General features: G+C 39.9%; 2 protein-coding genes across 4 annotated transcripts; one reads left to right on the forward strand and one right to left on the reverse strand.

Annotated features, from left to right (window-relative positions):
• Window positions 1-20894: 20894 nt before the first annotated feature.
• On the reverse strand, window positions 20895-80480 carry cyld (cylindromatosis (turban tumor syndrome)). 3 transcript variants are annotated; one of them, XM_069901605.1, is made up of 17 exons: window positions 80380-80480; window positions 77808-78433; window positions 67336-67635; window positions 59962-60061; window positions 53251-53352; window positions 52941-53066; window positions 50960-51330; window positions 49130-49295; window positions 45717-45858; window positions 45306-45428; window positions 44831-44922; window positions 44146-44212; window positions 40446-40578; window positions 35770-35878; window positions 28725-28843; window positions 25233-25449; window positions 20895-22736 (listed from the first exon to the last, which is right to left on the reverse strand). In XM_069901605.1, the coding sequence occupies exons 2-17, from the start codon at window positions 78309-78311 to the stop codon at window positions 22552-22554; spliced, it is 2856 nt and encodes a 951-aa protein (XP_069757706.1). In that variant the 5' UTR covers window positions 78312-78433; window positions 80380-80480; the 3' UTR covers window positions 20895-22551. The 3 variants fall into 3 exon arrangements, with proteins under 3 accessions (XP_069757706.1, XP_069757704.1, XP_069757705.1); XM_069901603.1 differs by having other exon boundaries at window positions 52941-53069; XM_069901604.1 differs by lacking the exon at window positions 80380-80480 and adding an exon at window positions 79746-79826 and having other exon boundaries at window positions 52941-53069.
• Window positions 80481-114365: 33885 nt separating this feature from the next.
• snx20 (sorting nexin 20) lies at window positions 114366-141088 on the forward strand. Its single transcript, XM_069901607.1, has 4 exons — window positions 114366-114559; window positions 123129-123321; window positions 125859-126010; window positions 137631-141088. Exons 2-4 carry the CDS (start codon window positions 123141-123143, stop codon window positions 138300-138302), a joined length of 1005 nt encoding a protein of 334 aa, XP_069757708.1. The 5' UTR covers window positions 114366-114559; window positions 123129-123140; the 3' UTR covers window positions 138303-141088.
• The last annotated feature ends 3091 nt before the right edge of the window (window positions 141089-144179 follow it).

Below are 144179 nucleotides of genomic sequence, written 5' to 3' on the forward strand. Positions count from 1 at the left end.
TGCATACATTACTTCTTTGTGGTTTGTGGAAATAATACTCATTTTAAAATTGGACTGCGCTGTATTGCAGTTGTAAACTATTTGCAGAGTGCAATTTGCAACTAAAATAAGAAATGCAGCATTTTCCTGTGGTTGGTTTTAAGTTCTTGAGTGGGAATGTAGAAGGGTCAGTTGTTCAGAGGTAGCTGATTTAAGAGGCCGAATTATGACCAGATCAGCTATTAAAATAGCGCAGGTAAGCAGAATTAGATGTGAGCAGAGTATATCACGCTTCTCTGTTCTCAGAATAACCGTATCAGTCAGGGCGTCTTCTGGATCCAGTACCTGACAATTTAAAAAATATATTAAATGTAGACATTCTGTACAGCATGGTAACTGACCTGTCCAATTCACAAGCTCATGTTCCTCAAGGACACAAATCAACTTACAACCCCCATATGTTTAAGGATGGGAGGAAATGTGCAGACACAGGGAGAATGTACAAACTCAGACAGCAGCGGATTCAAACCTGATTCACTGGCGCTGTAATAGCATTCTGTTAACTTTCTGCTACAGTCCCGCCACCCAATCAAAATCCTGAAATAACTTTCCGAACTCCTTGAAATTCCTCTTCCTCAATGACATATTCCAAATCATGAGACACCACACTCCAACTGCCTCTCTCCCATCTTTCCTTCACCACTATGTGTTACTACCCAAGTTCCTTTAATCACACCTTCAGTTGCTGCACAATGATGGAACGGTATGAGCAGAAGGTGTGCCTGGCTGATTGACCTTGGGTCCCTCATGCAGTAGAGCTTTCAGCAGGGCAGAGGTCACGTGTGCTTAAAACAAGCAGGCCAACCTAAAGTTGAATCCGAATAAATAATTTGTTGAATAGTGTTTACACCATTATCAAATAGAAAGTGATCTTAGTGAAACAAAAAAGTCTGCAGATACTGGGATTGTAGTTAATACACAAAAGTGGTGGAGAAACTCAGCAAAGATATATAACCAACATTTCAGGCCTGAACCCTTTATTAGCAAAAAGCAGGGATATGCCTGAATGAAAAGGCAAGGGGAGAAGGGAACAAGGGGCAGGGGGAAGAGCACAGCCCAACAGCCAAGAGACCAGGGGCGGACATGGAGAGGAAGGGAGGAGAGCAAACCTGAGAACTGATCAGGGGAGGGGTTAGCTCTGTGGATACAGAGCTAGAGGAAAAGAGACATGGGGATAGGGAAAACAAGAGAGGTAAGGGGGTGGGTGGGCTAACAGAAACTGGAGGTCAATGTTAATGCCGTCTATCTGCCAGTTGTTCCTCCAATTTGCAGGTGGTTTCAGTTTGGCAGTGCACGAGCAGGTCAGCATGGGAAATCAAAATGGGTGTCTCCAGTTTCTGCTAACTTATTCTCCCTCTGTTCCAGTCTTCTTTCCAACCCTCCTCCCCAACCCCCCATTTGCTGCCCTCCCTCCCTAATCTACCTATTATCTCCCTCCCCCCTGCCCCTCTTCCCTTATCTTTTTGTTCAGACACCTGCCGACATTTTTCCATACCTCGATGAAGGGCTCAAGATCGAAATATCGGTTATGTACCTTATCTTTGCTGTGTAAAGCACACTGTTTGACCTGCTGAGTTTCTTCAGCATTGTGTCTGCAGGCCTTTGTGTTTTACTAGAAATGGATGGCCACTGTGAGGTCCACACTATTACAACAAACAGAGCAAAAGTGCTTAAAATGTGATCTCCCAGTCTGTGTCCAGTCTCTCTGATGTAGAGCAGGCCATAACAGGAGCACCAAATGCAGTAGATGACCCCTGCAAGTTTCTTCACTTGGAAGGACCGCGTGGGGCACCAAATGGATGAGTGAAGAGGTGTGGGCGGAAGTGTAGCATTTCCTGCTGTCACAAGTGTAGGTACCAAAGGAGCTATTGGTGGGAAGGGTTGAGTGGTTGAGGGAGTCTCGGAATGTGGAGAAGGGAAGATGCGTCTGGTGGCTGGATCATGTTGTAGGTGGTGGAAATTGAAGAGGATGATATGCTGGTTGGAAAGCTAGTGCAGTGGTAGATAAGAGCAAGTATCCCATCCTGTCGCATCTGCGGTCAGAAGGGGCCAGGGCAGATGTGCAGGAAGTGGAGTTCATTCAGGCAAGGGCTGAGTTGATGGTAGTAGAAAGGAGGACATCTTGGGTGATCTCCCATGGAAGCAGATGCAATGGATAAATTGAGAGAAACGAATAGAATACTTATGGGGAGAAGGCAGGAAGAGGTGTAGTTGAGGTAACTTTGGAAGTTGGTGGGTTTGTAGAAATTATTGGTCAAGTTTGCCTCTTGAGATGGAGGCAGAGAGATTAAGAAAGGGCATAATGTTGTTAGAGAGTCTGGGCACCCTCCAGCTAGATGGCATTAACACCGACCTCTCCAGTTTCAATGAGCTCTTCCCCCCTCTTTCTCTTTCCCAACATCTCTATTTCTCCAACTCCTCACCCTTTCTCTCTCTTTCCATATCTTGGCCTCCTTTCCTCTCACTCTGCAGTCACATCCTGATCAATTCTCAGCCCTTTTCTCCTGCCCTCTCATCTACAGGTCATTCATCCATGGCCTCTTGGGCTGTGCTCTTCACTTTCCCCCCACCCCAACCCAATCTTTTTATTCAGGTGCCCATCTAGATTTTGTTCATACCTTGATGAAGGGCTCAGGCCCAAAATATTGATTACATAAGATTCAATTTATGGTGATTATAATAAAACAGTGTCATATTACTTGAAATCACTCGCTTGCTTAAAGGCAGATTCGCCATTGGCAAAAATAGCCTGAAGCGCCTCCTTAGAGTCATAGAATGAGAAGCAAAAGAGAGTAGTTCTTCCCCCCCCCCCCCAAGAGTAACTGAGTGTCCATGGATTCTCCTCCAGTGCTTCTGCAGTCCAGTCTGAACCATTAGCCACCCGAGCTCCAGATCCGAACCTCTGACAGTCAGGAACACTTCAGCGCCTTGGCCTTCGGCACCCCCTCACATTCCGGTTCCGATACCTGGTTCCTTCAGCCAGTTTCAAGCACGGGTGCTGTGCTACAGGAGTTCACAGGAGCCCTGCTCCGGCACCTCGGGGGGCTGCTCCGGGCACTTCCTTGCCACCATTTTTAGTGAGCTCCTGCACCAAAGAAATTAGCACTGTGCCACTAGTTTCAAGCCAAGCATCCAGCTCTTTATCGCCCAGCACGAGTTTCCCAACAGCAATCTCCAGCACCCCACAGCCTCCATAGGTTCCTGCCTAGAGTCGCCAGAAGCCTGCCATGTGAATTGGTCTTTCAGCTGCAGAGCCCCCTCCCTCACTGGGCCTATGAGTCATCTTCCATGCTTCTCCTCAGATGGGAGATGGTCTCCCCATTTTATGGTGCCCTGCACCAGTCCTCTGCTCCCCTGCTGCCGGTCAGAGGCACCACCACCTTGGACACAGATCCCAGGTTGCGGGATTTTAAATAAGTCATTGGTTCCTTTAATGGGCCATTCAAAGCCTGTACGGAGCTGATGACAGTTAACTGGATTGTTGGACACCGCAGAAGACCGCATCTCTGCTCCTTGCAGGTCCTCACTAGTTGAAGCACCGTCATTTTCAACATTTGCCTGATATGGACTCTATGGGACCTGCTGAGTTTCTCCAGCACTTGTGTATGTATAGTGATCTTACACAACCAGACATAACACACATGCAGACAAACAATGCATATGCAAAACAAGTATTTTATCTATAAAAATATTGCTTTATACAAATGAGAGTCTCGGATGGTTAGTGTAAGCAGTTCCTTTGGTCGTTCAACATTTTCAGTGCCCGTGGGATGAAACTTTTCCTCAGCCTGGTGGCTCTGATACTCCTGCATCTCTTCCCTGACAGGAGCAGTTGAAAGATGCTGTGTGCAGGGTGGTGAAGGTCTTCAATGATTTTGCGTCCCCTCGTCAGACAATGATCCCAGTAGATCTCGTCAATTGGTGGGGGGGGGGGGGTGGGTGGGTATGGAGGGAGTGGGAGAGAGACTCCAGTGATCCGCTCTGTCGTACTTATGGTCCCGTGGATGCTGATCCATTTCTCTGCAGCAACCCTTTTTATAAAAATATCTCTCTGCAGCAACTGTACCACACTGTGATGCAGCTGGGCAGGACACTCTCGATGGAGCTCCTATAGAAGGTGGGCATAATGGTGGCCAGTAGCCTTGCCCGCTTCAGTCTTCTCAGGAAGTGCAGTTGCTGTTACACCTTCCTGACAAGTGAGGAGATGTGTAGTGGAGGTTGGGTGTTCCTGGTCCTCCTGAAGTCCACGATCATCTCCTTCGTCTTGTCCACGCTGCGATTCAGATTGTTATTAAGGACCTAGTTATTTATATCCACAATCATCTACTCTAACTTCTGGGTTAAGAAAGGAAGAGTGTGAATTTACTTAAACATCCACCACTATTCTGTTCCTTAATCAGCTCAATTTCTTGCATATCCTTTTAATAGGATCCGACCACAAAAAGAATTTCTTTTCTTTTCCCCAACTAGCACAACATAAAAAAGAAATGCTGTCCTAAAAAGCATCAAATGAGGCCTGTTGAATCTGTAACAGAACTTGCTTAGTGTCCATATTTAAATTCTAACAGGATGGGACTCTAACCTGATTTATGAATACTGGTTTGCTGTTGGACACAGAGCTTGGTGATTAAAATTGAGAGAGCTCTTCCTCAAATTTGAAAGGCTGTACGAGTAACAAGGATTGCTGCTACTTGCTGACAGTAAATCAAATGACAGCAGGTTCAGAAAATGAGCAATTTGGTTTTAAGTTACTTGTAGAATTAAAAATGATATAGTTATTTAAAGCTAATTATTTTGCTCGCCCACTCTGTTTTGTATTTATTGACAAAAATGTCTTGCAGCAGCCCGATTTACATACTGTGTTTATGTGCTGTTTTCTCAATTGTTGAGATAGCTGAAACGCAGTACATTATAGCAAATGTACTTATCAGTCTGGTCATCATAGGCATTACTGGGGCACAGACCCCCTTTCAAAATTACAAACATCAACAAGTTCATCCTGGGAGAAAACTGATGGCTTCCTTCAGCTTTCTAACCATCACTTCAAATCCCTTTCATCTTCTCCCTTTCTTCCCCCTTCTCCGCTCCCCCCCTCCCCCACCATCTACAAAAAGTGCAAGTTCTTTACATTTGTCTGAACTAGCCCTTCATTCTGCTTCAAGCCTTCTCAAATGTGTTTGGGTGATGCACCAACTCTCCGTACCCATTTTTCTCTTGCCTTCAGGTTTATTCTATGAAAAACTGCTCTCTGAACTGAAATATCCACAGAACCTCTAATCACATTTCTTTTCAAAACCACACTGTGACCAATTGCTGTATTAAATAAACACATCAATCTTATTTGTGAATAACTGTAAAATTGTCAGCAGAATGGAAACATTGCCCATTTTAAGAGCAAACAAACTTTAGCTAATATCTCAAAGTTACGGTAAGGATTTTTGATTTGCAATTAAATGATGGGATCCTCCAAAATGAAATTTATTGGTACCATTTCATGAAGGTGGTCTTTTCACAAATGTTAATGCAATCGGTAGCTTTTATTGTTCATTTTTTTTTAAAAAAACATAATCAATACACTATCTACTTGACAAATAAGGCAGCAAAAGTACCTGGATGTGAGGAAGGTAATGTTGACCTGGGTGGTGATAAATGGTCATCTCAAGTAGCAGTGACATTTCTTACCCTTGGAGCCAATTAAATCAAATGGAGTCAAGGTTCTTTTTTATCATCACACAATACATCAAAAATGTACCTGCCATAAGTCCTCAAGTTGCTATTAGCATTGTCCAGTGCCCCAATAGTATGAGAGAAAGAGAAGCAAGAGAGTCACTTGAGTCACTGAGTGTCCGTGACTTCGTGCCCCCCCTCCCCCCCCAACCCCTGCGATCCAGCAGCCTCACAGACACAATTCATCGGCAACCCAAACTCCAGATCCCAACTTTTGACACGATCACGAGGCCCTCAACGCCAGAGACACTTCCGGAGCCCTCTTGCTCTCAGCCCCCTCTCTAATCACAACACTGACACATGGTGTTCAGGATCCCAGAGCTCGTGTGGGTCCCCCGATTGCAAGTCTTCAACAGCCTGTAGTCTGTCTGGGTCTCCCCAGCTGCTGAGTACCTCGCAGGTCCACCGCTGTAGTCACCCTCTCCTTAAGCTCCTCCAGCCACAGAGCCCCTCGCTGTTCTGCCACCATGGTCTCCATCGAGTAGGATCATCTCCCATGCTTCTCAACTGGGGGGGGGGGGTGGGGTGGTGGAGGGTATTCTTCCTATTTCTGGTGCCCCATCATTTCTCCAGAGTGTGCAACCTCCCGTGCCACTGGCGAGCCCGAGAGACAGTGGCAAAATTTTATTTACAGACACTGCCGCTCCTTTACCAGGTCATTTAAAGTTTAGACAGAGACGCCAGCACGAGCTCCCATACCAGGCTGTGACGCAGCCAGTTAGCACACTTTCCACTGCACATCTGTAGAAGTTTGCCAAAGTTTCTGATGTCATACCAAATCTCTGTAAACTCTGGAGGATAGAGGTGCTAACGTGCTTTCTTCACAATGGCATTCATATGTTGGTCCCAGGAAAGGTTAGATGTCAGAATATATACAAGGTATCACATACAATCCTGAGAGTTCTTTTTTCCCCCCTGCAGGTGAGACAGAATTATCACTTATTGGTAATGCAAAAAAAAAAGATAGCGACTCCCATTAATTCAAATTTGTTCACCTTCTCTATCTCTGATCCCCATTGATCACTGGATCATATACCTCTGGTTTTCCCTTTTGGAAGTTCCTTGGTTTTGGTAAAATCGAGTGTGAGGTTGTTATACTGGTGCACCATTCAGCCAAGTTTTCAAATCCTCTCCTGTGCTGACTCATCACCTATTTTTATCCAACTCTCTACTGTGGTATCGTCAGCAAATTTGTAGATGGTGCTGATGTCATACAGAGTCATTGGTGTAAAACGAGTAGAGCAAAGGTCTAAGTACCTGGCCCTATGGTGCTCTGGTACTGATAGAGATTGCAGAAGAGAGGTTCTTACCAATCCTCACTGATTGGGGTCTGGAGGCAAGGAAATCTAGGATCCAATTGCACTGTGGAGCTTTGAGGCCCATGTCTGAGTTTGCTGATCAGTTTTCCAAGGACAATGGTGTTGAATGTTGAACTGTAGTCAATAAAGATCATCCAGATTGATGAGTCTTTGCTGTCCAAGTGTTCCAGGATTTTATGTCGAGGCAGTGAGATAGCATCCACCTGCTGTGCAGTAGTCAAATTGAAACAGATTCATGTCGCCGCTCAGACAGGAGCTGATATGCTTCAACACTAACTTCTCTAAACACCATTATTGTAATGTGTGTGCCACTGATCAGGAATCATTAAGCAAGTTACCACACTCTTACTGGGCAGAGGTACAGTTTGAAATAGGTGGGTACCATGCCCTGCCAGAATGAGATGTTAAAGATATCATCGGCAAGTTGGTCAGCACGGGTTTTCAGTACTCGGCCAAGGTACTCTGCCTGGACTGGATGCTTTCCTCGGTTTCCCAGGAGCATTCCCCTGAATGCTGCCTGTACGTCATCTCCAGATACTGACAGTGGAGGATCATCAGGGGAGGTGGGGGTACGCACTGGCTCTTCCCTATTCTAGTAGTCAAATCGGGTGTAGAATCCATTGAACTCATCTCTGGCAGTAAAGAGTTGCTGTTTCTGCAGTGGATTGGTTTCACAGCAGTTAAGTCATTTAGGCCCTGCCACCGCTGTCAGGTATCCTTTGTTCAGAATCTCCACTTCACCCAGGAGAAATCTTTTTGGAGGTCATACCTGCTCCTTGTGATCTCTCAACTTTAATGCCTGTGATCTGGCTCTCATCAGATTTTAGATTTCATTGCTCATCCAGGGTTTGCAGTTTGGGGAAAAGAACTGAATGATTTGGTGGGGACACACTCATCCACCACTGTTTTGATGAAGTCCATTATTGCTCTGGTGTAATCATTCAGATCCTGAGTGGAGCTCATTGGAGGAAGTTCTGTAACCGTTCTTCAGCATCCCATGACCACCTTCTATCCATCCTGATCTCTGGAGCCTCTCTTTTTCAGGCTCTGTCTGTATGCAGGCAGGAATACCACCAGGTGATCTAAATGCAGTCTCAGGAAAGAACATCCGGGAAGCTCCAGTACCCAAGGGCTGTGAGATGCTTGTCAACCAAAATATAGAATTTGTCCTTGATAATCTTTCACAAGTACTGCTCAGTGTCGCTCTTTGTCACGTCCAGTCTTAGTTCCCTCAGTTTGAGGCCCTTTCAAAATCCTGTCTTGCTCATCTTGTCTTGCAATCTGCCACCCATCTTCAACTCCCTTTTTTCTCTGTTCTGTGGTCTTTGCTCAAATGCAAGAATGCCACATCTTCTAACCTCTCCAAAAATATTGCCTTCCTCATCAATGTCACAGCTGACAACCTCTGTGACTGCAGAGTACTACTGCATCCCTCCATCCCCAACCTCTCTACCTGTCTGCAGTGTTTCTTACTGTGCATGGGCTATAATCTCCAAAGTGCCGTAACAATTTTTGTTTGACTCCCTCATCTATAGGGTGCCCCTAAGCAACCCCCGAAGTTGTGGGGTTCCTAGTTTCTCTTCACCACTAGCATTTATGTGAACCCCTCTGCTAGCTATGTGTTGCCAAACTGCTCATCTTATTCAGCCTCAAATGAACCAAAATCTCCAAATAAATAGCTACATCGATCAAATACATCATTCTGAAAGTTCTTCAGAGGCTCCAGGAATCAACTCATCTATCTTCACTCCATTGAGAACATCTACATGGGGAAGTGTCTTAAAAAAGCAGCCTCTATCCTCAAAGACCCCCACCACCTAGGCCATGGCCTCTTCACACTGCTACCATCAAGAAAAAGGTAGAGGAGCCTAAAGGTGAGCATTCTACAGCACAAGGGCAGCTTCTTCCCCGCTGCCATCAGATTCCCGAATGATCAATGAACCAAATACCCTGACTTACTTTTCATGGAATTTTTCAATTAAAAATTAATTGTCGTATGCTTATAATATGAATGTTTACACTACGATGCTGCCGCAAAACACATTTCAGGACTTGTTCATGACAATAAATTCTGATTCTGAAGAGTAATTTATAGTCTGTTTCTACCAACAATATGATCAACACAGAGGACTGCTGTTTCAGTTTAAAAGCAACCAGAACCTTGGAGGAAAAAATGAAATTAAACACAAGAAAAGCATATCAACTTCACATCCCCCTCTCTGGTATAAACTTTGGGACTGAAAGTCAAAAGCGGTTTGCTTCAATAGTATACTTGCAATGTACGTGCATTCCTGGTCTGTTTCAAGGAAGCCACTGTGACGCAGTGGAGAATCGGTTGTAAATTTAAAAGTCATGTGCAGAAAGGAAATTCAGACTGTTGACAGATAAGGGTGTGGAGATGGAAACAGCATGATAATATCATATTTTCAAATTCTTCACTTTATTCTATATCCTGTATAACTGTTAATCCCAGTGAAACATGGCTGCAGACGCTGTGATTGTAGAAAGGGAATGACGTATCTATCCATGGTCTCATGCACTGCCAGACTGAGACTACCCAAAAATTGGAGGAAACACATCTTCTGTCTGGGAACCCCCAACTGGTTAGCATTAACATAGAGTTCTTTCATTTCAGTTAAGGACCCTCCCTCCCCCCCCCCCCCAACACACACACACACACACACACACACACACACACACACACACACACACACACACACACCACACACAAACCTTCATTCCTCTGGCTGACTCGCTCTCTTCCCTTTTTCTTGACTCCTTTCACAGGGCTAAAATCAGTTCTCACCTTTCCTCTCTCCCATCCTCCTATCCAATTAATATTCAATTAATATCTTTTGTCTATACTCCTCCACATGCCCATTCTTCCCTTCTCGTCTGCCTTTTAATTCAGACGCCTGCCTGTTTTTAACTCATACCTTTAAGATGGGCTCAGTCTTGAAACATCAATTATATATCTTTATGCAAGACCTGAAGATTTAAAACTGAAAATCTTGCACTTATTCCAGAAAATCTGTAGTCTAATACCACCAATGAACAAGTGAATTTATTCTATTGAAAATCCAATACACTTCCCCCTTTTAAAAAAAAATCACAGTGGAATGATAACATTTCCAGAGAACCTAGAATCTTTAAAGGATTCCCAGCGAGTGGAAAGGGGTGCAGGAACCCAGATGTGAAAAAGCCAGGTGCAGGAACCCAGATGTGAAATTATCTGAATTTCCAAAAATTTGCACAGCAGATTGTTGGCTTTATTGATGATCGATTCAGCACGTCTTGTGCACAAAAGTAGCAAGGAAACTTTTTGGAAACTGAAGAACATTTCATGGGATTAGGAAATCAAAATAATTATAAACTAGTCTTTAACTTGCTAGTCAACTTTTTCTTTCAGTATGGTGCTAAAAGCAATCCAGCTTCATTTTTCCTAATAGCCATATATGGATACTGTTCAGCCTTTTCTCCCCTTTCCATCAGGCAGAAGATAGACATGCTGAAAACAAAACTCCAGATTCAAGAGCAGTTCTTTCCTGCTAAGTTTTAAATTGGCAAAAGATGTCCATGCAGTTTTCACTGTACTTTTCTCTATACTCTAGTTTTTGAAACATTTTAACACCCCACACGCTGTTTTATTGCTGCATTATCTGTTGTATGAAAGTAATTCAGCTTGTCAGGAAAAGTTTTTCCACTGTATCTTGACATTTCCGACAGTACACAATTTGATATTATTTGAGCATTTTTTAATAGTAATATCTATTTCAGTCATTACCCATTTTGTTGCCCCAGGGCTTCTTTAAGCTCAACAGATGTGTCAGAAAGTTCCTGCGAAATGAAAAAGTGGCTAGAATCTCCATGGAAAAGTTGATTTGAGTTTACAAACTGGGGGATTTAAAATTGCCAGATTTCAAAAATATTACTGGGTAGCCCAGGCAAGCTTTATCTCTGAGGAAAGGGGCTTCCCTTCCTGGACTATATGCATTGAGTATAAAGATAGCAGGAGAGTTTACATAAAAATGGGACATTAAATTCATTTCAAAGAAAACGGATAGCCCCATACCAAAGCATGCACTTCAGACATGGCAAAAAATAAATTGGATTGAAGGTGGGGAAATCTCCCAAAACACCTTTGACCCAGAACTTAATACCCATAACTGGACAATAAGATCCTGAACAGCTGGTCCTAGAAAGGGAATCAGGTGTATCGAGGATTGTTATAAGCAAGGGCAGCTCATGTCATTCAAGCAGTTGAGGAATAAATGATTTGTCTAATAAAACATTCTTCTGGTATTAGCAACTAAGATCTGTGTTTTTTTTTTAAAAGGGACAAATTGAGAACATTTATGACCCTGTCTGACTGTGGTGACATGGAGATTCTAATTCGAAGGGGGAATGTACGTGTTTATCTCTATAATGTTTTTCATATTCCAAAGTGAGGGCCCAAACAGGTTGAGGGAAAGGTGGGAATCAGACTTGGGTACAACAATCTACAAGAGGTGCTGGTCAGATCTGTGTCAGGACAGCATGACAGCTGTTATTAATGCCAAGCACAGGTTGGTGGGATATAACTTCCTGCATCAACTGTACTTAACACCACAAAAATTACACAATCCAAACTAGAAATCTCAGAAATGTGCTTTAAGTGTGGTGTGGAGATTGGAACCTTTGTAATTTTTTTTCAGAATGTTCCCCATGTTGAATGGATAAAGGTGGATTTTCCACAAGATCCAGAATTGTACCTTTTGGGGAACATTATGGATGTGTGTTTTAAAATGTTCAAGTACCAAATTCAGTTTGTGAATGTCACCTTGGTGGTAGACAGGAATTGTATAGCAGTCATGAGGAACGCCGACTCCCAACTAAATATTACATGATGGAATATGGAAATGCAGAGTTGCAATCTCCTGGAGAAAATCACGTACAATTTAAGGAGGAAATATGACACATTCGTTAGTGTGTCAACCTTATCTGAAAGGTGCGAAGATATGACTATTCCCCTTTGGATCAAGGGTATTGAAACAATCTGTCCCAGCAGGGAAATTATTGGGATCAATGAAGTGGGACGTGACACAGATGATGTGCTCTTTCACTGTTTTTTTCAAAAAATTCCTCATTTTTTGTTATTTAGTCACCGTGGGTTTTTCTTCAGCTCTTGTATCTGTACTATTTATGACTTTATTCTCAGTTGCATCGAGGCAGGGGTGGGGTGGGGGAGGGGGGTGGAGATTAAAAACAGACTCTATGTCATATTGGTGTTGAAAGATTGTACTGTTTGTCTGAATTTATAGTTTTTGAAAATCAAAAATATTTTTAAAAATCAAGAGTACCAAAACACTTAGCTTGTTTCTTTACAGGATGTCAAATTCTGCTGAATGTTAAATAATATAATCAAAATAAGTTAGGCATGTTATATACTTGGCATGATGAAAGGCTGTGGGAAATGAAAATATGTCATTATCCAAATTAAAACAAGAGCAAAATATTAAGTGCTACTTACATCCAGGATAATTCAAACTCCTCTCCGATTCACTTCCCCTTATTGATATACTTTTCTTATATTTCTAAACAAATGGAATTAGCTACTTTACAAGTAATTGTTGTAAATATCTCTCTCTTTAATCAAAGACAATGAGTTTAAACCAGCTGCAACAACCCAAGAGAGCAATATTTATAGATAGATTTTCAGTCCTGGAAACCAGAAACAGTTATTACCCACTGCAACCAACACAGAGTTTATTATGGTCTAAAATGGAAATCTGGCTTATGACCAAAGTACTAATCCTTTTCTTTCAGGTGCTAATGAATAAATTTACTCACATCAAATTCAGAAATAGCTGCCAGAATCGATGAAATAATGGAAATTTATGGCATGGGGAGCCATTCAGCCTATTTGTGAAAGCCAGCAAAAAGTTGATCGAAGGTTAATTTCAGATTCTAGCTCATGATCCGTAGCCGTGCATATTACGTTTCTTCAAATGGTCATCAGGTATGTTTGGTATGTAGTTATGGATTTTGCCTTCATTGTTCTTTCAGGCAGAATTTGAGAGAACTTGCCATAAGACATGTGAAATCATATCATCTCCTTTCATTTCCTTCCACCAATTAACTTGAACCCATATCTCCTCGATACTGAAGCAATAAACAACCTACTCTAGGAACTCAGTGCGTCGAGCTGCTTAATGGGAGGAAACGAATGGTCACCGTTTCAGGCCTGAACTTTTCCGTTGAGTGTTTGCAGAACTTTGATTTTAATTTACTTAACTGTAGACTTCGAACTTCCAAACACCCAAGACAGCTTTAACAATGTTTAAAATAAAAGAGGTTTCAAAGTCTATTATCTATTTCTTGAAATTAAAAAAGATACATACTTTGAAGAAGGGCTCAGGTCCAAAATGGCAATTATATATCTTTATGTCCCCCCTATGGACGGTGTGAGACCTGTTGAGTTCCTCCAGCACTTCTGTCTTTTCAACAATCACAGAGTCTGCATACTTTCATGTTTGACATAAAAAATGCTATTCAACTAAACATCCTGAAGCCATCACTCATAATTGAAATGTACAAATCTATTCTTTATGCCAATTTCCTAAGGGGATCTATTCTCCTGTGTAAATGTTTCAGAAGCAACTGCAGAATTTGCAAAGTTCATCCTTTGCATTTGAAATATAGATTTAGATTCTAAATATTGACAAATTAAATGCATGATCATATTTGATACATGCAAATAATGGAACAATTCAAAAGTGTTGAAAATACACATCCCATTTCTCTGAAATTCATCATTTCAATTTTTAATCAGGAGACAATACAAATAACAAAAAACTCCACTTTGCTCCTAATAGATTTCAAAAATCAGACTGACAATGATAAAGAAAACTGACAAACATGGTCGATTTTAAATCGTTTGAGTAATTAGAACTTAGTGCACCCTTATTTTGGTTGCAAAATGCCAAGCATCAGAATTTAGGTTCTCTGCTACAAAAATTTGGCCCCACAGCCTTTTTCACAGCTCGATGTTCACTACATTTTACAACTACAAATTATTAATAGCTTATTCGCCCAACAAAAGAACTTTCACTGAATCTCAAGTTCTCAAAATAACTTAAAAATAAACATTTTAAATACAGTAATTAAAAAAACACCATCTTGCAACTCTAATTCTTCTTTGATGAAAGGAGCAGCAAATTGCAAAGTTAACATCTTTTTCACGTTTAATGATAATTTGGTAAATTAGTATAACTAGTTTACTCTATACATCGACATTAACATGGAGATCCAAAGGGCTTGTTTCTATCCTTTATGTTTCTGACTCAAGCTACATTTACTCAAGGCAAAGAACAAGTAAAAGGTAAACTCCATTGATTCAAACAACAGTGTGCCCAGTTACCAATCTTCATGGACTAAACCAGGCTAGTCATGTTTATAGAGCAAAGATAAAGATACATAAAAGTTTTGGGCTTGAGCCCTACACCAAGGGCAGACAACATGTAGGCACGTGCCTGAACTACTTTATTTCAACCATGATGTCTGCACAAATGTTTTAATACCAGCATATCATATCCCTGCAATAAATTCAAATTCCACTTAATTATATATCAACTGGTGAACATTAAATTCAGAAATGCAGGCTAACTCCACCTTGCCCCAACTAGGCGGTTGATTAATATTCAACATTCTACTAACAAACTTCAACTGTGCAGCTTCATAATAATTTTGGAAATGAGGCAACTGAAGTCCATCTAGTGCATATTTCCAAGTCAATTTCTGTAAAGCTACTCAAGCTAATTTTCCCTTCCATAAAAATTTCCTCACCATCTTATTTAAATCCTGAAAAAAGCCCTTTGAAAGTAAACATAGAATTGACTGAAATAAGTATTGAATACAAGGAAAAATATTCATTTTAATACAATTTACTCAACCTATTAATGTTAATGGAAGATCCTTCCATTTAATCAAATCCATGTTAATCTTTTTCATTAAAGGTACATAATTTAACATAAAGATTGATAATTTGCATTCAGTTACCCCTAAATATTTAATTTTATCAGACCATCTTAATTTTATATTATTACTCTTCATAATCCCCTTCCAAAATTGGCAATATTTCACTCTTATCCCAATTCACCTTATACCCAGATAACTCCCCAAATTGAACTAAACATTCTTGTAAATATTTCAAAGAATACTCTGGATGTGTCAAATAAATCAATACATCATCAGCAAATAAATTAATCTTACATTCATCATCTGCAATTCTTATCCCTTTAACCTTGTCATTCTGTCAAATTGCTTGAGCTAATGGTTCAATAACCAATGCAAACAAGGCTGGTGGCACTGGACAACCTTGATGAGTTGATCGCAATAATTTAAATAGCAAAGAAGTTTGGCCATTTGTAACCACCCTAGCAATCTGATTTTTATACAATGCCTTAACCCAACCAATAAAAAAGGGCCGAAATTAAACTTCTCCAGCACCTTAAATAGAAAATTCCATTCAACCCTATCAAATGGTTTTTCCGCATCAAGTGCAACCTTGGGATGCTGCCTTGATGCATTCATCAAAGTTATCAATCTAAGAATATTATCAGACGCACATCTATTCTTAATAAAACCTGTTTGATCTGTATGTACCAACTGAGGTAAATATTTAGCAAATCTATTTGCCAATACTTTAGCCACTATTTTATAAACCACATTTAATAAAGAAATTGGTCGGTACGAAGCTACATTCAATGGATCTCTTTCTTTGGAATCACTGTAATTATCGCACTTGAATAAGATTTCGGTAATGACTGATCTTCAGTTATTTGTTGCAACACGTCCATAAATATAGAAGATAAATCTTCATAAAACACTTTATAAAATTCCACTGAGAATCCATCTTCACCTGGCGACTTTCCATTTGGCATCTCTTGTATAGCTTCTTTAATCTCAAAATCTGTAAATGGAGCTTCAAATTCATTTTCTTTCCCCAAAACCGGTAAATTTAACTTAGATAAGAAGGATTCAATAGAACCATCATCCTGATTTCCCTCAGAAGTATACAATTTCTGATAAAATTGGTCATTGATTTTGTGAGGTTTATAAGTAACTATTGAATACTTTTTAACAGCATTAATAGTTCTGTTGGGGTTGTATGGTTTCTTTGACTGGTTTGGGGTTGGATAAGTTTCAAATAGCATTTGTACATTTGGCATTATCTGTGGCATCAAAATGCATACCAGTTACTTGGAAAGACAATGTAGAGATTAAAATAGCTCATTGGCATAATGAATTGCGATCTTGTATTTATATGGAGAAAATAACATAATTTACATGATAATTAGTATTTTTTGTTAAAATGTGGTCACATTTAGAATATATGGGTTGGAAATATCTTAAAATAATGTATATGTTTTATGTTTTCCTTTTTGGATCCCCTTGAGGGGGCTGGCTGAGGGGGAAGGGAGGGGGGTTTACTATATTGTATAAAAACCTTTTGTTTTGTTCTTGTTATTGATTTTATTTTGTTTTCAAAAAGTTTTAAATCAAGTTTTTAAAAAAATCATGATGTCTGCAGACTTTCATGTTTTACTCATGTCTGAGTGAGGCACAAATTGAAAATAAAAGGGAAGAGATGAGAAAGGGAATAACTGATGCATCGATGATCGTGAAAAATATCAAAATATTTTGTATTTGTGCATTTGATACATATCCTACTCAAATTCACAAAGCATGCTAACTACATTAAAATAAATAAATTCTGCTAGTTTTTTTTTTACCACACAACAAGATAAAACAATTTACAACACAAATGTAAATTTTAGAATGTGTAGAAATACAGCCAAATAGTTAAACACATGATTAAACAAAATACAATTTCCCCTCATAAAATTCAGTTTTACATTTTCCAAAAGTGCAGTATCCTGCAGCAGGTCAACAATCTGAACTTTGTTGTTTAAACAGAATAGCAAGATGAGTGAACTGTCTCCAAGGCTATCAATACTGTGCTACTTATTTGAGTTTGGAAGTTTATGAAATCAATTCCAAGCCAGCAAAAAGAAAATCCCTTTCAAATGAAACAATGTCCATGAGAAATATTTCAAGTGTAGATTGGAAACACACTGGAATTGCATAAAGAATGATGTCAATGGCAAGTGCTACAGAACTACAGCTAGATCCAGGACCAAGTTCAGATTATATTGTAATCTTTTTGAATGCAACTGTGCATTCCCCCCCACACCCCATTACGGAAGTAAATAGTATTTTTGTAGTGTGCATTCTGTTGTGCATACAAATTTGCAGTTTGGGTGAAAGAACTTATTAAAAGAATGGATCATTTTACATGCTTGTAATTTTAAAAAATGTAGACATACAACACTGTAACAGGCCATTCCAGCCCTGAGTCCACGCTGCCCAAATACTCTAACTAAACTACAAAACTTTTACTTTAAAGGTAGGAGGAAACCCATACAAACACAGGGAGAACGTACAAACTCCTTACAGACAGCACTGGGCTCGAACTTAGGTTGCTGCCGCTGTGATAGTATTGTGCTAACCTCTAAGCTAACTGCACAACCCATGATCCATTAGTTGCTCTCACTATCAGTCTTCAGTTTACAAAAGATTCTCTTCACTTTCTCTCAAGTGACAGAAGAGGTCTAATCTTCCTCCATCCACTTCAGTTTGTGAACAGTTGAGTTATGAGAACACGCCCAGACTATAGGGGCCTTTCTTAGAGAACCAGCAAAAATGTACATAGGAGATAATTTGTTAACAGGGCAAAAAATCCATAAGTTTGGAGGATTAATATTACATTCAACATGGTCTTGCTCTAAAGTGAGACCTTTATGGTCAAACTTGGCCTTGTATTTGGAACAGGTTTTAGGGATTAAATTACCGCAAACTCCAATGTTATTTTTATTGGGTAATATTGAAGGAATAAGACCAAAATTTAAGTTATCTACGTATCAAAAACCATTTTTAAAGACTGCTTTAGCAGTGGCAAGAAAATGTGTAGCAGTGATATAGAAATCAGATGTATACTTGAGAGTTGGAATGCAGAGATACACAGTTGTCTCCTTTGGAAAAGATCATTTATACTTTGAGAAATAGGTATGGCATATTTTTGAAAATTTGGTGCCTGTATTTAAAAAATTGAATGAATGAATCTATGGACCTTTCCTTCAGCCCCAAATTTATTTAACCTCCTTGAAATAATATTAAAAGTTATTAATGATTAATTCTGTGGTAAGGGGAGGACCTCCGGCATCCAGGTTTCTTGCTCTTCTTTTACTTATTCTTTTTACATCACTTCTGTTCCTTTTTTGTGACTATTCTTCCTTCTTCTTTCCAGTGGGGTTAGTTTAATTGGGGGAGGGATTTGGGATTTATATCATCATGTAATAGATTTGACACTTGCTTTTGATTGTTATAATTCGTACCTAGATAATACATGTATGGAATTTTTTTTTTAAATAAAATTTTCAAAGGAACATTAGCTGGTGACTTCTCGAAGTTTAAATTCGCCCAGAACTGAAGATAATTACACTGCTTTTACACATGCAGCAAACCCACAAAACAGTCAGGCTTAGAATATCAGAGCAACAAGCAACATTGATTTTCTTCAATATCGGAAGTAAACCACATCTGTGAATCAACACAAGTTCACGGGGAATCTCAACCTCCTTACTCCTGGGAGATTGTACCCATCGAGTAGAAACTCACTTGAGCCAGACAATTAAATACTGTGGATTGATTGGAAGATCAGAGGTCGGGACTCCTGTAACAAGGAACTCCTCAAAGACAGTGACCACAGGGGGCGGACCAGCGAGGGGATCAGCAGCTGAGGGACCCACACACACTGCGGGCGACTTGTGGTCGGGGGTCCTGCACGGGCAGGGGGCTGCTGGAGACAGGCTTGTGACAACCAGGTATCAGAGCCAGGATCCAAGAGGGTGCTGAGGGCAAGAAGGTTCCGGAAGAGCATATGGCACTGATGGTTTCCTGTTCGCGTCGAAGGTTTAGATCTGGAGCTCATGTTGCTGATGTCTGTGTAGCTACAGAGGCTGTCGGTGCACTGGAGGTGAATCCATGGACTCCTAGTAACTCGAAAGGGACTCTCTTTGCTTCTCTTTCTCCTATTGTTAGAGGTGCCAGGTAAAAGTTACTCAGGTATATTATTACGTTTTTAATGTATTACTACACGACAATGAAGGAACCTTGAACCTCAAGATGAATTCGGTTCCAACATCCAAGATTCCATACCAACAACAGCTGCTTGATTGAGACCTCCCTTCCATTGACCACTATTCCATTGCTGCCCACACACAATGCCTGCAGGGTGTCCCATCAACAAAATGCACAGCTGCAAATTGCCTTCTAAACTATCACTTCTACCAATTGCAAGGGCATGCCATTATCTATCTCCAAGACAGAATATCTGTTAAGTTATCCTTCAGTTAGGCATCATCCTACCTTGGAAATATAACTGGAACCGCTTAGCATGCATCAATATGAGGGTAACTTTATCGCACATTATAGCTGTTCACGAGGGCTGATCACCATTGCCACCTTGATTGGAGGAATTTGTGGCATGGCATAAACACGGAGCTTTGCAGAAACAAACACATCATGTAAACCAATTTAAAATAAGACTTTCTACTAAATTGCTACAATATCTAGTTTTCAAGAAATAACTTGAAAATTGACATGTCGGGACTGTTCAAGTCAAACAAGGATTTTTTTTTAATTTAAAAAGTGTTTATACAAATTAATGTAGTACGAACTGTTGGAGCCTTTCATGACAGGTGCAAAAGTATTATATCAGAGAAGGACCCAAGATACACGATGCCTTTGCACATCCAACAGTGTTAGCAATTTTTAAGCTTCTGTTAATTTGCCACCATATTGGGATACCTGATGGTGCAACTAGTTGAGTCAAAGTATCACTTACTTTTCACATCCCAAGATGTGAAAAGATAAATTTAACTAGAGCGTTCCTAGGCCATAATATGGATCAAAGCTATTAAATCACCTTTGGTACACCAGGCAGCATGAACTGAAAATTACTCCAACTTTTTCAGAAATAAATTTTACTTGGGGCACAGAAGAGCAATGCAAGGTGCCAGAGAGTCTCTGCAGAATTTAAAAAACCTCATGCACCAGGAGGAATTGTTGCATTAAATTATCAGAACTCAGATATGACTAAACCCAAATCCACACTGCCCCTCCCCCCCCCACCCCCCCAGCTTTTACTGGGGTGGAGTTGAGAGCAAGAAAAATGGTGGAGAGCAAGGAAAATGGTGGAGAGCAAAGACATTAAAGATTAAACTAAATTAAAACAAGATGTTTTCCCAAAGGTACTTTAATAAAAGCAAACTACTTCATTAAATTTTGAAACGAGTGGCTTCATTTTTTTTCTTATGAGTATGATTAGTTTTTAAAGGCCTAGATGACTAATGCCACACTGTTGAAATCAGTTAATTAAACCTGGAATAGTTTCACAGTGACCAAGAAACCATCAGAATGTTGTAAAAATCCACTTAGTTCAATAACATTCATCAAGGGAGAAATCTGCCACTCACCCAGTCTCAGTTACATATGAGTGGAGACCCACCAATTTGGTTGAATCTCTAACAGCCTAGGAAACCACTCAAGAGATGAGGACTGGATGATATAGGTCACCTTACCCATGATGAGCGCACATGAAAACATTTTATAAAGTTCACTGAAAAGATTGTAATCTTGCACAGAAACAGCTCTCTTATTGTAACAGCACAAAATGGCTCATTAAATCAATACACCAGATAATAAAAATGTAGTCCATCACATTTACTCACATTCCTTGCTACAAATACACCAAGAACAAAAGTTAAACATGCAAACATTAAAAGTGAATTGGGGAAAGAGCAAAGGAGCCAAACATTTCTGCTCTACAATGATTAGAGGAAGTTCTGTGGCATTTTCAGCGATCTCAGTTCTACCAGCTGCTTCTCACCACTGAGCCAGACTATTTGTGTTCTCCTTTCTCCATGGATCTTCAGGATTGTGTTCCACACAATTCAAAAACGCAACATGCAAAACAAAGTGTGGAAAAATATTGCTGAGAAAGCACGGATCCTCAAAGAAATTTCCAGGGCCCTCAGAGCCAAAATCTAAGTTCCAGCAGTATGTTTAGTAGCCAAACCAAACACAACCTAAACATTAATTATCAAGGCCATGGACTGAACTCGTTTTCCTTCTTAAAAATCATGGCATTAATCCAAGAGGTAACTGTGAATTCCAGTTATTTCTTTTCAAGTACCTTATCAATACAAAAGTACAGTGATAAAAATGCTAATTAAACATGCCTTTCAAGAATCAAGCTGGAAATCTTTTAGAATGACTCCATACAACTCCAATGACAGTTAAGAGTGAATACAAATTGTTTTTCCAAAGTTAATGCATCACCACATAATAATATTCTAATATACCCATGTAATGATGCTTCATTTACTTTTCTAAATTCATACCACATTAGTAATTATCCTCTGGACAAGTCCTTATGCAGGTATAATTATTTAATGGGGTGCAAAATATTAGGCAGGTTAATCAACCTTATTTTCCCCTCAATCGATTTCTCGTTCAGATCATGCTGACTTAACACAATTGTACACAAAAAGAAAAGTGCTTTCTGTATGATAAAGATTAAGATGATTATGCTTTAAAAATCCAGATCAGCCTCACTGAAATTTGCTATATTAACTAACTTAAGGAACTGACTGGTTACGCCTCAAGTACAAATGACAAGACAAAAAATATAAAATTATACCAAAAATATATACTTAGATCAGTGCTGCTGTGGGCCTTGCTTTTCATACAACTGCTTCTTCTCCCTCAAGGCTCAAAATTACAAAAATACAAGCAATTTTCAAAACAAAGTATTATTCCAGTTTTTATCAAATTTTCTAGATATTACTAGAAAGTTACACTCATGTCTTTAAGGGCAAAAAAAAAAATCAGAGCATAATATAATCAGAAGTTTCAAGAAATAAACTAGAAGAATCTAGTGAAAAGATCCAAGCTCTTAGAAAATTGTGCTAACAGATTGAGAACTTAATTTGCTGAAATGCAAAACTGACACTGAGCAACATGTGCCAAATGGACAATAGACAAGTCCAGCATTTGCGTCACACAATCAGTTCACACTATCCTAAATGACATGTGAGTGATAAAGTTTCCAGCATTGGATCTTGAAGAGTAATAAAGATGTGGGATTTAATATCAACTGAACTAGAGTTATTTACATGCCGTCACTTTGTCTTTCAAAAGAATCCTACTTGTATTCAATTGGTGGACGTTAAAGAAATGGCAGATATATTCTACAATGAAAAGCTATCGCCATGCTCCCACTTTATTTTATGCAACTTGTACATTCTTTAAGTGTAATAAATGAGTTGATTAAGTAGTCTCCAAGTCTTAAAATGGTTGCAGACTATTTGTACAAACTCATGGTCGGACTCTGATACATGCACATGTATGCATCACATAGCAGTCTCCTTGCAAAACCTTGAATACTTTTAGGATCCAATCCATGGAGCTTTTCTGGTGACATTTTCAAATATTCCCCTATCTCAGGGCACTGAATCACCTGAGGTATGTTGTACCCATGTTGTCCTCCTACAAGAAAGAAAATCACATTAAACACACAAAGAGCTTTGAATCCATCCCTTTTTCTTGTAAAATTTGGAATTTGTGAACAAATATATAGAATATAATTTAATATTTAAAAAATAATGTTTAGATTTCCAAGTGATAAACTGGCTTTGAAAAATACAACAATTTAACTCATGACATTTTCTGGTCCTCATCATATTTTATAATGTGATAAATTGTTCTGCAAGAAGTTTTTAAAGTACACAATCTCATTCACAAGTTATTTTTGGAAAGAATCTTAAAAGTCCAAAACTGATTTATTATTTTGTTGCACAAATTAAGGTTAGCCCTCATGGTCTGTTAGGAATTGATGACAACTTAAAATAAAAATCATATATATTGCTGACATTTCAGGTTAGTGCTATTCCGAAGTATTCAGGACAACTCTGAAGATAGATGATAATATGAAGCAAATAAAAGCTCCAATCTGATAACAAAGCCTTTAATGTTTGCTTCTAAATTCATGAGATGACAAATAAATTGGTGGACAGGTCCTTGAACCTAATCTTGAACGACCCTTTTCCTTATTCACTTCAGAATGAGCTTTTAACTCTGGGCTCTAACTACAAACATGCTTGTAGGTGATTGTTGAAGTGATGACGTATTCCTCAAGTCCTGCCAACAACTAGCACTTGCGAGGTGTATGGACGCACAATTATGAAGTCTTGTATTACAAGACTCACTACATTCTAAAAGCTCAGACTTGGCTTTGAACCATCTTGAGGATCTGAAAGGTGCTACATACAAATATACATCCTCTCACTCTTTCAGAATAGTAAAGAACTATAAGGATATACTTAAGCATCCCATTCATGCAAATAAGTGGTGATAAACACTTTCAAACAGATTAAAGATATAGTGTGTGGATCCTGCAGCTGAAATGATAGAAAACTTTCAAAATGCCAGGATGGAAAATATTGAAATTGGAACTTGTGGAGGACACAAATCTATATACAAGTAGCTCTCTGTGAATCCATATACCTCTACAGGATTTTTTTTATTTTAGACTTGCAGGACAGTAACAGGCCATTCTGGCCCATGACACTGTGCTGGTCAAATATCCCAATTAACCTACAATCCCCATACATTTTGAAGGCTAGAAGGAAACCTGAGTATCCAGAGGAAACCCGCACAGACATGGGGAGAACATACAAACTCCTGACAGACAACAATAGATTTGAAACCCGGTCGCTGTAACAGCATTGCACTAACCGTGCCGCTCCAAAAGATGTCATGCTTTCCATCAAAATCTTCAGAAATTGAACTGTCAAGAACTTTAGCTATTAATTAGATTTCAGTGGAATTCCATGCTGTAATTTATTTATGAACTTCGAGCCCTAAAAAACTAATTGTGAGAGATTTGTCTCTCCCATATATAATCTGCTTTGTGTTAAGATAATAAACCATATTTTTTAAAAGCATTTATATTCCAACTTCTATCTTGATCATGTTCTAATCTTTAGTTATTTTAGTTGTTCATTTAAAAATTGCTTTTAACTTCCTTGTTTGCTCTGAGAGAATGAAAACTAAAGTCTGCAGACACTGTGATTGTTGTAAAAACACACATAGCTGCTGGAGGGACTCAGCCAGTCTCGCAGCCTCGATAGGAGGTAAAGATATATTATCGACATTTCAGGCCTGAGCTCTTCTTCAAGGTATAAACAAAGAACAGGAAGGATTCCGAATAAAGACTGAATAGGGAGGAGTCCAGTCTGGATGGGGAGGTGTCCAGACAACAAAAGGTGCTAACTGAACATAAGAGGAGATGTGAGAATTGAGTTTGGCTCTGTGAAGGGAGACAGAGTACGGGAGGTGGGAGAAGAATTCCTCAGTGGGATTGCTCAGTCTGGTTGATGACATTACTGCTGTTAGTCCAAGATGGGATGTGATCATAATGGATATCAGAAAAGACAAAATATTCAACAATGAAGTACCTCACAACTGTAAATCAAGTCATGCTGAAGTGGCTCAACTTTCGTTAGCTCAGCATTGGACAAATCTATCAGGACACTACACCAATGACATTCTGGATTCAGCTGTGATAAAATTCTCACACTTTTCATGTTTATAGTGTTGCCTGAAGTTTGTGATAGATTATTACCATGGGGCATGCCCTTGCCTGCAATTTATTTCAATACCATCAAGTTGCTCACTAAGAGAAGCTTTCTTTCTTCTGAGAAACTTATTGGGATGCTTAGTGATTTTAGCAATTTTGCCACCTTTGCGCTGTACCTATATTGCCATGAAACACAAAATAGTATAACCAAACACCGATACTCCATTAATGGAATGAAACTTTTATAATGATCATACTCAATTCAAATAGATCTCACTTACTATAAAATGCTTCTGAGACACCAAGTAGCTCAGCACACACCCAACTTCCAGCATAGCAGCTGGCAAACAGCACGAAAGATTAAATGACTCAAAAGACCATTAATCATGAAAGTTTCACCGTACCATCCCGATCAGCCATGCTGTCAAAAAACAACCAGGCCGAGTCATCTGGACCATATTTGACGAAAGCCACATAGTGACTAGTTTCTATGCAGAGTACAGCAAACAATCTCATCTTCTGTCTGGGCATGGAGCACTGCTTCCATGCATAGTCTGCCATCTGTTCTGGTAGAGTCACTTTTCTTTGCTCATGTCCTTGTCTCTTAGGATGGAGATGTACCTAGAACAAAACAAACTGCGTTACTGCTTACAGAGGGATACTTTTGCAATTTGCTTCCTGTACAGCACAAGAGGCAGATAGTTCAAATATGGTCTTTTTTCCCCTGAATTAATTTGAGCATCACAGGCATGAATGCTAATATCCAAACTTCATCTTCACACACACAAGTGGTTTAACCGAAAAGCTGTTCGGGACCAATTCTTTGGGTCAACAGACAAGAAAAATATCCATTATCTAAAGAACATTAATTACATCATTGAACAGGGTGGACAGTTGAAAAACCAAAAACATTGCAAATATTCAGGTCAAGAAGCACCTGCTGAGAGAGAAAACGGACCTGACCTGCTAAGTATTTCCATCTTTTTCTGTTTATTTTACATTTTCAACAATTGCAGTTATTAGCTGTGAGCGAAATTACTGGGTGTTCATATCAATTGGTTTTTTTTTTTTACATATTATGCAGTCATTTTATGGGAACTTTCTACAAGTAGTAATGGATGTTTCTGAAGTCCTAAAGCTAATTTCTCCAAGTCAGAAACATCCGTTTTCTAAAGCTACACATATTTTAAATCTCTCTATATACACTTGCAATTTATCAGATATTCACCCAGACACTATCCTGAGTTAAGCTATTGGAATATACAGGATATCCAGCCATTAGTGAACACCAGAAAATATATCCTAACAATGTTGAAAAATATTTTTAAAATGTGTGGGAAAATTCTCTTAAAGTTGGATTTTTGTAAATCAGGTCCAGGGAGACCCTGTATTTTTTCCCCCCAAGATTATTAACACAGATTTCAAATTTTACAAACTTCTGTCCAATAATCAAGAGCAAGACACAACCTTTCTAGTAGAGCTTCACAAATCAACTAAAGCATTTAGATTCTATTCGATCAATATTCACAATGAAGAACCCTTTTCATTTTGTCATAACATCATAGAAGCCCATTCAGCCCAGAGTCTCATCTCAGAATATTTCCATCATTCCTATTGCCTCACTCATTTTCCTGCAACCTATTATCTTACATGTGCTATTAACAGGCCCATTCCCCAATTCTCCCAGCACTCATCAACACTGAATACAATATACAATGGTCTATTTCACTCCTAACCAGCCAATCTTTGAAATGTTAAAAAAAATCAGAGAACTCAGTACAACACCCACAGTCCAGAAATCGTGAATCACACACAAAAGCATTGGGTCGAGGAGGGGTGGTGGTGGAGTCAGAATCAGACCAGGGCCTCTGTTACACCACTGTGTTGCTGCCCATGTCTGTTCAGTTTCCTGCATTATCCATCTTTGTGCCAATTCCAAACTCCAAAATCTGACCCCATCCTTCCATCAGCTTCAGTCATATTCAAGAAAAACCACAGAATTAACTGCAATATTAGAAAAGCCCAGAAATTCTGCAAAGCAAGAAAGTGTTGACCATCGAATAAAAAAAACAAGATATACTTTTCATAGGAACATTTCTAGATCCTTCTCCAAATATCACAAACAGAGATTTAAGAGTCAAATATTGATTACCTGAAGCTACTGCAATATGTTCAATAACAAAGTAATACAGTAGGTTACTGAAATTGAAATCAATCTAGACTTTATTCCTTGGAATGAGGGAAGATTTGATAGAGGTTTACAAGATTATGAGGCAGAGATTATGGATGCGAGTAGGCTTTTTCCACTTGAATTGAGAGAGATAAATACGAGAGGTCCTAGTTTTAAGCTGAAAAAGAAAGGTTTAGGGGGAACAGTAGGGGAAAGCTCTTCACAGAGAGTGGTGTGAGTGTGGAATGAGCTGCCATTTGATGTGGTGAATGCAGGTTTTAAGAATAAATTGGATAGATACATGGATCGGAGAGATCTGGAGGGTTATGGAATGGGAGCAGGCCAATGAGACTAGTGCAATAATGGTCGGCACAAACTAGAAGGGCCAAAATGGCCTGTTTTCTGTGCTGTAGAGTTCTATGGTTCTATTGATAGACACTGAAAGTGGTCACATTGGTACCTCACAGTACTCTGAATACATTCCTGGACACAGACTGAACACAACCAATGCCAAAAGCAGTCATTATACCATTACATATAAGGGGCTGCACTGTTGATGGTGTTATTTTACTACCTTTAAGCAATAAGGACTGTGACCATAAACGTAGAGTATTATAGTCAGCTGTTTTAAGCAGTGAATAAAAAATAAAACTGACAAAATACAATACAAACTGAGCAACATTAATTTGCAAATCCAAAGTGGCAAGAATTGGGAATGAGTTGGAATAAACAGCACCTCAGGGAACGAGCCAGACTGTGGCCCACCCCACATAAAGATGTGCCTGGGTGACTCTACCTTTTTGAAAACAAGACACACGGTTCACTAACTCATCTGCCTCTGCTTCTCACAGAGCAACGGTCTCAAGCAGAACTTACTGCCATGTACAGTTTTCATAGAGGCCCCACTCCCAATCTGGGCCAATCTTAAAAATATACCCATTATCCCTGATCCATTGTGATGCCTTTTCAACATTTGCTGACTCAAATTTCCTTCATCTGGATCTTCTACTTTTACTAATCTCAATGACCTGAACATGAAAACATTGTGGTTTCTCATTAATTACACCGTGCCTCTGAGAATGCAGTAAATATTACATCAGTGAGCACAAACATCCAATTCTGCTTCAGAGCCAAGCTAGACAATATCTCTAATAATCACATGCATCTCCTCATCAAATCCCACAAAGTTGCCACAGCTTCTGTCAAATACTTTTCATGCAAATACCAGCAACTTACACTGATGCCATCAATTTCTTTTAAATAAAAAAAATCAACTCTCATAATGCTGTACAACTTACAGAAATCTTCGATTAACTGCTTTATCTCTACCATCTGTTGTTTCACTCAGCTGTTTAAATGTTCATCAAAAGTTAGTAAGCCATGAAATGAGATATGGCATTGGTGCATTGTTTGGATAAGCAATAGTGTGTTGGCAGAAGGTACACCAGCTCTACAGGAAGGCAAGTTGGAAGCAGCACTTTTTAGTTTGATTTGGACATAATGTTTGGCCTAAACACATCATAATTTAAAAAATCATAAATTATATATGATTTCTCCCCACCACCTTAAGCAGACAAATAGCATGCTAATGAATCAGTGTGCTTTGCATTTCAAAGCGGAAGATTAATATTAGCATTAAAATTTATTATATATATTCCAGTTAATAGAATCTCAAATTCTAAAAACATGTCGCAGCAACTTTTACATGCAAGAAAAACATTCCTACCTGGGTAGTGCAAGCTTTGCAGAACTGTTTGATTTTCCCAGCAGTTATGTCAATGTCGTCATAACATTCTTTGCATTCATAAAGTGCAAGACCTCCACAAATTCTACAGTCTCTTGGAGCTAAAGTACAAAAGGCAAGATTATCAACACCATTTTATCATAATTTGGAAAAGGAATAGGCTACACAAACACTTTGCCTTTCTCCAGAAATGTATAGCTCTAAATTATGGTAAATGATTCAATCCTCAACAAGCAGAAATGGTTATCCTTTCTTCCAATTAGGAAAACAATGGTGTGTTGTGTTCTTTGTGAGAAGATTTGAACGTAAGGGCCAATAAGAGACAGTTGTTTGCATTTCATTAATTTTGATATTATTTTCTGTACCCACCAGTCACGTAGTGTGCTGAATGAACCAATTTCACGGAGCCTAATAATGAAGACATTACAACTTTCTTCAGGTACACAAGATTTATATGTGAAAAATAGGATGTCAAAAAGATCCATTCTCTTCCTTGTACAAGTAGCTGATCTTTATTGGTTTCAACTCCATTAATAACTCAGGGCCAAATCTGATGGAAACAATCTTGACACCCCATCGGAATGATTTTCTTGGGTCACGCACCTCTTCTATTGTTTCTATACATTACTCGTCAAATGCATTTTGTTTCACGACTAGAAATTGATCTTTCAGTTCCTTTCCCATTTTCTTCTGAACCTGCTGCTTTTACGGCCTCTATCCAAATTCTTCAAACAGAGCTTGGCAAATACATTTAGAAATGTCACCGAAGAAGCAAGTATTTTAGTGGACTATCACTTCCAAACATCTCATACTTACAGATGAAAGAAAACCATATTTTTAAAAAACTTTTTTGAGGTACTTTTGACAAAAATCAGAATTTATATTCTTAAGAAGGTGGCTGAGCTGCCTTCTTGAACTGCACCTATAGTGGTGGTGACATGCCAATTCATACATCAGGATGCTCTTTATTAACCACAATTCAATAAAATCCAGTGCACGGCACGGTTAGTGTAACAGCTAGCACAACATTGATGCAGTGCCAGCGATCGCAACCCACGCTGCAAGGAGTTTGTCTGCATGGGTTTCCTCCAGGTACCTCCCACCCTTTAAAATGCACTGAGGGTGTAATTGGGCAGCATGGATTTGTGGGCCAAAATGGCCTTTTACCATGCTGTACATCAAAATTTAAAACAATTACATTTTTATTTTAATTTTTAAAAAAATCAGCATTCAATACCATAATTCCCTCAAACCTCATTAGCAAACTCCAAGACCTGGTCCTCAATACCCCACTGTGCAACTGGACCGCCCTCACCTCCAGACCACAATCAGTGCAGATTGGCAAGAACTCCTCCTCCATAATCTCCATATAGTAGCACTACAGTGTATTTAGCCTCCCGTTCTACTCAATTTCCACCCATATCTGTGGGTCAATAGCACCGTCTACAAATTTGCTGACAATACCACAGTAGCAGGTTGTATAAAAAAGGTTGATGAATTAACATACAGGAGAGATTTTGAAAACTTGGCTGAATGGTAATACAGTACCTTTCCTATTACCCGAAAACTTTACCGAGATTCTCAGTTATCTGAGATTTTTTCAGCGGCAACATGAGGTCATAAGTTGAAAAAGATTTCACCCGATGTGCTCATGTGGGGCTCTGACGTGGTGTTAGCAACAGAGCTCACAACCAGCCAGGAAGATAGACGCCGAACAGCTGGATGCCTGCTCAGAGAAGCAGGCTGGAATCTTGAGCTGTCAGTGACAACCGAAGGAAGTCGGCAGTCAGGCAGCACAGAGATTGTTATGTAGCAGACCAGCAGCAATGGAAATTCACCAAGGCAATGTTATATTTTTCTTCAAAAACAATTTTTATTTATTAGTGACTACTACTAATAATGTGTGTGTGTGCGTACGTGTAACCATTACAGCTTAGGCACAATTCTGGAAAGTCATTCCAAAGTTCTGTCTTACAAATCCATTGTTGAAATACAGATTTTTAAACTGATGTACAGAAGTAATCACAAAGGAGATGGGAGAGACTGAGTGACTGGACTACAGAAAACTCAAAGCCTCCCAGTTTCTTCCAGAGAAATATTCTTTTGTACAACTCCTCTTTTCCTTGAGTTGGGGGAAGCAGAACGCGCAACTTCCACGATGCTTCCAAAACCCAGGTATAGGTCAATCAAAGTGATCTTTCCTTTGGTCACAATGCAGTTCAATATTTCCCCTGACAGGGAGAATCAGTAGAATTGTCCATTATTACAGAGTCATTCCTGTTCTATGTTCGATGAGATGGCCCCGCTGGTCAATAAAGTGGTGTTCCTTCAATGTTCCACACACGGGAATCTCTCTCACCACCTGTCCCCCTGGGAAAAGCACCTTTCTCCTCTCCAAAGTAACGCATTTGGGTACAGCTGTACTAGCTGACGCCATGCAATATTTCCAAATCTGTGAATGGTTGCAGCCTGTACTAGCCCTTAAAGAGATACATGAAATTAATCGGGAGCTTGTGTAACTCCCTCCCCCCCCACCTTTTTCCATTTCTTCTTTACGTTCCACTGTACTTGGTTCCAGAGCCAGCATCAGAATAAATCTAATAGAGAGGTATTAGGGTGGCCGGGGAGGGTGTGCGTAGGTGGTGGCAGCAACGTCGGACTAGAGAGTGTGGAGGGGGAGAGCATAATAACTAATTTTGGGGGGGGGGGCATGGCCTGCAGAAGCCCCCCCCATCCCCCATGACGCCGACCCTGCTTGGTTCTCCGCTGTCACGGAGTCATCAAGGAGAGTGGCCTCCTGAACAGAGCGGAGACCTCAAGCTCCTGGCCAGGAGCAGTGACGGCGGTGGGGAGGTGTCGGGGATCGGTGATGGCCGATACAAGTATTCCGGATTCTAATGGCCTGCTTAAATCCATTTCACAGTTATCCGAAAAATGCAGTTAATCAATACATGTCCGGTCCCGAGCATTTTGGTTAATCAGAAATGTGGTCGCACTAACAACAACCTTTCATTCAATGTCATCAAAACTAAGGAACTTATTGTAGACTTTTGGAAGGGAAAACCAGAGGTGTATGATTCGGTGATTATTGGGGGAAAATTAGAGGTAGAGATGGTCCACCATCATGAAGGACCTTTCCTGGACCCAACATATTAATGTCGTTATGAAGAGACCACATCAGTGCCTGTTCTTCCTCAAGAGTTTGCAGAAGTTTGGTATGACGTCAGAAACCATGGCAAATTTCTAGATGTATAGTGGAAAGTATGCTGACCGACTGTATCATAGTCTGGTATAGGGACAATGAGACCACTGAGCAGAAAGTCCTGCAAAAGGTAGCCCAGTACAGAGGCAAAATTCTTCCCCACTACTGAGAAAATCTACATGGAATGCTGCTGTAGGAAAGCAGCAGTAATCATGAAGGATCCACACCACCCAGGACGTGTTCTGTTCTCGTTGCTGTCATCCAGAAAGGTTTAGGAGCCACCAGGCTTGCACCACTAGGTTCAGGAACAGTTGCTACCCCTCCAACATAAGTCTCTTACTTTGTACATTATTTATTATTGAACATAATTTTTCCATATTTGCACAGTTTTTCTTTCTTCATTTACATTTCTCTCGTTTGGATACACATTTTTCTTAAGTACAGTTTACACCACCAATATGTAGAAATTCAGCCTAATCCGCAGCAAAAAGAATCTGTGTGGTATGTGATGTCACAATAAGTTTGAATTTTGAGTTTCCAAGACTCACTTGAAATGAAGGGGAAACATCTATTCCATAAAAACAGAGAAATAATGAACCACAAAAAGAACAAAGATGGTTCCGCAATGAAAAAAAGTGGAGAACACAAAATTCCCTAGCGTGCCTATAAGGGACGATCCTGGACTCACAAAATACTTCTTCATTATTCATGAAAGCACAGCAGTGTCTAAACTTCTAAAAGAGGCTGAGGGTAAGCCAACCGGCCCCCATCTTGACAACCTTTTACAGGAGTGCAACTGAAAGTGTCCTGTCTGACTACATCATTATGTGATAATGGTAGCTGCAAAGAATCAGATGGAATCATTAAAACAGCTGAGAATCACTAGGTCCTCCCTTTCCTCTACATACATTCACTGGTAGTGCTGTTTAAATAGGGCTAAAGGATTTATGGAAGACCCTTTCCACCCAGCAACTTCAACCTACTACCATCGGGGCGGCACGGTTGACATGCCTTTATAGTGAAAGGAATTGGGACCATAGTTCAAATCCTGCACTGTCTGTAAGGAGTTTGTACATTCCCCCCATGTTTGCTTGGGTTTTCACGGGGGTTCCAATTTCCTCCCATCATTCAAAAATGTACGGGGTGGGGGGAAGGAGAGGGGTATAAATTGGGCGGCATAGACTCGTGGGCCAAAATGGCCTGCATGTCTTAAAAAAAAAGGAAAGAAAAAAAGGAGCATCAACATCAGGAATGCCAGGCTGGGAAATAGCTTTGTCCCACATGTTATGAGAATGATAAACAGTGTCCTATCCTCAGGACAATCATCCCAAATATTTAAATACATTAATTTTGATTATCTGTGTGATCTTTATGTACTATATATGGTGTTTTTGTGCATGCACCATGGTCTGGAGAGACACTGTTTCGTCAGGTTGTATGTGTAAAATCAGATGATGATAAACTTGAACTTGAAAGGCCAGCCAAAAAGCATTTATCCTATTGGAGGTCAACAGGGATAGATGATCCTATTGTAACGTTCAAATTTCAGTGAAGGAACAAGTCAGTGCTGATGGAATTTTTAGCCTCATTTGTAAATCTAATTCATAGCCATAGTTTAGGAAATAGGAATTTCTCATTTAAAACAGAAGGGGAGGAATTTCTTCAGAGTATTGTAACTCTTCGGAATTCTTCACCCGAGAACTTTGGAGGCCAAATTGTTGCATTCAATTCCAAGATAGACAAGTTTTAGATCTATATGTCAGTCAAGAGTTGCAGGGAACAGCCAGAGAAGTAGAAATGACAAGATCAAATCAGCTATGAACTTTCTGAATAGTCTAGCCCCTCAAAGGCCCACGTGATCCATCCTTAATTCTATTCATGTCCTTACTGGTGGCAGGTCAAAAGTGCTGAACAATTTTTCAATCAACCTTTAAGACAGCAAGTTTTCTTTACACCATTAAATGGGTGTGAATGTTTTTCTATTATATTTGTTCAACTTACTACTTCTCAGACTAACCAGTTATTAATATTTCTGCCAAAGAAAATTGTTGTATAAATGCCAAATTAACATAAAATTCAAATCATTATGTATCATGGGATAGTTGCCTTTATAGAGAAATTTTCGATGGCAGCAGAGCATGATAGTCAGATGTTGAAGAAGAAACTGACCATTAGAATATCTAAATTTAAAGTGAGGAAACAGAAATTGAAAACAAAATTGAAAATATCTATAACCATAGAGAGTCACAGAAATTACTGAAAAGTACCACATACTCGCACAGTACATTTTTTGTGCCACACAGCTCAATTCTGACTTCAGGTGCTCTTGCAAAGAGCTTGCAGATTCTCTCTGAATTATACACCAGGTGCTCTCGTTTATTTTCACACCCCAAAAATGTGATGACAGGATAATTGGCTATCGTAAATTGCCACTAGTACAGGGAAATTTGGTTGGGTGGGGGGGGGAGGAAGAGAAGGAAGTTGGAGGTGCAAGGGAGGGAAAAAGTTGATAGAGACGTGAATGAAAAGTTACAGAGAAATAAGTGGGGGGAAATAGGAGCAACGGAATTTCTCTGAGAGCAGATACAGAAATGCTGAGTGGATTTGTCTCCTCCAATGTGGCAAATTATGAGAACTTTCATTTGCTGAAGAAGATCCTGTGTTAAAGGAATATGCACAATCAGGCTTCCTGTGAAGTTTTACTTTGTGAAGTTTTACCCCCTCAAGTGGCTGATAATAATACTACATCTACAATTGGTGAGTTAGAGATGAAAATTTTCATCTTTGACCCCAAGAGGCTGCTCTTTAAACAATCTTCACCCTTGATCTCAAAATTAGATTGATATCAGATGATCAGTCACAAAAGCACCCAAATCCCAGATGAAAATGACGGAGATAGCACAAAATCAATTTCAAAATTAGCAAGTGATCTGAAAGGAAATACAAAATGCAATGTTTGATAGAGAATTTTCAATCTCAAATGAAAATTTAATTTCCAGTAACAGAGATTTGCTCTGAACCCATTGTCTTGAAGTGGAGCAGAAATGGCACTGAAAACTGTACAAGATCTCCTGTACAGAAGTGATGCAGCTAAACATAAGCTGTTCAAGTGTGCAGCAATAAACGGAGATGTACATTTTCCAGACTAGGCATAAAGAGCCTTACATGGTTAAGAAATGACAAATGTTGTTCAGCATCATTCAATTCAAACTAATGCACAATTTCAGACTTAAAATAGAAATCAATGAGTATAAACGAAAACAGCCAAACAACAAAACTACAAGATACAAAGCTGTATCTCAAAGGTCAGTGCTTCTTCAGATTATTGATTCCAATTAGCCAAACTACAAATGTAATGGAAAACACCAAGGCCATATTTTAGTAATGGTTATGCTACTTCATAGCTGACATTTTAAAAGGAGTCAGAAATTATGACAATTAAATGCGACACATTTATATATTTTGAATCTTCCAACTGATGAATAGGAAAAAGGGCAGACAAGCCCAAGATGAAACAAAGCTGAAGAGCTAAAAAGGGCTCTTCTAGTTAATATCAAAAACAAACGAGTTCAAAAGCAGACATAAATAGAGAGTGGTATTTTTACTTTAATTTAAATATACAGCACAGCAACAAGTCCTCTGGCCCAGAAACTTGTGCTGCCCAAGTATATTCATGTGACCAACACATGACCACATCTGGAACGTGAGAGGAAACTGGAGCATCCAGAGGAAACCCACGCAGATATGGGGAGAATGTACAAACTCCTTAACACATAGCGGTGGATTAGAACTCAGGTCATTGGTGCAGTAATAGCTGTTACTTACTATCTTCTAATAAATCGGTGATATCCAATTCCAAAGATGGAAATATCTTTTTGAACATCTTGAAATCTTTTCCAAATCGTGGCATCTGAACTATGAGACATGAAGGTGCCTTAAAGAAAAAAAAATGAACCATGTCATGATTCTGGTTATTTGTGCTAAATTTAAAATTAGTAAAATACTCTAACTTTTATCAAATCATAACCACATTATATTATATACTTATAGTATAACGATGAAGCTCTTATACTGTGGTCAGGTTAATCCAAACTTTCGATTACCTCAGTTTAGTTTCTTAAATGTATTTGTTTTACCATCTGAAAAAGTTATAAAAAAAAGTAAAATATTGCTCTAAAAATATTTATATTCATAAGAGAAAATGAGATTTCACTTTTGAAATATTTTATTTTTAACAAATGGTGCATAACAATTTTCATAAGCAGGCAATTCCTTGTCCACATTGATTCTTAAATTATAGGCCACAAACTAAAGTGGGTTTTGTTTTTTTTTCCCCCAGAGGACAGGATAGTTTCATGTTGTGGGCAGATATTGCCTCTCTACATCTCTACCATGTGCTTGCAATTACATCAAAGCATCCATGACCTGCCAATGCCATGTTACATTGGACAAGCACCTGGAGCAAGCCAGAGTTTATTTAAAGGGGAAAGAGAGCGAAAGGAGTATAGCAAAATAGTGGTGAGGCCAGAGGGAAAATGAAACAGTTGGAAAGGGAGAAGAAGGATAAAAGGTAGAACAGAGCCCTGATGGAAACTTCACAACATCTTTCATCTTGGACAACCATAAATGCAGTTGCAGAAGCTTGGCTCTTGAATTTCTGGAGTTTGGGCAACAGCTGAATTTACTCTGATCAAAGTGTGAAATTAAACATTTTGTGGATAGCTGCAAGTTATCACCTGAAACCACAGAACAGTGCAGGGAAAGAGGAATTAGAAGGCTGCCAAATAAATGTAGCGCAAGTGTGTAGTTCAGAAGACCCCCGAAACATACCTTGCTAATCAGTATTTAGTTCTGAATACTAATGATGAAAAGGAGCAAGAATCAAGATCATGTATGAATCAAAAAGTGCAGGAAGGGAGGAGAAAAAGTCAAGAAAGTATCAACAGTAGTTACTTGAATAGAGAGAAAAGGATCAATCAACTAAGTACAGGAGAGCTAGATTAACTTTTGATGGTGAGAAAATTATTGGAATCAATTCTGGGACAATTTTATTTAGGTCAGCACTAATCAATCAGGGAGCCAGCATGAATTCCTTAATGAAGATCCTGTCTAATTGGTTGAATTCTCTGAGAGGGTTACAAGGAGGGTCGAGAGCCATGTATTTGATGCCATCTTCACAAGACTTTTGACGAAGCCCTATTTGACAAGCTGATTTTTAAAAAATCCTGCGAGACACAGACACAGAAATTGGTTCCTAAATTATCAGTGGCAGGACGCAAAGATAATGATTCACAATTGTCTCTCGTTTTAATTATATATAGTAATCATTTAGATTGATATGTAGGGAAGATGCCAAATTAGACATGTGCTTGACAATGAGGAAGAAAACTTTAGACATCATGAGAATATTTGCAGTCTGCTTGTCACCTTTATTTATCATTCATACCATGCTCGCACAGTAAAGACGAGATAATGTTTCCCCAGGACTATGGAACATATATACGTAATTACAAGTTAGAAGTTAAACACATTGAGATATTAAAATATTAAGATGTATACAGTAGAAGTCCAAAGCACTATCCACATATGTTCTGGGAATTCAGAAACTTGATAGCTTGTTGCCCAATCTGAACACAACGACCTGAGTGCTATGGTACCTCCTACCAGATGGCAGAATGTGTGGAGTCATTCACAATGTTTATTGCCTTTTGTCTTCATCGAGTGTTGTACACGTCCTTCATGGTAAGAAGAGAGCCTCCACTGATTTTTTCCATTGATTTCACTATCCTCTGCATGGTCTTGCAGTCGAAGGAGGTATAGCTTTCAAACCAGGCAGTGATGCAGTTGCACAGGATGCTCTCAATACATCCTCTGTAGAATATAGCGAGGATGGAGGGTGAGAGATGAACTTTCCTCAGCCTTCACAGCAATTAGAGGCACTGCTGGGCTTTCTTGGTTATGAAGCTGGTTTTAAGGGACCAGGTGAGATTCTCTGCCAAGAACACACTAAGGAACTTAATACTCCAGACAACCTCAACGGTCAAGCTGTCAATCAATAGACAGGAGAGCGTGGTCTCTCCGGGACCTCCTGAAGTCTTTGGTTTTATTAACTTTCAAATTCAGATTGTTGGCTCTGCACCAGTCTGTTAGCAACTGCACCTCATCTCTGTCCCTTCATTCTTACTAATAAGGTCCATCACGGTCATGTCATCAGCGAACTTGATGATGTGGTTTGAGCTATGTTTAGCTGCACAGTCACAGGTTAGCAGTGAACAGCAGTGAACTAAGCAGGCAGCCCTAGGGGGCCCCTGTGCTCAAGGTGATGGTCTTGGAAATGCTCCTACTGATCTGGACTGCTTGAGGTTTCCGACATGAAGTCAAGAATCCAATTGCAGAGGGAGGTCTTTAGACCCAGCAGGCTCACTTCCTCATCAGGTACCAAGGTATGATTGTATTGAATGCCAAATTGAAGTCGATAAACAACATTTGGGTGAGGGCTAGATGGAGGGTGGTGGCGATGGCATCATCCGTAGAGCTGTTGGATCTGTATGCTAATCGCAGAGGATCCAGTGAGGGGGGCAGGAGGAGCTTGATTTGTCCCATGACGAACCTCTCAAAGCACTTCATGATGTTGGATGTGAGTGTGACAGGGAGGTAGTCATTGAGGCAGGACACAGACGACTTCTTCAGCATGGGGACAATGGTGGAGGCTTTGAAGCATGTTGGGACCACAGCTCTTCTCAGGGAGATGTTAAAGATGTCAATGAGAAAGTCTGGTAGCTGTGCTGCACATCTCCTGAGCACTCTGCTGGGAACGCTATCCAGTCCAGCAGCTTTCCATGGGTTGACCTTGCCTAACTCTCTCTTCACATCGGACACTGCAAAACACAGCACCTGATCATTTGGAGAAGAGGACATATTTGCTGCCACATCATTTTTTGCCTCAAAATGTGCATAGAATTTGTTCAGTGCATCTGGGAGGGAGGCATCACCAGTCTTGTGGTTGGTGATATTTGGATGCCTTTCCACATACATCACGTGTCCTTACTGTCCACAAAGTGACTATGAATGCACTGGGCATGCGCACGCTTTGCTTCCCTGATGATCTTAGATAGCATGACTCTTGCAAAAGCTAAGGCTAAGGCTACCTTGTCATCCGCTCTGAAGGTAGCGTCATAGTTCCTGAGCAGTGCACACACATCTCTACAGTCATTATGGCTTCTGGTTAGAGCAAGTAATGATGGTCTTGGGCAAAGTGATGTCATCAGTACACTTACTAATGTCGCTGGTCACTGATGCCCAAGACTCCTCCAGATTGATGTAGTCTCTATTGGTTGCTTCTTCCTTGAAGGTGCCAGTCAATGTGCTCAAAGCAGTCTTGAAGTACATGAATGGCACCTACTGGGCAGGTTTTAACTTGCTTCAGAACTGGTCTTGAGCGTTTGAGGAGTCCTCTGTATGCTGAGATTAGCATTACAGAGATGTGGCTTGAGTATACGAGGTGGGGGCGTGGCTCTGCCCAATTTGTATACACGAGGGCCAATGTGTTTGCCCCTCTCATAGCGAAGTCCACATACTGATGGAATTTAGGTAGCCCTAACTTCAGGTTCCCCTGGTTGAAATCCCCAGTGATGATAATCAGTCCATCAGGGTGTGCAGTCTGCAGTTCATTTATAGCCTCATACAGTTTCCAGATCACCTCCTTAGTGTTAGCGTTGGAGGGTGTGGGGGGGAAGAGGGGGGTGGAATGTACAGTTGGACATTGAAGTGGCAAATGGAATTCAAACCAGAGAATTGAAGGCAATCAAGAGAATACGCAATAAATTTGAAGGTAGTGATGGGATGGAGGAACAAAGGACCTTGGAGTCCACAACTCCTTAAAAAGGTAGCTGGACAGGTTGATAATGTGATTAAAAAGATGCCCAAACTGCTTTCTTTTATTTGTCAGAGAGCACAAAACAGTAGAGAAACTGTGATGGAATTGTAAACAACATTAGTTACACTTGAGGACTTCATCCAGCTCTCATCACACTGGAAAGATAACAGGGCATTAAAGATGAAAAGGATGTTCCCAGGATCAGAACATTTAACAATGAGGAAAGATTGAATATCTTACATTTGTTTACTTTGAGGCAACTGAAGTGTATAACAAAAAGGAAACAGACAAGATGAATGGAGAGTATCCATTTCTTAGAACGTTCAAAAACCTGGTGGACATTTAGTTGGGATCCTTGGGAAAGTGATTGAGGAGACGAAGGAAAACATTTTCATCCAGAAGTTGGCAGGGATTTGAAACTCACCACCTTAAAGTATAATTGAGGCAAAATTTTCTTGAGGAAGTGGTGACCCGCCAGGCTGCACACACACCCAGTTATATACGGCTACCTAACAATGGACTGGATACATTCCTCTGGCTCTGTGAATTTTCTCCAATCAACACTAACTTCTGTACATCCAAAAGTACAACTGAAATTTTAGTCAGTTTTGAGTTTTTTTTTTACCTCAGCAAATTTAAGATCACTGGTAATAAATGACCATTCAAGCAACTGCTGGATTGTAGGAACACCGACATCTTCATTTTTATCCATAAATATTTGGTAAAAGAAGCAATCTTGTACTTTTTGCCCTGCTGACCTATCAGGAAATAGAAAAAAATGTTTACTACTAATAAAACATGCTACAGCTTACATCAGGATATAATTATGATGACTGCTGCTCCAAACACCAATCCCTGTTGAGTTAAAAAAAACTGACTGCAATTGGAGCACACAAGCTATCAACCTTGTACCATGCAAATATTTGGAGCTTTAGTGGTTTGGTCAAAAACACTTGTGATCCTTATGTGAAGATACAATACAAACTAGACCGTCCAACATTTATTCAACTGACTTCTACATTGCCTGTACAAAAAAAAACATGAGGGGACAAGAATGCTTCCCCCGTGTACGTACACTCACTGCAAAAATTAGGTAACTGATTTAAAAGTTATATATTCACAATGGGGACACACAAACAAGATTTCATCTCTGATTTATCAGGGAAGGAGGCATTAAACTGCTTTCCTTTAAATCACAAGTACTCTTTTCACTACGCTATCCACCTGTATTGCCACTTTCAGGGATCTATGGAGTTTCACCTCCAAAGTTTCCCTGCAGATAAGCACTTCTAAAGTCCCCACTATTTATTCTATATGTCCTAAGCGAATTTGATCTCTAAAATGCGCTACCTCTTGCCTGACTGGATTAAATTTCATGCACCACTGCTCCTCCCAAACTTTATAGTCGATCAATGCCTTGCTGCATTTTTAAACGGACTTTTTCATCATCCATGATTCCACCAATCTTTGTGTAATTTTCAAACTTACTAATCATAATCCCCAAGTTCTTATCAAAGTTAGTTATACATTATAAAAGTGTCTCAGCACCAATCCATTGCTACAGATTTCCAGTCCAAAAAAATATCACTGCCCCCTGCCTCACATCCCCCAGTCAATCCTCAGATTCAGTTCAACATAACTTGGATTCCATATGTCTCAACCTTCTGGACTTTTTTGAAAGCATCACTAAGTCCATCTATCCCTTTTTTTTAAAATCAATCTTCTCAGTGACCTCCTTCAAAAACAATCAGATTTGTCTCTCCTGCACAAAACACTGCTGACTCCTCCTAGCCAGTCCCTTCTTTTCAAATGAACACAATATACTGTTCCAGAAAATCTCTTGAATTAATTTTATAAATTCCTCCCCATGCAAGCTCCTGTCACTAAGGCAATCTCAGTCAAGTGCAATGGTGAATTAAAGTGGCAGACAACCAGAACCATTCCTGTGGAATGAATGCAGGTGCTCCACATCTGCCATACACCAATTCAAACATTCATACTCCTACTGAAAACTCTTTGTAGTTACCATATTTGATTGCCCCTTAGCAAATGCCCATAGGTGCAATGCCCTGAGGTGTCATGGTACCACCCAGTTTTGGAAATTATCTGTTCCCTTGGCATAAAACTTTGTTCTTCCTGTCAGTTTGGAGTGACAGCAAAGGCTAGTCTGAAAAGGCTGCTGTGGAATGAAGTCAAGCGTACTCAGGTCAGGGACAGAGTTGCTATTGAGGAGATCTTTGAAGCATTTCTTCTAGAGAGCACTAACTTTCCCCACTCTGATATCCATAGTCAAGTTGCAGTGTAGACAATGCTTGAACTTGCAGAGGTCTGAAGGCTGAGCTCCAAGTCACTGTCAACTCATGCATGCAACATCTACAAGGCAAAGGTCCTCTAACAACTTGCCCTGGCAGTACTTTAGTGCTGTCTGACAATAAAGGCTTATAATGAGATCCTGGAAAATGTGAACATTTTCTCATGCTGCTGGAGACACGAGTCAGTGAAGATAGACGAATGCTGAAATTCATCACAGTCAGCTTTTGACCAACTGAGGAAAAGGGAATTTGAGGATCAAAAATCTCAAACCTAGCACAGGTCTACCAGGCAGCAAATTTTTTGCAAGTTTCTGACGTTTAGCCCATCAACTGCCCCTTCCTTGGAGTCTAGGATTCCCACATTTGTCAGAACCAAAGTAGAACTAAGCCCATCCTCAATTCCAAGGGATTGCCCAAGAAGGAAATTCTGCAGAAACATTAATTCCAGCTGGGGTTCTCGACAGACATGGCACACATCTTGCTCCCATGGAATCCTGCTTCTTCCCACCCATGCAGCATCTGCATACACATGAACAGAAATGAGTGTGCTAACTTCATTACTGACTATACTATATCTTACTATCTATGCCTGTTAACCTGATATGCAAGTCATTAACAGTGCATGCTTTAAGTGGTAAAGGTGTAAACGGTCACTGACATATTTCCTGCATGACATGCAGAAGTAAATGGGAATTGGAACTTAAAAGATTAAAAATATTTTGTTTGCTCCCAATTTCAAACACTGGAAAATGTTGTATGCCACGTGGATGGATAATAGTTGTTTGGCCAGGACATTGAGGCTCCATCTTTAATGGAAAATGACAGTAATCATATGCAGGGTCAACCTCATTGCATCTATAGAGGTGACTGAAGGGCCACTTTCTGTTTCATATCAGTTAATATGCCACATTCCCACTTCTAATTACCGATACAAGCTTCACCCAAGATTCTTTCCCAATAATGTTTGTTTCTTCCTTCCATTAGCAGGAAACTGCATCTCTCTTCATGTTCTTTAAACCCTTAATGAATGTGTTTGCAGAATTTGGATCTTCTTTCCCTTGGAACTGAATGGACAACCTTTAATGGCATATAGCCAAATCAAGGGCAATCTTTGAGTGTTTGCACTCCATTACCTTTCCCTGTGTAGTTCCCCACAATGTGATCAAATATCATATTTGCGATGTTGTGCAGTTATAATTTAATTTTTAACACATTTTTAAATTTAGAGATACAGCACAGTTACAGGCCCTTCCAGCCCACATTGCTCAAATACATCCATGTGACCAATCAATCTACTAACTTTTTACGTCTTCTGAATGGTGAAGAACCTGGAGCACCCAAAGGAAATCTACGTGGACATGGGGAGAATGTATAAACTCCTTATAGAGAGCAGTGGATTTGAAACTGGGTTGCTGGCACTGTGATAGCATTGCCAAGAGGGTCATACAAGTTATTGCCATCACAATTTATCAAGAAATCCCTGGAAATTATACAAAAAAAAAATAGTGGTTGGGATAAAAATCTACTGACAAAAGTTACACTAACTTCCAGGATTCCATAATACTACCAAACCCATCTATTCCTCAGATGGAAAAATTCAAATATCAGGTATCATTTGCTTCTGAATCAGCTCATCTATAGCATCACTTCATTGCAATAACCTGTAATTAAGTGAAATATTTTGGGTGAAAGAGGGATACGTCTTTCAAAGTTGTTGTCATCTTTGTCTACTGATTAATGGTGACTGCTTCATCAGGCATGATTAATCAGACAGAATATGAAAATACCACAGACAAGTACATTTATTTACTTTTCAAAACCAGTACATCAGATTTCAATCAATATGCTCTCTAAATTTACACACAAAAGTCATCAAAATACTAACATTGTCCACTATCTCAAAACAGAATTATTTTAGTCCTCAGCAAATCAACATCATCCATTTGTTTGGGCTTAAGCAATACAGACAAAAATTTTATTTCATCAGTCTGGTTATAATAAAAATGTGCTTACCTGATTTTTAACAAAGGTTCAACTTTTAATATATGGTGAAACAATATATTGAGAAATTCTTCTGGATCTATAAAATATAGAAGTTGGAAAATAGTTTAGATGGTTAAAACATACAAATCCACAAACATCTGAATTTGACTGGCATCTAGTAATGAGGTTAGAATCAGAGTTTCAGCAAATCCATGTCAATATTTACCCCAATAAACTCACTTAAATAATCTAAAAGTTGCATACAAATCATGAGAATCGTACTGCAGCTCCAACTACAGATGGTAGATACAAAATGGCGTTCTTGAACCAGAAGTCCAATTGGCTGAAAAATTAGATTGGGAACTCTACAATTGCTTGTGAATGAGGAATAGATAGAATGACCGATTTTCATGAATAACATATGATACAAGGGAATAGTTTCAAAGATAATAGCAGAATCGTGACATACAAAACGTTACATAAGATTTAAAACAAAAACATTCAATATTATGCAGCTTTTGCCTAATGGAAACATATTTATAGAATCCAAGATGCTCAATTACGAACACTACCCTTTGCTATTTTAGGACTGCCCCTCAGTTACAAAGGCATAGAATAAATTAATCCAAAATTGATTCCACTGAAATCCCTCTTCCTCCATTTTAAACTGAAATTATACACCAACATGCACACCAAAATACAAAAGCTGGCACACCTTTCTCTTCTGAAGTAAATCCTGAAGCTGCCTCAACCTTTTCAAGAATTCTTCGAAGCTTCATTATTTTAGTAGCAGATACATAACCATGACTGGAAGAGAGGAGTAATTTTCTAGTATCAATTAATGAGAGCAGCATATCATATGTCACAGCTACAAGAAAAAAAACACAGTTTTCTTCAATTAATCCAGGGCTGCACCGACATGATCTTTAATCTCTGACATCTTCGAAAATTGGTATCAAATTCCCTGATGGAAAATGACACAACTACTGGATATTTCGTTCTTCTCTAAAAGTACAAAACCATATCTCCAAGTGAGCATTCCTCAGAAATTTAGCAATTTAAGATGTTGGTTTTCCAAGTCATCCAAATCTGATTGAAACCAATAATTTCTGAAATGCAAAATAATTCCACTATGTTTCTACAAATATTTATGTTTAAACACAAGTCGCATGCAAATTCACTGTACTTACTTTCTCAAAGGATTGACTATTTCTGTCCTTAGCAAATCTTGGGTTTCAGTATAAAATTCAACATCTTCCTTTTCTTCAGGCCTAAGCAATACAGTGTCCAACACAGAACTAAAAGCAAACATACTGTGGAGAAAATAAATGTTAAATCATTAAATACAGAGCTGGTCTAATGTTTCAGCTATGAATACATTATGTATCACCAAGATTAATTTTGTCTCACAACCAATAATCAGTATTTATGTTCTGACCACCCCCCTCCCATCATTATGTTTTTGGTTGATGTCCTTCCAGTCCTTGGTCCAGGAGTGAAGATAATAAAGTTGTATTTTGACAAGACAGCCTTAGAGAAAAGGGACAAGGAAGTCAAACTTCAGGTTCAGAATCAAACATAATGTTTCTGCAGATACTTACCAGAACAAAGTAGAGTCTAAATAACAGGAATTGTAATGCCCTTGAATGCCTTTCTTCTTTCCCACCATAATGGCTAGGCCTTCCTTCTCCATCTTGGGAGGTGTGTTTTCTTTGACCACTTCACTCCGGTATCCTCCAAATGCTAAAACAAAAAAAACAGAAAAACTAAGCAATGTTTGGCCAAATTACTGATCAACAAGAAATGCATGGCATGGAACTTGGTGAAATTGAAAAATAATTCCATAAATTAGCATAAATCTTTTCGTAATTATAGCATCACCCATACAAAATTCAAACAAAACATGCAACTATTCAAAGAAAAAAAACTTTGGGTATCATGTTAACTAAAATGAACAAGCTTTTATTAAAGCTTCAGGACAAAACCTCAGATAAAAAAATAATCTCTTTTCAAATCGAATTATGTTGCAATATAATATATTTTAGCATTTAAAAAATCATGGAAGGGGCAAATTAAGCAAGCAAACAAAATCTACATTTTAAAGTTCTGTGAATTTGAAGAGAAGAATGATGAAAATAGACAAGGATTTTGATTTGGTAGTCAATTGAGAGAGTACTTTATCCAGACATCTAAAATCCAGAAAGCTCCAAATCCAGCAAGTGGGGAGAGAGGCGGCTGCGCGAGTTGGGTGGTCGAGGGGGGTGGAAGACCGGCAGCGCGTCGGGCAGGCGAGGGGGGGGGTGGATACAGCAGCACAATTCGGGTGGGCTTAAATCCGGCTTTCCAAAATCCAGAAAAATCCGAAATTCAGAACACACTGTCCCCCAAGGGTTCCGGATAAAGGATCGTGTACCTGTATAATTAGGAGCATGCGTATAACCTCAAAGGTAAACCCAAAATATCAAAATTCAAATTTAGGAGATTAGCAAGAGCAAATGATTCTTGGCCCCAAGTATTTAGGTGTACTGCAGAAGTTTAATCCAATTGAACTGCATAGTTTGAAGACAAAAATACAATTTGATGTCTCTTTGTCTACTACCTCAAATAATTCATGTGAAGGGTTATTTAACTGAAACAATAACAGTTTCTGTCACCATGATGCTCCCCGACCTATTCAGTATTGTAATATTTTGACAGGATAGTAAATGGCCTGGAATTTTCTCCAAGTGACTAGTCATTCACACTTGTCACTCCTACTATAAGGGCTATAGACTAGTTCCACGCTTAAATGAAGAAAATCCAGTAGGAACGTGCCCCACAAGGACAAAGACAATCAGTAAACACAGAAATGGCAAGTTCTGCCTGCAGAAATAATTTGACACTTGGCCAAGCTGCCAACCAACCAATTTCCTCTCCCCGCTGCTCTACTAGCTCTCAAAAACAGTGTCCAAAACTTTGAATGCACTAAACAGTCAGAAACATGCAACAAATTAAGGCCAGACTTAAAAATATGAAATAAATACTTAAAGCACCAGAGCACATGTGAAAGCTAAAGTTTACTCAATTAGTCTACATAACATAAATGACATTAATCTTGCCTCCCTCCCTCACAGCTGTTCCTCTCCACTGCAATACATGGAGATCTTGAATCTACACTTAGTCTAATCTGATGTGGGTTCATTGGCCAGATTTCTGTGTGAAACTGCTGCAAGCCTGCTGGAATCTGGGACTACTGCTGGATTCCGATGAGAAGTCAAAAGGGTAACGTGGAGAGAACAGCTGCAGCAAAAAAAAAATTCAGGAAGTTCACAATTTCTGCATTTGCCACATTTTTCTATAAAGTTCAGTATTGCTCAATACACATCCATTAAGAATTCATACAATCTTTTCATTTTTCTGTAATCATGTGACATACAAAGTAGAATAGTTACACAGCCAAAAATAAAAACAATACTGAAGATGCACAACATTTAAATGCAAGTTTTCCATAAATGCCATTTGGTCTATTATTTCCACATAGGGGTTTGGCAGAGTGGCTCTCCAGTTCTTAGCCCTGCAATTTGTTTTCCACATTTTTTTCCCATCCAATTACCCCTTGAACACCGCAACAGAACCTACCTTCACCACCTTTGCAAGGTCGTCAATTCAAATTCCAAATAAAACTTTTCTTCATTCTCTTACCTTTCATTTAATCGGCAATCTTTAGTCTGCAACCTCTCCACCAAATGGAACACCCTCCCGCTACCCACTCTGTCCAGACCCATCACCGTCTTGTATACTTCCACCAAACCTCCCTTCAGTCTTTTAAAACATTCCCACTCTTTCCAATATATTCTTGTAACTGTTTTCCTCACACCAGGAACACATTTTGTAAATTTCTTCTGGACTCCTTCCAAAGCCTTCACATCCTTCCGATAATAAGGCAACTAGAATTGAACAGAACATTCCATCTTGAGACAATATGATTGTTGAGAAAGATTTTCCAGAACTTCCTTGCATCTATTTTATTAATAAAGCCCAAAATTGTGCTTATGCCTAGTTAACTGTTTTCTTAGCCTGTTGCTTTTATTTTATTTAAAACATAGTACTATTAACTAACCTATTGATCTGTGTCATTCATCAACTATCAATAGTCGGTGTACAGTCAGCAGCAAAGTGAAGTTCACACAAGACAAGTGTCAATAGGGCACTGTAAAACCATCAAACAATATTTTCCTCCTGTCAGCATCAATTCATGATAGGACACGACTCCAAAAGAGATGCACAGGAATATCCTCCAGAGTTTTACATCGATTTGATTTAAACTTTTTCAAATTCTTCAAGTTTTCCCACAATGCATGCTTTCACCGACCTCTGTACAACAGGTCATAGATTCTGGTATTAACTTGATCAGTGTTTTTTTTCCCTTCTGCACGACTTTCATTTACAAATAGTATCTTCAAAGATTAGAGCACATTTGCCATTCTGTAATGGGCAAGTTAAACCACCAGTTCTTTATCTCTCCCCAAACACTTCAAGAAGTCGACAAAACCAAAATACTGTAGATACCGGACATCGGAAACAAAAATACCCATGGTAATAAAAGCAGAGCTAACATTTCAGGTCATTGACTTGAACAGAATTTTTAAACAATCTTATTTTCAGTACCAATCACCTCAAATTCTTCTGACTTCCAATTTTGCTGAACTATTTAGTGTCTGGTTTCCATCTAGTATCTGGTGTAATCCTTAATAGTCAACACATTTTAACCTGCGACAAATTTAATCAATTTCCTAAATTTCCGTAATGAGAAAAATGGAGGAGTGGAAAGAACATTTATTAAAAATTTAACTCATTTTCAGCTAACTGTAATGACAAGCATTGGTGTCAATAAATAATGTAGTAGTCAGTTGGGTTAACCTGAATCAGTAGAAATCAAGTGGCATGAAAGAAAGCACATACAAAAGCTTTGACTTTTCCACATAAACATGAAACACTTGTTCAATGGAAAGGTAAAATTACAAAAAAAAAATACCAATTGAATTGCATCTTTCAATTTGATTGGAGTGATGAGGCAATGATGCAAATCGTGAATCAGGTCGGCAGCTTTTAAGCTTTACAAATAATGCCTTCTTTGACGCGCATGCGAAGTAACGCACTCCCTTGAAAGTGCCATCTGTACAGCCTGCACTTTCCTCTTCCTGAATAAAGACAGGAATCAAGAACCATCATTCTACAACAAGTAACAGCAATAGTTCTATTTTTACAACTCTAGATTTTCGAGTATAATTAAATTCTCATCATATTGGGTTACAGATGGTGAAACATACCAGCTGGTGCTCCGTGAAAACTGCCTCACCTTTCAGAAAGTTGGGGACCCCAATCTAGAATCTGGAGTTTCAAGTACAACATTAGCAGGTGCAATTTGATGCTAAAAGTGACTACAAATTCCAGATCCCATGGCAGTAAGCCTAAGGGAGCTCTCCTCTGTCTTGGAGAATATTTTTTTTAAAACCTTGGTGGGTCTTTTGTCATTAACTTACTACTATGCTTTGATGTGTTAATACAGTTACTATATTTTTAAAGGGACAATTAGCTGAATACTACTGTGGTATATCCTGATGGAGCTGAAAAGATGCAAGATAGTTCAATTGATTTTCTCTTGAAATGGGTAATAACTAAACAGCAACCTTCCACCCAAGTGATCAGAGCATCAAATTCGGCACATCCAGATCAAAGAATAATCCCCTTTATTAACCGCAATTCTACATGAAATGCATTTCAATAGTCAATTTGATTTCCAATTGAAAAGAAATAATTTTGCATAAATTGTGCCATCATCAGATCCTAGTCGAATGTAAAATTAAAAAATATTATCACATTAGAATATGCTGAGCGGACAAGATGCAATAGCACCATAAAAATCAGTGATCGATAATGCATCCATCCTTGTTACACTGCTTAGAACAGCAGAGTACAAAAAGCCTTCAAGATTATCTATTTTATAAATAATGTATGTGCAAAAAGATATCCAAGGCACTAAACATGGTGTAAGAGCAGGAACTTAATGAGGAAATTAAATCAATGCACAAATATTCATTTTGTACAAAATAATCATTCCTCGCTCATCCTAGAAGCAAACATACGTTGTAAGTCGACAAGGTATTTTTCCACATAACAATAGATAGTAAACTAAACAGATTACTTCCTGCTTAAAAATCAATTTCCTAAAGCATGCTAATTATCGTTTTTAAGAAGTATAATTGAAGAAAAAGGAGCTGGTGACTTGGCAACAGGTGAGCACCCACACTTCTTGGATCTCTGAACACATCTCATCAGATGGAGAAATTGGGCAAGTGCTGAGAACTGATACCATTGGATTTGCCCTCCCACGCCACCCTGAGCTTGCTGTCATGTCCAACAACAGTGTACTATCATGCCAAAAGAGGGGCAAGATGGAATTTTCCATTCAGTGCTTCAGTCTGGGTTAACTGGCATATGTATGGGGTCACTATACCCATGGTAAAAGGAAAGGTCAGTTATTTTACTTTTCATTTTTAATACTTCAGAAAATAAATCTTATTTCAATACCTTATTTATTTGAATGGTTTTTGAACATCTCTGATCAGAAAGAAATATTTTAAACCCCGTTGACAATGATGAGCAGTCAGTAGCCATCATATCAAGTTCCAGAGCAAAATCCAATGCCCAATGCATAGGGCCCAGTCTGCCTTGCAGAAGGCCCCTTTGGTGCAGAGGGCCAGTTCATTCAACCCTTGCAAGTTATCAGATCCAGGCAGTGAGCTAAGTTGAGCACAATGTGGCTCAATAATTTTGCAATTAGCTTTCTTTCCATTCTACTTACAAGTTCAAGCCCAGCTATCTGCTCATTAACCCCAAAAGGCTGACCAATCCACCGAATGACTCCATACAGAGGGGGATTTTCCTTTACTTGTACTAACGAACCCTCTTCCAAACCGGGTTGTTCTTTGGATGCTGCTTTAATTACTTCAGTATCATGATTTGCACCAGCATTCATGTCCATCATTACTGATTGAACAGACAAGGAAAGGGGATGGCCAATGCTTCCATTTACACTTGGCTTTTTGGTAAGGTTGAAGGGCAATGAATGGAATTTGTTTTCATTAGAAAGAGAAGTTTGAAGTGATGACGTGGGTGGCGACTGACTCAAGTTTGATTGCAGATCTACCAGTGATTTTGCTGAATCTTCACTTCCTAAAGAAATTTAAAAAAAAACAATTTCAACTAATATTTTTAATACAGCAATTGCTAAATATGATCAAGTTTTTTTAAAAATTTAAATCAATACTAAATTAATCAGCTGTAGTGAAGTATATGTGAATAAATAAATTAGGTACAAGTGTAAGCACACGATTACCTCCAACTTTATGAACAAACATCCAGAGATTAAGAGAGTTAGTAATTTAAAGTGACAGTATATAACAAATCAGAAGGAGTACAACACAAATAATGTATTTATACCAAATTCCTGTGATCTGGTATGCAGTGTTGAACACATGGTGAAAGCAGATCAATAAGAGCCTTTAGAAAATGGAAAATGAAAGTCTTTAAAGAAAAATAAATTTTAAAAATATGATATTGTGGAAATAATCGTCGGGATTATGAGACAATTATCCCAAATTTTAACAGATTCCCAGATAAAGATGTTGACTGTGTGAGGCATCCTTTGCCCAAGTCAATGTCAGATTGTCCACCTGTGTTTTTATTTCTTACTGCTCTTTGCAGCATTGTAATAATAAAACACAAGCAGCTTGCTTGACTAATTAAGGATCAACCTTAGTGGTGCAAATTTGCATCACATGTAAAACCAGATCACAGCAGGCAAGAACAATAAATGTTCACCCTAAAGAATATTAATGAATCAGCTGGATTTCCCAAAATGATCTTTGCTTGATCCTTACCAAAACTGCATTTCATTCCAGAAATACTTAATAAAATAACTTTACATTTCCTAGATGATAATGATATCTTCTTATCTTTGGGACAGACCTCTGATTCTCAGTCCTGTGAACAAAAACACTCAGCAGGCCAAGCAGTTAACGTTACTGTTCCAATGGAGGGTCCAAGACCTGGAAGTTTCATCTGTTTCATTTTGCACTGCCTAAACTGCTGAGTATTTACAACATTTTCTGCCTTTATTCAGATTTTCTGCATCTGCAGTTTTTTTTTAAACTTAAAATATAGAAAGCATGGAATTGTGCTACATATCAAGACTAACCAATGTTGCAAACTTGGTTCCCTAAAATTCTGTCCAAAGTTTTTTAAAAGGATGTTATCTATTTTATGTGTTCAACTCTAAAGATATACAATGGCATACTTGTTTATCAAGTACTATTTGAGTCTCCAGTTAAACCAAACTGAACATCATAGCAATGCCACAGCAAATTAAAATCCAATGCCGTATGTAATTCTAGGAACGACACTTTTTAAAAAAACAGAACATTCCAAATTGATTCTTGTTTCTCATGGCACAGAAAGAAGAAGCCTTTTAACTCATCAAGTCTATGCAGCATCTCAAAGCATTCCCAATGGTCGCATTTTCCCATCATTTTTGTAACCTATTCTCTCCTTCGCATGCCAATCAGCTGCACGTACGGCAGAGATCATTTAAAACAGCCAATTAGGCAGGTCTTGGCTACATGCAATGAGTAAATGCACAAGGAGAACATGCAAAGTCTATGCAGACAGTACTGCAGGTCAAGATCAAACCCAGTCACTAGAACAGCAATAATAGTTGCTATTCTAATTATAACAGTAACTGCTATGCTACTGAACTGATATAATTTGGTGATTGTGTTTATTACCTTCATCAATATACCATGTACTTTTTGATTTGGTTTGCTGATCAACTGCTGCGCCATTTAATGTACAGCGTAATTCTGATCGGTTCCTATTATGACCAGAAGATTTTCCAGATTGTGAGACAAGCCCTGCTGATGACAAAGTCGAATTTTGTATTAAAGATCAAAGTATTTTTGATAATGGGTAACATGTAGAAAAATAATCAAAATCAACAAAGATTTACTAATATATTGCCTTAATTTGAGACAAGGTAGAAAGTTGCCAAATGTGGAAAAAGGAGGATCCTTTAGAACAAAACAGAGCGACTCTTACCTTTATTCTTTGATCTGTTATTTATATTTGAAGAGATTTTTTCATTACAGGTTCTCGGCTCAAAGCTTTGTTTCAATAGTTTTGATTCTGAAGTACTTGTATCTAAAAATTGCAACAAACAGTAAGCACCTGCAACACAGGGTCACATAATTTGTTGCATTCGTTTTCCCTTCCCCCCCAAAGCACGATTGTGTCTGCAGTGAGTTTAAGTCATGGAAGAAAAACTCAGCTCTAATAGATATAACATGCAGGGCCTACAAATTCTGCTATATCACAAAACAATTCATAACATTGAAATATCAAATACACCTTTTTGAATTCCTGTTCTGAGTGTATACAATTTCAGATCTTTTTTATATTTCAATCTTTTCAAGGCATCCTGACAGCATAAGTCATTCTAAACACTGTTTCCCAAGTTACTGTAGGTGAAACTTCCAGAATTTAACCTTACTGCCCAGGCCTTGGGCAGTAACAAAATCCTGTGACTGTTTACAAAATATTTTATTTTCAGATTAAAACAATTGTTAATCCTGCAAGAAAAGATTTTAAAAAGGCATGCATACATTAGAGCATCATTTACTTCATGTCCAGACTGGAGATCTCTCCTGGCTATAAAATAGATTCCAATTGATCAAGGAACTACAGTAAAAAGTCCCAAGTGATTGGATCGGTCCAGATTCTCAGATTTTCTCAATTATCTGGCAGTACATTTGTGGCGCTTACACAATGCGCACATGCACGCAAAAGCTGAGAGATTGAGAAGTCCAAGTTCTCAGGTGGTCCAGATTTCCAGCATCTGGATTTTTGAACTTTTTACTGTTGGTAGTTTACTAGTTAAAATGACCAGATTCTCTGGTCAGACATCCATTTTGTTATGTTATCATCATTATGTCCAGACATCCTTTTTAAAAAAAAGAATAGTGCATTTAAATACATTCGTATTTCTTTACTTTCAACTTGATGTAATTGTTTTAATGAATTCCAAAAATAATTGCAGTGAAATTTCAGTAGAGGTAGTCCTCAATTTATGGTCAAATCTGGAAATGGACGCGTCAGAAATTTACTGTATCCATTTTATCGTTCATCAAATACAACATGGCGGCCAGCAAGGTCATCTCTCGCGAGAGGCTGGCCACCAAGGTCATCAGCACTATTTTCCATAGTTTGTCCCCGACTTTGGTCGTATGTATGGATAGGTTGCAAGTCACACAGGATGCAAGCTGGGTAACTTCGCATGTTCATTTCACATAGTGGTTGACGGTACTAAAGTCAAAACTGAATAATTTGATTGGATAATTTGAGTCTTCTTTTTAGGTGGTTGGCAGCCATTACGAATTGACCAAAACTTTCGTTTAGTTCCTTCCAATTTTAAGCAGGTACCAGAAGCAAACAACTGTCAATTTAAGACTTGGGAGCTTTTGCCGTAATCATGAAATTTGACTCCAATGGACAAATGCATTAATTCAAAATATTTAATAAAAATAATACTAATAATTCAGATAATAATACACTATGAAAGATAATCCAGTGTATTTTAGGACACAATTTACCATCTATATTAATACAGTAATAATTGTAAAAAATATACTGTTTCCATTACATGCAGTCCCAAATATGACAACTTAAATTACCATCCTACTTTTGTTGAAGAATCATTTGGGAGAGAAAAAGGCCCTTTGGCCCAACTCATCCTTATTGACTAAGTTGTCCACCTGTGCTTACCTGCATCTGGCCCATATCCCTCCAAATCGTTCCTTTCCACGAACCATTAAACTGTGCAAGTGTCTATATGTGATTTGTATGCTATTACAAACACAAACTCATACTTTCATTTTAACCCAAATTACTTTCTGAGCCGTGTCATAATCCAAAAAAGAGCACAAGTGGGTTGGTCTTTGAAGCTTGTTCCAAATCATGGCAGATCTGTCTCAATAGCCCATTTATCTGTCGACACTTCACACTCCTTAACACTCTTACCCAACATAAATCTAGAGATAATAATTTCTTTTGGAACTCCCAATAGCATGTTGAGGTCAAAGTCACGAACCTTAGGTAAGGAACTGCATGTTGATATCACACCTAAAAAGCTTAATGTTTACATTTTGTCCCCTTACAATACCCTTTTTAGAGGTAACAGTTTCTTTTCACCTCCCAAATAGATTTATCATACAAAATCTTTCCCAATCCCTATTCTTAATTATTAGGGGTCAAAATTCTTTAAAGAAAAGATAACACTGATATGAATATCCTAATAGTATATTTTTTCCTGAATTATGCTTTCATCTTTCTTTTGGATTGGTAAACCCAAAACTTGCAAATACATACACGAAAAACCCTCTGCCTTCAAATAGGAAATTGTACCATCCACTAAACAGATTGGCTGAAAATAATGTATTGAGCTTCATAGAAGTTTAAAAGGATCGAGCTCTATGACATCACAAAGAAAGCCATGATACATAGTAATGTTTCAACAAAAGCATCTTAAATGACTGCCTCTAGCTGGAAACCTGTGGGTACTGTTTTCAAAAAAACCTGCATATCAATAATTTAGAGCAAACCAAAATATTAAGATAACAACAATGCTGGAGAAACTCATTGGATTAGGCAGCGTACTTTATACAACAAAGTTAAAGATACGCACACATTTCGGGATTGAGCCCTTCATAAAGATAAGAGCAAAATGTAGGCAGGCACGTGAATAAAAAGGTGGGGAGGGATGAGGGGCAGGTGGAGAAGGACAGGGCCAAAGGATAATAGGTGGATAAAGGAGGGAGGGCATAACAGAAAATGGGGAGGGAGAATAGCTCTGAAAGATGAGGAAAGGGGGGTGGAGAGCTGGAAGAAAGGAATAGAGAAGAGGTTGAATAGGAATTGTTCGAGCAGAAACTGGAGAAATTGATATAAATGCATCCGCTTGGAGAAGAGTGCCAAGATAGAGTATTAGATATTGCTCCTCCAATTTATGGGGGCCTTGGTTTGACAGTGCATGAGGCCATGAACAGACATGGCAGGATGGGAGTTGGATGAAGAATTTAAATGGTTGGCTACTGGGAGAAACTGGTCATTGATGTGGACAGAACAAAGGTGCTCAGTGAAGCAATCTCCTAGCGTGGGACTAGACTCTCTAATGTAGAGTAAGCCACAATGGGAGCACCAGATGCAGTAGGTGGTTCCTGCAGGTTCAAAAGTGTTATGTTACTTGAAAGAACTGCTTGGGGCCCCCAAATGATGGCAAGGGAAGAGGTGGGCACAAGTATGGCACTACTTCCAGTCAAAGGGGAACGTGCCAAACCACTGAAGGCAAAGAGAAGATGTATTTGGTAGTGGGATCATATTATAGCTGGTGGGAAGTGCAGAGGATAGTATGGTGAATGCAGAGGCTGGTGGGGTTGTAGGTGAGGACAGAGAAACCAAGGCAGATGTGTGGGAAATAGAGTCGAGGCAGGCAAGGGTTGAGTTAATAGTAGTAGAAGGGAAGCCACTTTTTGAAGAAGGAGGATTTCTCAGATGATCTGGACTGTAAGACCTCATCTTGGGAGCAGATGCAATGGAGACTGAAGAACTAAGAAGTAAGAATAGAATTCTTACAGGGGACTGGGTGTGAAGAAGTGTAGTTGAGATAGTTGTGATAATTGGTAGGTTTGTAGAAAATGTCAGTAGAAAGTTTGTCTCCTGATATGGAGACAGAGAGATCAAGAAAGGGGAGAATGTCACCAGAGATGGACCAAGTGAATTTGAGGTCAGGGTGAAAGTTATCAGCAGAGTGAATAAAGTTGAGGAGCTCATCAGGAGTGTTCGAGGCAGCACCAATGTAGTTGTGAAAGTAGAGTTGAGGAGCTTTGCCTATGTAGGTTTGTAGCATGGATTGCTCCACAAAGCAAAAAAGACAGGCATAGCTGGGGCTCACGCAGGTACCCATGGCTAGTCTTTTGACTTGGAGAAAGTGAGATGAGTAAATATTAAGAATTGGTTTAGGCATATTATGATGAATGTGTACATCTTTTATTCATTCATTTTTCAGGATGTAGATGTTGTTAACAAGGCCAACATCCACTGATCACCTTCAAAGACCCTTGGGAAGGTGGCAGTGAGCTATGTTCTTGAATCACTGTAGTCTTTTTGGTGAAAATATTCTAACAAGACTGGTAGATGACAGGATATATAACAAGTCATGAGAAGGAATACTTCCTGATCAGAATGCCATTCCAATTTAAAAAATAGCAAGTTGCAGTGTTGCCATGTACCTGCTGTCCTAGTCCTTCACTGGAGGCATCATTTAGAACTCTTGGGGTTTTAAAAAGCTGTGTATGATTGTTTGAGAAAAATACTTTTATACTGAACTTCAACTTGACTATGTCTGATCATTTCCTCATTCTTTATTTTGTGCTGTAACCCAGTTGCTACAGAACTATTTTAAACTGTATTAAAGAATGATGCACACAAAGTTAAGTATTAACTAGTCTAGTAATTCTTCCCCATGTCTCAGGAGATAATGTTAGTTGAAGTCCCAATTCCCATGTCTGTCAAATCTTATTCATGGGGACTGATCTCAAATTTAATACAAGAGTATAAATGTACCAATTAAACCTTATTGAAAAGGGTTTAACTGGAACAAAGCATCAAGTAAATCTGGTTGTTGTAATGTTAGATAAATAGACATTACCATATTCAGAAAATTTCTAATCTGTAGATATCTAAAAAATGCGTGTATGGTAAATTATATTTGGTAGAAAGTTGTTCAACAGACATCAAACCACAATCAGCGAATAAATCTACAAAAGAGATAATCCTTTAATCTTCCAAATAAGTAAGGTTTGGTCATGAGGAGATGCTGTAAAAAAAATAATTAAGATAAAATATTACCCAAGGCAAAAATTTTTAGTTAAAAAAAAACTTCAAAATTGAAACCAAATACGTAATGAATATTTAATAACTGGATTGGAAATATACTTACTGATCTTAGATAGTCTAAAAGGTAATGCTGGTCTTAAAAAAGCTAAGGAATAATTCTGGACAGATTTTGATTCCTAATCTACCAAATCCAAAAAATAATATAGTGAATATTAACTGACAAATAGTAAAATCTCAAATTCAGTAAGGCCATACCACGATCTTTCTTAGGTTTCTAAAAGTGAAACTTATTCAATCTGGCCTGCTTACCATTCCAAATACAAGATGAAATCTTAAAATCAATATTATCAAAATAGGATTCACAATAAAAATTGGGACAGCTTGAAGTAGGTATAGAAATTTAGGTAATATTATCATCGTAACTGCATTAATACGACCAAAGACAAAGTCAATGGGGACCATCTACTCCATCTTCCGATGACAAAATGTTCTACTCCACTGTCTCCGTCACTTCTTCCTTTCCACTGCAAATATGTCTCTTTCATTTCCTGCACTTCCATTAACTCCTTCTCCTCCCGTCAAACATCAAATGCCCTCCTTGTCCACACTTTCCATCCCACCAGCCTCCACATTAAATATACCATCTTCTGTAATTTCTGACACCTTCAATGAGATTCCAAAGGACATCTTACTTTTCCTTCTCAGCATTCTGAAGGGATCATTCCCTTTGTGATTCTTCTATCTCCACCAACCACCCCCTTTCTCATGATTTCCCCATTTTCTTTCTCCCTTCCTTCAACCCAAGGATCCTAACTGTCCTTCTTAAGTGAAACAACAATTCACTTGCACTTCTTCCAATTCATAGCATTGCAGTTGGGACTGACAACGTGGCCTCCTCAACATCGAGAAACCAACTGTGGACTGGGTGACTGTCTTACAGAACACTTCAGAATCTGAACTTCCACATGCCTGTTACTCTTGATTCTCCATCCCATTTTGCTCTGAGCATCTTTGTACCCATCAGAACATTCCAACAAACACCAACAGAAACATAAGGAAAACACGTCTACCCAAGCCGATGGAGACTCAAAACATTTAAATTAATAATTGGCTGATTCTGATGCAAGGTCTATTTTAACTCAGCTTTTTCTCTCTCCTCAGATGTTGCTTCATCTGTTGGGTACTTGAAGAAATGCTTTTTGTGTCACATTTCCAATAACTGTTAAATTTTGGAACTGGAAGAGTCATCACATAATTTTGTTTTTCTTTTATAATTTCCCTTAACTGTCGATATTAGATAGCTCAAAGCATAACATCAAGTGGACAACCTGTTTCCATCCTATTATAGACACTTTTGTGTCTTCTCCAATTCCTCCTCTTCTCTGCAACTTAAAATGTGACACTCTCTTTTTCCTGTTCAAGTAGAATCACTGACATGAAATTATAACTGTTTCTGTCTCCAGAAAATACTTTCCAACATGCTGGATATTTTCAGTTTTTATTTCAGAGTTCCAGGACCTGTATTATTTTTAATGGGAGGATTAGATTTTGTTTTTAAAATAAAATGTTAAATATTAACTGTTGTTGAGTTAATGATGAAAGTGCTGCCAGTTGCAAAATGGTTAATTGGGGGAAAAAAAAGCATAGAACTCACCTGAGAAAGAAAGGGTAAATGTTTGTATAAAAAGTTAACAAGAAAAAAATGAGCAAGCATTGAAAACAAGATTAAAAATCTATTTATACAATTTATTCCCCATAGCATTAATCTTTACATACTTCATTTAAAAAAATACAAATTGTACAAGAAAGTATGCATCAGAGAATTAATTTTATTAACTTTTCAAATCTAAAGCTGCATACCTGGCTCAACATCTTCAATCCAAAGAAGAGCTATATTTTGGAAAGCTCTGCACAACACTTTTCCTTTCCACGTGCCATCCCAATCACTGAAGCCATTGTCCTGAAAACACAGGAAATCATTTGTAATGGCACTCATAGCTTGTGATGAAAAGAACTGACTTGCGAATACTTTGAGGGTCAAGTTTTGTGAATTCAAAAGTCAATATACCTGGGCAGATCAAATAATCAAAGGAGTATTCAAGCTTTCACGGAGCAATAATACACAAGGAAATAATAAATTTTAAATCCACTAGTCAATGCCTCAAACTATTTGGGGAGTGGTCTATTTTCTCCTTGATAATTATGATCAGGTATTTTCTCTATCATTCCCCCAACTCCTCATTGGAGCATCTCTTTCTCCTCATCACTCAAATGGTGCCTGGGGATTTGAGGGTGATAACAGTGGCAGTAAAGCTCTGAATATATACCTTACATATTCAATTGACAAATGTTAGACTTAGCAATTCAATGTAAAGTGGTGAACTCGGCTGATTTTTAATTTTAAAAAATGTAGACACACATCACAGAAACAGGCTATTCAGGCCCAGGAACCTTTGTCACCCAATTAACCTACAACCCCCGATACATTTCGAACTGTGAGAGGAAAAACTGGAGAACCCGGGGCAAACCCATGCAGACATGGGGAGAACACACAAACAGCACAGGATCTGAACCATGGACCCGTTTGCTGGCACTGTAACGGCATTGCGCTAATATCTACACCAACCATACTACCCCAACGCAATGGACACTGATCTCAGAGAGCACAAAAATCCCAAGTCAGGCAAAGTACTTAAGACAGAACAATGACAGGTAAAATTTAACAAAATGGTAAACTGAATGAGGCACAGAATAGAAATAGTTCCAAAATAACAAGGCGGTCTAGGAGTGCTGCTGAACTCATTAATGATGTGAAGACATGCAGCGTTGCAAACCCAAAGGGAACATTTAATTATAGTAGTGTAACTGTGAAGTACAAGTCAAATGAACTACTTGATGCAGTGTATTTGGATTTTCCTGCACAAGAGAATGCAGTGCAAAATGAAAGAACGTGGTACAGGGGGCAATGTAATGACAAGGATAGAGAACAGGTCGGCAGGCTAGAAGCCGACAATTACTAGAGGTTCAGTACTTCAACACCCAAAATATATCAATTGAGAAGAAAGAATTGAATGTAATATCTTCAGGTTTGCAAATGACACAAAGCTGGGTGGCAGTGCGAGCTCTGAGGAAAATTCTAGAGACTGCAGGGTGACATGTACAGATTAGAATGGGAAAATGCATGGCAAATGCAGGACAATGTAGATAAAGGTAAGATTATCCACTTTGGTGGCAATGAAGTCAGGTTATTACCTGAATGATGACAATTTAGGAAAAGGGGAGATGCAACAAGACCTGGGTGTTATGCTACATCAATGAAGGTTGAAATGCAGGTGCAGCAGGCTGTGAAGAAAGCAAATTGTAGTGAGAGATTTTAAATATTGAAGCAGGAGGTCTTACTGTAGTTATACAGGCCTTAGGCATGAAGACTGGACAGAGTTAGGTTATACCAATTGGAATTTAGAGGAATGTTGGAGGGGAGGAGGGGGGAGGGGGGGGGGTGGAGTGCTTTAAAAAAAAAGAATCAAAATTCTGACAAGATTGGTCAGGTTAGATGCAGGAAGAACATTCCAGAGTTTGGGAAAATCAGAAAACAAAGGTGGGGTTAGGGGGCTCAGTACAAGGATAAAGGGCAAGCCATTTACAACTGAGGCTATGAGAAACTTCTTCGCTCAGATAGTTCTGAACTTGTGGAACTCCCTACACAGAACATTATTGAGACTATTTCATTAGATGATTCAAAAGAGTTCAATTCGGTCTTTAATGCTAAAAAGATAATGGGGTATGGAGAGAAAGCAGCCATGATCATGTTGAATGGTAGCACAGCCTCAAAGTGCTGAAGTATCATCTACTGTAATTAAGTTCAAATTTATTGCCAGAGTACATACAAAAAAAAATCATGTGCCATACAGAAAAAAATATTCAATAATAAATAATATGCAGAGTCCTTAAAGGAGTCTCTGATTGAGTTTGATGTTTAAGAGCCTGATGGTGGAGAGGTAGCAACTGTTTCTGAATCTGGTGGTACGAGTCTTGTGGCACCTATATTTATTTTCCGATGGCAGCAGCAAGAACAGAGCAAGGTGGCACCTATATTTATTTTCCGATGGCAGCAGCAAGAACAGAGCAAGTCCTGGTGGTGTGGATCCTTGATGATTGCTGCTGCTCTCTGATGGCAGACTTTGATGGTGGGAAGAGTTATGCCTGTGACGTACTGGGTTGTGTCCATTACCTTTTGCAGGGCTTTCTGCTCAGAGATATTGGTGCCCCCCCACCACCCCCCCCCACCGATACCAGGACATGATTTAGCCAATCAGCATACATTCCACAATACAACTGTAGAAGTTTACCGAAGTTTTCAATGTTATACCAAACCTTCGCAAACCCCTGAGAAAGTAGAGGTACTGATGTACTTTCTTCACAATGATATTTGTGTATTGGGTCCAGGAAAGGTCCTCCAAGATGGTGACTCCCAGGAATTTAAATTTACTCACCTCCTCCACATATGATCCCCCAATGCTCTGGTTTACCAGTCCTGAAGTCTACAATCAGTTTTGGTGACATTGAGTATAAAGTTGTTAGCTCACTATTCAGCCAAGTTTTCAACCTCTCTTCTGTTTGCTGAATCGTTGCCCCTTTTTATACAACTCACTAACGTAGTATTGTCACAAATCTGTAGATTATTGTACCAAGCCACAGAGTCATCGGTGTAAAGCGAGTAGAACAGGGCAGGCTAAGAACTGTTGGAAATTGTGGAGATGGTCTACCCAATCCTCACAATTGTTGACTGGAGCTGAGGAAATCCAGGATCAATTGCACAGTGCGATATGGGCTATTGAATGCTGACTGTAGTCGATAAAGAGCATCCTAATGGAGGAGTCCTGTGTTCCAGGACTTTGTATAGAACCAGTGAGATATCATCTGCCGTAGACTTGTAACTGTGGTAAGCAAATTGGAACAGATCCTTGTCACCATCCAAACAGGAACTGATATGCTTAAACACCAGGCTCTCAAAACCCGTCAATGCTGTGGATCCAAGTAACACTGGTCAATAGTCATCTAGTCAGGTTATCACACACTCCTTGGGTATGGTTGAAGCCTGTTTGAAATAGGTGGGTACCACACCCTGGCAGATTGAGATGATGAAGATGTCTGAATATATTGGCAAGTTGGTCAGCACAGATTTTCAGTACTCAGCTGGGTACTCCATCCAGACCAGATGCTTTCCTTGGATCCTCTCTGCTGAAGGCAGCAGAAAGTCATCCTCGGATACCAATAGTAGAGTATCGTCAGGGGATAAGGGAATGCATGATGGTTCTTCCTGGTTTTGATCATCAAATCTGACACAGAACCTATTGAGCTCACTTCTGAGTGACGCTTTGGTGTCTCCTTCTGCACTAGATTTGGCTTTCTTAGCAGGTTATTTCATTTAGGCCCTACCACAGTTGTCAGATATCCTTCATTGGTTCCAATCTTGTCCAGAATCTCCACCACCAAAGACATGGCATATTGTAGGTCTGTGTAGTGTTCTGGATCCACAGACTTAAATTTTGGTGCTTACATGTTTTATTTTAACTTTTTGGATGAGAATGTAGGTGGCAATAGTAAGTTTGCAGAAATTAGTGGTGGACAGTGAAAAAAATTATCTAAGGCTACAAAAGTATCTAGATCAAATAGGAAAGCAGGCAAAGGCATTGCAGATGGAATTTAACTTGGAAAAAATTGAAGTGATGCATTTTGGGAAGTTAAACCAGGGTACAGCTTACAAAGTAAGTGGCAATGTCTTGGAGAACATTGTCAAACAAAGAGATCAAGGGAATACAAACACACAGTTCTCGGAGAATGGCAACATAGGTAAACAGGATGGTGAAGGTGAAGGAGGTCACTCTCACCTTCATTGGACTTGGCATTAAGTACAAGAATTGGGACATTATGTTACTGCTGTACAAAACTTTGGTGAGACTGCAACTTTGCTGTTCTGGTCATCATACGAAAGGAAAGAATGTAATTAAGTAGGAAGAGAATGCAGAAGATATTCATAAGGATGTTACCAGAACTGGAGAGCTTGAGTTACATGGCAAGATGACTAGCGATCAATAGGTATAAGCTACCAAAGGTGGACACAATTACAATGTTTAAAGAAATTTGAACAGGTACAAGGATAGGAAAGGTTTAAAGGGATATGGGCTACTCCCAGGTAAAAAGGATGAGCTCAAGAAGGTAGTTCAATCACCATGGACAATTAATTGGGCCAGAGGGCCTCCTTCTATGGTCTATTATATGATGGTAGAAGTAGGACAATGGGCTAAATAATAGATTTTTAGCTAGCAGTTCTGAAAAAAAAATGCCAGTTAATGGTAGTGTGTGGGTCAGCTCATTCGTGATTTCCTCACCCACATAATGCAATGCAAAAGTCAAGAACAAAATGGAGATCAGGTGCGGCTTCATCTGACCTATCATTCCACTACTAGACTCAACATCAAGTTCAGGGAAGGAGTAGAAATATACTGAGTATAGTACCTGGATGCAGTCCATCCATGGTTGGTCAGCTTATGGAATGCAACTCCAATTGCTAACTTCCATACAAAAAGTATTTTTCCACTTTTTACTTTAACTTGATTGATGTTTTTAATTAAATTTTAACATTTAATTTTTTTTTGGTGAAAACAAAAATGTACTTTTATTTAAGTGCAAGTCTGTCTGACCATCACAGACATTTAAACATGTTCCAAAGGCATCCAAGAGAAGTGATCTAGGCCTCCAGTGCTCAGTAGATGCATTAATGGCATTGAGTAGAGTCAAGATCAAGCACAAACTGTCCTGTCTCCCTAGGATTCATATGGAAACCCTTTTTGGAGGCAACACCATACCCTCCGGCACCTTAATCAAGTATAGGTGTGCATCGCTCAACTTCCACAATACGTTCTGTGAAATTGGGAATTACCCAATGTGAATGTTGTGGGAGGTCTGCAGACCTCTATGGGATACTGCAGTATACCTGTAAACTTTTTATTTCTAAGTAGGGACCGGGGCAGTGGGATCAGTGTGGAGACCAATACAGGGCTGTGGGGAGAGAGCGGGGCAGTGGGATCAGTGTGGAGACCAATACAGGGCTGTGGGGAGAGAGAGGGGCAATGGGATCTGTGTGGAGACCAATACAGGGCTGTGGGGAGAGAGCGGGGCAGTGGGATCTGTGTGGAATCCAATACAGGGCTGTGGGGAGAAAGCGGAGCAGTGGGTTCTGTGTGGAGACCAATACAAGGCCGTGGGGAGAGAGCGTGGCAGTGGGATCAGTGTGGAGACCAATACAGGGCTGTGGGGAGAGAGCGGGGCAGTGGGATCAGTGTGGAGACCAATTCAGGGCTATGGGGAGAGAGCGGGGCAGTGGGATCAGTGTGGAGACCAATACAGGACTGTGGGGAGAGAGCAGGGCAGTGGGATCTGTGTGGAGTCCAATACAGGGCTGTGGGGAGAGAGCGGGGCAGTGGGATCAGTGTGGAAACCAATACAGGACTGTGGGGAGAGAGCGGGGCAGTGGGATCTGTGTGGAGTCCAATACAGGGCTGTGGGGAGAAAGCGGAGCAGTGGGTTCAGTGTGGAGACCAATACAAGGCTGTGGGGAGAGAGCGGGGCAGTGGGATCTGTGTGGAGTCCAATACAGGGCTGTGGGGAGAAAGCGGAGCAGTGGGTTCAGTGTAGAGACCAATACAAGGCTGTGGGGAGAGAGCGTGGCAGTGGGATCAGTGTGAAGACCAATACAGGGCTGTGGGGAGAGAACGGGGTAGTCCAATCAGTTTGGGTACACAGTATACAATCTCCTATAGCTAGCGATTGCTTTTTCTAAGTTGCTACAGCCTTGCTCGTGGTAACTGAATAATTATAGGACCACAGACATGTATGCGGTTGGACATTGCCCGAATGGACTTTAAGTGGCCATATAAGAGCCAGTATCATCAATAATACATGTTCTTGACATGAGTCATCACACAAAAGACTGAACCCATAGACATGTTAAGCACTCAGGTGTTTGAGCAAGAATCTATTAGACATGAATTCAAAAATTCGCTACTTTATCTTCTCCATTGTTCAAGAAATATAGAAGCATACTTCAGAGACTCAAATATGAAATGTTCTCTCTAAATCAGAGAATGGGTACTGAACTAGGATTTCTTTAGTCTCCAGGTCTTGATATTTGATCATTTTTTAAAAAGAAATATCAAACAACTTCAAGCAAGATCACCGGATAATCACAGGCCACTGTGCCTCCTTGCCCAAAGCAAGAACTTAAAGATTTAGCAGAGAGACAGCACATTTAAAAATTCAAATGAACAATTTTTTTCATATAATGATTCACTCTTCTTTCCTATTCCTTCAACAAGAAATGTTCGTGGATTTAGAGAACTGTACATCAAAGGGGCCAATAAAAAGAGGCCAATCAGCAGGACCAAGTATTTCAATTCCTGTTTGAGCATTCCCAGCCAAACCCTTGCTCTTTCCTCATGATCAGACAAGTCACCTCTCTGGTGTCCTTCAAAGGGAATGATCACTTCCAACATCTACACAGCCAAAGTGGTGTTCTCAGTTGGCAATATCCGTGAATACAATCGAGTTAAGTGAATGACATGAGTGAAGACTGTCCATATTGTTATACTTTATGGGAAGAGAAATTAGAGAAAAATAAACTCTTGGTTAAGTCGAGGAATATTTGAATTATTTGGAGGATAAAGTGGTGGTTTTAATGCATCTAATTCAAATATACAAGGTTGTTATCCTAATGAACAAGCAACAGAATTCTCCTATTGCTACAGCCAACACTTCTGATTAAGATAAATAATTTTGCCATTTCTCCCATTATTGCTTCACAAGAAACCAGAACAGCAAGCCATTTGGCCCACCAAGTCTGCCATTCCATTTAATAAGATCATGGCTGATCTGGCTATGGATTCATCTCCACCTGCCTGCCTTTGCCACATCACCCTCAATTCCCCTAATATACAAAGATCTGTCTTAAATACATTCAATGAGGTAGCCTCTACTACGAAAACTTGATGAATCTGATGTTTTTCTGTTATAAGAAAAGGACCTGGAGAAGCCACTCCAGCTTGGCTTGGCGCCGTACCCAAGACCAATGGAGGCCACACGCACACCTTAAAGGATGGCCAAGTGGTTGAAAAGTTAAAAAGTAAAGGATGTTCTACACCAGAAAGAAAAAAAAAACCACAAAATAAATCTCACCATAAGAGCACCTACAAAGTAGCCATATTCCTCTTTTCCTTGCAACAGACCACAGAATACGACTGTACCAAATAGGACTTCATTTTCAATTTTTGCAGACACTCTTGAGTTAATCGGTAAAGGAGATTTCCCACTGTAATAAAACCTCTTGGTTATAGGAGTTTCATGTTCCGTGCCACTTTCCTCTTCGACAAGCTCCAGTTTATCAAAAGGGACAAAAACTCCACAATCATCATCGCATTCAAACAATTGTTTTTCTTTGTATGAGCCATCTGTATAGCCTTGACCCCTGCCTTCTTCCTGTTAAATCAGACACAAACACATGATCAAAAAAGTGTTTCAAAAATGAATAACTTTATACAAATGAAACAATTGGTTACACTTGAATGACAAATTCAAAGACATTAAAACATCGCAGAACACATGGATTGCAAATGAAAGAATATCACAATTGTGCAGTTAGTAGAGCCACTACCTCACAGCACCAGATCGTGACCGTGAGTTTTGTGTGATAAATTTGCACCTTCTTGCATACAAGTTGGTAGTTGAATTGGCCACTGGAAATACTGAGGAAGTTGATGGAAATGTGGGTAGTTGATGGTTAGCACAGACTCAGGGTTGTTAAATGGTCCAATTTTGTGCTATTAATTAGCCAGTGTCATACTCTGAGGTAATATTTGCGTTTGCAACCAAATTTAAGATCAAATGCTACATTTTTAGTGAAAGTAAATGTTCCATCAGCCATTAGCATTGAAGCAAACATGTGGAACAGCAACAAATTACAGCAAATTACAGGCAGGTTCTGATGTAATGGGGATTGGGTATGCACAAACAGATGCAATTTAAACATTGAAGTATCACAATCTTAAAGCTATTAAGCAGAAACGTCACACAAATTCATAATCAGGCTGGAAGGCTTTCACAAAAAAGATTAGCATGTTCAGCTAGGAGGATTAAATAAAAATAACAAATCTTTTTATCAAAGTCTGTTGTTCACAATCCTTGTGCTAAATTTGATCCAGTCATTTGTTAGATGATTTGCAAACCTTGGAAGAAGCTCTAAAGGTAGATAACAAAATTATAATATGCTCCATTGAATTAAATGCTACAATCATAGGCAGGCTACTGAAGCCTTTTCATACAAGAAAAATATATTTTAGCAAGATCATTAATGTAATAAGGGGTTTATAATTTATTGGAATAGCCCAAGGCATCTATCTGTAATATTCATTCTGGTTTTTCTCTCTCTGTTAGCATCCATAACCCATCACTTAAATTTACATTCCTTTCTTAATGTTCACACTCAGCAAATGCTATTATTTCAAAGGACCAGTTTCTACCTGGAGATGAAGAGAAGACTGCAGATGTTGGAATCCGAAGCTAAACAATCTACTAGAGGAACTCAGTGGGTCAAACAGCATCAATGGACGAAAAAAAATTGTCAACACAATACCCGAGGTGCTGAAGGTACCTTGAAGGGCTCAGGCTCGAAATGCCAGTCAGTTATATGTCTTTACCTCCTTTGGAAATTGTGAGACCTGCCAAGTTCCTCCAGCATTTGTGTTTTTACAACATTTCAACTGATGCTTAATCTGCTGAGTTCCTCCAGCAGATTGGCTTTGACCATTTTCTACTTTCCTGACTGACCCCATTAATCCATTGAACAACAACTCTGGCCTCACCTAAGAAAGGGTTGATTTTGTGCTGAGATGCCTATGAATAATGGTGTCCCAGTGGAATTGGTGCTGGGACCCTTGCTGTCTGTAATATAGATGAATGTATGAAGGAACGAGGTGAGATGATCCAAAACAAAAACAAAAAATCCTGATAAATGCAGGATGACATATTTTGAGAAGACTAATGATGTTCACACAAACACAAGGTCCAATGAAGTATTCAGGAACAGAGGGATGCCAATCCAGAGATCCCTGAAGGTAGCTGAAAGAGTTTGAGAAGGCATGTGGAATGCTGGCCTTCTACAATTAGGGCACTGAATAAAAAGCGGTGGCGGGGGGTTTATGCTCAACTTCACAGAACATTGATCAGACCTCAGTTGGGGTACTGCATGCAGTCTGGTCACCATAATTATAGGAATGCCAGGGAGAGAGGTGGAATTATTTGAGTTGCAGGCAGTATTTAAGAAGTGACAAGACAAACACTTAAATTGCCTGTGCAGAGCTGGTTTTGGGCAAAGTTCTGGGATCAATATGAATGAGTGCTTACTGGTCTGTGTAGACATGGCAAATCACAGCTTGCATCCATGTTGTGCAGCTTGATATTAGCCTCATTCGAAGTTCCGACAAAGGTCTTTCAATATGTTCAATATCCCCACAGATGCTGTCTGACCTGCTGTGTGTCCAGTATTTTTGGTTTTACATTTATTTCTAACACCTCCATTTTTTAAAATATTTTCAATGAGAGGCTAAGATTTGATCTTGCAGATTGGTATAAGTAGCAATTGCACATTTCCGTTAGAAAGAGAGTAGGTAAGTAGTTTTGAGCATCTCAGTTTCTTCTTCAACAATTATTAACATGTGGTCAATGGTTAAATATAGTGGTTGCATGGTCTCAAATAAACAATATACTGGAAATTGTTGAATTCATTGAATATTTCCAGCATTTTCTGTCTGGAAGGCTGTAAAATACCAGTCAAAAAATAAGGTGCCTTTTTAAAAATGTGTTGAGCTTCTTTGGAATAGTGTAGGAAACAGAGAAAGTAAAACAGGCCAAAGAATTAAACTGGATGATCTATTTAAGCTAGAGGGAAAAAAACCTAAAGATTAGGCAAACCAAGTTAGATAAATGAAACATGAATGACAAAGCTTGAAAGCCATTAATCTAAAATCATGCTTTAAAAATTACAAGATGATAATTTGAATACATTAAGCATCAAGGATAAATGCTAAAGAATTCACAATGTCATTGTCTGAGCAGACATAATGGACTGCACGCAGGACCTTAAGATTATATGAACAGAAATAGGTCATTTAGCCTATTTCTAATGAGTCCACTTGCCCATTTCATCATGATTGATCCATTCTACCACTCAGCCCATTCTCCTGCCTTTTCTCCATAACCTTTGATGCCCCGACCATTCAGATACCTATAAATCTCTGCGTTAAATATGCCCAACAACTTGGCCTCAACAGACACCCATGGAAGCAACTTCCAGAGATTCACCACTCTCTAGCGAAAGAAATCTCTCATCTCTGCTTTAAATGGACACCTTTCAATCCTGAAATTGTGTCCCCTGTCTAGACTCCTCTATCATAGGAAAGAACCTTCTCACATCTTCTCCGTCCGGCCTTTCAACATCAAAAATAATTCCACGAGGTTTACCCTCATTTTTCTGAACTCCAAGGAGTACAGTCCAAGAGCTGTCAAATGTTCCTCATATGCTAATCCCTTCATTCTAGGAATTATTCTTGTGAAGCTTCTCTGAACCTTTGCCAATACCAGCTCATCCTTTCTAAAATAAGCAGCCTAAAACTGGACCATGTACTCCAAGTGAGGCCTCACCAGTGCCTTATAAAGCCTCAACATCACAGTCCTGCTCTTGTAATAATAGTCCTCTACCATAGTTCATGACCATACACTTTCCAACATTGTATTTTATTTACCACTTCTTTGCCCATTCTCAGAATCCAAGTCTCTCTTCAGACTCACAGTTTCCTCATCACTACCATCCCCCCAACCTATCCTTGTATCATCTCCAATCCAAATTATGAACATACAATGTAAAAAGAAGTGGACCCAACACCTACTCCTGTGGAACAGCACTGGTAATCAGTAGCCAACCAGAATAGAATCCCTTTATCCCCACTGTTTCCTGTTGATCAGCCAATTATCTACCCATGCTGGTATCTATCCTGCAATTTCCTGGGCTTTCAATTTGTTAATTAACCTCATGGGTGGAACCCTGTCAAAGGCCTTTTGAAAATCCAAATATACAACATCCACTACATCTCCTGCTTGGGGTTTCCTCAAAACAACTGCAGTAGGTTTGTCAGACTAAGATTTTTCCCTTAAGAAAACCATGCTGGCTTGTTAAGAATGTGCATGACAAGATAGGCCAATTGACTCCAACAACTTCCCAACCTCCGATGTTAGGTTAACAGGTCTACAATCTCCTTCCTGACACCTCCCTCTTTTAAATAGCAGAGTGACCTTTCCAATCCTCCAAAACCATGCCAGAATCTATCTATTCTTGCAAGATCAATATTAATGCCTCCACAATCTCGATAGCTACTTCTTTCAGAACTTGAGGGCACATTCCATCTGGTTCGGGAGACTTATCCACCCTTAGACCATTCATTTTTCTCTGGTGACTGTGACTGCACTCACCTCTCCTCCCTAACACCCTTGAAAGTCAGATCTGTTGCTCATGTCTTTGTGAACAATGATGCAAAATATTCATTTTAGTTCCTCTGCCATCACCTTGTCTCCCCTTACAATTTCTCCAGCATCATTTTCTATTGGATCGAGACCTACACTCATCTCTTTTTTAAACTCTTAATATACTTAAAAAAAGCTTCTGGTATCCAGCTTAAGTTCTGTGCATTTTATTTTTCTGTATTTGAGTACACTGTCAGTGATAAAATTGTGGATAAAGACATTGCAGTTAATAATCTACATGTTACAAGGAAGATTACATTTCAAGATATGACAATCTAATTAAAAACAAACTACAAATCCCAAATGTCAGACTTTTGGGACAAAGAAAAATCATTTTTTTCTATAACATTCAGGTTTGCTTCTTATTATATCAGAAATGATAGAGTATACAGCATGAGAAAAAAAAGTCATCAAATTAAAAAGAATCGATAAATAAAGTTTAAAATAAATTAAAAAGGAATTTTCCTTAATATTCACAAAAAATGTTCAGTAAGGGTAAAACGAGGCTTGGGGATTGCCTTCCACAAAAGGTATCTTAATATTTTCCTTTCATTTTAACTTTAACATTGCAGAAGCTTACAATAATTATTTCCAATGTATGACAATAGTCATTTTTTGACACAGGCACTGGATCCTGTAAATTTCATAGTCCTGGTACCTTTTCACTATTTAACTCATGGAAAAAAAGACAACATGAAAAGGAAAAGGAAAAAAACACATATATAAATATTTCATTAAATGTTCCTATTAATACAAATTACCCACTTAGTGGTTATCTGTGCAAAAGCAGACTTTTCTCAGTAAATATCATGGCTCAGAACATTTTGACAAAAAAACTTAAACAATCCAAATGGTAAGAGACTGTGGAGCTCTGACATGCAAAGGGTCTGGTGATCTATTTTATTCTTTGTAAAAGACTAAAATGGAGGTATATAAATTAGGAGAACTAACAAAGTTATTGGTATTTGAGAGGGGAATTGAAACAAAATGCAAATTTTAGTTAAATAGAATATCGGTGAGATTACATCAAGAGTAGCATGGACAGCATCAATTTCCTCAATGAAAAGAGGAAATGAACAACTTGGAAGCAGTTCAGAGAAGGTTTACCTGGCAGATGCCTGGAATGCACAAAAGTTATCAGCGGAGAAAAAGTTATACAGGCTAAGACAATAACTACTGGAGTTTAAAAGAATGAGAGGGAAAGAATGAAACCCAGGACCCAGGAAAATGTGAGGTTTTCTCTTAAGGGAAAATAGAGATCTAGGGATGAATGTTTAAAAATATGACTTTAACTATTTAAAATATACAAGGCAAAAGTTTTGTCTCTTGGAGAAATCACAAATTATTTGGAATTATTTCAATCCCCAAGGCTCTAGGAAATAGTTCGAGAATCAAGGTAGGAGGAAATGGATTGTTGATAAAAACAAAAGGGTGAAAGGTAGGCTACAAATGGACAGGCCTGCAGCACATGATCTGCTCACACCCCCTCATTAGGCTGCTGGAAATGAGGAACTCCCTATAATAGAAGGCTGTTGAGGCCAATTCATTAGGATGCATTCAAAAGTGTGATGAGTATGACCCTATTCCCTAAAACAGTTCAAGGGGTATGAAGAGAAAGCAGTAATAGGATACTGAAATCCTATGATCAGCCATGATCATGTTGAACAGCAGAGCAGACTCAAAGGGCTAAAAGCTATTCAAGTGGCTGCCTATCAGTTTCCATCGGAACCACATAACTAACAAGATCTAGTCCAAAGCTTAATCATTTGATTCTGAATATTTTGAGGGTAGCACCAGCTTATGCAGTACATACTCGGGTATTTTATAGGTTCAACTGTCTCCCTCACACAGAAATCTAAAACCACCCTAGAGTGCTTACGGCCAGCTTTTAACTTGGTGAATGAGTTGTTAGTAAAACATCTCCATTCAATTCACTGTAGCAGAATAAATGTATGGAACTTAGAAATTCTTAAGATCTTTATCGATGAATGGAGCTTGCTCAAATGATTGTTTTAATCACATTTCAGTCTGATTCCCATCTCTGCCTGGACTTGTGAACCCCTGTTTGGGGGTTCCCATTTGAAGTAAGAGATACATTGCTGAAGCAAATTTCTTTGTATTTCTCATTTGAATAAGCATCTCTAAATCACCACAATTTGGTAAAAACATTTTTGGACTCAATTTATCCCTTAGATATGCTCTTATATGAAAAGAGCAGAAAATTGTATTATTAGGAATTCCATATATTTTTTTTAATTGTTCAATTGACATCAATTGTCCCTGCTCATAACAGTCTTCAATATTCCTGATCCCTTTACAGGACAAGATTTCAAAAATTTGATTACCCATGGTATAAGCCTGTTATGAGTTGTTTTAGAAGATAAACTCCCCCCTGTATACCAAATATTTATTAAATGTTTTAACAAAGGGGTTTCTTTCTCACCAGTTGTAAATTTTGCATCCCATCTATTTAAAAAAAATCTTCTGCTATTCTCTCCCCGATTTTATCCAATTCTATTTTCACCCATTCAGTTTTATCTCCTTCTTCAAAAAAAGCAAGAAATCTCATCTGTGCCACTCAACAGTAACTTTTAAAATTAGGGAGTCATAAATCTCCAAATTCATATATCCAGGTTATTTTTTTTCTATAGAGACCCTCAACATCTTACCTTTCCAAAGAAAATTTCTGACATATTTATTTAATTCTTGAAAGAACCTCCGAGATAATGCTATGGGCATTGATTGAAAAAGGTACTGTACTCTTGGAAATATGTTAATTTTAATATAGTTCACTCTTCACACTAATGCTATAGGTAAGACTGTCCATCTATTTAAATCTTCTCCAATCTTTTTAAGGTAAATAATTAAGTTTGTACAGATTTTTAAAAAATTATTATATGTACGTATCCCTAAATATTTTATCCCATTTGCCATTTAAATAGAGTGACTCTTTGACACTGAGTGTAATCTCCTCCTGCAAGAGGCATAATTTCACTCTGAGCTCAATTTATTTTATAACCTGAAACTTTCCCATAATCTTCCAACCTTGAGTACAATTTCTGCAACGATGGCAAATATTTCAAATAAATGTAAGAATTGACAAACAAATCTGGTCAGAATTAGGTCAGGGTAGCATGACTATTAGGATCAATGTATGATAATAGATTAGTACAATATAAGTTTTTGCATCAATTATATCTCACTCCACAGAAATTAAAATCTTTCAGATTGATATTTTAGATGTGGTGAGAAGATAGGATTTTTTTTACATTCAACTTGGTCATGTCCTAAAGTAAGACCCTTTTTGGTTAGATTTAGGAAATTTCTTAGAGCAAATTGGGATAAGACCCAAATTGAAACTGTCCAAATATCAAATAGAATTTGTTAAAATCGCACTGGTAGTAGCCAGAAAATGTGTAGCTATTACAAGTCGGAGTCACGTGTAGGAATGGCATGTTGGAACACAGAAATAAATAGAGGTATTCCCCTGGAGAAGATTACCTACAACTTAAGAAAAAAGTATGACATATTTACAAATTTGGCAACCATATTTACAAAATTCAGGTGTAAATCTTTAGATGAGTTCTTCCCAATCCTCGAGACCAGCATTGATCTTCTCCAAAGAAAATTTAATAGAACAAGAATTTGGGGGCTATGGAGAGTGTCACTTTCAGCAGTCAAATTTCTTTCTTTACTATCTTCCTATCTTTTTCTTGCTTTTCTATACTTTCATTCTTTTTCTTTTGGGTTCTTTGGGGGGTGGGGCGGAAGAGACACTGGATTAATACCACCATGACGTAAATATTGATTTTTTTTTTAATCTTGTATTTTTAACCTTATAATTGACTTCATGTTTAGTAATTTAAAAAAAATATTTAAAAAATTATTGATTTCATTGTGTTTATGAAAACAAATGCTTTTGCTAGATTATTAATAGTCCGAAAGACATTTAGATATACTTAATTTTTTTTTTGGACAATTTTGACAACTGCAAAGTTGTCCTGGCCTATCACATCATGAGGTTCATATTCAGGCAGGCAGAGGACAGGGATAGATGCACAAAAGGAAATCTGTGCCTATCAGGTACATTGAGTAATTGAGTTCATTGCTGCCAGCAAACATTAGGACACTGATGTACCTCCAAATCTAATCTGCCTTCGCTAAACAGGAAATCTAAACATTTATAATAGTTCATTCCACAAGCTTCTTTTATGCCTTTTAATGCTTCTGTTGAAACAATTGTATTAACCAATTCAGAACCTTTGTACAATACTATCCCCAGCTCTGTGCTTCAGCTGCACCTGGATTATGTAGCTGGTGCATCAGAATGAAAAGTTTGGAAAGAGACAGGATGTGGGAAGAAAGTTTAGAAAGGCTCAGAGTGCATAAGAGAGAGGTGTGAATTAAATGAATTCTGATAAAATGGAAAGTTTGAGGAACATAGACCAGACATTTAGAGAGGATAGTGGGACGAGGGAGGAAAATTAGAGTTGTTATCGGTAGTGTCAGAAAGAAAGTTGGGGGAGGGCATAAAAAAATGTTAAGTGAGGAGGAAGGAAATGGGACTAGGTAATTTAAAAATAGGCTGGCATTGAACATTAACAGGACCAGTGCAGTGAAGTAGAGGCAAGGAAATTGAAATAATGCCAAAAAAAAATCCCGGGGAACAAATCAGGAAATACAGGAGATGGAACAGACATGAAGAGAGCAGATGAGGGCAGCCGCCTACATTTTCTGCCAACCCTAAAAATGTTTAGCCTTGAAACTCAGTCTATCACAGCAAACCAAAAGGAAATTACATCAAAAAGGAAAGAAAAATGAATCAAAGAAACAAGGTTTAAACAAAAATAAATCAGAGGTCAAAATGGCTAACACAATAACCAAAGCAGTGAGAAGACAGGGTTCCTTATCCTATCTCGTGGATCAAGTTATCATTTTTAATTGATCCCTTTTCAGGATTTACCATCATAGGTATTTACTACAACTTACACCAACTTTGCCTTTTGAAAAATGTCTATTTGGTGAGAAAAACATCACAAGAAAACAACTTATGCAGACTATTTCATTTTATGCTACTGAATAAATCACTCCTAAGCCATTCAGACAATAATGCAATCACTTGACCTTGCAGGCATGATTGAATTAAAACAATTTTAAACTTCTCAAATTCATGTTAAATTCTGCCATATTAATAAACCACCAAGGATAGTCAGGATAGCAAGTTAAACGAATTTATGATTGTAACAAATGAATTAAGACAGAGAGATCAATGACTATCAGGTTGCAATGACACTTTACACAATCAGAAAAATAACAGACTTTAGTAAGCAAAGACTTGACTCACGAATAATTACACTGCATAGCAAAGACATTGCTTCCTGAACAGTTGGGTTTATTTCATGAATTTTGGGCTTCTAATCACCTGGAAATGTTTCCATCATGTATAGTTTTCAAGACACAACATATTTTTGTGATTTCAAGTCATAATTTTAACTTGCTTCAAGCATGCAAAAGCATGAAATGCAAAACATCAATAAAAATTCATTTTCTGCATTCGTACTTGGACTTCTTCCCTGCTGATCTTGGTGCAGTCAGTGACTGGTTTCACCAGGACATTGTGACCATGGAAAACTGGCATCAGGGCAACTGGAATACATCAATGCTGTCCAACTATTGTTGGACACTGGCACAAGGGGCATCAAACGCTGAGTATAAATGAAACTCAGCAGCAAAACATTTTTAAGTCAATTAAGCGAATACAATTTATCAGCATTATTATGCTGTACTAAATTCAAAGTTAATTTAATGTTTCTCCAAGTTCCTACATTATAAAACAAATCTGAAATTATCTTTCTGTTCAGCTTCAAGTTGTCTATCATAATCCCCATTTTTGTCAGGAAGCAAAGCTTTTGGAGAAAAAAAATGTTGTCCAATGTTTTATGGAGGCAGAGGAGTCAAGAGCAACAATAATGGCAGCTTTCAATTATTCAGCTCTCAATATAAAGACTTTTTTTTGTTGCACTCCACCAATGTTCCCATAACAAATTTACAATATAAATTAAACAGAAAAGACTTACCAGTAATTCCACTCCAAAACACATTTCACACAGCAACATACTCTGCAGCAATGGTCCTTTAAATTTTACTATACCAGGTAATTGTGCTTCACCAGGTCTCAACTGAACATAAACCTTTGACCCACATTTAATTTGGAGTGCTTTCTGCAATCTTTGTTTATTTTTGGACAAAATGTGCCTCTCGTCACAGGTTGAAACAGCAAAAAGTAATTCAGCTACTTGTACTTCAACTTCCTGTAAATCCTTTTCTTCAACTTGCATGATGGCATATGGGTCTTCCAAACACTGCACAGTAACATGCCCTCTTTTGCTCTTGCTGCTGTGAATGTTTGACAATTGAGAACCTCGGTCATAAAGCACCACCATGGTCCCTTTTACTAGTCTCAATATTGTTTGGGTATGTTTTTCAGTTGCCGTACAGTCTTGGGCAACAAGAAAATATCTGGGTTCATCACGAAGTACCATATTGGATTTCTCCTTGTTCCAATTAGCTGCATTCATCATGATGTAAACTTAGATCGTAATCAAAGTCAACTTTGTAGCTATGATTGCAAGGGCCAGGACAAATGCCCATAGTTCATTGTTGAATGAAAGAAATAGATCTCATAAAAACAAGTGTGGGAAATCTGCGTGGGAAAACAAAAAAATAAATAACTTCAATAGCATTATTCCAAATATTTTCCTGATTATAATGCATTATGTACATTCTTTCTGACTTAAGATATGCACCATAAATTATTCAAAGATAAAATCATGTCAGACCTAGTGGTGCAAGCAGGATTTTAGTTTCTAAAATACAATTCAAGCCACATTTGTAATTAAATTATACCTCTATACAGAATTTACAAACATTAGAGGAATGTTTTTGAGATGAAGCCTGCTAAATTTAGGACTGGAAAATATATTTGGTTCAAATCCAACACAACTGAACTGGGTCAGTTGAACAGAATGCTGCTTTCATTTCGATCATTTTGAAAGTAATCAAGTCACAATTCATTCTTCCCTCATCACATTCAGATCAACACATCTTTGTTGCTAAAGGGTTAAAAATTATGAGCAGAAAAAGAAATGTTGGGACTCATTTTGCAATGAAGAAAGGTGATAAGTCAGTCTGGATGAGGGCTGTCAATGAATGTTTTGATCAATTTCATCCTGAATGAAGTGTGTTAACCCTTAAGTTTTGGATAACGCCAAACCACAATTAGCTCAAGATATTGACAGTTGCAATTTTGACCTTGACAAGAATGCTACAGCAGCTACAACACATAGCTGGAGGGTGTTCTAGAAAGGAAAAAAAATCGATAGAAAAATAGATGTGAATATACTTACAAACACATTTATTGGTTGGGTAAACAATGCATTGAGGAAACAACCATTGTTTACACTTCTTTGTAAACATGAAATCACTCTGCTAAATATTACACCACATAGCTCCCATTCCACAACCAACAGTATAATAGGGGCCCAAGAAAAATGCAACAAAATTACACCACATAGCTCCCATTCCACAACCAACAGTATAATAGGGGCCCAAGAAAAATGCAACAAAATAGGCTACAAACTAATTGAACATGTGAATGCAAAATGAAATGCAATACTTTCCTCCTGCTGCTTGATCTATCAGGGCACATTCTTTTTTTTAAATTTTCACACTATGAACCATACTAACCAAAATACACACAAACATTTCCCTCTTGAATATACACGGTGTTATCAGGGCACATTCTTGAAGCAGTAAACAGGCCAAACAATACAAAACACGAAAGTCTACAGACACCTTGGTTGGAAAAAAAACTCAGGTCAAATTAAGTAGCAAAGGTACTTAATATCACGAACGTTTCAGGCTCGAGCCTGATAACCAAGGCAAGTTCTTGAACACGTAAGCGGGTGAGAAGATGGCAACACTTGAAATTTGTCATAGATGACCGAGTTACCCACCCTTTCCAATAACGTCAAAGCATTGGAGAAGTAACTTTTAAGGGACAGGGTGGGAACAGTCCTGTGGAAATACAACGCTGGAGAAGTTCAGCAGGTCTATGAAAGTTAAAGATACATAATCAACATTTCCGTCAAGTCAAGGACAAAACGTTGGCATTTTAAATGCATAGATTTGGGGGGGACCTGTCTTCATTTTCGCTCATACCTTGATTGGTATGAGCTCCCCCCAGCAGCGTGTGCACGATGTCTGCAGACTTCCGTGTTTCACCGTGTGCTTTTAGTACAAGACCCGCACATCCATGTCCGCCAAGTCTCGGGCACAGGCTCTGGGCGATGCACCGAAGGGGGAAGGTGGCAGATAGAGTGGGCATTAACAGCAGGCTCAATTCTAACGGCAGCAGACCCGGAGAAAGGCGAGCAGCACCTGAGCACATCGCTAATGCATGACTTGGGAGATCATGAACGGGGCCGAGCAGCGGGACGGGAGGTGGGTGGTGGGGCGGGGGGGGGGGGGGTCCGGCTGCGCGGCCCAGCAGCGGCCTCCCTTGCGCGCCTCCAACCGACACCGCGGTTTCTGCGCTCCCCAGGGCCCGGAACCCTCCGATCGCCGCTTCGCTCCGTGCCCCTCACTTACTCCATCGCCACGAAAACCTTCCTCATCGTTCGTCGCCGAGTTCCATCCGCCGGCCAGCCCCTGTCAACCGAGGAGGGAGGGGGGGGGGGGTGGGGTGTGCGGGGAGACCAGCCGCTCGAGAAGCCGGCCAGCGCCAAGCCCCGCCCTCACGTCATCACGCTGCGCCCGCAAGGCTGCTTTGCGATTGGTGGACGCCTCCTGTCCGTCATGGAATGAGTCCGCTTGCGACGCGATCGACCCAACTGCGCGTGCGCGCGGGGCTCTGCGGCTGCGGAGCGGGGAGTGAGTGACAGGTGTCACGCTTCCAGGGTGCGTGGCTGGAATTTCCCCAGCAATGATGTGTTCCTGCAGCTTGGCAACTCCTTTCACCTCGTAGAAACAGTGATTGATTATGCACGAACTTATTTCAATATTGTATATGCGGAAAGAAATCAAGCTAGAGTCTTTAATAAGGAGGATTTAATTTTATTGAATTCCTGTTTAACTTGGGGTGTGTAGCTGTACTTTAAAGGTTAATTCCAAAATAATTTCACTCCTCCCTTTTTTGTGTTAGTATTTCCATTGGATTATTGTTTCCATGGAAAAATATGCCGAAGGCCTAGGGTTTTGACATCAAGTTAAACAGAAAATTGACATTTTGAATTTAGATGTTACACAGTGAATATTTTGCAGCAGGTCAACTCGAAGAAAAGTTCAAATCAGGACTATAAACAGGAGGAAGATTTGAAAACATTCCTAGCATGTTGGAGTCCTCCTTGCTGGAGAACAGTAGTAGAGAGAATCCTAGGAATGATAGTGGACAAGCCGCTGGAGAGCTCTCTGAAGGGCCGAATTTAGGCGCATTTGCAGGAGTACAGTCTTGTCAAGGAGGGTCAGCATGGCTTCAGGAAGGGAAGGTCTTGCTTCACAGCCTCAGAGGGTTTTTTTTAAGGTGATAACAAAAGAAATCGATCAAGATAGAGCGGTAGATGTGTATATGGATTTTAGTAAGACATTTGACAAGGTCCCCCATGGGAGACTCAGTCAGCTAGTCATGAGGCATAGGATCCATGGAACCTTGGCTGTGTGGATTTAGAATTGGCTTGCCTGGAGAAAACAGAGAGCAGTATGGATGGAATTTATTCTGCCTCAAGGTCAGTGACTAACGGAGTTCTGTAAAGATCTGTTCTGGGACTCCTGCACGTCATGATTTCTATAAATGACCTGGATGAAGAAGTAGAGGGCTGGGTCTGTATGCTTGGAGGTGCTACCCAGGTTGGAGGTGTTGTGATAGTGTTGAAGGTTGTTGTAGGTATAGATAGGATACAGAGTTGTGTGGAAAAGTGGCAGATGGAATTTAATCCTGTTTAAGTGTGAGATGATGCATTTTGATAGGTACATGGTTAACGGCAGGATATTTAACAGTGTGGAAGAACAGCGAACCTTGGGGTCCGAATCCATAGGTCTCTCAAGGTTGCTGTGTAAGTTGATAGGATAGTTAAGAAGGCCTATGGAATGCTGGGCTTCATTATTCAGGGGTTGAGTTCAGGAGTCACAAGGTAATGTTGCAGCTCTATAAATTTCTAGTGAGACCACTTAGAATATTGAGTTCAGTTTTGGTCACCTCAGAACAGGAAAGATGTGGAAGCCATGGAGAGGGTGCAATGGAGATTTACCAGGATGTTACCTGAATTAGAAAATATATCTTATGAGGCGTGGTTAGCAAAACTAGAGCTTTTCTCTTTGGAGCAAAGGATGAGAAGTGACTTGATAGAGGTCTGCAAGATTCTGAGAGGCATCGATAAAGTAGACAGCCAGCACTTTTTTCCCCAAGGTGGGAGTAGCAAACACTAGCCTGCATCTGTACAAAGTGAAGGGAAGAAAGTTTAGGGGAGATATCAGGGTGAGTGTTGGTTGCCTGAAATGCATTGCCAGGGGTAGTGGTGGAGGATGGAACAATAGGGGCATTTCAGAGACTCTTAGACACATGAATGAAAGGAAAACAGGGTTATGAGGCAGGGAGGGCTTAGGTTTTTTTTTGGTAGAGATATACATATATATATATGACACAACATTGTGGGCCAAAGGGTCTGTACTGTGCTGTAGTGTTCTATGTTTTTATGATCAGCTGACGAGTCATCAACTTGAAATGTTCTGTTTATTTGTCCATAGATGCTGGTCAACCTAGTGGGTAATTCAAACATTTATTAAAATTTACTTCAAAAATACAGTTTTGTTCATAATTCAATTCACAAAATAGGAAAACAATTATCTGTGCTTCTGTTGCCTTAAAATCTTGAGTATTTCAGAGGAATCCTAATTGATATTTCCCTAACTAATCAGTGTAAATTATGTGGTTATCACCATTTATATTGAGCGGCTGTGATGTGATACAGTATCTGGCTTTTTCTCAGAAATGTAAATTGAGATAAGCATTTAATGCTGCTGAAAGATCATGAAACTGGTGAAGACATATTTTGTCTCCAGTCCATGGTGAAGGACTCTTGGTCCTGAAAGGAACATGCCAGGGCAGTTTCCAAACAGCCATAAACTGGTGAAAACCGAGCAGATATCGGAAACCTTGGCAAACTTCCACAGATGTGTGAAACAAAGTGTGCTGACCGGCTGCATCAAGGTCTGGTATGGGGACACCAATACCCCTGAATATAAAGCTCTGCAAATGCTAGTGGGCATAGCCCAGAACAGCAGGAGCAAAGCACTCCCCACCATCAAGAACATCTTCATGGAACACTGCTGTCAGACAGCAGCAGCAATCATCAAGGATCCACACCACCCAGTACACACTCCATTCTTGCCACCACCATCGGGAAAGAGGTATAGGTGGCACAAGACTCACACCTCCAGGTTCAGGAACAGCAGCTACCCCTCCACCATCAGGCTGCTCAATCAGGGATTCATTTGAGGACTTTTATTTTTGCACTTCCTTGATTATTTTCCTCTCTATATGGCACATTCAGTTTGTTTACATTTCTTTATTTGTTTTGTTTACAGTGTACTCCGTGTACAGTTTTTATTGCACTGCCAATAAGTGGTCATTCTGCCTCTCCTGCAGGTAAAAGAATTTCAGGATTGTATGTGATGTATGTACTCTGATAATAAAATTGAAAGGGCCAAGCAGACTGTATTAGGAGAAGGCCCCATGCACCTAAAAGAAACACGTCACAGGGGTTGCACAAGTTGACTTGAAAGGGAGGGACATTATGGAGCTGAAAGGGGGAATGCTATCCAGGCTGTGTGGGTGGGGACCTGTAATTAATAGACTCCAGTGCTGTGCAAGTGGGCTATGCAGGGTGAAGATCTGAAAGGAATACATTAGGGTGATGCGAAAAGTGGACCTGAACAGGAAGAAATAGCCTGGAGTCCTAGTGGATCAGAAAGAGTGAAGACTCTAAGGCCCACAGACTAAAAAGGCTGAGGTGGCACACAAGTGTGGAGCCCTGACAGACCTGAAGAGGTGAAGGTGATACGGGCCAAGTGGGTGAAAGCCCCGCGGCCCAAAAAGGAATATGCCTGGGTCGAGCACAAATGGACCACGAAGGCCCTGTTGAACTGAAAAGAACACAACGGATCTGAAAAGGTGAGTGCCTCAACGGCTCATGTAAGCCAGCAGCCTTAAAAGAGAGAACAGCATGAAAGGAATATTTTTGAATTTACATTTTATTTTATTTAAGCCGATTCCGGCCACTTAAACCCATGCCACCCAATTTGACCCAAATTAACTTTCAACCCTATATATTTTTTGGAGGGTAGGAGGACACCAGAGCACCCAGAGAAAACCCATGGAGACATGGTGAGAACATACAAACTCCTTACAGACAGTGCGGGATTTGAACCAGAGTCACTGGGCTGCAATAACACTGCAATAGCTGCTACGCTAACTGTGCTGCTTCCTAATGCCAGGGTGGTGCATAATTGGGCCTAAATGGAAGGAGGCAGCATGGAATGCAAGCGGGCCATTTTGGGTAGTGGCTCTAACCTTTTTCCCACTCACATACCACTTTAAGAAATCCTTTACTAACCACAGAGCACCTACGGCATCCTAATGCTCTGTGGTTAGTGAGGGTTTATTTAAAGTGGTATGTGAGTGGGAAAAAAAGGTTGAGAGAACCACTGATATAGGGTGAAGGGCCAGTGGAGCTGAAAGGGAGACATCAGGATGGAAAGAGAGCAGTTAATTATAGAAGGAAATTAAAGGTAGGGGTGACAGAGGCAATGCAACCATCAAGAGACACTAACCTAGACCAGATTTGATGAGTGGAAAGATTAATTTATAGACTATATTTCCTCAGTTAGTCTAGGTGCAGTAAAATTATATTTGCACTTATATTTGCTAGGACTAGCCCAGATCAGCAACTTGGTCAGCATGGGTGAGTTGGGCCAAAGGGCCTGTTTCCATGCTGCATAATTCTCCAACAATCTCTACAAAGTCTCCTGTAAAACTCTTTCCTGGCTGAGTTTTTTCTTTGGAGCATAGAAGGATGAGAGGAGACTTGATAGCGGTCTACAAGATTATGAGAGGCACCCATTTCCCAGGGCAGGACCAGCAAATACCAGAGGACATATGTACAAGGTTAAGGGAGGGAAGTTTGGGGGAATCATCGGAGGTAAGATTTTTTTACACAGAGAGTTGTGTGTGCCTGGAATGTCTTGCAGGGTATGGTGGTGGGTGTTGAAACACTGAAGGCTTTTAAGAGAATCTTAGACACATGAATGAAAGAAAAATAGAGGATTACAGGGTAGGGAGGGTTTAGCACTTTTTCTAGGAAGTGTCAGCATAACAGAGGGCCGAAGGGCCTGCACTGTGCTGTATTGTTCTATGTACCATCACCTAGTTATCTCAGTAGTTTGTTATTATTTAACAGGCCTCCCCCATTAATATCAATGTAAGATTTGGCTCCTTGTATCTAACTGCAGGAAGTTCACATGCAAATGTAGAGCAGTTAAGCCAAGTCTTGAGCCTAAATGATATTCTATGGGGTTAAGCCAGACTCTAGCGGGACAAAAGCTAACAAGTTATGGAATTCTACAAGGAGGATGTCACCTTCATTACCCAACCATTATTTCTATCTCCACTAATCATTTTACTTTCTTTATGATAACAATGTCACAAATGGTAGTAGTGTGAATGGTTTGTAAGGCCAATTAACAACACTGTAATCAAAGACTTACTGGACCAAAAGATTTCAACGACATCGGAATCTTAGCATTCAACATCAGGCCCGTGAGAAGCATTAAGCACATGCATTGCTAACCAGGCAATAGCAAGTATTTCATCAACATGTTAAGAGGTATCAGGATGGGAAAGGAAGAGAAAAAAACACCTGGCCGTGGAACAAAGCAAGTCTCAGAAATCGTTTGCCGACGTGAAGATGAAGGATTCAACAGGAGAATTAATGAGATGGCTATCAGAAATGGGTTGAGATGAAACTTCTCTTGGTTGTAAGTGTGTGTAGTCTTGAAGCTCAGGGATTGGGAATGCCAGTTTGCTGCGGGGTCATAGGGAAGCACTGCATTACATGTAACAGGATTGTGAATCTGGGCCTGCAGAAGTTCATCGATTCTGCAGTGTCTGAGAAATGGGGTGGCATCTTCCAAACCACAATGCCAATGATACATGTCCTTTTTCATCAGATTTCTCCTCATCAAAGTTATGTGGGGGGGGGGGGTGAGGGGGTGCTCAAACAATGAACCATTATTTTTAGACATACAGCAGAGTAACTGGCACCTTTGGCTTACGAGCCCATGGCGCCCATTTACACCCAATTGATCTACAAACCCCAGTACATTTTGAAGGGTGGGAGGAAACTGGAGGACCCAGAGGAAATCCACGGCAACACGGGGAGAATGTACAAACTACTTACAGACAGTGGGGGATTCGAACCCCAGTCCCGGTAGCTGGCGCTGTAGCAGTGTTGCACTAACCACTGCACTAACCATGCCGCCCGTTATGCTAACCCTGAATGTAACCCACTAAGACCCATTTTTCCCAAAGTCATGATCCTTAGTACCTTCTAGATATTTAACATCTAGCTTGATGGATGCTCCTTTCAATAATCAAAGTCCTTCATGCAATGCTAGAGCAGACTTTCAATCTCTGCTCAAGATGTGTGGTTGAAGCCCACTATTTTTCGCAAACTACACCCTCATGCATGGTTTTGAGGTACTGATGACCGAGGCCTCCATTCATAGATCTTTCATGCTTCACAGTCTACTGAAGTAGACAATGTGCACAGGAAGTACAGATTGCATTTAACAATCAGATTTTTGATTAACTTCTATGACATAGGGAATAAATTTGACCAGAATTTCTAGGCCATTATATGGAAATTGATCCACAGAGGTAATTGTACACTGGTAAAGTTAAACCTTCCAATGAATTATCAGAAACTGATGGGGGTCAGATTTTGTTATCTCAAAACTTAAGGTTATTAATCCCCTTGACCTGCCTGTTCAATAATATTCATGTGCTCTATTGGATTTCTAGAGATCCATGCAGAAGAGCAATTGTGAAAATGTTACTTTAAGAGGGCAAAAAGTGTGGCAAAATGCAAGAAATAAAAAGATGGAAATGATGAATGCCCAATGCCATCAATTCCCTATCCATCATGAGGCAATGAGCTCAGAGTACAATGCACAAATAGAGATGCCATGACCACAGTGAATCTGGCACTGAAGTTACAAGGGATTATCTGTGGAACAAAGCAGTGGAACAGAAAGATTTGATTCAGTTTGTTCAATAACCTGATAAATTATTAATATTGAATCATGGGAAACTACACTACCATTGTAAAAATATCATCCACCATAACCGTAAGGGGCGCTGGGTGACACTAATGGTGACTCTGTCTGCCTTACGGCAGGCAGAAGACAATTTTGTGTAATATTACATATTACATGACAATAAAAACTCAGATTTATGGGCTGTTCCCAGGGAATATTCAGAACTGCTGGAAACCATCAACTCGGCTGCCCAAAACCTCATTGTCTTTCAGAAAGTAGAGATGTTGGTGAGGGAATGCTGCTGACTGGCACACTCCAGGCTGCAGGAGTACGAGTTGAGGGACGCACTGAGGTTTGGAGCAGCCAACACGAGGGTACTGTGGGGAAGGACCAGAGTTTAGAGTCCTCCCATTGCTGGGCAATGAGGGGCTAAGACTGGGGGGGTGGGGGGGGTGGGGGGGGGTGGGAGGAGTTCCTTAGACCACAGAGTGGGAAGAAGCAACAAGGTACCACAGTGGTGGCAATGATGTAAATGGAATTGAATATAAAAAGGCACAGTGATGAGAATGTATGGAAATAAAAGTAAGGGTGGAACAGACACCGAACAGTTTTCCTTTTGTAAATAATTTATTGTGAATAAAGTCTATTTTTGATTTTTAAAAAAGGAATCTTGAAATCTTGAAACTAGCCTGTAGTTTAAATATTTGCTCTCCACAGCTTCCCACAAATTACATTAAAGGCTGGGCTGCCTCACAGTGAGCATGCTGTGTCCCTCAAACTGTTTGAGTGCAACACTACACCAGATGCCTAAACGTAAGCTTTTCATTCAGAACCGCTAAAATGTTTGTCCTCGAGTCCAAAACGTGCAGAGTTCTTCTTCCTTAACTATAAAAAGGTACACTTGGATTCAAGGAAGTCCAGTGAAGTTTCCTTAGGTGGATTCCAGGCATATTGAGTAGACCGTCTCTGTATTTTCCATTTCTCTGAAATCTCATTGAAACTGCACCAATATTTTGAGGTGTGAATTGTTGGATGCAGAAAGGAAATGGTCCCTGCCTGAGGTGATTGAAAGCCACATTTTCATAATAAAGAACATGCATTTGGGACTGTGATGAGGAAAAATTCTTTATTCATAAGGTGAATTCCTAAGAGAATCCTTTGAATTTTCTTCCATGGACAACTTTGGAGTTTTAGTCATTGAATTCATCATAAATAGAGATTAATCGATTTCTGGATATTATAATACTCAAACTAGCTTTGGTTTCTCCGGAGTGGAGACGGACACATCATGAAGGAAGTAAATGAGAATGGAAGAAGTGCTTCAACTGGAAGGCATGTTTGGGCCCCTAAATAGTATGAAAGGAAAAGATAAAAGAGCAGAGGATGCATTTCTCGTGATTTCATTGGCAGGTGCCATGAAAAGTGGGCTGGACGTCAGTGGAAATAGAAGGGAGAACTAGAAAGTTGCAAGAGGAATGATCCCTTCAAAATAATGAAGGAGTAGGGGGTTGAAGATAACAGAGATTTTAGAGCATTTAGAAGCTGGTGAGGTGCAAAGTGAGTGGCACAGTTGGCACAAAGGTTAGCACAGCGCTGTTACAGCGCCAGCAATCGGGACTGAGGTCTGTAAGGAGTTTATATGTTCTCCCTTGTCTGCGTAGGTTTCCTCCTGGGGCTCCCGCTTCCTCCCACCATTCGAAACTTACTGGGGTGTAATTGGGCAGCCAAAATGGCCTATTACCTTGCCGTATGTCTAAATTTAATTTTTTTTTAAAGTGACAAGAGAGGAGAAACCCTAGTTTTGCTGGGGGAGGGAAGAAAGGGGATGAGAGCATGAGTGCAAGGTACAGGTGCAATTGAGAGCCCAAGATGGGAAGCAATGGGTTAAGGAGAACATCTATAACTGCAACAGAAAAGTAGTTAATGGCTTTAGAAAATGGGTGGATAAAAGGCTAACTATTGTGGACCAGCTTTTTTTGTGGGGAAACTTTGAAACCATATGAACATCTTCAGAAAGAATTTGGTTTGTCAGGGATGGATTTTTAAAGATTTTTTTTCAAGTGCAGCACTACTTACAGAGCATGCAGATTGGGAGCAGATATGTAAAATACCATCTACATTAGAAAGGATTTTCATGCTGACTATTGGAGGGAATGATAAAGAAGAACCTGGTAGCTCACTTATACAGATGGCTTCAAGATAACATAACAGGAAACACTATGGGAATAAAATAGAAATGGGAATTAGAAATGAATATTTGTATTACAGATGAAATGTGGGAAGAAAGCTACCTTGATGGTCACGTTAACAAGTAGCCCTACCTGGAGGGAGTTTGAATGGAAAATTAAAATGAGAGTATTTAAGACTCCTCATGTATTGGTGAGATACAGTAGCCCCTCAGAATTATGCTGGAGAGAATGCTGGAATATTGGCGATCATACCCATATTTTTGGGTCTGTCCCAAACGATATCAATATTGCAAAGATATTCAGGTAGAAATTAAGCAAATCATGCCTTTGGAGCCAGAATATTTTATATTGGGAGTGATTCCAGAGGAAGTAGATATCAAAAGCCAGGCAAGTTTACTTGAGGCATTGCTGTTGATTGCAAAGAAGATAATTACGGTATTATGGAGAAATGTAAAACCAGCAGCTGTCCAACAATGGAGGGAAAGATTAAAAGGTGTATATTTAATGGAAAGCATAACAGCTAAAGTCTATTTAAGGACTGATGTTTTCAACACCAGCAATACTACAGTTACCAAGATTGATTAAGGATATAACCCCTCTGTAATCTCAGAGGTGAGGAGGAGTTCCATTGGTACAATCTATATGTAACTGGAGTAATGTATACAGATGAGATTGTGATTATGAGTGCATATGTCATGATGTCACAGTGATAAATTCAATAAGATTTATTCCGACCCTTTCCTCTTTAAGCTTGAAAGTGTCACAATGGACTATGAAGAAGTGTATGGTTTAAGTATATAGGTGACTGCATATTGGTTAGAATGAGGTTAATTGGGTGCCTAAATCTATGATGTCTCTATGAACAGAACTCGAATAAGATAAATTGATGTGCTGTATACATCTCTTATGTGATTTATGTATCTTATTTGTATGTTCATGTGAGAGATGAGTAATACTAATATGAAAATATGAAAGATGAGGAAACTAGTATGGATATATGAATAAAGCCAGTATGAATAGGATAAGGATAGATATTAGAATGTAGGAAGTAAAGTTAGTCTGAATAAGATAAGGGTCTTCTAGCCTTAGACAGAATTAGCAAGTTCTGCATATAAGAAGTTAGTAAGCCCTGAGAGTCGGGAAGGTGTGAATAAGGACAATGATATGATGGGACACCGACAGGATACCCCCTGGTCCTCCAAGTTCACAGAAACAGCACGTAGGCAGACAGGATTGCCTAATACCAAACTCATCCAGGAGGCAGAAGAATATAAGGGGGAGGGTACTTCTAGACTGAAATAAACTGTATAAAAGTTGGGTGAGCCCCAGTATATGTGTGTATGTAAGGGGAAGCACCCAACTTTGTATTGTTGTATAATAAATGTTCTTTGTTCTCAATTTTTGTCTCGAGCAAATTCTGTGAAAGTACTTCTGTTTCTAACATTCACGATATTACTGAATATGGAAATAAAACTTCAGAAAAAAGGAAACCCTGATAGCTTGGTATTTCTTTTAGTTAGAGGCAAAGTTTGCAGGCTTGTGGCGTAAGAGTTGTGGAGGGAGAAAACAGAAATGGAGGAGGGATGAGGAAATAAGCTTCTGAACGCGAGAGGAACCTAGCAGGATTCGACTGCTGAGGTAAAAGTTGCAGATTGCGGTTTCTGATGCTGGTTGAGAAACAATGAGAATCTCAAAGTAGCAGTGCTTGAACAGAATCACATGGAAAATTGAAAGTGTAAGAGATGAGAAAAACTGATATAAAAATATGAACATGAAGAAACTAAAATTGATACATGGGTAAATGAATGAAGCCAAGTACAAACAGGATGAGACATGGATATTAGAAATGCAGGAAGCAGAATCAGTCTGAGTAAGATAAGAATCTCCTAGCCTTATTAGACCGAATCAGCAAGTAGGAAGTAGAGTTAGTCTGAATGAGATAAGGGTCTTCTAGCCCCAGATAGAATTAGCAGGTTTGCATATGTAATTAGTAAACCTTAGACAGTTATTAGCCAGTTCTACATATGAAGACTAGTTCACGGACAAGTTGCTCTTGTGTCTTGGTGTGAGCTTGCAGGCGCCTCAGATTGAAGAGACTGCCATCCGTGCGGTACCGGATGTAAACAGCGTCTTCATTGTTGGGGTCTTTCATGGCTTGGTTCAGCATCATGCTGAAGAAGATTGAAAAGAGGGTTGGTGCGAGCGATGCCGCTTTAGTTGCCCATTCAGAGCCAGCTCTTCAGTGCTTGACGTCTTGCTTTGCGGAAACTGCCAAAATGTTTGGCCTGGAAGTCAGCCTGAAGAAAACTGAGGTCCTCCATCAGCCAGCTCCCCACCATGACTACCAGCCCCCCCAAATCTCCATCGGGCACACAAAACTCAAAACGGTCAACCAGTTTACCTATCTCGGCTGCACCATTTCATCAGATGCAAGGATCGACAATGAGATAGACAACAGACTCACCAAGGCAAATAGCGCCTTTGGAAGACTACACAAAAGAGTCTGGAAAAACAACCAATTGAAAAACCTCACAAAGATAAGCGTATACAGAGCCGTTGTCATACCCACACTCCTGTTCGGCTCCGAATCATGGGTCCTCTACCGGCATCACCTACAGCTCCTAGAACGCTTCCACCAGCGTTGTCTCCGCTCCATCCTCAACATCCATTGGAGCGCTTTCATCCCTAACGTCGAAGTACTCGAGATGGCAGAGATCGACAGCATCGAGTCCACGCTGCTGAAGATCCAGCTGCGCTGGATGGGTCACGTCTCCAGAATGGAGGACCATCGCCTTCCCAAGATCGTGTTATATGGCGAGCTCTCCACTGGCCACCGTGACAGAGGTGCACCAAAGAAAAGGTACAAGGACTGCCTAAAGAAATCTCTTGGTGCCTGCCACATTGACCACTGCCAGTGGGCTGATATCGCCTCAAACCGTGCATCTTGGCGCTTCACAGTTTGGCGGGCAGAAACCTCCTTTGAAGAAGACCGCAGAGCCCACCTCACTGACAAAAGGCAAAGGAGGAAAAACCCAACACCCAACCCCAACCCACCAATTTTCCCCTGCAGCCGCTGCAACCGTGTCTGCCTGTCCCACATCGGACTTGTCAGCCACAAACGAGCCTGCAGCTGACGTGGACTTTTACCCCCTCCATAAATCTTCGTCTACGAAGCCAAGCCAAAGAAAAGAAAGAAAAATATGAAGAGGACACAGCCCTGAGGGTCGGAAAGGTGTAAATTAGAACAAAGACAGGTTTGTGAATAAGGACAATGAGGATAATGACATGATAAGACACCGACAGGATACCACCCCCTCCCCCACGGTCCTCCAAGTGCACAGAAACAGCACGTAGGCAGGCAGGATTGCCTAATGCCAAACCTCTCCAGGAGGCAGAAGAATGTAAGGGGGAGGGTATTCCTATACTGAAATGAATTGTATGTGTGTATTCCCAGGGTAAGGGGAAGCATCCAACTTTGCATTGTTGTATAATAAATGTTCTTTGTTCTCAATTTTTGTCTCAAGCAATTTCTGTGAAGGTACTTCTGTTTCTAACAAAAGCAACGGCCTCAAATAAAATAGAAAATATGAAGCATCTTTATGCAACTATTATTTGTTTTAAAAAGTATTTGATTAAATCAATTAAATATGTACCCACGCAAAATAAAGCCAGTGCATAGGTATTTTATATTAATTATAGATTGATAATTAAACTGATGTGAATTATCCATAAATCTGCATTTCAGAACTTTTACTGCCTCCTCTGTATGCTGTTGAATTTTTTCCTAATTTACCATTTACAAATGTAACTGCAATGTTTTTAAAAGTAGTCAATAATGCCCTTCTCTCACATCCAACTGTTTTACAAAGTGGCACGATTAAATTATTTCCATTTACGTACCTGCTGGGAAGGTGTACGTATTGGCAACTGAACCTCGTCACGTTCGTATTTTGAAAAATAGTCACAGCCGTTGTTGGAATCTAGGGGTTAAAACAGTATGAAATAAATGATTAATCAATAAGTTTATTTGTACTGCATGAGTCAGGGAAAGAGGAATGTGGCTAAGTGGCTGTCACAGCATGGAGCAAAGTTGGCTGAACAAAATTGGCTGCTCCCAAGATACAGGGAGAGGATATGCATAAAACGATTTAGGAGGAATGCTCAACTGAAGGAGGTGGGAAGTAGCACAGGAGACACAGGCCAGATCAGAACAAAGAATGGCCCGCAAGAAGCAAAGGGAATGGAAAACCAGTCTAGGAGGAAGATTAAGGCACGAGGAGGTGTTAAAGAGAACAGCAGAAATTGGCCAGACAGGGACCGAATGGTGATTAGAAATATCTGGGGATGAATTAATTTCAGATCTAAACAACAGGATAGTCTGGCCTGGAGGATTAACATGGGAATGCTACACCCCAGAAATCTGCAAAACAGGAGATGACTTGTGATAACCCTTATGCAAAAAGATCTAGCAGGGAAAACAACTTTTGTTCTGTGTGATAAGATTGACCTATATAAACTGTGCCAACTGGACAATAGGGGTCAGTCTCGGGGAGTAGCTCACTGGCAGGTGACCTATGAACTAACAGACTGACCCAGAGCTCTGTTAAGTTTTATTCTTGTGCTGTGCTGTGCTGTGTGGTGTAATAAACTGACTGTTGAACCGAATACCTTCTCCTATCACTTCATTCAACGAACGCGCTGGACTCAGACTACACATAGACTAAATTAAGAGTAAGTTAAAGCCAGAGTCCAACACCGTGCAGAAGTGGTAACACAGACGCAGTATGTCCATGCAACTTCCTCACGAGGTCTGGTCTGCGTTTTTGAAGAGTTTGGGAAGCTGAGAGTCTGGAAGGTTTGTCCGAGTCTTCCAGAGGATTATAGTTGACCAGCATCACATCAGTCAACTGTGAGCTGTGAAAGACATTTTTCAAAATAACAATAAAAAGTTCACAGGCTCTTTTTCCTTTGCAATCTATGATGTCAAGGAGGTTACAACTGGATCTAAACATAGGGTGAGATGATTTCACTATTTCATATTCTTCCCAGTTTAAAATTTCCCATGCTAATAAATGATCAAGGATCATCTCAAAACCTTCTACCGAGCTTCTTCCAAGAATCATGCTGAATTGATATCTTTGTGCCTTAAGAAGCTGATCAGGACTCATTCCACTTGCTGTCCATATGTTAGGGTATTTAAATGTGGGTAGATAACCTATTGAGGCAAAGACATAAATTAATCAAAAGTTTACTTCCTTTCCAATATCTTAAAATATCCTTACCCTAGAGATTCACCCATTTTTTCACAAGAAGAAATCAATCTTGCTTATCATTATATTATTGAACAGATTCTTCTTAGAAACTAATTTTTGCAACATTTATTTTTCAGTGTTTGAAGAGAAGTAATTACAAAGCAAGAGAGGGATAAAACCCTCCTCAGTGGATTTAGGTAACTAAATCATCTGTCATTTTTAAAGTTCCTAAAGTCTGCCACAGGAATCAAGAATTATGAATGGAATTAACTTAATGTGAAAATATTACAACTGTAATATACGATGAAAATGGTCAGTTTAAGGACCAATTAAAGTTCAGGAAAAGCCCCTGCTAAACAAAAAACTTCTTTTGATGCACTTTTTAAATTCAGTAAGTGAAATGCCACTGGATGAAAGGCTGAAGTCCTTATTAGTTGAAACAATTTAGGCCAGGAAAACTTAAATGTTAATAGTGATGTAATTAGTTAAAAAATGATAAAAATATATAAACTTAAAATGATTTAAACACTTAGAAATTAAATAAAATCAAAAATAAAAGAAAAATACCATTTACAAATGAATGGTTTCTTACACCCACCATGGCTGCTTTAAACATCAGGGGCCAGTGCTCGGAGCTCTTCAGCTCAAGACATTTGTGTCTCCACCTTGCTGAACCCAGTGGCAGAGGAGAGGTTGAGATATGTGTTGACATTTCCAGATTGCATTGTGGAGGAGTGAGTGTCGGGATCAGACGAACCTGCACAAAGCTAATAGCAGTTTTCTCTGTGACCACTGAACGAGGCAAATTTAAGCCCAGTGAAAAAGTTTCCCTTCCATGGGTCAGAGTGGTATAATTATAACCTGAATTAAGAGTCCATCGCACAGCAGATCTGCTCTTCATTTCTGCTGAAATGTATGGCACAATCTGATTGTACAAGTACAACCCGACAAAATAGCGTTCTCTGGTCCTTGTTGCAAAAACATGCAGACACGCAACCAGTCAGAACACACAAATAATACATATGCAGGTCAAGTATTTTATCTATAAAAATTAATAAATAAATATTGTTTTGAACAAATGAGGATCTCGGATGGTTAGTGTGAATAGTTCCTTTGGTTGGTCTGCATTTTTACTGTTCGTGGGAAGAAGCTGTTCCTCAGCCTGGTGGTGCTAGTTATGGTGCTCCTGTATCTCTTCCCTGACGGGAGCAGCTGAAAGATGTTGTGTGCAGGGTGGGGGGGATGATTTTGCACGCCCTTTTCAGACAAAAATACCAATAGACAACATCGATGTGAAGTGGGGGGCGGGGAAGGGAGACTCCAGTCATCCTCTCTGCCACTCTTATGGTCCTGTGGACTGAGCTCCAATCCATTTCTCTGCAGCAACCCACTTCACTCTTCTCAGGAACCGTAGTCGCTGTTGTGCCTTCCTGACAAGTGAGAAGATGTTGAGGGTCCACGATAGGTCACTAGTTAAGTGAACTCCAAGGAACTTGGTGCTCTCCACTCTTTCTACTACAGATTTGATGTGTAGTGGAGGGTGGTCGTTCCTTGTCCTCCTGAAGTCCACAATCATCTCTTTCATCTTGTCCACGTTGATACTCGGGTTGTTGCTTTCATGCCATTTCATAATATTTTCCACCTCTTCTTTGTAGCACCTTTTTCTTTCCACTAAAATACCACTTTAAGTATTCCCTATGCATTGGTGTTCTGTGATTAGTAAGGGATTGCTTAAGGTGGTATGTGAGTGGAAAGAAAAAAATTGAAAACCACTGTTTTAATCATACCTAATTGACTTGTTATGTGCACGGTTTCATAACTCCAAAGGAAATGGGCCTATGACAATTTTTCTCAAGCAAAATATTTCAGTAACAATTGGGTCTAGACCAGTGATTCTCACCCTTCCCTTCCCACTCACATACCACCTTAGGCAATCCCTTACTAATCACAGAACACCGATGGCATCAGGATTACTTAAAGTGATATGTGAGTGTAAAGATAAAAGTTGAGAATCACTGCTGAAATGCGACTCATCGTTGTTGATGATGAGGCCAACTATTTATTGTGTCATCTGCGAACATAATGACACAGTTGGAGCTGGATCTGGCGATGAAATTGTGGGTCAGTAACGTGAACAGGAGTGGACTGAGCACACAGCCTTGAGGTGTCGATATTCAGCTACCCACCTTCCGTTAGGAAGTCCAGGATCCAATTTCGGAGAGGGGTGTTGAATCCCATTGAGGACACCTTCTCCACCGGCTTCTAGGGAATGATTGTATTTATCACCAAACTGAAGTCAATGAACAGCAGCCTAGCATATGAGGTGTCATTCTCCAGGTGGGCCAAGACAGGATTTAAGCAACAAGGCTATAGCATCATCTGAGGAATGGATCCAGCATCTCTGGGAGGTGTGCCTTCATGTGTTCCATCACTAGGTGCTCCAAGCATTTCATAATGTGTCACAGGGCAGTAGTCATTGAGGCCTGTTATTGTCACCTTCTTGGGTACCCGGATGAGTTGTTGAAGATGTCCGTGAAGTCCTTCAATACCCAACCAGGTACGTTGTCTGGTCCCATCACCTTTTGTTGGTTCACCTTGGATAGCGTTCTTATCGCCTCATCAGCATCACCGATGAGTCACAGGACAGAGAAGAGGTGGAGTATCTTGCAAAAAGGTGCAAGAGTAACAACCTGAGTCTTAACGTGGACAAGGCAAAGGAGATGATCATGGACTTCAGGGAGACCAGGAATGCCCAACCTCCACTACACATCAACAACTCTGTAGCAGAGAGTGGGAAAAGCAATAAGTTCCTTGGAGTTCACTTAACTAGTGACCTATCGGGAACACTCAACATCTCCTCACTTGTCAGAACTGCACTTCCTGAGAAGACTAAAGCAGTAAAGGCTACCAGCCACTATTATGTCAACCTTCTATAAGAGCTCTAATGAGAGTATCCTGGTCGGCTGCATCACAGAGTGGCATAGTTGCTACAGAGAAATGGATCGGAAGTCAATCCACAGGACCATGAGTGACAGGGAGGACCACTGGAGTCTCCCAATCCTCCCACCCCCATCGATGTGATCTACCGAGACCGTTGTCTGAAGAGGGTATGCAAAATCATTGAGGACACTTTCTCCCCTGCACACTTCATCTGTCAGCTGCTCCCATTAGGGAAAAGATACGGGAGTATCAGAGCCAGAACCAGACTGAGGAACAGCTTCTTCCCACAGGCAGTGAGAATGCTGAACGACAAAAGGAACTGCTCGCACTAACCATCCAAGACTCTCATCTGTACAAAACAATATTTATTTATTTTTATAGATAGAATACCTGTCCTGCATGTGTATTTCAGTATAACTCCGATTATCCAAAATCAGATTCTCCAAAACCCTCAGATATCCAAAATATTTAAAAATTTCAGATAATTAAATCCTCATTTATCCAAGATTTTTTCAGAATCAAACTGAATGGGGACCTCGGGCCCCCACTGCTGGCAGCTGCGGACCTCAGGCTCCCGGCAACAGCAGCAGTGGACGTCGGGTTCCCAGTGCTGGCAGCAGCAGACCTCGGGCTCCTGGCTTCTGGCAGCAGTGGGGACCTCAATTCCTGGGCAGGAGTGGGGCCTCAGTGGGGAAGTGTTGGTGATCAGCGGTGGCCAGCATTTTTTTTGCTGAGAATTAAACATTATTTTAATGCTTATTTTAAAGCTTTCCCTTGTTGTTTATTGCTGTTACAAGTGATTTGCTGTTGCTACTGGGCTGTTTTAAAAAAATGACTGGTTCTCCCAGTCCCAACCATTTTGGATAATTGGAGTTGTACTGTATTTGTCTGTATGTGTTATATCTGGTTGTGTGTCTGCATGTTTTTGCACTGAGGACCCATTCATCAGAGGGGCATGGAGCTTTCTTTGGTGTCATCCTGTTCTTCTCATCAAACCATTCATAGAAGGTGTTCAGTCTGTCTGGAAGGGAGGTAAGGTTGACTTGTGATCCATTAAAGTCTTGATCCTTTGCCACATGCACCTCATGTCACTGGGGTTGCACAACTGTCTGTGTAACCTATTTACATACCCACGCTTTGCATTCCAGATTGCCTGGGTGAGTTCAGCCCTGGCTGGTCTTAGTGATATCCTACACCCTGCATCCAACCATGGTTTCTGGTTGTGAAGTATTTTATCTCGGTGACATCCTCAATGTACTTCCTGATATAGCCAGTCACTGTGTTTACCTGACTGTTGTCGGTGGCTGCCTTCCTGAAACAGCTCCAAATTATTTTAAGAAGCAGCTTTTCTTGGCGGTTCTGACTTCCTCACATACCCCTGAACACTTCATTCATTCAGGCCCCACTGTCAGAATCAGAATTCATTGTCATGAACCAGTCACAAAATTCATTGTTTTGCAACAGAATCACAGTGCAAACTTACAAAATAAATGACTATAGATAAAAATAGTGCAAGAAAAAGTCAAAAGTAAGGCAGTATCTATGGTATATTGTTCATTCAGGAATCTGATGGCAGAGGGGAAGAAGCTGTCCTTGTGCCATTGAGTGCTCGTCTTCAGGCTCCTGTACCTTTTCCCCAATGGTAGCAGAGTGAAGAGGGCATGGCCTGGGTGGTGGGGGTCCTTGAGGATAGAGGCTGCTTTCTTAAGGCACTGCTGTCATTCTTAATATAGACTATTATCATGCAGTACAAAAACAAAATCATTAGTGGCTTGAGAAGTGGAAAGCCATTGCAAGTCCATCTGATATTTACCTTCCCTCACAGGTAACAGAGAATGCCTTATTGAGGAGACATGCATTTGAAAATGGCACTTGACCAAACAGGCAATAGAAATGCTCCACTACTTGTAATTCTCTCAGCATGTTCATCTTTAACAGTAGTAGATTGAATCAGGCAGCCAAGGGATATTCCTATTAAACTTGCCAGATGCAATCACTGGGCGATTGGTGGATATTCCAGGAGAGCTGAAAAAAATCCATTAGACTGTCATCATAGTGAAGCAGTAAGCAGCTAATTTTACATGACTGTTGCCTTGCTTCAAGTTCACAGGTCACAGTGCAATATACACGCGACCCATATATCTGACAGGCCTCTACAGATTACCTTTCCTGCAGGTTTCCCATTCCTTGAATGTAAAACAACTAGCGATAACTTTCAAAGGACCCAGAAGTGCAATGCTAGATTTACTACGAGTTTTCACGCTGCATTTATCAGTATAAACCTGACCTCTCTGCAACAAAGAAAATTGTGTCAATAAATGCTTTGAGTTATTAAGCAAATCATCATTCACTGCTCCACCAATATGTCCTTGCATGTGATTTTTTGCTCCTGTATAAAGATGCAAATATTATTCTTTTGCATCAGTGAATCGGCATAAAATTGTGAACTCTTTCCTGGATGACAGCAACCTTCATGAATAATGCATACTATTTTATGGCAGCGGAAACCAGCATGGTCTTTTGCTAACATCAAGCTTACACACAACTCTCCTTGAGCTCATCCTGGAAGCAAACTGACAACCAGGATGAGGGGAGGTGTTTAGGTACTCATGGGACTAGGGGTGGCACAGTTAGCATAGCGCAACGCCATTACAGTGCCAGTGATCGGGACTGGGGTTCGAATCCTGCACTATCTGTAAGGAGTTGGTAGACTCTCCCCCTGTCTGCATAACTGCATGGGTTTTCCCCAGGGGCTCCGGGTTCCTACTCCTGTTCAAAACGTACTAGGAGTGTAGGTTAATTGACTGTAATTGGGTGGCATGGGCTGAAATGGCCTGCTACCATGCTGTATGTCTCATAATGAAATAATGATTGAGATGTCTGTCATCTCCATTGTGACTTGTTTCAGTGAGTCACATAAAAAGATGAATAGTACTTTGGATGAATCACCCATGTATTCCATCGATAAATTAAAATATGTCATCAGTAGACTCATGAATACTTCCGAGCCTTTCAGGTATTAAAATAATCTCACTCATTCTGATTAAGAACATTAAAACAACCTTTTTAAGGCTATAATGCGAATCGGTTCTGTCTGCACCATTACCCAACAAGACTTAGGAAAGTAACCAGGCCGTGCCCTCTTCACTCTGCTACCATTGGGAAAAAGGTACAGGAGCCTGAAGACGAGCACTCAACGGCACGACGTCAGCCTCTTCCCCTCTGCCATCCGACTCCTGAGTCAACAATGAACCACAAGCACTGCCTTATTTTGACTTTTTGTTGTTTTGTAAGATGGTTTACAATAAGTGTTTGCACTGTCCTGTCATGATAGGTTCATAATAATAAATTCTTATTCTGACAAAGATGATCATTGAACTGTGCTGCTTAATCTACAACTCAGGGTTCATGACGTGTCCAGCGCAATTAAATTAAACCTTCACCTAAAGTTCAGTATTGATGGGAAATATTCTGCTGCTTCAGACACTTGGAATGACAGAATCAGTGTTTCTTCTAATCTTATGACTGGAAGGTTATTTAAGGTTATTCAATTTATTGTCATAATAATAAAACTGTCATATTACATGAAATTATATTTTGCCTGCTATAAGGCAGACAGATTTGTCATTGGTAGAAATTGCCTGAAGTGCCTCTTATACTCAGATCGAGAAGCAAAAAAGAAAGTCCCCCCAGAGTCACCGAGTGTCCGTAGATTCGCCTCCAGCGATTCTGCAGCCTCTGCATCCACACAGAGACCAGGACAAACCACTGGCAACCCAAGCTCCAGATCCAAAACTTCGACATGGTCAGGAGCCCTTCAGCGCCTTTGGCACCCCTTCGCATCCCAGTTCTGATACCTGGCACCCCTTCTGCCAGTTTCGAGCCAGTCTCCAGCAGTCCTCAGTCGGGCGCGAGTCTCCCGACAGCAGACTCCAGCAGCCCGTAGCCACCATGGGTTCCTCGCCTCGAATCGCCAGTAGCCCACCACACGCATTGGTCTTTCAGCTACAAAGCTCCCTCATTGGTCACTGGTCCACTGCCGTAGTCACCGTCTCATGGGCCGTCTCCTCTGCTTCCCCATTTTCGGGCACGCTGCGCCAGTCCTCCGCTCCCCTGGAGTCTACAACCCATCATGGCTGCTGTTGATCAGAGCCACCACCATCATGGGCATAGACCCCACGGTTGTGGGATTTTAAATGACACTTCCGTCAACTCCTTTAACGGGCCATTCAAAGCCTAAGCAGATCTGACAGCAGTCGACTGGACGGTTCGACCCCGTGGGAGTGCTGTATCTTCGCTCATCACTCCCCTCTGGCAGCACTGCCGTTTTTGATCATATTTAGGAAGGTGAAGCCCATTGTGATCATGTATTCAGGTTTGTGGTTATTATTATTTCATTCTTGATTTTTGTTTCCACACACTGGCTCATCTGTCACTGAGTACAGAGATGCTCTTGAAGCTTCTGCCCCCGCCCCCCCCAAGCACCTGATTAATTTAGCTAAATGCCATTTGATTATGAAACCTAAATCTGATCCATTGTGAGGTCTATGCATTGGATGCTGCCAACATTGTTATGTATGGTCATAAGTTCTCCTTTAACAAGTTCCCCCCTCATTTACAAACTTAGATATTTAGAGATGCTGTTAACATGTTCCTCCTCTTCTCACCAGGATTGATCCACTGCCTTGATAGTGATCACTGAGGGATATGCCAAGCATTAGGGTTACATTGTAGTGGAATGGAATTCTACCATTGCCAGTTGCCCAGCACAGTTCCTTGATTATGCCACTTGATTTGTGCAACTGAAAAGATGGAAAGTGTCCACAATTTAAAGAGGATCTCTCATCCTAATTCTGTTCTTGGCAGATGTATCAGTGACAGTGTGGCATGCACAAGTTCAAGTTGAACTTGCTCTTCGTTCTCTCACCCCACCCATCACATCTAACAGTTGTGATGTTAAGGCTCTATCACCCTTGATCATGAATACTGAATATGAATTGAACACTACATTGCTATGCCCAAATAATATCCCACGCTATTCTTATTCAAAGTCTTTCCGCAGCAAATTTAAATAACATTAGAAACAATGTGTACAGTTGGCAAAAGAAAAATAAATTTATTTTTCTAAACCTCATAACTAATATTTATAAATTGAATATTTATAGAAATATGAATTATGGGCAACACCGCTACAGTGCCAGTGATCAGGGTCAGGGTTCGAATCTCGTGCTGTCCGTAAGAAGTTTGTACATTCTCCCTGTGTCTACATGAGTTTACCCCGGGGGCTCCGGTTTCCTCCCACCATTCGAAACGTTCTAGGGTTGTAGGTTAATAGGGTGTAATTGGGCGGCATGGCCTTACGTCTAAATTTATAAAAAATTTTATTTATATAGTTTTCAATGGACAATACTTCCAAAAATAAAAAATAAACATATTCAGCACACCTATGTCTATACTTTTGACTGGCACGGCCACAGTAAAAATGAACTACACTCAAAACAACTCCAAATGGCAAATGAGACACAACCTGGCCCACAGATGAGCAGGAACAGATGTTTGCACAGGAATTCAAAGCTAACTACATTTGGAGAGTAATTTTAACAGATCTCATGATATGCACAGGAATGCTCATTCAAACGATGCTCAATGTTTTTTTTTTGATGGGGTCATGACCTTTTGGTCCATTTCCATCCGTGAAAATCATTTATGTGGAAATTCAACTGTCAGAAACATTTCTATTCTACTTGTTTAATTCAATATCAAAAAAAGATAAGTTCTCATAGAACACTACAGCACAGGGGTCCTTCAGCCCTCCTAGCCTGTGCTGAAGTATTAATCTCTCTAGTCCCATTGACCGACTCCCACGCCATATCCCTTCATACCCCTCCCCTCCATAATACCTGTCCAAATTTTTCTTAAATGTCAAAATTGAGCCTGTATTTATCAATTAATCTGACAGCTCATCCCACACTCCCAGCACTCTCTGCATAAAGTTCTCCCTACTGTTCCCTTTAAACTTTTCCCCTTTCTCACTTAACCCATGTCCTTGTTTTTATCTCTCCTAACCTCAGTAGAAAATGCCTGCATGCATTTACTCTGTCTATACCCATCATAAATTTGTATACTTCTATCAAATCTCCTCTTATTCTTCTACGCTCCAGGGAATAAAGTTGTAAACTGTTTAACCTTTCCCTGTAACTCAGTTCTTCAAGTCCTGGCTACATCCTTGTGAATATGCTTGGCACTCTTTCAATCTTATTGGAAAGCTTACTGTAGTTAGGTGACCAAAACTGTACACAATACTCCAAATTTAGTCTCACCAATGTCTTATTAAGCTTTACCATAACATCCCAACTCCTATACTCAATACTTCACTTATTAAGACCAATCTCCCAAAAGCTGTCTTTACAACCCTCTCTACCTGTGACACCACTTCCAGGTAATTATGTATCTGTATTCCCAGATACCTCTGTTTCACTTCACTCCTCAGTGCCCTACCATTTACAGTGTATGTCCTACTTTGGTTTGTCCTTCCAAAATGAAACACCACAAACTTGTCTGCATTATATTCCATCTGCCATTTTGACTGTTTTTCCAGCAGATCCAGATCCCTCTGCAAGCTTTGAAAACCTTCCTTGCTGTCCACAATACCCCTAATTATCGTGTCATCTGCAAATTTTAGATAATACCAGTATAATAAGTATTGGGCTTCTGTGATCATTAAAAAGACAGATGTACATTTTTAAATAGATACATAATCTGTACTAGAACGTCAGGAGGTTTTAGCGATAGCATGTGACAAGATGATGCTATCAGTGCGCAGAGAGGATTTTCCAGAGCTTCAGTGATATTTGTCACATGAATAATTACTCAAACAAGAGGAGCAACTTTCTCTCAGGTCTTAAATAATCCAATTTTTATAAATTTAGACGTAATCCAAATAATCCAAACTTTTCATGTGATTCTCTGGAGTGTTACAGAGTAAATGAAAATCGTCATCTAGCAATGCTAGGAAATGACATAAAGAGAGAAACAGAATTGGGGAAAGAATTGCAGAACTCAGAGCCCAGCTAGTTAAAGGCATGACTGAATGGTGGAACACATTAGTTCAGAGGAATGCAAGGGTAAGAACCGGATATGGGCACAGTGATATTCAAAGAAATGCAGATGTTGGAAATGTGGAAAATATACATGTGAGAAAGACAGCAAGTGAGGCAGGAAAGAGAAATAGAGAGAATGATAGGAGAGGGACGGATAGGGAAAATATTCACCAGAAAATATGCTTGAGACCTCGGATAGTGAGAAGGAATAAGGTAAAAGGATAAGTGTGGCAAGGTTGCATGGGAAAGAGCTGTGAGAAGCAGAGGAGCTGGTGGACAAGGAGAAGATCACCAAAGGAAACATCCCTTCGCCATGAAGAAAGGTTTGTTTGGTGAGGTAAACTTATTGAAAAAAAATGGAAGATGTGAATGATTTTACAATGAGGAGGCTGGTCAGCTGGAAGATGTGATCCAAGGGAATTCTAGTCTTGCTTGGAATGGAAGGAGAAAGAGAGGAATGAAAACTTGAGGCAGCAAATAGCCAAGGTTCTCCCAACTATGGTCAAAGGGAAGCCACGGTTAAGAAAAAATGATGACATCTCAGAGGCACACACGCACACCTACAACAGATCAAACCACCTCAGGCGTGTATACACATGTGTGCACAACACACAGACCTACAACAGGATCCAACCATCTCAGGCATGTATACACATGCACGCACCACACACACACCTACCACAGGATCCAACCATCTCAGACATGTATACACATGTGTGCACCACACACATACCTACCACAGGATCCAACCACCTCAGACATGTATACATATGCGCGCACCACACACACACACCTACCACAGGATCCAACCACCTCAGGCATGTATACACATGCGTGCACCACACACACACCTACCACAGGATCCAACCATCTCAGGCGTGTATACACACGCAGAGAATAACCCCTGGGATGGGGGGGTGCGGAAAGCAACTTTAGATAGTGCATTCAGGCATCTCGGAGGGTAACGGATCAGGAAAAGACCCTATTGGTTTTTAAAAGGAAGGCACACATTTGAAGCGGTCTGGCTCAGCAGGCAGAGCGGGGGAACACGGCGGCTGAACAGAGGCGGAGACCGAACTCTGCAGCGACAGGCGAAGGGGCGACCTTACCATGCCATTCGCCTAGTGGTCAGAGCTCAAGCTGGCTCCAGTTTTGTCTGCCAACTCCGGCTCTGCTCCGGATGCTCCAACGCTGAAAGGGACCGGCAAGCGGACGATTGTGCGTGGTCTTCCGACGAGGACTTTAAAGGAGGAGAGGGTGGAGGTGCCAAACTTAATCAACACTGAATACATTTCTTTCTAAAGTGGATTCTTCTTCAAGCAATTTATCAATTTAGGAGTCATGTGATGGAGTCACGTGATGGAATCATGGCTGGGGGGAGAATACCAGCCCTCTCCAGAAAAGAAGAAATAAAGTGGAGAAAACACTCAGCTCAAGAAACACAAAACACAACAAATAGTGTGGAGAAAAGAAGGAAGATGGCACCGAAGAAGGGAAGACCGAAAACCACGGGGGGGGGGGAAAGAAGGAAAGACACTGGAAGAGAAGGGAGGAGGCCTTACCGGCACAAAGAATCAGGGACCCGCCGTGGCCGGAGCAGCCCATTCCCCAAGGTTCATGGAGACCCCGCAGGGTCGTGACCGCGGGAATGCCAAAATGGCTCATAGAGGTGTGCAACGAGGACAAGGAGAATGCCGGCGGGAGGGTGGGGGCCCCAGCTGTGGAGTGAACTTACACAGTGCGACCAGTTGAGAGATGCCCGACAGCAGGGCTCTCAGCTGGAAGAAGAGGAGAGCGACGGGAGAGGAAGTGATCAGAAAGAAAAAGAGCCACAGGAAGCCCAACAGATAACTAGCCCAGAAGAAGAGGACCAACATCAAGAAGCCATGAAAAAAAAACACCCAGCAAATTGAAGCAAGCAACTCAACAAGAAAGTCATAAGAGACACAGATACAAGGAAGAGAAGTAGAAGACACAAAACCCAAGAGCAGACACAGAAGAAGAAGAAGAACACCAAGTTCTGCACAGAGGAATAGAAGGTAAAATAAATGGACAGTCCATAGATAAACATTTTTTCAAGAACAAATGAAAGCATTAAAAGAATGGTTGACACTAGAATTTAGTGAAATGAAAAGAAAAATGAAAAGTACAGAAGAAAAAGTGGGTAGAATAGAGCTGGTCATAACAGAGTATGGAAAAGATTAGAAAATGTGAAAGAATGAGAAATGGCAGTAGAAATGGAAGTGAACGACTTGAGAAGAAAATTGGAAGAAATTAAAGAGTCACAAAAGAGTTGTTAGCTCAGAAGATGGATATAATGGAAAACTATAGTAGGCGAAACAATATAAAGATAGTGGGCCTAAGGGAAGATGAAGAAGGCAAAAATATGAAAGAATTTATAAAAGAATGGATCTCAAAAGTCCTGGGAATGCTAGAAATACAGGAAGGAATGGAAATAGAAAGGGCACACAGAACATTAACCCTGAAACCACAGTCACAACAAAAACCAAGATCTGTTTTAGTAACATTTCTGAGACACACGACAAGAGAAAATATATTGGAGAAGGCAAGGAATAAAATTAGAGGAGACAAAAAACCATTGGAGTACAAGGGTCAAATTTTTTGTTTTTACCCAGACAAGAGTTTTGAACTACTGTTATTAGCAATAGAACTGGAAGACATCCCACCAAGAACTTATAGATTGAGATTAAACTCCATGCTAATTAAAAGACAAGAATTTAGAGAATTTAGTGAGCGCCAAATTAAAATGTACTTTGAAATAAATACGGAATCAGTGAAAGACAAATTTATATTATGGGATGCAATGAAAGCCTTCATTAGAGGGCAGATAATAAGTTATGTATAAGATGAAAAAAGACTACAATCGGGAAATAGAACAGCTGGAAAGGGAAATAGTAAGTACAGAAAAAGAACTAGCAACAAGGGAAGATACAACAAAAAGAAGAGAATTGGCGGACAAAAAAATAAAATATGAAACATTACAAATGTATAAAGTGGAGAGGAACATAATGAAAATAAAGCAGAAGTATTACGAGCTAGGAGAAAAAACACACAAAATACTAGCCTGGCAACTTAAAACAGAAGAAGCTAAAAGAACTGTATTGGCATCAAGGAAAAAGGACAAACAAATTACATATAACCCAACAGAGATTGATGAAAACTTCAAGGAATTCTACAAGCAATTATACTGAACTGAGAACGAAGGGAAAGAAGACAAAGTAGATGAATTTTTAGCTAAAATTGAACTACTGAAATTGCAAGAAGAGGAGAAAAACAAATTGATAAAACCATTTGAAATAGAGGAAATACAGGTTATATTAAAAAAGCTACCAAACAATAAAATGCCAGGAGAGGATGGAGTCCCAATAGAATTCTAAAGAACATTTAAAGAGTTATTAATTCCTCCTCTCCTGGAAGTAATGAACCAGATAGAAGAAACACAAAACTTGCCAGATTCAGGTAAAACAGCAATAATTACAGTAATACCAAAGACGGGGAAAGATTCACTAACACCAGCATCATATAGACCAATATCTCTACTTAATTCTGATTATAAGATAATAGCAAAACTATTAGGAAACAGATTGGCCGACTGTGTACCAAAAATAGTAAAACTAGATCAAACTTTATTAAGAAAAGACGGACAATGTTTGTAAGTTAATTAACTTAATCCATGCAGTACAAGGAAATAAGATACCAACAGTGGCTGTTGCTTTAGACGCAGAGAAAGGCTTTGACAGGGTAGAATGGAATTATTTATTCAAAGTATTACAGAGATTCAACCTACCAGAGAAATATATTAATTGGATTAAAACATTATATAAGGGACCATTGGTGAAGGTGACAGTAAATGGATATATATCAAACCAATTTAAATTAAGCAGGTCAACTAGGCAGGGATGTCCACTATCTCCCTCGCTGTTTGCTTTAGCAATAGAACCATTGGCAGAACTGATAAGGACAGAAAATAAAATAAAATGGATAAAAATAAAGGAGAAGGAATATAAAATCAGTTTATTTGCAGATGACATCATAGTATACTTAACAGAGCCAGAAATATCAATAAAAGAACTACATAAGAAATTGAAGGAATATGGAGAAATATCGGAGTACAAGATCAACGCAAACAAAAGTGAAGCGATACCAATGAATAATGCGGATTACACAAAGTTTAAAAAAGAATCACCATTTAAATGGCAAACACAAGCAATCCGATACCTAGGTATTAGATTAGATAATAATTTAGGCCACCTATACAAATTAAATTATCAACCATTAATGAAGAAATTACAGGATGACTTAGAACATTGGAAAGATTTACCACTAACACTGATAGGAAGGGTACATTGCATTAAAATGAATATCTTCCCAAGGATACAATACCTCTTTTAATCATTACCAATTCCCTTAACAGAGAAATTCTTCAATGAACTAAAGAGAATAATAAGGAAATTCTTATGGAAAGGGAGGAAACTGAGGATAGCGCTAGATAAATTAGCAGAATGGTACAAACAAGATGGTTTGCAGCTACCAAACTTTAAAAATTATTATAGAGCAGCACAATTAAGGTATCTATCAGATTTTTATCAAACAAGGGAAAAACCAGATTGGACCAAGATAGAGCTAGATAAAACAGGGGAGAAGGTCCCAGAACATATATTTTATAAGTGGGATGAAAAACTAGTGCAATATAGAAGTTCACCTGTACTGCACCATTTACTCAACATATGGAAGATTTACGTAGAAAGGAAAAAAACAAATTACCAACTACCAAACTTATTATTGATGTAAAATCAACTAATCCCTTTCACAATAGATAACCTTTCCTTTAGAGAATGGGAGAGAAGAGGGATTAAAAGAATAGAAAATTGTTTTTTTGGCAAATAATTTATTATAATTTGAACAAATGAAGTACAAATATGGAATAACTCATGGTACAATGTTTGCATATCATCAATTGAAAGATAAATTGGGAAACAGACTGAGATTACCTGAAGGAAGCAGCTTTGAATATGTGATTACAGACACAATGATAATTAAAAGATTTATAACAAACATGTGCATCAAGCTGCAAGAGAAAGAAAAGGATGAAATAAGCTATAAACCCAAACAAAAGTGGGAAAAAAATTTAAACATAAAGATAAAAAAATGAAATATGGGAAAAGTTATGCTCTGGAACCATGAAAAATATAATAAATATGAGGTTACGCATGATACAATATAATTGGTTACACAGGCTATATATCATGCCCCAAAAGTTAAATAAATGGGATCCAACATTATCGGATGTTTTCGCTGTAAGAAGGAAATGGGAACAACAGTACATGCAATTTGGGCATGTGAGAAAGTGGAAAAGTTTTGGGAAGATCTAAACTAGGTATTAAATAAAATCACAAAAAGCAACATACCAAAAAATCCAGAGATCTTTCTTCTAAGTAATATAAGAAGTAAAGAATTAGGCCTCAAACTGGATGAAGGGCAAAAAAGATTTATTATGATAGCCTTAGCTGTAGCAAAAAAATGCATAATGTCAACTTGGAAATCAGAAGAGAGCCTGAGAATACAGCAATGGTACATAGAAATGAATAAATATATTCCATTGGAAAAAATAACATATAATTAAAAAAATAAAGTCACATTATTTGAACAAATTTGGGACCTGTACATGGAACATAACAGAGAGGGCCTGCCGCGGACCTCCACCACTTAAAATGATAGAATGAGAAGACAACGAAATGAACTGACCCAGTGTGTAAAAGTAGATGACACAATTTTCTTGTTTATTTTCATTGTGTGATGACATTGTTTAATGTATTGTATATGTTGAACGTTGGGTGGGTGGGGAGGAGGGTGGGAAGAAGGGAGGGAAGGGAGGGGGTAAAAAGGGGAGAAAATGCCACTGTGTATATTAAAGAGGGAAATGTTTGTGTGCATTTTGGTTAATATGGTTCATAGTGTGAAAAATAAAATTTAAAAAAATCAATTTATCAATTTCAATTCAATGACCCCTTCAATAAAAACAATGTTTGAAATATTAAGAAAGTCAGAAGCAGATTTCTTTTTTAGTATAATCATCAAAGTCGACACTATCTTACCCACGCAGGGAAACCCAGGATGGTGGGGGCCACTCGAGTGAGGAGCATGGAGTCTCCAGGGACCTAGCCTCGATGGTTCTAGATCAGGACAAACCTCACCAGCTCAGCAACTCCATAGTGACTGTGAAGGTAAGCGGACATTCCACTAAATGCCTAATCGAACGGGCTCTACTGAAAGCTTCATAGACTCATGGACTGTGCAAAAATACGACTCTTCTTTGGCTTGGCTTCGCGGACGAAGATTTATGGAGGGGGTAAAAGTCCATGTCAGCTGCAGGCTCATTTGTGGCTGACAAGTCCGATGCGGGACAGGCAGACACAGTTAATTACCACATATTTCTCACGTCTTATTCACATTCTATTCATGGTCAACAACATTGTATAGTATACCTGTCGTTTGAAGAGGGGTGGGGGGGAAGTTCTGTAAATTTCGCTTGAATATACTTGATGAATTGTTGTTGGGTCTAGACTTGCTGTGTCACTTTAAAAGCGTGACCTTGGAGTATTCTGGTTTCCTCCTCCCGTAATGGTTCAGAAGAGAGGGCCGCTAAAATCAGAACCCATGTAGCCTCTCCACACTGACTATCGACCCCTCTCCTCTCTTCCTGAATCTGTCCTCGGACTGCAAACACATTGCTACTATGACTGAGTAACATTACCAAGAGCAGGAGATACAGTGCAGCAGATTGACATTTTATGAAGTCTGTGACACAACGTCTGCTTGCACCAGTCCGTGGAGAGTGCAAGTGGGAGTGGTAAAAGGTGAAAATAACTCCAGGCTAGTAATTGACTATAGCCAAACTCTTAATTGGTACACACTCCTGGACGCATACCCCCTCCTTCGAATTTTGGACATGGTGAAAGATACTGCTCAGTATCAGGTCTATTCGACCATTGACTTGAAACCTGCTTATCACCAGCTGCTATTCCATTCTGAGGACTGTCCATATACAGCATTTGAGGTTAATGGTCATCTCTCTCAATTCTGGACAGTCCCTTTGGTATTACTAACAGGTTTTCTATCGTCCAAAGGCAGATGGGCAGAATGGTGAATAAGTATGGGTTGAAGGCTACCTTGCCTTATCTTGATAATGTCACCATCTATGGCCACACTTTGGAAGACCATGATGCCGACCTCCAGAGTTTTCTCCACACGGCAAAAGCCCTGAACCTCACTTATTACTCCAGCAAGTGTTTGTTCAGGACTAAACATCTAGCTATCCTTGGCTACGTGGTGGAGAATGACATCATTGGCTCCAATCCCCATAGGATGCACCCCCTGATAGAGCTCCCCATCCCCAGGACCACAAACGGTTTGAGGAGATGCCTGAGGTTTTTCTCATATTACGGCCAGTGGATCCCTCAATATGCTGGTAAGGTTTGCCCTCTCTTAAAAGCCACTAATCTCGCCCTCTCGGCTGAAGCCCAAATGGCTTTTTAACTACCTTTGGAACCACATTGCAAAAGCCACTATGCATGCAGTGGACAAGAATGTGCCTTTCCAAGTGGAAAGCGACACTTTAGACATAGCCATGGCCACTACCCTCAATCAGGCAGGCAGGCCAGTTTCATTTTTTTTGTGGACATTACAAGGCCATGCATGAGTTCTGGAGCCCATCGGTGGAAAAGGAGACTCAAGCTATTGTAGAAGCCGTAAGGCACTGGAAAAGTGTGAATCTGTGGAATGCTCTGCCACAGAGGGTGGTAGAGGCAGATTCGCTGATTATGTTCAAAAGAGAGTTAGATAAGACTCTAGTGGGCAAAGGAGTTAAGGGTTATGGGGATAAGGCTGGAAAGGGGTATTGATGGTAGTGATCAGCCATGATCTGTAAAATGGCAGTGCTGGCTCGACGGACCGAAGGGCCTACTCCAGCTCCTATTGTCTATTGTCTATTGTCTATTGTCACTACCTAGTTGGTAGAAGATTTACTCTCCTTACTGATTAGCGCTCGGTCACATTCATGTTTAATAATGTCTAGAGGTAAAAAATCAAGAATGACAAGATTGCTAGGTGGAGGATCGAGCTCTCCACCTGCAATTATGACATTGCCTATCAACCAGGAGCCCTTATAACGCTCCAGATGCCTTATCCAGAGGAAGCTGTGCCCCTGCACACACCGGCCATCTGCGGTCTATGCATAATAATCTCTGCCATCCAAGGGTTACCCGCATGGCTCATTTTGTCAAGGCACGCAATCTGCCCTACTCTGTGGAAGACATCAGGGAAATGATCAGGTCTTGCCAGGTCCGCATAGAGTGCAAGCCGCATTTCTATCACCCCGCAAAAGGGCACCTGATCAAGTCATCCAGGCCCTTCGAACAGCTCACCATCAATTTTAAGGGACCTCTCCCCTTTACAAATGGAAGCACCTTCTACCTCTCTGTCATTGACGAGTACTCCCGCTTCCCGTTCGCCATTCCATGCCTAGACACGTCCACCTCATCAATTATGAAGCCCCTAGACTCCATTTTCACCCTGTTTTGGAATTCCAGCTCTAGTCATAGCGACCGGGGCTCATCCTTTATGAGTGACGAGCTGCGTCAGTGCCTGCTGGTGAGGGGCAGGATTACTGTTCCGGGGGAACAGGCAGGTTGAAAGGGAGAACGCCATGGTATGGAAAGCTGTAAAACTGGCCCTGAAGTCAAAAGGCATTCCAGACTCATGCTGGCAGGAAGTCCACCCCATGGCGCTCCATTCCATCCAGTCACTACTATGTACCGAAACCAAAGCTACTCCTCATGAGCTCCTATTCACTTTTGCAAGAAGGTCGACATCAGGAACTGGCTTATTACTCCTGGTACAGTCCTTCTTAAGAAGCAAGACTGACCCCCCTGGTGGAAAGGGTGAAACCGCTCCATGCCAATCCCACATACGGCTACATTGAGTACCTGGATGGTAGGGAGGACATTGTCTTCATCAGAGACCTGGCACCCACTGGAATGGAGGGTCCGTTGCCTCAGGTGCCCTGCAAGCCATGGAGCTCATTCTCACTGCCCCCACAGTCATCGAACTGGAGACCCAGCCCACTTTACCTCCCTCACAAGGGGAGCAGGCCCCCACCCCCCCCCACCCCCGCTGGTGCTTCACCATGATCTCCAGACCCCTGAACTGCTTAAATTTGTAAATATGTCAATAACTATATTTTTCTTAACCACTTGTTTCTGAACCCATGTTCTCTGTCTTCATTCACAAACCCTAAATTCTACAGGATGGGGTGAATGCAGTGAACTGGGATTCACTGGTCGTGTGAAGTGCTTATGGCTAGCCCTACCCCATCTGCCCACACATAACCCTGATTTCCTGCCTAAACCCAGAACCCTACCCTTAGTTATAAGCTGATAAAGGCATTTGTTCTCCCTCCAGTCGTGAGAGCTTTTATTCACGCCACAATCCCAAAAATGAATATGTATTTAAAAGGGTATTATTAAATCATAACAGAACATGTAAGGACACAGAACAATGAAAGCTTTCTCAGACTCATCATTATATTACTTGACCATGATGGGAATTTAATAAAAATTATACAATTATTCCTGGCTGACCACTGTCAACATAAAAATAAACTAGATTGCAAACATTTTGAACAAGGGCAGTGTGTCTTTAAAAGAACCGTTACTGAACATTTTTACTTTGCATAAACTCCTCCTTTACAGGAGGTACCAGGGTTATTAGAGTAACTGAGAACTACACTATTTCCTCAAAGCATCTAAACACACAGTCTTCAACATAACTGCAAGCATTCACGGAAATGTGTTTCTGTTATGTAAAGCTAAAATTAAACTTCATTTCTTCACATCCAAGATCACAACAGTTGCAACATGCAAGTCGGTTTTGATGTTTCTGTTCCAGGAAGACATTGAAGGTTAGTTTATACTTCATATTCAGCACTTCCTATTTTTGGATGATTGGACTTTTACTTGACTTTCTCAGTTTTCAACAAATACAGATTTGATTCCATTTGTCTCTTTTTAAATTTAAAAAAATCATATTTTGCTCTGTTAATTACATTGAGGAGATTTAACTGAACAATTGAGTAACAACCATTTTGTCTTGTGTGGGAGTGACGCAGCGTTTTGAGCTGTAGAGAGATGATTCATTTATGGCTGTGGTAAGATATTTGGAATTTGTGGTAACAAGAGAGATCTTAGCCTAATTGAGTGAACTCGTTACTTCTAAATTGTATTTCAAATGTCGAAAAATATGAGGTTAAGAAATAGGACTGGAAGTCAGTCACAAGATGCCTCAAACTTCTTCATGACTAATCTGATCTTGGCCTCTGCTCCATTTGTCCTCCTGTTTCTTATAATATTATCACTTCCCTATATAAATCGATCAATTTTAAAGATCCAATGTAATATACATTGTTCTGTAATGTTAAATGGTTCAACATCCCTAGCTCCCTAGGATAGAGAATTCCAAAGATTTCTGATCCTCTGAGAGAAGAAATAATTACTCCTGTCCATTTTACATAGAAACCCCTTGTTTGGGAATCCAGGACCCTAAACATCTTCTCAACCTTTTTTAATCTTGATTGTTTCAACAAGATCACTTCTCCTTCTTCAAAACTCCTATGTTTCACACCCATGATGCTTCAATATTCCTCATAAAACAATCCCTTCATCCCAGCAATCAACCTCGTGAGCCTTCTCTAAATAAACAAATACAAATAATGATATTGGGATGGTGGTGGGAAGCTGGTAGAAGAGGGTCATTCAAAAGGCTCTAGTTATTGTGGTAAACCACTGTTGTTCCATAAGTGGCTGCTGCCGGCTGGACATGCTCTCTTAGACTGATCCTACCCATAGCTCCTTACATGCTTTCCTTTCTCTTTGCTTCGATCAGTCAATGAGGTTGATGGTAGTTCCTGTCTTTAGTTAATAAAAGCCTGATAGTTTCACAACATCAGCCTTTTGTGATTATTGATGGCACATTAGTTATTGACACAGTTGCAAGAAAAATAGAGGGTTATGGCGATGAGATTGGGAAGGATTAGATTGTTGTGGAATACGTTTATATAGGTCAGCACTACACCGTGGGATGAAGGGCTTGTGCTGTGCTGTAATATACATTGTTCTGTAATGAGTTTATTGTCATAAACATTCTACTATATGCGTATGCACCAAACTTCATACTCGCTCCAACGGAACAAGTACTTTGTAAAAAAAAATTGTAACAATAAAAATACTGGAACAATACACTTAATTTAATTAGAAAGAGGCAATAATACAAAAAAAAGATATAATGAGGTGGCTCACCCATGCCACAGACAAACCAGCTCATGGAGTTGCAGGCAAGTCTGTGGCAGATTTGACTGTGAGAGTTCCTGGCAGCCGATGTCATTTCTGCCCCGTAAGTTGCGGGGGCTGCTGGGAGAGTGTTCTTAAGTGTGCAGGTTTTGAATAAGTAAAGCAGTTGGTTCAACTTACTTTCGACTCTGCACCAGCTAGCGCGACTACAATATAATAAATATTCAATTATCCTCTATGTTCCCACATTGACTTCCAAAACTAGTTGCACCTGGAAATGACTCCTTTATCTGAATTTTCTGCTTTCTTTTAGTTAGCCAGTCCTGCTAATTTATTAGCAACAATGCCAAAAACTTTTATCCTTCTTCAGAAACCTTTCTGATCGCACTTTGTAGAATCCTTTCTCAATATCTTTGAAGCTAGACACATCATTCACTTGATTAGAACTCATATCACTAGGGTTGCTTATTACAAATATGCTTTATAACAGTGTGGATATTAACATTTGTCCCAGAACCACACATCAATCAGATGAAAGTGGCATTTTATCAGGTGAAGAAAAATATGTAATGAGATATTTTTTTTAATTTTGAGAATCTCTAGAAGAGGTGATGGATTCACAACAAACATCCTGACATTTTTCTCCCTTGCTTTCCTCTTTGAATGGCACCGACTCAGCCCAGAGTGTGTGCCAGTCTCCTTTGGCCACTTTTAATTAAAGTCTCAATGAGCTGTATGAATGTCAAGTCTTCTGAGCTGAGGGCAACTTTACCATTAGCACATAGCCACACGAGGATATTTCCCAGCAAGTCTAGTCACTAAATATCGTTAATGAGATTTGTGGCTATCTTTGAGTCAAATGCAAAGCTATTGAATGCAATAGTGGCTGCCTGTCTCCTGATGGAATATAGAAAAGGCTAGTTTCAATCTAGATGGTTCAGAACATCAGTGGGCCAGACAATATCCATTGATAGAAATGCTTAGTAAGCATTTCACTCATGACCCTTTATCAAGATTCAATAAAAAGACCCAACCAAACATTGACTGACCATTTCTATCCAGGGATGCTTCCTGATTTGCTGAGGCCATGTTTCTCTTTGTTCATTCAAGTTTTCAATATTTGTCATTTTGGAGTTTCTCATCTTGGGTTAGAACATCAGACTGAGTCAAGGAACATTGTGCCAAGCCTCGCATCACTCTGGCAAATACATCTTACATTTTTGAGCCACATTGAAATGTGTACATTGGTGTTCCCGCTGAACATTTCCAAATCATAGTCGAACTAGTATTCGTCCATGGTAAAAAAAAAAGACCTTTAAATTTGACAGAACAGAATACTTTCACTCAACTTATTGCACTGTGCAAATAAAGGGTAATATCACTGATCCCTTGTGTCAGGACCATAAAATTGGGGAAGTGACAGAAAAAAATCACCTTTGATCCAGAGAAGAGATATTAGATGCAAACAATTATTAGAAATACAAAAAATGTTAATCCAAATTTTACTAGCAGACACAGATTTAAACTACTGCAAGAACACTTAAGCTGCATGAAAAAATTATTTGGATGAAAGCTGATTAACACATGAAATCAACTTCCAGATATTGGAGGCAAAAGCCCTGCAATCCATTGTAGCTGATAGCTATAACAGGTGATGAGGAATTCGTTTTTTTTCTCTAAAAAAAATGAAATCAAATGTACAGACCAGTCACAATGGTCCAATGACTATGAAAAATCACTGCATTGAAGTATTTGCTTTTACCATTGGATGGTGTTTTTTTCCTGTAGAAGTTTGAGAGTGTAAGTTCACGTGGGGGACTTCAAAATCAGGCACCTACTTAAATCTTAAGTCCAATGAAAAGTTCAACAGAATCTCTTCATTCAGAGAATGATTGGAATGTGAAACATATACATCAGTATATCATGTTGGAGGTGAATAGCATAGAAGCTTTTAAGGGGAATCTAGATGAGACCATAAGGGAAAAAGGATAAATAAGTATACTGACAGGTGAATTGCATTAATATAACCATATACAGCACAGAACAGGCCAGTTTGGCCCTACTAGTCCATGCTGGAACAAATCCCCACCCTCCTAGTCCCACTGACCAGCACCTGGTCCATACCCCTCCAATCATCTCCCCTCCATGTAATTATCCAGTCTTTCCTTAAATGTAAAAGGTGAAAAAAAGTTTGGGTGGAACATTAACACCAGTTTGGACCAATGTAGTGAAGTGGGCTATTTCTGAGCCAAAAAATTCCATGTTATTATAGTGTAAATTTTGATTATGTGAATTTCATTAAATCTACCAAGTTTTGAGGGTAGCACGGTGTTACATCATCAGTGACCCGGGTTCAAATCTGCCACTGCCGGTAGAGTTTATATGTTCTCCCTGTGTCTGCGTGTATTTCCTTTGGGTGTTTCAGTTTCCTCCCACCTTTCAAAATATACCAGGGCTGCAGGTTAATCGATGTAGTTGGGCGACCCAGGCCCTTGGGCCAAAAGGGCCTGTTGCTGTGCTGTATGTCCAAATTAAATTAATTGTGACCAACTTTTTTTTAAATTCCCCTGCACCACTTTGCTGAGGCATTTACATGGTTTGATGAACTCATTCTTCATTTGTTTGGATCCCAAGTTGAGGGGTATTAATCGTACTCAGTGATTTGATTCATCTACCATTAAGATGAAATATTAACAATGATTGACAACATCCAGATTCATGATGGACAAATTGCCTTATTAATAATCTATCTTATCATGAATTGAATTAGTAAATAAGTAATATTATAAGCTAGAGAGTAAGGACTCACATATCTACATTAGTTTTGTGATGGTATTTAAGCTGGTGTTACTAGAGTGTTATTGTATGACTCCCATTATCTCTGGTTTACACATCCTTATGCAAGATAGGAAAGAATCTGAAAGTGAATGGAAAAGGAAGCTTTAGTACTTTTAGCTCAATTTTTATAGAACACTCAGGAGATTATTACCACAATGCTTTATTTAGCAATATTTACATAAACTACATGAAGATTGACAAATGTGCACAAACAGGAAACATATGCATGCATTTGGATTTGTATGTCCCCTCCCACCTAATGTCACAGATGAGTTTGCATGAACAGGCATCAGAAGCTGTCTACAAGTAGTCTCTTTTGGCAAAATCACATTCCATTTTAAATAATTTTTATATACATTGGATTGATTTTTTTTCAAGTTAATTTCAGGACCATGTTCATCAGCAGGACTAGAACTTCTAGGCATAGAACACTACAGCACCAGAACAGGCCCTTTGGTCTACATGTCTGCACTGAACTTGCTGCCCAATTTAAGATAAACCTCTGCTGCTTGCATGTGATTTGTACCCCTCTACTTGTTGCTTATTTATGCATCTAACTAGTAGCCTCTTGAATGCTACTATTGTATCTTCTTCCAAAATTCTTGTTAGATGAAAATGTGTTTTTTAATGGCTTTTTTTTTAACCTATTATTGCCAAACAGTAAATGGACAGTGACTCAAGGTAAGGAGATCATTAGTTTTATAATAAAACCATTCAATTTAATTCTAAAATTAAACATGGATTGAAATGAAATGTTAAAATTAATTAGAGTGGAAGAATGTTAACAGTTCTTTAGAACAATAAAGCTTGGCGGACCTGTCTGGGTAATTAATCAGATGACTGATCTATAACATCAAAAACTCGCCAGATATGTCTTCATGAGATTGAATAAATAGACCCTCGAGTGATTCTGCTTACCTTTCACACTTTTTCTCTTCCTCCACCCACTGAGAATAGCCACAGTTTTCCCATTAGGTACTTGGCAAATGCAATAGAAGGACATATGATACCAGCAATCCCTATGTAACAATATGAGTGACACAAGATCTGAGTATGAATGTTCAACTCCGGTCAAAAGAATGGGATCAATTAGGCTCTTCACAATCTATTCAATGTAAGGGGGAGAACATTATAGATATAGGCATGGAGACAGAGCCCTTGGAAGAAGAGATCGGCATCATGGTGTATAGTAGTTGGCATGGAGATGAATCAATATAGCACTGAACTCTGGATGCACTATGGCACACATATTGCTCACTTTTAATGATATTCTACTTTAGTTTTGTTTATCAGCTATTGGGCATATACATTATCTGCCTTCAACTGGCCAGAAAACAGCTCTCAGATACCTCTTCCTACTTAACCTTTCCATAGGACCACACCACAGCACATCAAACCACCATCTCCCACTTCATCACCTCTAGTCATCTCTCTCGCGTAGTCTCCAATCTCATTTCTTCTCATCCCCGCACTGCCCGGTTCTACCTATTACCCAAGATTCATAAACCAAATCAACCCAGAAGACCCATTATTTCCACTTGCTCTTGCATTCATAGATAATGCATTGGACCTTGACTCTATCTTTTCTCCCCTGGTACAACCCCTCCCCACCTACATCTGCAATATCTCGCATGACCTCATCTCTTCAATGATTTCAATCATTTCAAATTCCCTGAACTGGACCACCACATTTTTACTATGGATATCCAAACCATTTACACCTCCATCCCCCATACAAAAGGCCTCAAAGCACTTTGTTTCTTTCTTGAGAAAAGACCCAACCAGTCACCCTCCACCACCACCCTCCTCCACCTGGCAGAACTTGTTCTCACTCTTCTCCTTTGACTTATCTCACTTTCTTCAAATCAAAGGAGTAGCCTTGGGTACCTGCATGGGTCCCACATAATCTTGCCTGTTCGTGGGCTTTGTGGAGCAATCCATGCTTCAAGCCTACACAGGCAAGGCCCTTCAACTCTTCCTCCACTATATTAACGATGATCAAGGCTGCCTCATGCACATGTGATGAGCTCATCAACTCCATTCACTTTGCTGCCAACTTTCACCCCGATCTCTGTCTCCATCCCGGGAGACAAGCTTTCCACCGCCAGATTTAACAAACCCACTAATTTCCACAACTACCATGACTACACTTCCTCACATTCTGAACCCTGCAAGGATTCTATTCCCTTCTCGTAATTTCTCCATCTCCCTTGCATCTGTTCCCAAGATAAGGTCTTCCAGTCCAGATCATCTGAAATGTCTATAGACAACACTTTCCAGGTTCTAATATATTCTAATTTCAAAATATGTCATCTTCAAGGAAATATGAGGACAATATTCCAAATTACTATCTTATTGATTCAATAAACCAAAATTTGTAGATGCAGCTTCATGTAGCTTTAATTCATTGATAAAATGGATAAACATTTTGCATAACTTCGCATTAAAACTTTCATAAAAATGAATAAACAAAGCATTCAGCTATATTTAAAGACATAATGATATTCAACTTCAAAGAGATATACAAGAAGAAATAAGACAAAATAAGATGAATAAGACGAATTCAAAGAAAATTCTCTTGAGCTTACATCCCCTTCATGACTTGTTGAAGAATGAGAAGCAAGCTCTTAGTCTGTTTGGATATTACATCATAGTCACTATGGAAACACTACAAACAATACTTTTTCTTAAAGAGATAGGCACAAAATTAACTAAGAATCAAAAGCACAAGGTTTTAACCTTCACAATGCCTGCCTTCCACAAATGTGGCTTCCCCTCCACCACCATCAACTCATCCCTCACCTGCATCTCTTCCATTTCCTGATCATCTGCCCTGGCCCCCTCTGCCCCAGACACCACAAACACAGTATTTTGCTTGTCCTTACCTACCACCTCACCTGCCTCCACATCCAATGCATTACCCTTTCTAATTTCCACCACCTTCAACATGATCCCCCTACCAGACACATCTCTCCTCTCTTCCCTGCTTTGCCTTTCATATGGACTGCTCTCTCTGTGACTCCTTCATGCCCTCATCTCTCCCCACAAATTGCTCCCCTGGCACCTTCCCCTGTGGCTACACTTTCACCTATATCTTTTCCCTCACCACAATTCGGGACCCCAAATAGGCATTTCAAGTGAATTCACTCTTCACTTCTGTATCTTCAGAAATGATCTACTGCATCTGGTGCTCCCTTTGTGGGCTTCTCTACATAGAAAAGACTGGGTGCAGACTTGGAGGTCTCTTTGCTCTGTCCGCATCAATGAGAGGGACCATTCCATTTCTGCGTCCTACTCCCATACTCACAAATTTGTCCATGACCTTACTAAGAGCTCCCATAAATTGGAGGACAACACTTGTTTTTCCATATAGGCACTCTCCAACCAGTTGGCATTAATATCGACTTCTCCAGTTTCTGCTAACTTACTCTCCATTCTCCGTCCCTGCCCTTTTTCCCTTTATCTTCTTTCCATTAGTTCTCCACCCCCTTCCCTCTCCATTCACAGAGCCATCCCTCCTCTCCCTGATTGCTGCTGTGCCCTTCCTCCCTTCTCCACCTATTGCCTCTTGCCTCTGGGACTGTGTTCTTCCCCCTCCCCATCATTTTGTTCAGACACCTACCAACATTTTTCAGTTACTTAATGAAGGGCTCAAGCCCAAAATGTTGGTTATGTATCTTTATCTTTGCAATATAAAGTACACACTTTGACCAGCTGAGGATCTCCAGCATCATGTTTTCACTTCAACCACAGTGTCTGCAGATTTTCATGTTTTACTTCGGTCCCCTAAGCCAGCTGTGATCCAGCCAGATCCTGCCAGGATGGCAGGATATGGAATTTCTTAATACTATCCTCAAACCTCACCCTTGCAAAAATGGCAAACTGTGAGTACTGATGGGTTTCTTGCCACTCTAGGCCTTTTCAATTTTGACTCTATTCCAGAGGATTGCAAAATAATTGCAATGTTTGTTGCAGATGAATTCAAAATAACTCTTCATGCCAAGTACCTTGGATCTGATTCCAATCTCTGGTCCTGTCTGTGTGGATGTTACTCATTCTCCTGTGACCATATAAGTTTTCTCTGAGTTGTCCAGTTTCCTCCTACATTTTAATTATTTGGTAGTCAGGAGAGAATAATTACAAAGGAGTGATAGGATTGTTCTGAGATATGGCATAGATGTGATGGGCCAAAAGGCCTTCTTCAATGTCATAAGAAAATATCTGAGAGTAAATATGCTTGTTCATAGTTTTAAATAGCTACAGGCAATAAAAGTTTGTTTCAATCAGTAAACAATCATAATATCTGAGTTAAATTTAATAATATAATGTGTGCTTTACTTGCTGTAGATTGATACAATAATGGATCGAGACATGAATCAGATCAGCAAACTGCAACATTTATCATTGAGCAATGAACATCCTGTGGCATTTTGTGGTAACGAGGATGAGATCGCTACTGGTAACAGAAGCACAGGTCTCCAGGAGCAAGGATTCAATCCAATAAATGAATTTTCACCACAAAACAAAGCAGATAGAAAAGGTATTATTGAAAGATATTTTCATCACCAAATTGAATAGCAAGTTGTGTTATTATAAACATATTGTACAATTTGAGAGTTTTCCAACTTTAAACATGGCTCATCTGTTAGGACTAAACCTGACTCAGGTACAGCATCACCTTGACAATGCCAATTCACTGCCTTCGGTTTTTCAAGTATTTATTTTAGAGGATGGAAAGTTGTGGACTCATGATTGCAGGACCGGAAAATCCTATCTATAAGAGTGAGTCAAAAAATTAAGGATGTGGAATAAAAGAACTGTCAAGGTTGGAGTAGAGGTCGAAAGGCCATTAAAAACATAAATCATATTCCAAATACCATACATGGGCACTATCAATATAAGGAAATAATCGTAAATTTTTACAAAATTGTTTAAGTCATGGATTCTAATAATGTGTAGCTTTGAGATCTATTATAGTAATATAAAAAGTTTCTTTCGTTCATCCCAGAAATAAGATGAAGAAAGATCAAATTCATTTTTTCTCTCTCTCTCTGCAACAGGGAAGTTCTCAAGGTTTTTAAAGCAAAACATTGTGAAAGATTTTACCACTGTGGAAAACTAGTCACACACGGCTTGTACTCCACATTAGCACCCAGTTTGCACCTTTTTTTCAACAACTATCTTTTGAGGGGCCATTTCTCCATCTTTTAAAGAGCAAGGTCCTTTGTTTTGTTCTCTGCACTTTTCTTGGAGCTGTCTGAGGGCAAAGACCATGTCAGTAGTTCCTCTGTTTGCGTGAAAGCCGCACTGTGATTCTGGGAGAATATTCTCGGCGACACTAGGTATTATTCTATTTAGTAGAATCCTAGCGAAGATTTTGCCTGCAATGGAGAGCAACGTGATTCCCCTGTAGTTTGAGCAGTCTGATTTCTCGCCTTTGTTTTTGTACAGGGTGATGATGGTGGCATCACGAAGATCCTGAGGCAGTTTTCCTTGGTCCCAACAAAGCTTGAAAAACTCATGCAGTTTGGAAAGCCTTCGACACCGTGAGCAGGAAAGGGCTTTGGCAAATACTAGAGCGCATCGGATGTCCCCCAAAGTTCCTCAACATGATTATCCAACTGCACGAAAACCAACAAGGTCGGGTCAGATACAGCAATGAGCTCTCTGAACCCTTCTCCATTAACAATGGCGTGAAGCAAGGCTGTGTTCTCGCACCAACCCTCTTTTCAATCTTCTTCAGCATGATGCTGAACCAAGCCATGAAAGACCCCAACAATGAAGACGCTGTTTACATCCGGTACCGCACGGATGGCAGTCTCTTCAATCTGAGGCGCCTGCAAGCTCACACCAAGACACAAGAGAAACTTGTCCGTGAACTACTCTTTGCAGACGATGCCGCTTTAGTTGCCCATTCAGAGCCAGCTCTTCAGCGCTTGACGTCCTGCTTTGCGGAAACTGCCAAAATGTTTGGCCTGGAAGTCAGCCTGAAGAAAACTGAGGTCCTCCATCAGCCAGCTCCCCACCATGACTACCAGCCCCCCCACATCTCCATCGGGCACACAAAACTCAAAACGGTCAACCAGTTTACCTATCTCGGCTGCACCATTTCATCAGATGCAAGGATCGACAATGAGATAGACAACAGGATCGCCAAGGCAAATAGCGCCTTTGGAAGACTACACAGCGTATACAGAGCCGTTGTCATACCCGCACTCCTGTTCGGCTCCGAATCATGGGTCCTCTACCGGCACCACCTACGGCTCCTAGAACGCTTCCACCAGCATTGTCTCCGCTCCATCCTCAACATCCATTGGAGCGCTTTCATCCCTAACGTCGAAGTACTCGAGATGGCAGAGGTCGACAGCATCGAGTCCACGCTGCTGAAGATCCAGCTGCGCTGGATGGGTCACGTCTCCAGAATGGAGGACCATCGCCTTCCCAAGATCGTGTTATATGGCGAGCTCTCCACTGGCCACCGTGACAGAGGTGCACCAAAGAAAAGGTACAAGGACTGCCTAAAGAAATCTCTTGGTGCCTGCCACATTGACCACCGCCAGTGGGCTGATAACGCCTCAAACCGTGCATCTTGGCGCCTCACAGTTTGGCGGGCAGCAACCTCCTTTGAAGAAGACCGCAGAGCCCACCTCACTGACAAAAGGCAAAGGAGGAAAAACCCAACACCCAACCCCAACCAACCAATTTTCCCCTGCAACCGCTGCAACCGTGTCTGCCTGTCCCGCATCGGACTTGTCAGCCACAAACGAGCCTGCAGCTGACGTGGACTTTTTACCCCCTCCATAAATCTTCGTCCGCGAAGCCAAGCCAAAGAGAAAGAGCAAGGACTGATTTAGACCCAGAAGGCCAAATGCCTTCCTCTGCATTGAAATTTATATGATTCTGAGGAGTGATGTAGATTAGAAAACATAATATCCAGGATAAATGTTTCAACCACAATGAAGATGTGACAATAAAAGGAGTTCCTAGATTTATTCTAAGCCGGAGGTAAAATGATGTAAGGTATGGGTGTTACTGATGGGCCAATAAGCTAAAATCTAACTAGTTTTCTCTTCTTAGCCCCCCGCAGCTCGGCAGTGCCAGAAGCCATGCTGACCACAAAGCAGCTGTTTCAGTACTGGAATGCTGTGAATAAGAAGGTGAAACCAATCCGCTTGCTCTTTGAAATCCCAGAAACCAGAACAATACAAGATCAAGGGACCAAATATGTGGTGAGTATGAATGAGTCAAATTACAGTCAGGTTGCAAATCTCACCTCAAACCTCAGACAATTAGTTTACTTTTGGATGCACACATTTTATTTCGAGCAGGTCAGCGCTCACAGCTTCTAAGTCATGAGTCATAGAAAATCACACATGGAAACAGGTCTTCGGGCCACCAATCCGCCATTCACCGTCACTCACACTAATCCTACCTTTACCCATTTTATTCTCCCCATATTCTCCACAGCTCCGCCCAGATTTTACCACTTACCTGCATTCTAGGATGGTTTATAGTGACCAACTCACTTCTTTAGAATGCGGGAGGAAACTGGAGACTCACTTGGTCAGAAGAAGGAGGTGCAAACTCCACCTCATCAGAGGTTGGGATGAACCCAGGGCTCTGGTGCTGTGAGAAAGTGCTTTACTACCCAGGCTGTTATGCTGTCCAATGTATCCAAAAACATGCCGAGTGCTGAAAAGGCAAAATCAATTTGAATAGGTGTCTACAAAGATGTGATTGGTGAAAACACTCTATTCATCAGTGTGATCCCAGAACATGGATTGTTTTGTGGGCGTGGCCAGCTACCAGCTACCAGAGCAAAATGTTTTTCAAATCAGTGTTGAAAATTGCTGAATACAAATCCTATAATTTATTCTGTTTAAATTCCATACTTGTGAATTTTAGAAATCATTAACAATTATCCCATTTGGGTTATTCTTTGAAAAGAATACAAGCTAGTTCATATTGCTAATGTCCTTTCAAAATCTTTTTTTTTTTCCCAAAGTTTCAAACTTATTAATTGGATTACTGCATGAAATGTGTTTTCCCAAAAGAAGACCCCAAGAGATAGTTTAAAATTAAATGAAAAAAGCTAACTGTATTTCAAATAGATCTACCTCATTCTTCTAATGCTTGGGCCATGTTTGCAGCATTGAAAATGACTTCCAAAGGCACAATATGTTCATTTCTGTCCTCAACAGTTACTTCCATTAGATTTAGTTCGAACTAATTTCGCTGAAAATTAACTTATTTCTGTTGGTGTGCTACCATTTTGTAACCTCTTCCCTAATTTATAAGGGAAATGAATACACCACAAAGAATTAACTTTAGCTTCAAAAAGAGGAATATGATCATTTCAGGAGATGTAATACCATGCGAATTATGGAAAGTCCCATTCATTTTAAATTTAATAAATCAGCAAGAGATTTGTATTAAAGTAGTACTTTGAAGGATTATTCTCACAAGGACAACTAGGCAAGATGTTGTACATTCACGTTCCTTAAATTCAAAGAAATTACTTGACTTCTCCACTGAAATACTCTTGAGTAATGTATCAGCTAGTGTTTCTCTACATCTATTTTGTTGGAATGCTTATTTTTTTATATAGCGAGAAGAGAAGAAGAGATTGGGAATGCATCCTATAATTGGCGATAGGGCCAATAGGAGGGATTAGGTATTGGGGGAGTTTTGTGGTGTAAAATCTAGCTACATCCCAAGTAGCTTTTAAGCATAAATAAAACTGATTTGCGATAGTGGGAGAGCTCCAGCTGCAATCGAAAGGTCTGTCCAAATGTGGAGGTGGAACTTGATTGGGTGAGTCAGGGTTGATTGGATTGTCATAGGCTCTTTTAACTGTTTGCATTCGACCTTCATGTACTGCTGATGGAGAGACCCAAAAGGCTTGTTGCTCTTCGAAATGCTTCTTCACCAATTTGAGCATTCTTAGGCCATATGTAATCATGTATCTTCATGGAGGTTTTCAGAACATATTTGTGAAACACTTTCTCGCTATCATTTGCCATGAATGAACTCAGGATCTATTCTTTCCTTTGGTAGTCTGGCTTTGGGCATATGGACAATTTGGCCCAACCACTGAAGCTGTTTGAGGGTAACCAGAGACTTGATGCACTGAATGTTGGCTTGGGAGAGGACTCTGATGTTAGCTAGTGGATTTTGAGGACATTGCAGAGGGAGCATTGGTGTCACTTCTCCAGTGTTTTAAGGTATATGTTGAAAGTTTCCCTGGGCTCAAATATGTAAGAAGGATAGGCACCCTTGTTGCTTCATGATTCATGAGTTTAATGCTGCATCTGTAGTTTTGGTCGTCAGTACCCTCCACTACAAACAGAATTTTGTTGCTAATGTCAGCCCTCCCTGAAAGATGGGTCCTGATGTACCAGAGGAAATCTATGTTGATCGCATTCTTTTTATCGATCTTAAAGTGATTTCAGTTATGTGCAAGATGAGATTGTCCTTGATACTCTTCCTTCTAACACAAACATGGCCCTACCCAACACAGCATGAATGTCCAGTAGCTGAGGATCAGCACAGATTTTGGAGAAAACAAAATCTTCACCAAATGACCTGGACTTAGCAGCAAAGTAATTCCAGCTCAAGATTATCATCCTTCATTTTCCTCTCAGGAAAGACAAGTACACTGGGATTTCATCTTGTATTAGGTGGAATGGCAGACACTAAAGCAATAGGCTTGGTCTTCCTTCATTTAGAAATTCCTGCATTCCTTCAAATATAGTGCAGGAGTGTTTCCACTGAGGTCACTACTCTTCCTGAGGATATTTTGCAAACTTACCAAGGCAATCCTACATTAACTTTTCAAAAGCAAACACAATTACCAAGCAGATCTATGTTAAATTATCCTTTTTTTGAAAAAATATTTTCCTTTCTATCTTTTTTCCCCTTTAGTGCAGCCTTTACATTGTTGATATGCCATAAAGGACCAGTCTTGTATCAAGGCTTTTATTAACAGAAGAAGCCACCTCTACTGACCAGAGGGATAAGTTCCATCATTTGTTATACCAGTAGGGTGAAGCCAAGTTACAGTCATAACCAATAGCAAGCAGTCAGCATAATACTATTGTTTACCTCCAAATATTATTAATCCATTCTCTTTTGTTTGCTAATCTTTATTCTTTACCATTTTTTTCATTGATCAGTGAATTAAGACAATATACATCATGTTCATAAAGCATCAGATAGGATATCTATATCTTTGCACTGTCATTAGACAATTTTCAACAAAGATATATTGTGATATTTACACATCCACATTTGGCATTTTCTAATCAGGGCTGTTGCACATCCAAGGATAGGTGACAAAGATCTCAGAAGGTCCAGGAGATTTTATAAAATTGAGGTAATTCTGTTAGAAAGTTTATGACAAAAAAGTTTTTAAAAATCCATCTGTATGCAAGCTTCCAAACTATGGTGCTGGCCAATGGGTGGGGAAAGGCCTGAGATAGTCCAAGCTCTTTAAGAAGAGCTTCCCATGACATCAACAGGGGTTAAGAGGGTTGAATATTTTACCAAATGTGAAGAAGGGGGACTTTCAAGCAAAAAGTCAAAAGACCAATCCTTGCCTAAATTGTCCTCACAGTTCTCACTTAATCTTCAGTGCAACCAATGATACCTAATATTAGATGTTCACATCCACATTAAGTTATCCTGGGAAACACAGTGGAGTTTTGCCGTTGACATGTAGAGCAGCTTTTGCTGAAGTGCAAGCATTGCATTTAGCTTGATGTGGATTGAAAAGGAAGTGGATCCACAAAGTCAGTTTTATTCTGGAGCTGCTGAAAGGGGTAAAATGCAACCACAGGTTTCGTACTGAAGCAATAATTTGGAGCAATCCTCATTGGTCAGGAGGTTCACTGACAAGATGGACAAGAATTAAATACTCCTTTTCTTTACCAACTCCACCAACTTGAGTAGTACTTTGGGCATCATAGCTCCAGTGATCTAGTTTCAATCTTGATCTGTCTCTATGAAATTTGATTGTTCTTCCTGTAACTGCATGAATTTCATCCAGTTTTCCTCCTACATCCTATAGACACACAGGTTGTTAATTGGTGTATAATGTTACGAGCCCAGAGGACCTCAAAACCCAGCAGCAATAGATATTCACCAAGACAAATGGTTACTTAAACAAAAGTTGCTTTTAATTATCTTTAAACATGAGAACAGAATCACACTTTAACTTATCACTATTGACTTAACTAACTTAACTTAACCTCCTTCTAATTCTAAACACACGTGTATGTAATGTGTGTGTAAGTTCAGAGAAGTTCACAATCCAATCTCACTTCTCATTCCTTCAAGTTCACTGGTTGCAGGCAATTCTTATACTGTGCACAGAATTTAATATTTATAAAGTTCACCCAGCTTTGATGCTTGAAAGGTAAATGTTAACTGCTCAGGAAGATTCTTGTTGGTTTTCAGAGAGATATTCATTGTACGCTGACACCACAAGTGATCCCTTTTTAAATCAGCCACTTCAGTGTCTTGCTGAAGAAACTTGCCCCCTCAGGGTTCTCCAGATGATAACCTCTTTCTTTCAGGTCATCACAGAGTTCCTTCTTGTTTCTCTTATTTCAAGTGAAACATTGGATAGCCAGTCCTTTCCTCTTGCATGAACTGCAAGGGCTTTGACCAGGCTGAACCCAGCACTCACAAGTCATCTTCAAAATGGGTTTTCCACAAGCTTGCCAGCTTGTCCTGTTCCAGTCCCAGCTGCTGCTGCTGACTTTAAAGCTGTAGAACTGATCTCTCTCTTTCTCCCTCTCTCTCTCTTTCTTTCAGAGAGAAAGCCTGTTTGACTCTCTCTGCTTGCAAAACCATATGACCATCTTAGAACACCAGATGATCTGCTGCTCTGAAGAGCTCTTTCATATGTTGAGTTTTTGTAAACAACAATCCATTAGTGAAGTCTCTTGGGCACTCTCCAAAGCTTTTGCAAAGGTTATTGGCCCTGATATGTCTAGCATGAGCAGAGCTCCAGTATTTTAAATAAAATCTGTTTTAAAGTGTTTGTATGTGACCTGCACTAAAATACCTTCCCCCCAATTTATCTCTCAAAAACATAGCTATATTCTGTCACCATAGAATCTGGAGGGAGTTGTCCTGAATGAATTTATAGATGCCAAGGGGGAAATTAATGGGGAGGAAGGAGTCATGGAGGGAGCAGTCCCAGCAGAAGGTGGGGAGGGGAGTGTTACAAGGTCAAACCAGCAACCACAAAGAAGGCAGATCACACAGGAGTAAAGATGAACAATTACTTTATTAACAAAAATTCACCTTCAAACTTTAATTCAAAATCCCCCCCTTTTATAACAATGCCCACTAGTTACTATGCAAATTTCTATAACAGTGTAAAACTAATAAATTCCCCAGCCTAAATATAACATATGTAATTAAAGTCTAAGATATTTCCAGCCAGCCCACAGAAAAAACAAACACAGACTTACAAAACTTCAATCTCAACCGAAACAAAGATCATAAACAAAATTCAATTTGTTTGGTAAATTGAAACCAAAAGATCTTTGAGAGAGAGAGAGAGAGAGAGAGAGAGAGAGAGAGAGAGAGAGAGAGAGAGAGAGAGAGAGAGAGAGAGAGAGCACAAAATTTGAAGTTGTCGTCTTGTATTGCTTGCAGAGAGAGGAACAATGGCTTGGTCCAGATCTTTCTGGCTGCCTTCGGAATGTTCATCCCTTTTAAAATGCCCAACATTCTAAGCTGCCTCCCAAACAATGACTCAGGCTTGGGCCTCCTTCCACTTCACAGCCACCCCCAGTGATGGTTTGTCTTCCAAGTCCAGAAATTTCTAGATCATCTGCTTATGCCCAGTCCATCTCTCACTCTCTGCACTCCCCCTTCACTTTGGCTCTCAAAGGCAAACTGTCACTTTTTAACATAAAACCACACATCACAGAACTCTGTAACCGGAGAAATTTTTCTAAACAAGGAATGAATAAGGGATTATTAGAAATGAGTGGCAGATGATCAACACAAATTCAATGGGCCAAATGGCCTGTTTTCCTGAAATAAAAATTTTAGAGGATTTCAATGATAAGCATTGTGAAGTCTCAGCAAGTTACCCCAGCAGTTCTCATGTGTTTCAAAAACTTCTTCAAGGTTTAAAGGAAATGAAGATTTGCTTTCTCCTATTCAGCTGAAGACATCAATTCAAACACGAACCAAAATGCCATTCAATCCCTTAAATGAGTCCTTGTAGGCGAAAATTTGTCAGTAAACTATGTGGTAGACTTTCTTGTGCATCCTTCTGTTCCTTTACTCATCTGGCATTTTGTAGTTAAAGTTGTCTTCACAAACATTTCCTATCTTGCCCTCTGTTTTTTTTAAATTTAAATTTAGACATACAGCACAGCAAAAGACCATTTTGGCCCACTAGCTGAAATTGGTAATTGGTAGGTCAATTACACCTAATTGATCTATCGTTTCAAAAGGTGGAAGGAAACTGGAGCCCCTGGAGGAAATCCATGTAGACACAGGGAGAACATACAAACTCCTTACAGACAGCTTCGGGTTCAAAGCCCAATCCTGGTCACTGGTGCTGTAGTTTCAGTTTAGTTTAGTTTTACTTTAGTTTATTTATATAGCACATCTAAAACAATTCATTTTGACCAAAGTGCTGTATGGATCAAAAAATTACATTTCAACTTAAGCACCTATTTAAGGCACAGTATAAAACAGGTCCACGAGATTTAGAATTGTACATACAACATGGTTACAATCAACAAACACTTCCAAACACTTGCGAGTAAAAATATAATTTCAGCCTGGATTTAAAAGAGTTTAAGGAATGGAGTGATTTGATGGAGGGAGGAATGTTGTTCCACAGTTTGTGGGTCGCTATTGAAAAGGTGCGATCTCCCCCGAGTTTGCGATTTGAGCATGGAACAACCAAGTGCCCTAAATTGGCCGATCTGAGGGGTCTTGAAGTGGACTAGGGCATTAGGAGGTCAGTGATATAGGAGGGGCCTAGTCTATTGATGGCTTTATAAGCAAATTGGAGAACTTTAAAATCTATCCTGAGTTGTACTGGCAACCAGTGTAGGGAGGCAAGGATAGGGGTGAAATGGTCCCTTTTCTTGTCAGGAGCCTTGCTGCAGCATTGTATACCAGTTGCAGATGGGAAAATGATGAATGACTAAGTCCCGTGTAAAGAGAGTTAGAGTAGTCTAAACAGGAAAAAATGAGAGCATCTTTCAGTGACAGGAATGATTTGATTTTGGTAATAGTGTGAAGCTGGAAAAAGTTGGCTTTTACTACTGCATTAACTTGTTTCTCAAACATGAAGGTGGAATTGAATATTACACCAAGGGATTTGACGTGTGGTTTAATGAGGGTAGCTAAGTTGCCGAGGGTATTGACAATAATTCTGGGGAAGATGGAGGGGCCAAATAGGATGATCTCTGATCTGCCTTCATTTAGCTGCAGTAAGTTTTGAGCCATCCAGCACTTTATGTCCTCCAGAAAGTAGATGAGGCTTGATCGTTGGCTTCAGGGGGAGACAAAACTGGGTGTCTTCAGCATAGTAGTGAAAGGAGATGCCATGTTTTTTGGATGATATGGCCGAGGGGAAGCAGCTATAGGGAGAAGAGAATGGGGCCCAGAATAAACACTTGTAGGACCTCACAGGAAAGGCTAACAGAGTAGGATGAAAATTTTCCCATGTTGACTGAGAAAGTCCTATCTCTGAGATGAGACTTAAATCAATTCAGGGCCATGCCATTGACACCAACCCTCTGCCGGAGGTGATCTATTAAAATAGCATGATCCACCGTATCGAACATTGTACTAAGATCAAGGAGAATTAGAATGGCGAAGTTTCCTGAGTCAGTGGTGAGGAGCAGGTCATTGTATACTCTTGGTAAGGCTAACTCTGTGCTGTGGTGGGCCTTATAACCGGACTGGAATTTTTCAGTATGTTATTTTGATGTAGGTAGGGCAACAATTGGCTAAGAACAACTGTAACAATGTTGCACTAACCACTTTGCTTGCCATGCCACCCTTGGGATTTCTGTAGCTCCTAACTTTACCAGGTCTATTTGTTTCATAAAACTTTCATTTAATTTTCAATACAACACGTGATGACTAACCTCTGGATGAAATGATTATCCTGGGAAACACAGTGGAGCATTGCTGTATGTTATTGCGGAAGTGCACTGTGTGGTGATACACCACTGGCCTACTGCAGGGGGCGATCTCTGTACCTGCAGGAAGATCACCGGAGGACAGACCACACCCGACTGGCTGTCAATCAATCGCCCAGGATATAATCCTGAGCCGGCCCCTCACGAGCCAGTCACTCAGGGGTCACCAGTACAGGTACCACTGTAGTAGAGACTTTTAAATGAATAAAGCCTATTGCACACTTTCTCGAGTTTTGTGTCTGCTTCCTGCTGCAGCAGGGCATCACACACTGATTAGTAGGAATTTTCACTCACCAATGAGTCTTCTGACAATATACCTGAGAACTGAATTCTCCCTTTCTCAGCCAACTCCTGCTGTGATTCAACTGTGATCATAATCTTGTATGGCATTGAAACTGAAGTTACAGAAACCATTATGGGATGAAGATGACTAGTTGCAAAGCATCACTTTTGACTTTACTGTGTCCCTTCAATTGAGCTACATTTTTCTAATAGCAATAAAGTATTTTCAGCACAATTATGAACAGGATGCTGTGGCTTTACAATGCACTGACTCTTTGAGCCTGTTTGAGCCTTTGACATGTAAGTTCAAAAGATTCAAAAGATTCCTTGTAATTATGCACAGCCACCACATACCGCCTCAGTGACCATTTTGCAGGAAGTTCAGTGTCAGAATAAGCTTTCACATCCCCAAAAATCATACTGACTACTCTGGGTTTGATCTCTTTAACTTCAGCTTTCGAGAAGCTTCTCCTGTAATATTTCTGAAAGGTGAGAAGGGAAGAACTTTAAGCCTTTCTAAATCATTCAGAATTTTTCCCATGCTCTCTATCTTTAATTCTCCTTCAATTATTTCTACTCATTTAAGTATCATTCCTCTGTCCAATATGTTCCCGTAATTTGTCAAGAGCTCCACAATCTCTGTCAGTTGCATTCTTACCCCCACCCCCACCGCCCCCCGCTCTAATCGCTTTACACCTTTGACTGTGTGGCTCGGTATGATGACCATCCCATCTACGAATTCCACGGTAGTGGGTTGTATAAAGAAGGGTGATGAATCAGCATGCAGGAGGGAGATTGAAAGCTTGGCTAAATAGTTGATACACACTATCAATGACTCCAACGACTGAGTGAGGAACGATAGACTTTAATGCACATTAGATTTCGGCTGGCCCAACTCCATGTGCTCGAATGAATGGAAGGGGGCAGGCAGTTCCACCTTTATGGCTAGGTCACAGGGGGAGAGGTTACATGGGGTCGAGTCATCAGTGGGCGGGCCAGCCATTTATGTACAGAAAAACAGTAGTATATATATCATTACAATAATGTACCAACAACATCCTAGCACTCAATGTCTCCAAAACCAAGGAACTGATTGTTTCCTTCAGGAAGAGAACACCAAAGGTGTATTATCCAGTGATCAATGGGGGATCAAAGGTGGAGAGGGTGAGCAAATTTAAGTTCTTGGGAGTCATTATCTCGGAGGATCTTTCCTGGATCCAGCACACTAATGGCATCATGAAGAAAGCATGTCAGGATCTCTTCTTCCTCAGGGCTGTGCAGGTTTGGTATGACATCGGAAACCCTGGCAAACTTCTATGGGTGTGTGGTGGATGGTGTGCTGAGCGGCTGCATCATGGTCTGGAATGGGGACACCAATACCCTGTAAAAGGTAGTGGACACAGCCCAGGACATCACAGGCAAAACCTTCCCCACCATCGAGAATATCTATGGAGAACACTGCTGTCTGAGAGCAGAAACAATCATCAAGGATCCACACCACCCAGCACACACTGTGTTCTCCCTGCTACCATCGGGAAAGAGGTATAGGTGCCACATGACTCCCACCACCAGGTTCAGGAACAGCTGCTACCCCTCGACCATCAGACTCCTCAACAACAAACTTAACCAGAGACTCATTTAAGGACTCTAACTTTTGCATTTAAAAATAGTGCAAAAGTTAGAGCCCTTAAATTGCTTTTTTCCTCTTTGTATTACATAGTTTTTTTACATTTCGTTATTTGTTTACATGAGTACATGGTGTACAGATTTATTGCACAACCAAAAAGTGGTAATTCTGCCTTGCCTGCTGGAGAAAGAATTCCGATATCATGTATGTACTCTGACAATAAATCTGAAATCCGCATTTGGAAGAATGCCGCCATCAGAAAGTTTGAGTGCAGATTACACACGTAAGGATGAACCTGTCCATAAACTCTATTTGAACACAGAGGAGCTCACTGGGAGAGGAGGCCCTTCTGTGAAAATTGCTGGGAGCAATCAGACAGCTGTGGTTCAATCTTGGCCACCAAATGTATATTCCAGTTGGAAATCCTGTTCATTCTATATTGGAGCTCAACTTTTGGAAATTTGGCAGCTGGAATCTTAACTCTGCTCTAACCACAATGTACAACATCCTCGGGCTTGACACCAGCTGCTTTGAATTTTGAGAAGCTGGTTCATTCAAGAAGGTACTTGGAGAACCACCTATGTGTAACTGATTATTCCCAGCTTGTTTGGAAAGCCGGCTGCATTAAAACCCTCATGTTTGAAATATTCCAGCAGGAGGATTCAAACAGAAATACATATCATGACCTCTATAGTTTCTTTTTCATGCAAGACTGGCTACTGAGAGATATTATTAGATGGGGGTGACCTGTGACAAACAGCAAATTTATGTTCTTGTTTGACACGGCAATATATTACTGTTCAGATGAAACTAATTCCTCTCCTCAATGTCAGTCTCAATATAACTTCAGATTCAATTTGCAACTTGCTTCAGGTTTGTTTAATACCACTGTTTCAAAAGACACATTGACAGAGATTCCACCTATTGATATTGAATGAGTGGGTAATCCAACCCATTTGATCATAAGGATGACTCTGTTCCTTTAGCTGACAACCTACCAAGGACTTTCAAAACAATGAACACATGCAAACCTTTTTTTTTGTATATAATGTCCTTGCAGAAAATCCTGAGAAAAAAGTCTACTTCATTTCCTACATTTCTTATGATGATCGCAAAAGAAATAAACAAACTGCAGTTCTCTCGTTTTTTTTTTCTTTTTTATTATTGTGTCTCTTTTAACGTAACCATGCAATGGACCAGCAGTACCTGCCACAAAACCTGAAAGACTATACCAATGTGATATATTGCAAGTTCTCTAAAATTAAATTTGAATTCTATGTTTTCAACTTTCGGCATTTGTAACTTATTTTTCCCCCCAAAATTGGAAATGCAACATTTACTACTGTTCAGGTGAAAGTGCAAAACAAACCTCCTTTAAAAAGGTGGTCTTTGATCAGATTGCAGTGTGAAATAAATCCTTTTGAGAAATACTTCCTTTGGCTTGGTTTCCTGGTATATTTTCACATTCACTTTTTACACAATTGATAAAGGAGAAATTACAACAAGATGAAGATTTTCATTGCTGTAGGGACACTAAATTATGTTTATGTAAATAAAAGTATCCTAATCTTAAGTTGCCCAGAGCTAGTACTAACCAATTTTTAAAAAGCATAACTTAACCATGTGGATGGAAGTGCTTAATGAATTTTTTAATATTGTAAGCATATTCATCGCACCTCTTTATTTTATAATCAAATGTTTAACAAATGTTGAAATTGTCCATAACTATTCTCATGTTCTTCCTGACAGATGTACAAAGTAGTGGTCATTAAGTCTGGAACCTATGATGGGAGCCAAGCATATATCGAACGGAGATACTCAGACTTTGAAAAATTACATAAAAATATCTTGAAGAATTTTAAAGAAGAGGTAGAAGAAATTACTTTTCCAAAGAAAATGATGGCTGGGAACTTCTTGCCTGAGAAAATCACTGAACGAAAATTAGCATTCAGAGACTATTTAGCACATTTATATGCGATCAAAGACATTCGCTTTTCTGATGAATTTATTGAGTTCTTCTTCCTACCGGAAGTACAGGAAGCATATGGGTGCCTTAGAAGTGGACAGTATACCAGAGCTTTGAGTAGTCTTCTAAATGTACTTAGTTTGCAGGAAAAACTGTGTATGCTTCATTATGATCGGCTTGTCCTTACCCTCAGTGCTATTGGCGTGTGTTGCAGAGATCTAGGTGATATAAGTGGTGCCTATGAATTCTGTGAGAAAGCAGGGCTTATCTTACACAACAATTGTTGCCACAAGTACTATTTCCCTTTGATAAAAGTTCAGATTACTTTAGGAAATGAGTTAGGTAAGAACATGCATCACCTACAGCACAACCTGACTAAACTAGAAGAACTAAATGGAAACCAAAGCAACCAGCCTTCATTGAAAGAGCTGGTGGTGCAGGAATACATACGATAAGGCCCGTGGACCTAACTCCCCATGAAATCTTTTTTAACCAGTAAGTTAAGTTGCCAAAACAGTTATTTTGTAATCAAACCCACATCTACCATTTCTTGTTCCACATTCTCACCACCCTCTAAATGAAGTTCCCCTGAATGATCGTCCAAACATGGTGCCTTTCACCCTTAACCCATGTCCTCTAGTTCTTGTTTCACCCAACCTCAGTGGAAAAAGACTGCTTGCATTTACCCATTCTATACCCTTCATTATTTTGCATGCCTCTATCAAATCTCCCTTCATTATATAGCCCCCCCCCCCCCCAAGAAATAAAGTCCTAACCTGGTCAACCTTTCCCTGTAACTCAGTTCCTCAAAGCCTGGCAACACCCTCATAAATTTTCTCTGCACTTTTTCAATATTATTGATATCCTTCCTGTAGATAAGTGACCAAAACTGCCCACAATACAAGGTCTTCCATGGGTGATTTGTTTAGAAGTCATGTGGTTCATGGGACCTTGGATACAGAATTAGCTTTCTTGCAGAACACAGAGAGTAGTAGTGGATGGGAAGAATTAGGCCTGGAGATCAGTGACTAGTGGAGTTCCACAGGGATCTGTTCTAGGACCCTTGATCTTTGTGATTTTTATAAAAGACCCGAATGAAGAAGCAAATGGATGGGTCAGTAAGTTTGGATATGATACAAAGGTTGCAGGTGTTGTGGATAATGTTGAAGGCTTTCGTAGATTATGACAGGATATAGACAGGATGCAAAGTTAGGCGGAAAAGTGGCAGATGGAGTTTAATCCTGATAAGTGTGAGCTGCTGCATTTTGGTAGGTGCAACTTGAAGGCAGAAAACATGATTAATGGCAAGATACTTAACAGTGTGGACGAACAAAGCAACCTTGGCATCCAAATCCATAGATCTCTTAAGGTTGCTGTGCAAATTGAAAGGACAGTTAAGAAGGCCTATGAAATGCTGGGCTTTGTTAATCAGGGGACTGAGTTCAGGAGTCATGCGGTAATGTTGCAGCTCTATCAGTCTCTGGTGAGACCACTCTTAGAATAGTGTGTGCAGTTATGGCCACATCATTATAGGAAAAATGTGAAAGAGAGGATGCAGAGGAGATTTACCAGGATGTTGCCTGGATTGGGAAATCTATCTTATGAAGCTAGTTTAGCAGAGCATCTTTGCAAATTGAATCTGAAGTTATATTGAGACTGACATTGAGGAGAGGAATTAGTTTCAAGTATCTTTTCTATGGAGCAAAGGAAGATGAGAGGTAACTTAATAGAGGTCTACAAGATTATGAGAGGCATAGACAGGGTGGACAGCAAGCATCTTTTTCCCAGAGTGGGAGCAGCAAACACCAGAGGACATCTGTACAAAATGAAGGGAGGAAAGTTTAGGGGAGACATCAGGGGTAAGTTTTTTACACAGAGAGTTCTGAGTGCCTGGAATGCCTTGCCAGGGATGGTGGTGGAGGCTTGAAACACTAGAGTTAGACGGGCACATGGATGAAGGAAAAATAGAGGGTTATGAGGTACAAAGGGTTGTGGGTTCCTGGAATGCATTGCCATTCAATGAAAGTTAGTTTAATGTTTCTCCAACTTTCTACTTGATACAGCAAATACAAGGTGTATAGGAAAAATGTGAAAGCTATGGAGAGGATGCAGAGGAGATTTACCAGGATGTTGCCTGGATTGGGAAATCTATCTTATGAGGCAAGTTTAGCAGAGCCAGGGCTTTTCTATGGAGTGAAGAAAGATGAAAGGTAACTTAATAGAGGTCTTGAATAGATCTTAATAGATCATCTTGAAGTTGTCTATCATAATCCCTAATTTTTTTTCAGGAAGCAAACCTTTGGAAAAAAAACTGTCCTCTTGTGTAATCAATGATGTGGCATTCCTAGCCAACCTATTTTTTGGTAGCTAAATCATGGATCTGCTGTCCGTAAATTACTTGTTCCTACAGATTTTCGTCATAGATTGAACAAAAATGAACATGTTGTCTTTATAGGCTATGAATAAGCTCTAATGATAACCCATGATGGCCTTAATTGGATACTTCTCAAAATTTATACTGACAGGTTAAGTACTGTCAAAGGAAATAGATTCATATTAATTTGTAAGCCCCTTTGGAAATATTTATCCTGGTAAGGAAACAAAGTTAAATGTTTATTTGCATAATATAAATTAAGTGGGGAGATCCCTGTTGCTTCAGACCAGTGGAAGATTATTAGTGCTTATATTTTGTTTATGACTTTGGGATTGTTCGAATAGGATCCTAGTTCATTGAGTTTGGAGTCAGAATGGAAAGGACTAAAAGTAAATACATTCCCAGGAATTTGTGGGAATTAAATATAACAGATAAAGTTTGTGTTTGGGATTATTGAGGAATTATGAAATTATTTGGTGATAGGAGATGCTAATACAAAGAAGAATGAGTCTTGATAAAAGTCCAGTCTTAATGAAGGGTTCAGGCATGAAATGTTGATCATTCTTTTTTCCCCTCTAACACTGCTTTACTTACTGAGTTCCTCCAGTCTTTATAAAGCCCATCCCGATTTACGGTTAGTGTAAGGATTAGCGTGATGTTGTTACAGCATCAGCTACCCAGCTTCAAATCTGGCACTGCTCATAAGGAGTTTGTACAATCTCCCCGTTTCCTTGAGGTTGTTCTTGGGTTTCTTCTCACTGTTCAAAACGTACCAGGGTTGTAGGTCAATTGGGTGTAATTGTGCGGCATAGACTTGTGGGCCGAAAAGTCCTGTTGCTGTGTCTAATAAAAACTATATCTACAGAGCACAGGATCGTCAAGAGAAATGGTTTGCAAGTTGGCATGACGAAGATGTTTGCGCCTGTATCAGTCAAACATAAGAGAGTGAGGTACCGTTAATTGGCTTACAATTAAACTAGGCTTATATCTCATCCAGCTAAATTATTTTGCACCATTGTGTCAGAAAAGAAGGCAGCTTCCAGACCAGATTTAGCACATCAGATATGGTCATGCCTATCAATAACACCGGACAGTGAAGATTTTGTTTCCTGAACACTTGGGTGTATTTTACGGATGTTGGGCTGCTCTTCACGAAAATCACATTAAGATTTTCTGATCACGTACCATTTTTTAGATATGACCTATTTTTGTGATTTCCTGTCATATTTTAAGTCTACATCAAGTCTACAAAACAATGAAGTGCAACATGTCATTTAATATTCATTTTCTACACTCGCACTTGAATGTCTTCCCTGCTGATCTTAGTGCAGTCAGTGACGAACATGGTGAAAGTTTCCCAGGACATTGCCACCATGGAAGGAAAAGCGGTATCAGGGCAACTAAATCCACCTATGCTGGCCAATTATTGTTGGAACTGACCTGAGAGGCATCAGATGTTGAGAACAAATGAAAATCAGCAGCAAAACATTTTTAGGTTGGTTGAACTAACGCAACGTGTCAGCGTCATTATGCGATTAAGCACGCTAAATTCAATCAAAGCTAATTTAATATTTCTCCAACTTCCTCTGTGATACAGCAAATCTGAAATTACTGTGTTCAGCTTGAAGTCGTCTATCATAATCCCCAATTTATTTTCAGGAAGCAAACCTTTTGAAAAAAATTGTCGTCGGTGTAATTGGGGCATCTGTGCACCCGGAAAGTCAGCCCGTGCAACACTAACTTTTGGGCAACTTGATTCTCTGTCTGCAGAAGCTTTTGGGCTATCCATGTGAATTGCTTTGTCTCAGTGAAGGTGTTTGAACATTCTGATGTCAGTTGCGGTGTTCTCCCTTTCCACATACGAATTTAAAAGAGCCTTGTCAGACCCCAAAGTAAAGAATGTCTTCACAGATATCAAAATTGTGTTAAATCGCCTGCTGCTCACAAGAGTAGAAAAACTCAATGGAGGTTGAGTTTGGGAAGATTATACCGAGGACATCTCAAAGAGAATGATTTCTTGTCATGATGAATAAAGTCGTTTTGCATCTGTGCATAAGCTTTTAATAGTTCACAGTAACAACTGTTTGTAAGGCATTGGAATTAATATTGAGGAGGTACTGATGCTAGGAATATCTTTCCAGATGGGAAATTAACAAACATAGTGTGAAAGCATGCAAAGGCATCCATAGATTGGCCAACCTCACATCCAACAAGGTAAAAGAGATTTAATTGCCATGAGTAAATACAAACTTTATATCTAGAATAATATACAAATAAGTAGCAACCAACAATAAGTTTTCTTGACATTGTAAACAAATAAAATTCTCAGCCGACTTATGACACAATGTATTTTCAAAAGAATTAGCTTGACCAGGATCTGCATGTAATCTTCAGGCTGAATTGTAAACTTGTGCAATGATTTTTATAAACATTGAATGTTGTGTATTTCCTCCACAATGACCATCAGTATTGGAGCACAAGATGGCTGCATTTTTAGCCCCTGCTCCACTCTCTATATACCTATGAGGATGTGGCTCAGTACAACACAACGGCATCGAGAAATTTGCTGACGATACCACGATAGTAGATTGTATAAAAGGAGTCAGAATACATGAGGGAGATTGAAAACTTGGGTGAATGGCATAGAAAGAACAACCTCACACTCAATGTCACCAAAACCAAGGAGCTGATTGTGGACTTTAGGTGGGGAACACCAGAGGTGTACGATCCAGTGGTCATTAGGGGAATCAGAGCGGGTGAGCACATTTAAATTCCTGGAAGTCACTGTTTCAGAGGATCATTCCTGGACCCAACACACAATGCCATCATGTCAAAGCACCTGTACTTCCTCAGGAATTTGTAGACATCAAAAGCTATGGTAAACTTCTCCAGATGTGCAGTAGAAAATGTGCAGACCAGCTGCATCATGGCCTGGTGTGGAGGCATCAATACCTCTGAGTGGAAAGCCCTTCAAAAGGTAGGGGACACAGGGCAGAGCAGGAAAGGCAAAACTCTCACCACTATCGAGAACATCTACAGGGAACGCGGCCATCAGAGAGCAGCAGCCATCATCAAGGATCCACACCACCCGGCACACATTCTGTTCTCACTGGCACCATCAGGAAAGAGGTACTGGTGCCACCAGATTCGGCAACAGTTGTCACCCTTCACCAGCAGACTCCTAAACAACAAACTCAATCAGAGTTCATTTAAGGACTCTTGCACATTTATTATTATTTAATATGTTTTGTATGGCACAGTCAGATTGTTTACACTTTCTTCTTTGTTTACATTTCTATCTTTTGAATATGTATCTTTTCTAAGTACAGTTTTTTGCACTATCACTAAGTAGAAATTCTCCCTGGCCTGCAGGTAAAAGAATTTCAGGGTTGGACGTGATGCCATCTGAAATTTTAATCTGTTAACCTTTTGAACCTTTGAATCAATAGTTGGTTAGAACAAGATATTAAAGAAAATGTCTGAAGGCAAGGAGTTGAGAAACAGATAATGAATTTTTAATTAAGTCAGTTCAGAAAATGCAAATTTTTAATAAGCACATTAACTTGCTGAATTAATTTGTGGGTGTGGGTATTCTGCCTATCTGATCACAAAAGCAGAAAAAATGGCAGTGCTGTCAGACATGCTGTATTAGCGGCACTGCCACTAGTACTGACCCAGGGGAGCAGAGACACAGTGCTGCCCAAAGGGTCGTATTGCCTGGTCCTGATGCTGACGGCTCCGTGAAGGTTTTAAACGGCCTGTTAGATGAGCAGACGGTGTTTTTCTTAATCTGCAAACACAGAGGGCAGTGCCCAAGTTGTCAGCACTGCATGGGAGACAACCCTTCAGGGAAGGTGCCCATGGCAGCGGACCAGCGAGGGTTTCACTGGCTGAAGGATCCACACAAGCTGTGTGTGGTTGGCGACTTGAGGTCAAAGCACCCACACAGGCTGTGATC

This window comes from Narcine bancroftii, chromosome 10, assembly GCF_036971445.1.
Source record: "Narcine bancroftii isolate sNarBan1 chromosome 10, sNarBan1.hap1, whole genome shotgun sequence".
Taxonomy (NCBI): Eukaryota; Metazoa; Chordata; class Chondrichthyes; order Torpediniformes; family Narcinidae; genus Narcine; species Narcine bancroftii.

Coding starts and splice junctions, on each gene's coding strand:
- snx20 (XM_069901607.1), top strand. CDS start 123,141: ATGGATCGAGACATGAATCAGATCAGCAAACTGCAACATTTATCATTG. Junction 123,322..125,858: donor AAACAAAGCAGATAGAAAAG/GTATTATTGAAA, acceptor TTCTCTTCTTAG/CCCCCCGCAGCTCGGCAGTG. Junction 126,011..137,630: donor ATCAAGGGACCAAATATGTG/GTGAGTATGAAT, acceptor TCTTCCTGACAG/ATGTACAAAGTAGTGGTCAT.
- cyld (XM_069901603.1), bottom strand. CDS start 78,311: ATGATGAATGCAGCTAATTGGAACAAGGAGAAATCCAATATGGTACTT. Junction 40,579..44,145: donor GAACCTTTGTTAAAAATCAG/GTAAGCACATTT, acceptor ATTTCCTGATAG/GTCAGCAGGGCAAAAAGTAC. Junction 28,844..35,769: donor CACCGATTTATTAGAAGATA/GTAAGTAACAGC, acceptor TTTGTACTTTAG/CTCCAAGAGACTGTAGAATT.